The following is a 139,940-nucleotide window of genomic DNA, read 5'->3' on the forward strand; positions in this document are numbered from 1 at the left end:
CCTTGTTGCCGAGCAGGCCAGCTGCCAGGAGACCTTGCTGGCTGCTTGGAGGAAAAGCCCCAAATGTGAGTGTCACCAGTGCCCCGTGGCCAAGGGCTCGCAAGTGGACAGAATGGGACCCACCAAGGCAGCCGAGGGTTGGTGGGAGGCTCTGCTCCGCTGCGGGCACCCGGGTCCAGAGCCGCTCTGACTGTCCTCTCTCCTGCCCTCTGCAGATCTGCTGGCCGAGTACTGTCAGTGGCTTCCACAGGCCATGCACGCCGACGTTGAGAAAGCCTGGCCCCCCACCTCTGACCCCTGACCCGAGGCCTGGCTGTAAGACTGGGGACTGGTCTGGGGAACCCAGAGAGCTGGCTGTGGCTGGTTTCCAGCCTGGTCACCCTGGCCGGTGGACTGCTCCCAGGAGGCGGGTCAGACCCCTGGAAACCCTCCCTCATCTGGGATACAAGATGTCTGGACACAGCTTGCTGTTGCCCTGGGCAGTCGGACCCCAGGGGTCCTTTTTAAAACTACTTATTATGTGGCGAAGAATGGTTTTACTTCCCGTGCCACTCTGGGGACTACATTAGTCCCTTGCCGAGTGGCCGGGCTGGAGGGGGAAGCGGTGGCAGGCAGGAGGGTGCCCTCGGACCCTTCCTCTGCATCCCCTCCCCAGCGGGGGTGGTGCTCCCTTGCCTTGCATCCCTCTGCATAAAAATGTCAGCTGTCCGAACACCTGTGTGCAAATCTAGTGGATCTCTGAGTGCACGTGTCTGCGGGACACTGTCCCACCCCCACCCTGACAGGCACTTTGGGAAACTGGCCTGGGTGGGCGCACCCAGCTGTCCGTCCTGCCGGTAGGGCTTGATGGCCTCTCCTTCTTCCAGGGTTTGTCCTAAATCAATTTGTTCTGATTCTGTAGTATAAATGCATAAAGTCCATTAACGCAAATATGTAAATAAAGCAGCAGAGGTACATGGTTAATATTCCAGAGTGACTCACTTTCTCCACAACCTGGCCACTAACCCCAGTGTACCCCCAAAGCAGGTCTCACCTACTCTCCCCACATTCAAGCCATCTGCAGGTTTTGTGGACCCTACTCCAGAATATATCCAGAGCCCATTCATGTTCCCCAGCTCCACACCCCGGATCTCAGATTCCCAGCCCCTGCCCAGCACACCTCCAGCAGCTTCTGCCCGACCATGGTGAGGACTTCCTGGCTGGTCTCCCAGCGTCCACCTGAGGCCTATGGTGTATTTTCCACCTGGCCGCCAGAGGGAGCCTGGGAACACATCTGATCTCGTCCTTCCACATCAGGCCTTCTGGAATCTTTGAGGCCCTCATACCCTCATTCACCAAACTCCAGGCACAGGGTTTGCTTTCTGACCCTTCGACACAGAGCACTCCCCTTCCCAGCCTCAGGCCTCAGCAGCTGGTATTCTTCCGGTTCTGCAGATAGACCTCGCTGGCAGCTAGCGCACGACAGCACCCACGCCTGACCCCTTCACTCTCCAGCCATCAGTCTAACTGTTGGCAAACCTTACCACTACTCGCCGAGTGCTAGTCTCTGGAAGTCAAGGTTTGCTTGTCTTATTCAAGAACACCAGGGTACTTAGCACTGTACCTGGACACAAATAGGTGCTCAGTGCATGCACACTACCAGCACTGGACACTGAGGAGTCACTGAATACACTGCCAGTTGCAAAACCCTCCTTAGAAATCACTGCCTAGGGGCACCTGGGTGGCTCAGTGGGTTAAACCTCTGCCTTCAGCTCAGGTCATGATCTCACGGTCCTGGGATCGAGCCCCACATCGGGCTCTTTGTTCGGCAGGGCGCCTGCTTCCCTCTCTCTCTCTGCCTGTCTCTTTGCCTACTTGTGATCTCTGCCTGTGAAAATAAATAAAATTTAAAAGAAAAAAAAAAAGAAATCACTGCCTTAATCCTTAATCCAGTTAAGAAATGGGCAGAGGATCGGAGTAGACACTTTCCCAAAGACACCCAGACGGCTAACAGACACATGAAAAGATACTCGACGCCACTCATCATCGGGGAAACAACCACAATGACATACCACCTCACCCCTGTCAGAGCGGCTAAAATTAGCAGAAGAAACAGGTGTTGGTAAGGATGTAGGGAACAGGGAGCCCTTGGCGCTGCTGGTGGGAATGAAACTGGTGCAGCCACTCTGGAGAACAGTGTGGAGTTTCCTCAAAAAGTTCAGAATAGAACTACCCCACAATCCAGCAGTCGCCTACTAGGTATTTACCCAAAGGATACAAAAATACAGATTCGAAGGGGTATTATGCACCCCAATGTTCATAGCAGATTATCTGCAAACTACGGAGAGAGCCCAGATGTGTGCCGACTGAGGAATGGATAAAGAAGACGCAGACACGGGCAACGGAATGTGACTCAGCCAGCAAAAAGAATGAAACCTTGCCATTTGCAACAACATGGGTGGAGCTAGAGTGTATTATGATAAGTGAAATAAGTCAGAGAAAGACAAATACCATATGATCTCACTCATGTGGAATTTAAGAAGGGGAACAGATGAACACATGGGAAGGGGGTGCAGAAGGAGAGAGGGAAACAAAGCACAAGAGACTCTTAACAATAGAGAACAAACAGGGTTGATGGAGGGAGGTGGGTGGGTGATGGGGTACATGGGGGGTGGGCATTAAGGAGGGCACCCCTTATGGTGAGCATTGGGTGTTAAATGTAAGTGATGAATCACTGAATTCTACTTCTGAAACCAATATGGCACTGTATGTTAACTGAAATTTAAAGGACAAAAGAAGAAAGAAATCTGCCTGATGGCTCGAATAACTAGGATGTAGACATGCGGATTCCTGGGCCCACCTCTGGCTCTTCAAGGGGAATCTCCGAGGGGGAGGGAGTTATCCCAGCATCCACATATGGGACAAGGCCGGGGACGTTTCCTAGGGCTGCCCTACCTATGGGAGCTTAGTTCTCAGACCCACTAATTGGTAGCATCTGGGTCCCTCTCCCTGCTTTGTCTTCCCGTGGTGCGACAGATTTTTCAAGCCAAAAAAAAAAAAAAGAAGAAGTGGAGATGCCGGGGATTGAACCCGGGGCCTCATACATGCAAAGCATGCGCTCTACCACTGAGCTACATCCCCTGGCTACAAGGGGCGCTTTCTGGGACCGAGAATATCAGAAGTCGCATTTTCATCCCTTTTGCACGTTTCTTCCTTCCCGGACGTTCAATGTCTCATCGATTCCGAGAGGCCTCTTTACGCCGGGTGAAGCGCCCCGGCCAGGGGCCGAAAAACCCGTAAAAACCCGGACCGGAGCGAATAGGCGCGACGGCCAGACAGCGCTATTTCTATATGAATTGACCCAGAAGAACACTGGCAGCGCTTGTCCTCGTTAGTATAGTGGTGAGTATCCCCGCCTGTCACGCGGGAGACCGGGGTTCGATTCCCCGACGGGGAGGCAGGTGAATCGTTTTAACAATGAAACGGAGGTTTTCCTGGCATTCCCTGTGAGTTATAGGAGCGTGCTGTGCTAAACCGCGTACTCAATAGGCTCCCTCGTAGGTATAAAATATGTGTAAGTTGTGAGTGTGTTATTACCTCTAATTCTGGTGGGTATCAGAGTAATGATGATAACCAGTAATTATACGGCTCTTACTACGCACCGGGGTGTGGATAAACGTTTTACAGGTGTGCGCTCCTGTGATGCCGGCAGGGGCTCCGTGGTCAGGTTAGGCAGGTGAGGAAGCGCAGGCAGAGAGCAGCTCGAAACTTGCCCAAGGTTGCACCCACCACGGTCTACTCGGGACACTGGTCATCTTTGGAAGGAAGGACTGGCCCAGGTGGGAACGGCGCTCACCTTCTCTTCTGCGCATATTTGTACTGTTTGAATTTTATTTTTCTCCCTCCCTCCCTCTATACTTTTCCTTCCTTCCTCCCAACCTCCCTCCCTTCCTTCTTTTTTCTCTTCTTTCCTTCCTTTCTTCCTTATGCGATTTTTACCAAAGTGATATACTTAAATGGTTTTTAAGGAACTACAGAGATAGGGGTTGCACAGAATTGTCGATGTACTTAAATGCCACGAAATTTTTTCTTGGAAATGGTTAACTTTATGTTTTGTGCATTTCACCTCAATTTTTAAAATAATCACTTTTTAAAAAGAGCAATACTTGTTTGGGGAAGAAAGGATTGGAAGGGGTGGATGGGAGTGTAAATGGCTTCAGCCCATTCGGAAAGCACCTGGAAAGCTCTGTATTCCACCATCTAACTTAATAATCCCATGCATGAAATTTTGCCTTTAGGGAAAGGACGCAAAAGGAAAGGCCTACATACAAACAACTTTGGTTTCTTTCGCTTCTTAGCACTGTTATTATATCGATTATCTGGTTAGTGTGTTTGTGACTGGGCAAGAAGGTCATTAGGTGCCTACCAAACACTTATTAAAAGACTTCGCATCATCAAGCCTCCCCACTCCACATCCTCTTCCAGACATCACTCCCCTTCCATTTCCCAAAGCAGAAAAAGCCAAACCTGGACGCCAACCTGTTGATTTCCTCATGCCTTGAAGCTGAGCGAGTGCCACAGGTATGGCGGTGGTGCTAGGATCTGAGTCACTCACTGCCCCAAGGAAAGTCACAATCTGGACAAAGCGTCCTCCACACACCTTGGCTGGTCAGCATCCCTGTCACACCTTAGGCTGCTTGGGGAGTTGCACCCAAGGGCTGACCTTGCTCCTATCGCAAAGAAGGGGGCTTGAGAAAGTGGGGTTCTGAGTCAGGTACTGCTCATTCATCCATTCACTTGTTCATTAATTCAACGGTATTTATTAAGCACATACTATGTACCAGGCACTGTTCTCGACCTTGAAGGATACAGAATTGACCCTCAGGGATCTGTCATTTTAGCTGGGGAGACAGAGAATGGACAAGGAAAAACAATATCTAAGCTAACAGCAAGCAGTAAGGGGCTGGGGGTCCTGCTGGGAGGCGAGATCGGAGAGGTCGTCTCGGAGGCGGTAACCTTGAAGGACGAGAAGGAGCAGGTATCTGCGAACCTGGCTGGCGTGGGTCCCTGCTTGTCCTGCACTCCCGGCATCGATCCCCAGGTGGACGACCCGGGGCCGGCAGTACGACCAGGAGGAGCGGAGTAGAGCGAAAAAGCCAGCAGCCGAAATAGCTCAGTTGGGAGAGCGTTAGACTGAAGATCTAAAGGTCCCTGGTTCGATCCCGGGTTTCGGCAGTTCTCACCCCTTTTTTTTTTTTTTTTTTTTCCCCCCCATGCATGAAAGGAAGCTGAAAAAATACAAACACACGAAGAGACGAAGTTAATTCTTTCCAATCATTAAACCGGTTTCGGTTTATTTCAAAAAGCTCCGAGCGGTATCCACCGAACAACAGAGCGGAGGGAAACTTCCTTGCAATCTGAGAAGTTTCAGCAAGGCTGTGTTTTTCCTGATTTTTTCCAGCCTATTTCTTAAGCGCGTATTAATCTGTGTTACGTGTTTGCTGATGTCTGCCCGTTAATTTTGGCTTCCTGTTTATTAATTTCTGCTCCCTGAATTCTCGCGGCCGAATCACGGACGTGGCAGGGAACAGCTTCTCTAAGACGGAGTTGAATCGAAGGGGACTTTTGTTCTTCTGTTTTGAAGAAAAAAAGAATAAAATATAAAACCCTTTGGTGGGTGTTGATGCTCGGCGGAACTTGTATGTGCCTTAAAAAGGGCACCTGAAGGACTCCGACCAGCGCCAATCCTCGTTAGTATAGTGGTGAGTATCCCCGCCTGTCACGCGGGAGACCGGGGTTCGATTCCCCGACGGGGAGGCTGCAGAGTGCTCTTTTTCCCCGCCCCCCCCGCCGTTTCTCTCCCAAAAGAATCAAATTCTTCCACATGTGCGGAAATCTCCTTACTCGAGGAAAATCAACTGACAAGCCAGCGAGATTCGGTCTGGCGGGCGCCCACTGAGGACCTGGTTACAGTCACGGTCCAGCCCAGTGTCACACGGTTATGAGAAGACGAAGTTCTCGGCGGTATTTCCATCTCCCGCATGCCCACAGCGCGTCTGTGAAGTGCTCGGTTTGGTCGGTGCTGACCCAAAAAAGACTGCCGATTTTTAAGACCAGGAATGCTCCTTCTGCCCCAGATAGTTCCATCCTCTTGTATCTTGCCCAGGACCCAGGCTGGCCCTTAAAAAAAGTTTATGGATTTGACCCAGGAGGTCGGGGGCCGCTACACTGAAACGTCTTCTTGTCTTAACTCCGTTGCCGACTCCTTCCTGAGTAGCTGTCAGCCTTCCCAGGCTCCCACTCTTTCGTTTGTCTGGGGTCCCCCACCCCACCCCCACCACATTCATTCTGCAAATATTTACTGAAAACGTGTTAGGTGTCAGGCCCTGTTCTAGGCACTGGGGCTGCAGCAGGAACCAGAGTGGCCCAGCTTATGACCCAGACAATAAACAAATGCTATAAAAACAGTCTCCCAAAGTGATAAATGCTGTAAAAACAAAACAAAATAAAACAAGTAGGAGGGCATACTAGGGAGTGTATGGAATGGGCAGGCCCCATTAGTGAGGTGTCCAGGAAGGTCCTGCTGAAGACTTAGACAATGAGAAGGAGCCACTCACCAGAAGATCTGGGGAGCACCCCTGCTCTGCTCTGCTGGCAGAGGAAAGGGCAGGTGCAAAGGTCCTGAGGTGCAAAGGAGGGTGTGTGTTTGTGGAACAGCAAGGAGGCAGGTGTGTGCACAGAAGGGGGAGAGAAGGAAGGGCTGAGGTCAGAGAAGTGGATCAGAGAGCCTTACTGCCCAGACTAAAGAGTCTGAATTCGACTTTAGGGTTTTATGCAGAGAGGAAACACAATCAGGTTTGTTTTGAGCAGAGTAGTGTGGCAAGATAGAAAACAGGGGCACCTTCTGGACCAAACACCATCCCTTAGCTCGTTCCCAAACCACGTCTAAAATATCACCTATGGTGACATTCCCCTGTGCTGGGCCAAGGTCTCTCTCCACTGGAGTTCACATAATAACAGTATCATTTGTCATCCTGAGAACCACAGGCAGGCCAGACCTTGTAGCAGGCGCTGTTCTAAACGTTCCGGGCATAGCTGTTCAATGGCCACCCCAACCCTGGGGAGTAGGCACTAATCAGATCCCCTTTTTATGGATGAGGCCCAGAGAGGTGAGAATATGAAATCACAGAGGTGGCAGAGTGTGTTTTCCCCATCGGAGTAAGGGACTTGTTTCTTGGCCAGAAAGCTCCAGCGCCAGTGGAAAGAGGTGAAGCCCCCGTTTTCTGCCCTCTCCTTGCCTTCAGCCATTCCTTCACCCCGAGTGGCCCCTTGGGGACTTGGAGGACACAACAGCAACATATTCTCTCCCCTGGGGTGCTTCATAAGCACTCTGCACAGCTGTGCTAAGTGACAGTTAAAAATGGTTCTTTTCAGTGGGCTATGCAAAGCAATTCCTCCCTCAAAGCCCTGAGTTTGATGCTGCATCTGTTTCTTTTTAATTTGCTTATTTTTATATTAGAAAAGTTCTCTGGGAGGGGGGAAGGTCTGCAAACCTCAAACTCACTGAAGATTGGGATACTTTTTTAAATTAAGTTTTCTAGTTCCAATATAGTTAACATGCAGTGTTATATTAGTTTCAGTGTACAATATAGTTAGAGATTCAACACTCCCCTATGTCAACCAGTGCTCATTCCTACAAGGGCTGTCGTTAGCCCCCATCATTTATTTCACCCTGGAATGGTTTTAAAGGTCAGGGAACCAGACACTTCTGGATGGAGGTGCGATCAGGGCAACACCCTTACTTATTGGAAAGAAACTCATTTCCCATCCCTTCTTTTCTGTGATGAGCAACAATCAAAAATAGGTCAATTTCCCTTTGTTCCTTAGTCCTGATATCAGCTAGAACTTCAGCTGCAAGGCTATACAGAAAGGATCTATTTGGGAAGATTTATTTTGGTTTGCTTATGCTAAACCCAAACACATATTTAATTGTATAAAATTTTAACTTAGAAAAACAAGGGGGAAGAAAATCTTAAGAATAGTGTATAGCAGAGAATTTCAGAAAGCAAGGCAGGAGGGGAGGGGGATGTAGCTCAGTGGTAGAGCGCATGCTTTGCATGTATGAGGCCCCGGGTTCGATCCCCGGCATCTCCACTATATTTTCTTTTTTTCTCTTTCGTCTTTTGTTTTCCTGATTCTTATTTTCTGCCCCTGTTCTTCATCATTAAAGCGTCATATATGTGATTATTACAACTCCAGTCACTACTTGGGAGGTGGGATTTTCAAGGTAGGCATGACCCTCCCTTTCTGAAACCTGTAACACTCCTGATGTACTTTTGTTGGAAGAGGTTAAGGGGAGCTGTTAGCGGAAAAACAAAAAGGCAAAGATCCTCTGATGACTAAAACCAGAGAGCCCCAGTAAGAAAGATCAACTGGGGATCCTGGTCAGGGTCCTTTTCCTGGCACTATGACTGCCGTTCAAGGCTCCCAGCACTGGTGACTGATTCTCGCCATCAGAGGACAAATATGGAAGATCTGACTGTGTTGGCCCTTGCCCTTTGTTTGTGCTATTAATAACCAGCCAGTCTGGGAGTGACCAGAAAGGAAGCCAGCATTCTCAGCAGGCAGGATTTTGCTTCCTACTTCGTCCATCAGCAACAGGTCATAAATTGAATGAGTGAATGAATGAATGAATGAATGGCTTTGATGCACATACTGTTCATGTTTTTATTTATACACGATCTGTATTTTTTTGATCATTAAAGATCAAAGATGTTTTTACCTGTTGCATTCTGCGGGTTCAGTTCTTTGTAGTAATAATGAATTTCTCACCCATCAAATCCTGTCTCTCATGTGACTTGACCTCATAGTTTAAAGCATAAAAACAATAAGTAAATAAATAAAGCATAAAAGCTTCTCGTCTTAGATCTGGCGGGACATGATTCTTAATAAAGCGTTCACTTTTAAGATGAAACCGAAATTTGTAAGATGACTTACCAGCTGGGTGGATGGCGGGTGGATGATGGCTAAGGAGCTTCTGTGAAGGTTATTTCTCTCCAAATGTCAACAAGGTTTTAAGGGAACAAAATGTTGAGGTAATTTCTAAAGTTAATCAGGCCTAACACGAAACCAATTATAGGCTTCTGTTTTTACTTGGTACCGTATAATTAAATTAAATTAAATTAAATTAATTAAAATAAAATAAAAATAAATAAATAATAAATTAATTAATTAATTAAAAATAAATAAAAATAAAAATAAATAAAAAATAAATTAAATTAAATAAATAATTAAATATAATAACACACTGACAAGGAAAAAAAAATACCATGAGGCTTGTTGGGGAATGTAGCTGCCTAGAAACGTAGTGAATCTTTGAGAAATAAGTCATTTTCAACTATTACATTTTATTTTACACTTAAAAAAACAAAGTTCATTATATAACATTCCTGGAGTAGTCAAATTCAGAGAGACAGAATGTAGATTAGTGGATGCCAGGTGCTGGGGGAAGGGGACATGGGGAACTTTTTAAAAAAAAAAAATTATTTATTTGAGAGGGAGAGAGGGAGGGAGAGAGGGAGAGAGAGAGAGGATCTCAAGCTGACTCCAGGATGATTGTAGAGCCCGTTGCAGGGCTCAATCCCTCAACGCCAAGATCACAGCCTGAGCCAAGATCAGGAGTTGGATGCCCAAAGACTGAGCCAGGCGCCCCAGGGAGCTTTATTATTATTATTATTTTATTTTTATTTACTTATTTTTAAAGATTTTATTCATTTGAGAGACAGTGTGTGAGCAAGAGAGCACAAGCAGTGGGAGCAGCAGTCGGAGAGGGAGAAGCAGACTCCCCACTGAGCAGGTAGCCTGATGTGGGGCTCGGTGCCAGGACCCTAGGATCATGACCTGAGCCAAAGACAGACCCTTACCTAACTGAGCCACCCAAACACCCCCCCAGGGAACTCTTTTTTTTTTTTTTAGCTAAAGTCACTTGAAAAATAGCGGATGGGAGAGGGGCTATTCGTGAACCCTCCTTGTATCCTCAATGCAGATCCTTCTAGCAGGCTCATTGGTTGTAGACCCCCACTCCCCAACGCCTCACCAACCAAGGAAGACTGACTCCTGTCACAGGACAGGAGACTAGAAGTAATGTTGTAGGAAAGACGTTAGGGTTCGAAGCTGATGGTCAAGAAAGAATTCTTGAGCTGTCTTTGGCAGAAAAAGGTGATTTTATTTAAGCACGGGGACAGGACCCGTGGGTAGAAAGAGCTGCCATGGGGTCACGAAGAGTGGCCCATTGTATACTTTCCAATTGGGAGGGGGTTAGGAATTAAGTCTGTAAGAAGGTTACCAGGACCTGGAGAAAAGGTCATTTCATACTGTCTAATGAAACCTTAGTCATGAGACCCTTCAGATGTATATCGGTGGCCCATATGCTTGGGGGGTGACTGCCAACATGTATCTTGGGGGTTTAGAGATAAAGGAAATTTCTAAAGGAATTTTTATATGTTAAACTAGACTTACAGGATCCTGGGCTGAGGTTTGGAGCAGGGGAGGAGGTGGTTTGGGCTCGGACTGTCTTTTGCCCTTACCCTTAGCAAAGTATCAGCGTCAAGGCAGCTGAGTCCCTAGAGGAAAGTCACTCTGCCTGTTTTAAGGACTTGTCAATGGGCTGCAGGTAGTAAGGAAATTTAATAATTTTTCTTCTGCCTTTGTTTCCCGCATCAGTAAGACACTAAACTGTCACAAACTATCCTACCTCCTATCTCTTCTATTCATTTTTCCTAAAAACCATTGGCTCCCCATTGAGAGGCCTAAATTCCCCTTCTCCTTCCCTATAAGATAGTATTTATGCCTAAATTCTAAAACCACCTCTGAATTATTCATTTCCCCTGGGTATCTCCTATGTATACATGAAATATACATGTTAATAAACTTCTGGGTGGGTTTTTTTTTCTCTCTCTCTTGTTAATCTTTCATTACAGGGTCTCAGCTAAGAACTCAGAGGGTAAAGGGAAAATTATTTCCGTCCCCACAGTATACCTAACACAATGAACTGTCTGCTTAAAAATGGTTAAGATGGTAAATTTTGTCATGTGTCTGTTTTGCCACAGCTTAAAAAAACAACGAATTAAGGACAAAACAAGTCTCCTGTAGACTAATTTCTCAATCTTCCTAAAGCAGGCAAATTTGAGGACTGAAGCTACAGGCTGATTTCCTGCCTGGTGGGGGATGAAACTGGTTATTTTTAACACGGAGCGCACAATGCAAATGCATTTACGTAAACAGGGAAAAGAAAGAGTCCTTCGGGCTTTTCTTCCCCCCTAAACTGCACAAACCTTTGACTACCTTTTATGGTTATATAACCAATGACAAAGCAAGGCAAACACCCAGCCAGCTCTTGGTTTCACTCTTTCTCTTGGGGACGGGGAATGTTTGCTGATTCTGGTGCCCTAGGACTTTCTCATGACGCTGAGTTAAGTTCCAGATATGGTCGTGACCTTCAGGGGAACCAAATGCCGCTGGGAAGGAAGAAAGGCAGGCAGATAAACAGGGACAGGTTCATCGGCAAAACTCCCCCCGCCCTACAGCAGCCCAATGCCCAGGCCCTTTGTGAGCTCAGCCCATCACGTGCTCACCCCTGCCCGCCAATCCCGCCGTGTTACTAGGCCTCCGTCGCTTTTGCATTGGTGGCCCTCTGAAGCAATCTCTTCTGGGGCACTTGCAAAGGCCGGATCTGTGGGTGGAAGGAACTGAAAATGGATCCAGTGACTCACCCTGGATCTCGCACATTCTAGCACATTACATTCTAGGTCAGGGGATTTTAGGTTTCAGGGACGTGAGTTGATATCCAATTCCTGGGTCCAAGTGGGTTTTGGGAGGCCTTCTCGGCAAACAGAAAAGCAGTTGTAATGAGGACAACAAAATTCCCCTGTAGGGCAGGGTTGCTCAACCTCCTTGGCGTTACCGACATTTGGGGCTGGGTGATTGTGTCCTAGGGGACCTGCAGCAGCATCTCCGGGGCCTCTATTACCAAATGCCGGTGGCACTTCCTCCACCCTGCTAACACTACCGTTGGGACAACCAAAAATGGTCTCCAGACATGGTCAAATGTCCACTGAGGGGCCAAGTCACTCCTGCTTGAGAATCACCTGCTTGAGAATCTAGGGAAACACCAGCCATCTGTCTCATTTTCTCTTCCCCTCCCTGTCACCCCAGTGCCCTTGCACAAATGTTTACTTCTATTTGCTCTCACACAACCCACTGTTGGACTTAAGGAATGCAGGCGTGTTTCAGAGCATTTTTTTTTTTTTTCCTGCTAGAGATAGCATCAGTGTTGTCAGTTCCTAAGAATGTTGTTTTCTCCTTGGAGATAACTGACTTGGGACCCACTTCCCACCCTCTGAGCCTCTTTTCTTCCTCCTCTCCCTCCCCTGCCTCTGAAATCAGGCCTGTTTTTCTCTGTACCTTTTGTACTCTGGAAAAAGTTATGTCACAAAGCTCGTGACTCAGCCTCTAAACAACATGAATCACGAGGCTGTCAGCAAAAGCCACAGCCAAAAGCGAGCAGGGTGTGGTATGAAGCTAAGCCTGGTCACCTTAGAAAGAACCTGGGCATTTTGGTTCTCTGAAACTTCTGCCCAAAATTTGGGAAGAAATATCCCTATAAGAATCCCCCATGTTTTGTTCCTTTAAAACGTTCTAGAAATAATCTTCATAAAAGCCTGGATTGGAAGTTACGGGGGTCTCCTGCTAACCTGAAAAAAAAAATATTTTTGGTCTTTATTATTCATTTTAATTTTCCAGTAACAATTCATTCTCTTTGAAAAAATGTTAAAATTTGCACAGATTAAAGTCTATTTTGAAACTTCCTCAGACCTTTTTCAAAAATACCTACATACAGGGGTCAAAAAAGAAAACACATAATTTTATTTTGACGCACATTTTAGGAAAGTTGAAATACTACAAGGTTCACAATTTAAAACAGGAATGAATCCTTTTTTAATGCCAGAACACTTTTTAAAAAATATTTTATTTGTTTGACAGACAGAGATCACAAGTGGGCAGAGAGGTGGGGGTAGGGTGGGAAGCAGGCTCCCCGCTGAGCCCAGAGTCCCACACAGGGCTCTATCCCAGGACCCTAAGATCCTGACCTGAGCTGAAGGCAGAGCCCAACCCACTGAGCCACCCAGGCACCCCTGACAGAACATTTTTAAAGCAATTTTTCCTTCTTTTTTTGAAAGCTTTGAGTACGGAAATTAAAATACCTTTCTCCCCTCTATATTGCAGAAATGGGGGATATTTCTAAAAGAGTCCAGAAGGGGCAGTGGCTGGGAAATTGAGCATGTGAGGGAAATTTTTCACCGTAAGCTTCCAAAAGCCTCTTGTTTTTCACCATATTCATATATGTATATTTTTTCATATTCATAAATCTTTAAAACACTTAAAAAATATGTTGGAGAAAGGACACCTATAAATCACAAAATGAGAAAGATCTGGCTGGCAACCTTTTACTCTTCTTCTATCCACATTGCACTTTGCCCTAGAATGAAGTTTTCTATTTGGGATATTAGATTGTTTTGTTTCTCGGCCCAACCACAAACCACAGGGCTGGGATTTAATTAGGGTGTTTAAAACCTCAGGCGTATCTAGGATGCACTTCTGAGCTCCCCCGAGTACCGACACTTAGGAAGATGGGACGCCACCGTGTTTGCAGTCAAGCACAGCCTTCCCAACCCAAGTGGCGCAGATGAAACAGGAAGGCCAAAGAACAATCTAGAAAGTTCGGTCAGCTTCCAGAGGCGCCTCCAGTAGATGGGGTTTCTGCTCCCCTTTTCAGAGTTGGGCTTAGGGACCGCCCCCCCGCCCCCGATCCACCCCAGGGGCGCTCTGCCAAGAGCGCGGACTGGCGGCCCAGGCCTGGCCCACCTCCAAGCCCAGATCTGTCTAGTCATCCGTCCTGTCCGCACGCCCGCGCGGGGGAGGGGGGGGGCATGGGCAGGTCGCTACAGCCCGGGGTAGAAGTGGGGGAGGGGACGGAGTCGGAGCGTGCCCCGGCGTGAACACCCCTGAGCTCGCAGAGGGGCGAGGGGCGCGCGACGCCAGACCCCTCTCAGTCCAGGGCGGGTCTCGAGAGCCGCGAGGACCGTTGCGGCTGAGGGGAGGGGGCGTCGGGGTCCGGCGGGGACAGCCCGCTCCGGGCTCCCTATGGACTCCGCGCCGGGTTTTCGCTCCTTCCGCGGGCCCTTTCCCTCCCCTCCTCCGTGCCTCCGCCCCCGAGATCGAGCGCCGGCCAAGTCCGTAAGCATAGCACTCAACTGACGCGCTGATCCCTCCGCGCGGGCGCCAAGGACGGCGGTCCTTACTCAGCCGATTCAGTCTACAGCCCATCCTTGACAGGTAAACATATCTGGAGGGGCTTTTAGATGATTTGGGTGGGGGGGCACTAGTTTTCTCTTCGGACGGCAGGAAATGTGAGAAAAGTAGTCCCTTCTCGGCGTTTCTGCGGAGGGATCCATCGGAGCGGCGCCACCGATTACTATATAAGGAGGCGCCGGGTGTGGCGCAGGCAGTTCTTTGGAGGCCGGGAGTTCCTTTTCCGTGTTTGTGTGTGAGCTGTAGTCACAGCCGTTTGGTGAGGAGTGGGCCGCTCTGCTGCCCGGGGGTCTTGTGGCCGGGCGAGGCGAGGGGAGGGGAGGCTAGAGGCCGAGCAGCGCGCTGCCGGCGGAGCGGAGGTGGAGGCGTTTAGTCTCCCGGGGCGCGGGAGCGGAGGTCTCTGAGGGGGAGGGCTGCAGTAAAATGGCGGCCGCTTCGGATCCGTGACTGGAAGAAGCGGGGCTGTGAGGCTGGCTGAGGTTGGAGGGAGAAGCCTGGGAAGGGGGGTGGTCGTGAGTGGATGAGAACGCGACGGGCCCGTGAGGCCTTAACGGGGCTCCTTGCGCAGTGTGAGTGGGGGAAGCCGAAGTGTGTTCCGCGGCCGCGCTGGCCCCGCGGCTCGTCGCAACGAGTGGGCACTAAATGCGCGTGCCACTCCGCAGTCCTGCGCTTGTTCTCGGGGAGGGGACCCGCTCGCCGCGCCGGTCACGTGATGTCACCCCTTTGTGGGCTCACAATCCCGGGTGGGGCTGCCTGGTCCTGTGTGTGGAGCTGACTCTGGTCAGTTGTGGGACGCAAGGGTTAGGCCCGGGGAGGACCCTGCAGAATTGGCCGGGGCAGACATCAGTGAGGTGGGAGGGGAACATAAGTGAGGCCCGCGCCTTCACTTCACCGGTATTGATGCTTTTTCCTCCTCGCAGGGAACGGAAGCTTGGCTTGGGAGCTAATTTGCACTTCGGCAACCTCTCCTATTTTTCTAGTTAGCTTCTTTAGGGGACGCTTGTTTGGGGGAACGTAAGACAGTCATTTAGTGGTAGGATCCTGTTCACATGCGAGTTGTCTGCTACAGTTGGGGGTTCTTTGTTTCTGTTCTCTCGTGACAGACAATGCAGATCTTCGTGAAGACCCTGACGGGTAAGACCATCACCCTGGAGGTGGAGCCCAGTGACACCATCGAGAACGTCAAGGCGAAGATCCAGGACAAGGAGGGCATCCCCCCTGACCAGCAGAGGTTGATCTTTGCGGGGAAACAGCTGGAGGATGGGCGCACCCTGTCCGACTACAACATCCAGAAGGAGTCCACTCTGCACCTGGTCCTGCGATTGAGGGGTGGTGGCTTAAGTTCCCCCTTTTAAGCAGTTGACAAAATTCATTGCACTTTTCTTTCAATAAAGTTGTTGCATTCCAAATAGTGTGTGTTTTTTGTGGGCGTGAGAGGGGTTCTTTTTAGTTTGGATGAGGGTGTGAGGAGTCAAGGTTTTCAGTCTCTCAGTGATTCTAGTAACCAGAAGGTAAGAAATCTCAGTACAAAAATTTGGAGGTTGTAGTATACACAGATGTACGTGTAACAAATAGGACTGTTCAAAAATACAGTTTTTCAGGTTTTTAAAAGCTGTGTAATTACGGACATCTTTTCATATCACCGTATCTAGATTTACCTCATTCTTGTTAATGCTCTTGCTATTGCATTGTATGGATGCCCTGTGATTTAACCTAGGCACCAACATGTTTATAGATTTTTGTTGTTCTGTTGCAAAGTACATCCTTATACACCGCTCCTTTTTATACTAATACTTTGAAAGTATGGCATAGATAACGAGATTTCTGTGTAATAAGGTTCTCAGAATTAAAAATCTGCCTTAGAACTTGTTTTTACAATTGTCCCATGATATTTTTCTATTTTTAATTTTTTGAGTAGGTAACACTTCACACGTTCAAGATATATAAAAAGGTTAAAATAGGGGCACCTGGGTGGGTTCAGTCAGTTAAGTGTCCGACTCATGATTTCAGCTGAGGTGATCTCAGGGTGTGGGATCAAGCTCCGTGTCAAGTTCCCCCCCAACTCAGTGGGGAGTCTGCTTGAATTTCTCTCCCCCTCTTCCTCCCCCTGCTTGCACACGCTCAGGTCTTTAGGGGTTCCTGGGTGGCTTAGTCAGTTGAGTGCCTTTGGCTCAGGTCATGATCTCAGGCTTCTGGGATCCACCCCTTCATCTGGCTCCCTGCTCAGCTGGGAGTCTGCTTCCCCATCTCCCTCAGTCTCCCCCCCCCCCCCGCCCCACTTGTGCACTCTGGCTCTCTCAGTTAAATAAAAATCTTTTTTAAAAAATCCTTAAGGGGCACCTGGGTGGCTCAGTGGGTTAAAGCCTCTGCCTTCAGCTCGGGTCATGATCTCAGGGTCCTGGGATTGAGCTCCGCATCGCATCGGGTTCTCTGCTCAGCGGGGAGCCTGCTTCTCCCTCCCTCTCTGCCTGCCTCTCTGCCTACTTGTGATCTGTCAAATAAATAAAATCTTTAAAAAAAAAATCCTTAAAAGTTTAAAATAGTATATAATGTCCTCCATGCTGTCTTGCATCCATCCAGTGCTCCAGCCCCATCCCTGCCCCAAAAGTACTTTCAGGGTTTATGCATATGCAAGCAACCACTAATTATTAATCCCCTCCATTACAAAAGGTAGTATACTGTTTGTGTCCTGTCCTGTACCTTGCTTTTTCACTTTACATCTTTTATAGTTTTGACAAGAGTTCTAATACCTTTTCATTTTGCATAAGGGAAAAAATACCTCATGTCATTTTCTCAAGAACAAAACCACCAAACTAACACAATCCCTTGTGAAACATTTACAGCAGCCCCCCAACAAATAGAGGAACCATAGTGATAATGTGATGAATAAAAAGCACTTCTGCTATTAAGGGGTCTTCAGTCGATTTAATGAACAGATACTAAACGTGTTCAGTTTCATGGAGTGACTTAAATCTTCAAAGCGCTCTGAAGTTTGGTTTCGCACTAGTTAACTGCTGTGAGAGGATTCACTTACGTAGATGAGTCTCGAGTAAACTAGAAAAGCATGTAGCTTGCGTTTATTTAAAATAGCGTCCCTACTTACGTTTTGTCTGAAAGGACAACACTCTTGCCAAGTTACAAATATGGCCCTCCCAGAGGTATATTCTAGCAGCTTGACAAAAGTGCCTTTTAATAAAGGATTAGCCACGTCAGTGTGTAGTGCTCATTTCTGCCGGAAGAGGGAGCGCCTAGGACAGGTTTTGGTTTAGACATGAGGCCTGCAGCGCCCCCAAGCGGTTATGGTTGACCAAGCAACTTAGGCTTTCACCTTCCCCACCCCGCCCACAGAGGCTTTTTACGGTGCCCCTCGCTCCAGCCCCAATGCCTTCTACTTTCTCCGTTTCTTTCCAATCCTGCAGCTGCTTCCTGTTGGAATTACTCCACAATGTCTAATGTAGCTATTATTCAATGTAGACCCTCTATTACTGTATCTCAGCAGATACAGTATACAGATACAGATCGTTAGATCCCCTCAAAATGCTGCCTTCCCTGCTTCCCTCTCCGGCTGGCCACTTACTTTTCTCCATATGGTCCCTTCCATTTTCCACCTTTCTCCACTCAAGCGGCTCCCTCTTTCTAAAATGCTGCCACTCCCACCTTAAATTCTACCCAACGTCAAGACCCAATTCAAAGGTCACACTAACTAAAGCTCCTTGACTGTCCTGACTGGATACTATCTACATTCCCGAAATCTCCTAGGTCTTCCTATTTAAAAAAAATATATAGGGACGCCTGGGTGGCTCAGTTGGTTAAGCAGCTGCCTTTGGCTCAGGTCATGATCCCAGCATCCTGGGATCGAGTCCCACATCGGGCTCCTTGCTCGTCAGGGAGCCTGCTTCTCCCTCTGCCTCTGCCTGCCATTCTGTCTGCCTGTGCTCGCTCTCTCTCCCTCTCTCTCTGACAAATAAATAAATAATAAATAAATATATATATATATATATTATTTATTTATTTATTTATTTGACAGAGAGACAGCGAGTGATGAATCACTGAATTCTATTCCTGAAATCAATATTGCCCTATCTGTTAACTAACTAGAGTTTAAATAAAAATGTGAAACTAGGGGCGCCTGGGTGACTCAGTGGGTTAAAGCCTCTGCTTTCGGCTCAGGTCATGATCCCAGGGTCCTGGGATCGAGCCCCGCATTGGGCTCTCTGCTCAGCGGGGAGCCTGCTTCCTCCTCTCTCTCTGCCTGCCTCTCTGCCTACTTGTGATCTGTCTGTCAAATAAATAAAAAATCTCTAAAAAAAAATGTGAAACTAAATAAATAAATAATATTTAGTATTTCCCTATGATTTAGGCCAGTGAGGGAACACAAGCAGGGGGAGTGGGAGAGGGAGAAACAGGCTACCCGCTGAGCAAGGAGCCTGATGTCGGACTCGATCCCAGGGCTCTGGGATCATGACCTGAGCTGAAGGCAGATATTTAATGACTGAGCCACCCAGCCATCGCCCTAATTTCTTAAAAAGATCTTATTTCTTTATTTGCCAGAGAGAGCAAGCAAGCACAAGCAGGGGGATCGGCAGGCAGGGGAGAAGCAGGCTCCCCGCTGAGCAAGGAGCCCAATGTGGGACTCCATCCCAAGGCCCTGGGATCATGACCTGGGCCGAAGGCATACACTTAACCGACTGAGCCACCCAGGCACCTCTACAGGTTTAAAAATAATATGTGACTACCAGTTACTACAGGGGATCTTATATTTAGCAAATATAGGTATCTACTTAATTAAAATTTATTGACCCCCCTACTGTATCAGAATGTTTCTAGTAATAGAAAACCACTGGCCTAAATCATAGGGAAATACTAAATATTATTTATTTATTTAGTTTCACATTTTTATTTAAATTCTAATTAGTTAACATATAGGGCAATATTGATTTCAGGAATAGAATTCAGTGATTCGGGGTGCCTGGGTGGCTCAGTGGGTTAAGCCGCTGCCTTCGGCTCAGGTCATGATCTCGGGGTCCTGGGATCGAGCCCCGCATTGGGCTCTCTGCTCAGCAGGGAGCCTGCTTCCTCCTCTCTCTCTACCTGCCTCTCTGCCTGCTTGTGATCTCTCTCTGTCAAATAAATAAATAAAATCTTAAAAAAAAAAAAAAGAATTCAGTGATTCATCACTTACAACACCGGGTGCTCATCATAACAAGTGGTCTCCTTAACGCCCATCCCCCACCTAGCCCATCCCCCACCCACCTCCCTCCATCAACCCTCAGTTTGTTCCCGTTGTTAAGAGTCTCTTGTGGTTTGCCTCCCTCTCTCCCTCTCTTTGTTTCCTTCCCATACGTTCATCTGTTTTGTTTCTTTTTTTTAATTTTTATTTTTTTAAAGATTTTATTTATTTATTTGAGAGAGAGTGAGAGAGAGCATGAGAGGGGAGAAGGTCAAAGGGAGAAGCAGACTCCCTGTGGAGCAGATGCAGGTCTCCAAGATCATGACCTGAGCTGAAGGCAGTCTCTCAACCAACTGAGCCACCCAGCCGCCCCATCTGTTTTGTTTCTTAAATTCCACCCATGAGTCAGATCATATGATATTGTCTTTCTCTGACTGACTTATTTCACTTAACATAATACACTCTAGTTCCATCCATGCTGTTGCAAACGGCAAGATTTCATTCTTTGATGGCTGAGTCATATTCCATTGTACATACATATCACATCTTTTTGTAAAAGATTTTATTTGAGAGAGAGTGTGTGAGTGAGGGGAGGAGCAGAGGGAGAGGGACAAGCAAATTCTGTTGCTGAGCACAGAGCTCAACCCAGGGCTCCATCTCATGCCCCTGAGTCCATACCTGAGCTGAAACCAAGAGCTGGATGCCTCACTGACTGAGCCACCCAGGTGGCCCAATACCACGTCTTTATCCATTCATCAGTCAATGGACATTTGGGCTCTTTTCATAGTTTGAATATACGTTTTCTTTATAACAAGATACTCAGAGCTAGGGCTCTGGCCTCTTCCATGTGGTCTTTTTTGGGGGCGTCATCAGCAAGATGGCTGAGCAGTTCCACACATCACATACAGATCTGACAATGTCCAGAGGAAGAAAGAGTGGCATCTCATTCCTGTGACTCTTGTTAGGAGCAAAGAAAAACACACACACACACACACACACATCTTTCCTGGAAGTCTCCACAGCCGACTTGCCTTCATTGTCCAGAACAGGGCTACATGCTCATTTATTTTATTATTGTTGAAACTGCTGAATCTATTTTTAAATTTTTTGGTTGTTCTTACTGCTTTTCTTCCTCTTACCCTTAGAATATAGGTGTTTTTTTTTTTTAAGATTTGATTTATTTATTTATTTATTTATTTATTTATTTACTTTAGATTTTTATTTATTTATTTGACAGACAGAGATCACAAGTAGGCAGAGAGGCAGGCAGAGAGAGAGAGAAAGGGAAGCAGATTCCCTGCTGAGCAGAGAGCCCAATGTGGGGCTCGATCCCAGGACCCTGAGATTATGACCCGAGCCGAAGGCAGAGGCTTTAACCCACTGAGCCACCCAGGTGCCCCTGATTTATTTATTTTTGAGAGAGAGAGATCACAAGTAGACAGAGAGGCAGGCAGAGGGAGAGGGAGAAGCAGACTCCCCACTGAGTAGGGAGCCGATGCAGGGCTTGATTCCAAGACCCTGGGATCATGACCCGAGCCGAAGGCAGACGCTTAACTAACTGAACTACCCAGGGTCCCTCTTTTTTTTTTTTAAATTTTATTTATTTGTCAGAGAGAGGGAGAGAGACAGAGAGCACAAGCAGGGGAAGCAGCAGAGGGAGATGGAGAAGCAGACTTCCCGCTGAGCAGGGAGCCTGATGTGGGGCTGGATCCCAGGACCCTAGGATCATGACCTGAGCTGAAGGCAGTCATCCAACCAACTGAGCCACCCAGGAGCCCCAAAGGTAAGATACAATATGAAATGTTTAATACTTGGTTGTGGTGTCCAAAGTAAAAATGTCTAGAGCCTTCAAAGAGCTTAAGAGGCCCTGTTCTTGTTTTTCTTTTATTAAAAAAATATTCGAGGGGCTCCTGGGTGGCTCAGTCGGTTAAGCGTCTGCCTTCTGCTCAGGTCAGGATCACAAGGTCCTGGGATCCAGCTCACATCGGGCTCCCTGCTCAGCGGGGAGCCTGCTTCTCCCTCTCCCTCTGCTCCTCCGCACTGCTCTGCTCTCTTCCCACCCCACACTCAAATAAGTAAATAAATAATCTTAATTTAAAAAAATAAAAAAATATTTGAAAACAGATTAGACTTTTTTCCACCAAGCCTTCCCTGCCACAAGAGAATCCTGGAAGTTTCGGGATAAATCATTTATGGCATCCACATGGGAAGTCTAGGCTGAAGGGAAGAAAAGTAATTACTGGATGGACAGATCACTGCAGGGCCTACAGTCACCCTAGGACACCGACAGAGTCATAGGGATGAAATGCAGTCTTTCATGGGCTCTTCATTAGTACTTCCCCGAGATAAGACAGCTCTAGAAGTGCTTGAATGACCCCTACTGGGTCTCCTAATTTGCCTGAAAAGAAAACTGAATCAAGAACCAGGTTCTTGGGGCACCTGGGTGGCTCAGCCGGTTAAGCCGCCACCTTCAGCTCGGGTCACGGTTCCGGGGTCCTGGGACCAAGCCTCACGATCCCCCTGCTTGTGCACTCTCTCTCTCTGACAAATAAATAAAATCTTAAAACACACACACACACAAAGTAAAGAAAATTTAAAAAATGAAAATAATAAAGAATACAAAATAAATAGTAATACCGGACAGCAGTGAGCCGCTAGCGTCCATCCAGCCCACCTCCAAGGCCGGGAGGAGGAGGTTTCTTAGTGCGGACAGGTCAGGACTTGGGGAGCCTTCGCTTCCCTACGTAAGCCATCCCTCCCCTCCACGGGCTCCAGCAGAAGCATGTAACTCTTTACTGTGCAGAAGAGAAGCGTGGGGGGCCCTAACCAGAGCCGAGATCGCCGAAACCACGTTGGCCTGCCAGCTAGACCCAGACTCAGCAACAGCGCGAGGAGTGTTTTGGGCCACAGGAAACAGAAAGAACAAATTGAGGAGGATTAAACAAAGCCGTACTGATTTTGTCACTCAGCAAGAAGTCTGGATGTAGGCAGTGAGGGCCTGACCGGGGATTCTGGGAGCTCCCCGGGCCACAGCTCCAGACACCACATCTGTACTCAGAGCAGGAAGAGGGAGGAGTGGGCTCAGCCACAGCCACATCTTTTTTTTTTTTTTTTTAAAGATTTATTTATTTATTTATTTATTTATTTATTTATTGAGGGAGAGAGAGAGAGAGAGAGGGAATGAGCGGGAGGAAGGGGCAGAGGGAGAAGCAGGCTCCCTGCTGGGCAGGGAGACCGATGTGGGACTGGATCCCAGGACCCTGGGATCATGATCTGAGCCTAAGTCAGAGGCTTTACCCACTGAGCCACCCAGGCGTCCCCCATATCCGCATCCTTTACGAAGAAAATAAATGTTTTCACAGACCCATCCTCAGGTCTCAGTGATCAGAACAGGCCAGGCTGGTCGTAGAGCATAGTTTCTTGAACTCAGTACTACAGACCTTAGGCCTCGGTCGTTCTCTGGTGTGGGGCCGCCTGGACCCCTCTAGGGGGTTCAGCAGCCTCCCTGGCTTCTACTTACCAGATGCCAGCAGCCCCCAGTTTAACAGCCAAGAATGTCACCAGGCATTTCCAAAGTGCACCACCCCTCCTCCACTCTTGAGGATCACTGGACTTGACCAAATCATGAGACCTTAGGCTGGCTCTGTTGCCACCTTAAAAAAAAAAAAAAATCACAATGAGCAAAGGACGATGGTTGTAGGCATAGGTGTAGGAGCTAAAAACAGTGATGATGAAATCTGACACTTATTCTTTATATCATCTTTTTTTTTTCTTTTTTTTTTTTTAAGATTTTATTTATTTGACAGAGTTCACAAGTAGGTAGAGAGAGAGGAGGAAGCAGGCTCTCTGCTGAGCAGAGAGCCCGATGCAGGACTCAATCCCAGGACCCTGAGATCATGACCTGAGCCGAAGGCAGAGGCTTAACCCACTGAGACACCCAGGCGCCCCTATTCTTTATATCATCTTGATAAAGGTCAGTGTTACACATGTGGAGACCAATGGTTCTTAAAAATGCGTGCAAGAGGACACCACCAGACTGGTTGAAAGTGCACTCCCTCGGCCCTAGCCCAGAGGCTCTGAATCAGTGGGGCTGGGAACCTGCACTTTTAGTCAAACCCATGAAGATTCTGGATTTTTTGAAGATTTTATTTATTTGACAGAGAGAGAGACAGCAAGAGAGGGAACACAAGCAGGGCGAGTGGGAGAAGGAGAAGGAAGCTCCCCACTGAGCTGGGAGCCTGATGTGGGGCTCGATCCCAGGACCCTAGAATCAGGACCTGAGCCAAAGGTAGACGCTTAATGACTAAGCCACCCAGGTGCCCTGAAAATACTTAAAAAAAACAAAAACAAAAAACCAAACAGATTTTATTTTTAAAAATAATCTCTACCCCCCAACGTGGGGCTTGAACCTACAACCCTGAGATTAAGAGTCGCACCACCGACTGAGCCAGCCAGGTGCCCCAGAAGTACTTTTTTGGGATCAGTACATACAGATCCCCCTTTCCTGTTTCCAGTTGCAAAATATTCCTTTGTGTAGGTTTGCCTAATATCACAGCCACTAGTCACACATGGCTATTTACATCTAAGTTAGTGTAAATTTAACAGAATTAGTTCCTCAATGGCACTAGCCACATTTTGAGCGCTCCGTGGAAAGGTCTGTCAGGGCTAACATTCTGGGCAACATAGACAGAGACGGGTTCCAGCATCACAGAAAGATGTGCGGGATGGCCCCTCATTTCGTTAGGCAATCCCCTACCGTTGGGCATTCACGTGGCTTCCAATATTTTTTTCCCAATATTTAACTTCTATGTAATCAGTGCGACAAAGGCTATTCTCACACAGAGACCTTTGCCCACACGTGCGGGTGTATCTGAAAGACAAACTTCTCAAGGGAAATTGCTGGGTCAAAGGGCGCATGTATTCTGAATTTAGACAGGCTTTGCCAGATCCCCCTCCAAAGAGCTATACGGGGGCGCCTGAATGGCTCAGACCTTAGGTGTTTGTCTTTGGCTTGGGTCTGGGGTCTAGCCCCGCGTGAGGCTCCCTGCTCAGCGGGAAGCCTGCTTCTCCCTCTCCCACTCCCCCTGCTCGTGTTCCCTCTCTCGCTATCTCTCTCTGTCAAATAAATAAATAAAATCTTATTAAAAAAACAAAGAGCTTATACAAATTTACACTTTTGCCAACAGTAGCTGACCATGCCTGGTTCCCCACATCCAAACCAGCACTGGGCTTCTCAAACTTTGGTCCTGGCTGGTCGAATAAAGGGATCTTAGAGCTGTTTTCACTTAAGCATTACTTGAAGTTTCCCCCAACATCAGAAGGACCTCGTTCAGTGTTCCACTGGAACAAATCCACTTTCAGTGTGAAAAACATTACTCGAAGCCCTTTGTGTATCAGTTGGGGACTTTGCCCTTCAGGAGGGCGTGGGATGTTTATACTGATTGCCTCACGGTGTCGTTATGTGTTGAACTGTGTGCTAGTTATTAGCTCTAGTGAATCGGGGGCAGGGAGAGGCAAAGTGAGATCCGGATGCCCAAAGCTATGACAGACTGTAAGGGTGTATGGCTGTCACTTTTTAAGAAATGTGATGTTTCTCATTGAAGGCTTAGTTATCAGGTACCTGAGCAAGTAAAGGTCTGTCACCTGGTCCTTGTCCTTAGGGACTGGCTGAGTGACGGGTTCTTGGAACCCAAGATTTACACAACCACAGTTACACAGGACCATTAACTTAGCTAAACTGCGTGACATTTTATTTTATTTTATTTTTTAAAGATTTTATTTGTTTATTTGACAGAGATAGACACAGTAAGAGAGGGAACACAAGCGGGGGGAGTTAGAGAGTGAGAAGCAGGCTTCCTGCTGAGCAGGGATCCCAAAGCGGGGCTCTATCCCAGGACCCCGGAATCATGATCTGAGCAGAAGGCAGATGCTTAACAACTGAGCCACCCAGGCACCTCTCACGGTGTGACATTTTTAAAAATAATTATGTACACTCGTGTTTATACTAGCACTATTCCAGCAGCTAAAAGGTGGAAACAACTCACATGTCTGTCAGGGGACAAGCAGATAAACAAAGCTCCATCTGTCCCTACGGTGGCATGTGATACAGCCATGACGGGGACAAGAGACTGTGACTCCTGCTACATGTATGACCGTGGAGGACGGGACGCCGGGTGAAATAGGCCAGGTACAAAGGACAGTGACTGTATGATTTCACTGAAATGAGGTCCCCAGAGGAGTCAAGTCCATAGAGACAGAAAGTAGAAGGGGGGGGACACTGGGGACTGGGGAGGAGGAACGGGGATTCAGTGTTTCGGGGAACAGAGTCTCAGTTCGGGAAGATGAGACAAGTTCTGGAGACGGACGGTGGTGGTGGTCATTCTTCCTGCCGTGAACTGTACCCTTCCAAATGGCTCAAGTGAGTAAAAAAAAAAAAAAAAAAGAGAGAAGAGAAAAGAAAAGAAAAGTGTATGTGCACAAAGGCAAGACGTGGACCAGAGGCCAGGAAATAGGTGGAGGAACAGAATAGTCATAGAGACTTTCATTTGGGAAGATTTTTAAATGTTGTCTAAAAGAGGAACCACCTGTCTTTGGTGCACAGCGTGCAAGGGCGAGCCGGTGCATCAGGCGTCTGAAAAAGGCCAGGTGTACCCTGCCCAGCGTGGCGTCCATGACCAACGACTGTCCCCAGGACACTCCCAACAGCTTCAGCAGCCACAAGGGGGCGCAACGAGCGGCTGGACACCCCAAAAGGGTGTGAGCGAGGGCTGTCTCTCTCTCTGTCTCTCTTGCTTCCCTCTCCCCTTCCCTCTCTTCCTCCCTCCTGGCATTTCCTTCTTGTCCTCCTTTAAAAAAATTTTTTTTAATAGACCTTATTCTTTAGAGCAGTTTCAGATTCACAGCAAAACGGGGGGGGGGTACAGAGAGTTCCCATATAGCCTTGCCCTCCCGACGTGCACAGACTCCCCGTTGTTAGTGTCCCTCACCAGAGTGGCGTCCTTCCCTTCTTCAAATTGTGGTGGCATTCACATAACATAAAAGACCCCGTTTGCAGCGTTTCAGAGCGCACCATGCAGCGGCATCCCGTACATGCGCCACATTGTGCAACTGTCCCCTCTACCTCGCTCCAGAACATTTCATCACTCCAAAAGGAAACTTCGTACCAGCTAAGCGGTCGCCCCTACTGCCCCTCCCCCAGCTACTGACAGCGCCTATCTGTGCTTTCTGTCGCTGCAGACGTACCTGTTCCAGACGTTTCTCGAACGCGGAGTCACACACGGTGTGGCCTTCTGTGTCTGGCTGCCCCTCACCCGCATCCTGTCTTCAAGGCTCATGCACAGCATAGCTGTGTGTGTGCCCTCCTCCTTCCTCTTTGTGTCTCATTCATTCTCCATCGTGGGGATGGACCCCATTCTGTGTATCCATGCCTCTGTTGATGGACACTTGAGTTGTTTCTCCAATGGTTTAAAGTGGTGAATTTTTAAAAAAGATCTTATTTATTTATTTGAGAGAGAGAGATTGAGTGCGTGTGCATGAGCGTTGGGGTCCCGGGAAGATGGAGAAGCAGACTCCTGGCTGAGCAGAGAGCCCGATGTGGGGCTTGATTCCAAGACCCCAGGATCATGACCCGAGCCAAAGGCAGACGCTTCACTGACTGAGCCACCCAGGCGCCCCGAAGATCTTATTTTTACGTACTCTCTACACCCTCTGTGGGGCTTGAACTTACAAGATCAAGAGTCACATACTCCAACGACTGAGCCAGCCAGGTGCCCCAATACTGCATTTCTTAAAAACCAGCAGAGACATAAAGGCCACGATGTGGTGCGTGGTCCCAAGTATATGAAATGTCCAGAATCGGTCAGTCTAGAGAAACAGGAAACGGAGAGCTGGTTGACAGGGGTCGGGGGAGGAGGGTGAATGGGCAGTAATGTTAATGGTTTCATTTTGGGGTGATGAAAATTCTTTGGAACCCGACTGAGATCTAGGCCACCCGGCATCATGGATGGACCAAATGCCACAGCAGTGTTTTCCAGGAGAAGGTCAGTGTTCTTTCATCTCAGTCAAAAAAAAAAGAAAGAAAGAAAGAAGCCAGTCCCCCAAAAGCCATATACTGTATGATTCCACTTGTACAAAGTATCTAAAGCAGTCAAATTCACTGAAACAGAAAGTAGAATCCTGGTAGCCAGGGGCTGTGGGAGGGAGGAAGCTGGGGGGATGTTGTTTACCGGGACAGAGTTTTGCTTTTTTGCAAAATGCAGAAGTTCTGAGGCAAGATGGTAAATTTTATGTTTTTTTTTTTTTTTAACCCCCATTAAAAATTTAAGTCTCTTCAAAAACGAGGCAGAAAGAAATATGTCATGCTATTAAGATTTGCTCTAGCTGGATGCTGGGCATATGACGTTCATGATATTATTCTCTGGACTTTCAGGATATTCCACAATCAGGAAAGAAAAAAAATCTGAGAGTACTTCCTTGGGATACATGGGCGAAAAACTGATCAAGAATTTTTTTTTTTTAGCTTTTGTGCATACTTTGAGAATTTAAAAGCCACAGTCAGGCTTTAATTATGGTTTAAATTATATTTCTAATTAATATTTAATTATCTTTTAAATTATATTTCTAAAGACCTTTTTTTCCCCCAAAGATTTTATTTATTTATTTGACAGACAGAGATCACAAGTAGGCAGGGACAGAGGGGGAAGCAGGCTCCCTGCTGAGCAGAGAGCCTGATGTGGGGCTTGATCCCAGGACCCCCGGGATCCAAGAGGAAGGCAGATGTTTAAACGACTGAACCACCCAGGTACCCCTCCCCATCTTAACCGTTTGTTTTTTAAAGATTTTATTCATTTATTTGACAGGCAGAGATCACAAGCAGGCAGAGAGGCAGGTAGAGAGAGTCGGGGAAGTAGGCTCCCCGCTGAACAGAGAGCCCGATGTGGGGCTCGATGCGGGGTTCGATCCGAGGCTCGATCCCAGGCTCAATCCCAGAATCCTCAGATTGTGTCCTGAGCCGAAGGCAGAGGCTTAACCTACTGAGCCACCCAGGCGCCCCCCCATCTTAACCATTTTTTTTTTAAAGATTTTATTTATTTATTTGACAGACAGAAATCACAAGTAGGCAGAGAGGCAGGCAGAGAGAGGGGGTGAGGCAGGCTCCCTGCCGAGCAGAGAACCCGATGTGGGGCTTGATCCCAGGACCCTGGGATCATGACCTGAGCCGAAGGCAGAGGCTTTAACCCACTGAGCCACCCAGGCGCCCCCCATCTTAACCATTTTTAAGAGTGTAGTTCAGGGGGCACTGCCTTTGGCTCAGGTCATGATCTCAGGGTCCTGGGATCGAGCACCACATCGGGCTCTCTGCTCAGTGGGGAGCCTGCTTCCTCCTCTCTCCCTGCCTACTTGTGATCTCTGTCTGTCAAATAAATGAATAAAACCTTAAAAAAAAAAAAAGAGTGTAGTTCAGTGGTGTGAAATATCCACACATTGCTGTGCTCAGATCTCTAGAACTTTTTCATCTTGCAAAACTGAACCTCATCAAACACTAACTCTTCTCCTTTCCCTGAGCCACTCCCTACCCCCCGGACCCTGGCGACCACCATCTGACGGTCTAGAAATCTGACCACTCCAGGTCCCTCACATAACTGGAATCTGTGTTCGACTTTTGTATCTGACAAGCTTATTTCACTTTAGCGTGTTCACAAGTCTCATCCATGTCGTAGCATGTGATGAATTTCATTCCTAATTTTTAAGGCTGAATAATATCCCGTTGTAGGATAGACCACATTTTGTTGTGCATTCATCCATCAGTGGACATTTTGGTTGCTTCCACTGCTTGGCCATTGTGAATAACGCTGCCATGAATATGAGTGCGAATATCTCTTTGAGATCCTGCTTTGAATTCTTCCAGGTGTATACTTGGAAGTGGGATTGCTGGATCGTATGGTATTTCCATTTCTAATTTTTTGAGGAGCCACCATACTGTTTTCCATCATGGCGGTGCCATTTTACATTCCCACCAACAGGGCACAAAGGTTCCAATGTCTCCACATCCTTGCCCATACCTGTTCTTGTCTGTTTTTTGGGTAGTAGCCATCCTAATGGGTGTGAGGGGATAAGTCACCAATTTGCATTTCGCTGATAATTAGTGATGTTGAGACTCTTTTCAGATGTTTGTCAGCCATTTGCATATCATTTTTGGAGAGATTTCTATCCAAGCCCTTGGTTCATTTTTTTAATTGGGTTATTTATTTATTTTTATTCTTTATGTAAATTCAATTAACATATAAAGTATTACTGGTTTCAGAGGTAAAGGTCAGTGATTCATCAGTCTTCTATAACACCCAGTGCTCATTACATCATGTGCCCTCTTTAACGCCTATTAGTCGGTTACCTCATACTCTCACCTCCCTTCCCTCCAGCAGACCTCAGTTTGTTTCCTTTTTTTTTCTCAGTTTGTTTCCTATGATTAAGAGCCTCCTAATCTTTGTCTCTCTTTCTGATTTTATCTTCTTTTATTTTTTTCCTCTTTTCCCCTATGATCCTGTTTTGTTCCTAAAATTCCACATAGGAGTGAGATCATATGAAAATTGTCTTTCTCTGTCTGATTGACTTATTTCACTTAGCATAATACCCTCTACTTTCATCCACAACATTGCAAATGGCAAGATTTCATTTTTTATGACTGCATAATATTCTGTTGTATATATATCTATACCACATCTTCTTTATCCACTCATCTGTCAATGAACATCTAGGTTCTTCCCAAAGTTTGGCTATTGTGGACTTTGCTGCTATAAACATTTGGGTGCACGTGTCCCTTGGGATCACTACATTTGTATCTTTAGGGTAAATACCCAGTAGTGTGATTGCTGGGTCGTAGGGTATAATTGCTATATTATCAACTTTTTGAGGAACCTCCATACTGTTTTCCAGAGTGGCTGCACCAGCTTGCATTCCCACCAACAGTGCAGGAAGGTTCCCCTTTCTCCGCATCCTCGCCAGCATCTGTCATTTCCTGACTTGTTAATTTTAGCCATTCCGACTGGTGTGAAGTGGTATCTCACTGCGGTTTTTTTTTTTTTTAAAGATTTTATTTATTTATTTGACAGATCACAAGTAGGCAGAGAGGCAGGCAGAGAGAGAGAGAGAGAGAGAGGAGGAAGCAGGTTCCCTGCTGAGCAGAGATCCCGATGTGGGGCTCGATCCCAGGACCCTTGGGATCATGACTCGAGCTGAAGACAGAAGCTTTAATCCACTGAGCCACCCAGGCGCCCCTCTCATTGTGGTTTTGATTTGTATTTTCCTGATGCCGAGTGATGTGGAGCACTTTTTCATGGGTCTGTTGGCCATCTGGATGTCTTCTTTGCAGAAATGTCTGTTCATGTCCTCTGCCCATTTCTTGATTGGATTATTTGTTCTTTGGGTGTTGAGTTTGATAAGTTCTTTGCAGATTTTGGATACCTGCCCTTTATCTGATATGTCATTTGCAAATATCTTCTCCCATTCTGTCAGTTGTCTTTTGGTTTTGTCACCATTTCCTTTGTTGTGCAAAAGCCTTTTATCTTGATGAAGTCCCAGTAGTTCCTTTTTATAATTGGGTTATTTGATTTTGTTGTTGTTGTTGAGGTGTAGGAGTTTTTAAAATATATTCTAGGTATTAACCCCTAAACAGATATCTGACTTAACAAATATTTCCTTCCATGCTGTAGGTTGGTTGCCTTTTGACTCTGTTGACTGTGTCCTTTGATACGTAATAGGGCTTGCTTCACTTTTTATGGAGTACTGTTCAAGAATTCACAGATAAGGCTTTAAGCCACACAAGTGTAAAAGGGTTTGGCAGAAAGTAAGTCTTGTTCTGCACCATCCCTCCCACAAACCCCACCTCTCAGAGACAACTTTTTTTTTTTAATTTTATTTTTTATAAACATATAATATATTTTTATCCCCAGGGGTACAGGTCTGTGAATCGCCAGGTTTACACACTTCACAGCACTCACCATAGCACATACCCTCCCCAATGTCCATAATCCCACCCCCCCTCCCAACCCCCCTCCCCCCATCAACCCTCAGTTTGTTTTGTGAGATTAAGAGTCACTTATGGTTTGTCTCCCTCCCAATCCCATCTTGTTTCATTTACTCTTCTCCTACCCCCTTAACCCCCCATGTTGCATCTCCTTCCTTCATATCAGGGAGATCATGTGATAGTTGTCTTTCTCCAATTGACTTATTTCGCTAAGCATGGTACCCTCTAGTTCCATCCACGTCATCGCAAATGGCAAGATTTCATTTCTTTTGATGGCTGCATAGTATTCCATTGTGTATATATACCACATCTTCTTTATCCATTCATCTGTTGATGGACATCTAGGTTCTTTCCATAGTTTGGCTATTGTAGACATTGCTGCTATAAACATTCGGGTGCACGTGCCCCTTCGGATCACTACGTTTGTATCTTTAGGGTAAATACCCAGCAGTGCAATTGCTGGGTCATAGGGTAGTTCTATTTTCAACATTTTGAGGAACCTCCATGCTGTTTTCCAGAGTGGTTGCACCAGCTCGCATTCCCACCAACAGTGTAGGAGGGTTCCCCTTTCTCCGCATCCTCGCCAGCATCTGTCATTTCCTGACTTGTTAATTTTAGCCATTCTGACTGGTGTGAGGTGGTATCTCATTGTGGTTTTGATTTGTATTTCCCTGATGCCGAGTGATGTGGAGCACTTTTTCATGTGTCTGTTGGCCATCTGGATGTCTTCTTTGCAGAAATGTCTGTTCATGTCCTCAGAGACAACTTCTATCACTAGGGTCTGATGTGGCTTTCCAGATTTTCTCTGAGGCTTTAAGATGCACAGTTTCCATAAAAATGTGCAGAGTTTGTCTTTATACAAATGAACCACAAAGCAAATCTTGGCTGTGACAGGGCCCTGGGAACCTCGTGGTCCGCAGTTGTGATCTGAGTGGGTGATTTGGAGGGACATTCCAGCCCTCTCAGTTTCTGGGGAACCTCCCTCTCCCGCTTTCTTCATAAGGTTTATGGAGTTTGTGTCTTGATTTCTTTTCTTTTCTTTTCTTTTCTTTTCTTTTCTTTTCTTTTCTTTCTTTTTAAAAGATTTTATTTATTGGGAGGCCTGGGTGGCTCAGTTGTTAAGTGTCTGCCTTCAGCTCAGGTCATGATCCAGGGTCCTGGGATCGAGCCCACATCGGGCTCCCTGCTCGGTAGGAAGCCTGCTTCTCCCTCTCCCTCTGCCCCTCCTTCTGTTCCCCTCTCTCGCTGTCTCTCTCTGTTAAATAAATAAAGTCTTTTTTTTTTAAAGATTTTATTTATTTATTTGACAGACAGAGATCACAAGCAGGCAAAGAGAGAGGGGGAAGCAGGCTCCCCACTGAGCAGAGAGCCCGATGCGGGGCTCGATCCCAGGACCCTGGGATCATGACCTGAGCGGATGTCGGAGGCTTAACCCACTGAGCCACCCAGGCGCCTCCTAAATAAATAAAGTCTTTTGGAAAAAAAAGATTTTATTTATTTATTTGAGAGAGCATGAGTGGGGTGGGGGGCAGAGGGAGGAGGAGAAGCAGACACCCCGCTGACTGGGGAACGGAAGCAGGGAGCCCCCCAACCAGGCAAGATCATGACCTGAGCCAAAGTCAGATATTCAAGGGACTGAGCCACCCAGGGGGCCCTTGGAAGGTGTTTTCTTAAAGAAGAAAGTGTTGGCTCCCAACAGTATCTGAGTTCAGGTCTTCTGCAGGAAGATGAGTTCCTGTTTTGTTTTACTTAAATAAGAACTGCATTCCTGTCGTCAGCTCCGTGTGGGGCAAAGCTCTGATTTCAGTTCTTTATTTTTCAGAAATTCCAAGGAACGTGAAATGTGGAAACAGGACGAAAACAAAACTGGTGGGACCGCGGTCAGGGGGGTAGGCGGTGTGTAAGGAGAGAGCGCGGGGAGGAGTTCGGGTTACACCCCCCCCCCATTACCACGTGCCTGCCTTTCCCTGTTAGCTTTGGAGACCCGGGTGTTTCAGGGGGCATCTGACCACCCAGCTAGAGAGGGTGTTTCACAACAGAATTATTCTCCCTCAGCTCTGGAAGCCAAAATCGGAAAACCAAGGTGTGGGCAGGACGGTGCTCCTTCGGAAGCCTGTAGGGAAGGAGCCCTCCTCGCCCTTCCAGCTCCCAGCTCCTGCCTCCCTCTTCATGTGGCCGGCTTCCGTTGTGTGTCTCTGTGTCGTCTCTTCTGTATTGTATTATATTGTATTTTTTTATTATAATTTTTTATATTTTATTAACATATAATGTATTATTAGCCCCAGGGGTACAGGTCTGTGAATCTCCAGGTTTACACACTTCACAGCACTCACCATGGCACATACCTTCCCAACGTCCATAACCCCATCACCCTCTTCCTACCCCCCTCCTCCCAGCAACCCTCAGTTTGTTTTGTGAGATTGAGAGTTTCTTATGGTTTGCGTATTGTATTTTTAAAAAAGATTTTATTTATTTGACAGAGAGACAGCGAGAGAGGGAACACAAGCAGGGGGAGTGGCAGAGGGAGAAGCAGGCTCCCTGCTCAGCGGGGCTGAGTCCCAGGGCTCAATCCCAGGGCTCAATCCCAGGACCCTGAGATCATGACCTGAGCCGAAGGCAGACTCCTAACAACTCAGCCACCCAGGAGCCCCCATGTCCTCTCTTCTTATGAGGACACTTGTCGTGGATTTAGGGCCCCCCTGCCCTTATGCAGTATGACCTCACCTGAGCATGATCGCATTGGTGAAGGCCCGATTCCCAAGTAATGTCGCCTTCACAGGTCCTGAGAGTAGGGCCTGAACATATCTTTTTAGGGGGACACGATTCTGAAACCACTCCCGATGGAGAGAAGTGAAAGAATTCAAGAACTGTCAGGACAAGAGAACAGATTCGAAGAGGAGGAGGGGGAGTGGAAGTGGACGGAAGAGGGAAAGACCCCACCCCCCACCTCCCCTCCACTTCCCCTCCCACCTCCCCCCAACCCAGGTGGCCGTTACCTGCCCATGTGGCTGGTGGCATAGGTGTCCAGTTCCTTGGGAGGCTCGTGTTGCAGGAACCGGGTTCCCATGTCTTGGGACCCACAGACTTGTTGCTGAAACAAACACCTTCAGCCCTGACAACCTTTCTCCCTTGCTGGTGGGCAGGACGGTGGGGCAGGATGGGGCCAGGGGAGCGCGCAGAGAAGAGCCCTTCTCCCATGGAGGCTGTCGATTAAGCTGACTCGGGGCCAGGTGACAGCATGAGAGCCAACATGAAGCCGGAGATCAGGTGAGGCCATCCCAGATCTCGGCCTCCTCAGGGAAAGGGTGGAATGGGTCCCAGCCTCAGGCCAGGGAGAGGGAGCTAGAGAAGAGGTCAGCATGGGAGTCCCTCCCTCCCTCCCATTACAGGCATGGGTCATAGCATTTGCCGTCTGGGCTCCCTCCTCCCGCAGCCTATCTTGAGTGAATATCGGAATCCTTTGGAAGGCGTGTGAAAAAACAGATCCCTGGATCTCACCTGATCCGGCAGGTCTGGGATCCGAACCAAGAATTTGCAATTCCGTCACATTCCAAGGTGCTGCGGCTCCTGGAAATGCGTGGGGAGCTGCAGCCTGGGATTAGTGGCTCCCAGCCCTGGCTGCACGTGAGGATGGCACGGGAAGGCAGAAACGACATCACGTGTTGTGCCGGACCCCGGACCAGAGACTCTCCGAGGTTGGGGCCCAAACTCGCCCGCGGTATAGCCCCCAGGATTCTGGGGGTCAGCCAGATTTGAGGTGAACAGCCCAGTTCCTCTTTGTCCATCAGATGGCAACTCATAAAGCCTTCCCTGACTTCCCCCAGCGGGGTAAGTTCCCCTCTTCACCCATCCATTCATCCATTCCTCCAGCCACCATGCCCCGTGCAGGCTGTGGGCCCTGCTGTGAGGAAAGGCAAGGCCTTTGTCCTCGTGCTGCTTTCATACCAGTGGAGGAGACAGACAGTAACAGTCAGCCTGGATAACATCAGGGAGTCATGGAAATAAAACGGGATGATGTGATAAGGAGTGTTTTTCTAGATACGCTCGCCAGGGGAGGCCGCTCTGAGGAGGTGACATTGGAGCTGGACCTCGAGGGAGCTGCCATGGAGAGCAGTTGAAAGCAGGGAGCACAGCACATGCTAAGGTCCTGTGGCAGCACAAGCCGAACACATCAGAAGATCCACAAGAGGCTAGGATGGCTGCAACTCAGGGCTGAAGGGTGAGGAGAAGTAGGAGAGGGGAGCTGGTTCGGGGCCTTGTGGGCCCCAGGGAGGGGTCTGGGCTTCATGCCCGTGCAATGGGAAGCTAGTGCAGGATTTAGACAGGAAGTAACTCGATCCTGTTTGCTTTGAAAAGGGACCCCTCTGTGGCCTCCGTAATACACCCTCACCAGAGCAGATTCCTTTCCCTGAGAGCATTTCTCTTAAGTGCCAGTATAGACTCAGTGGTGTGAGAGTAATATGCTTGTCCCTGCAGGTCTGGAACCTGCATGGGGCTGGGGCTGTCACCCCCACTCCCCGCCATGCCCACAGGAAACATAGTTAAACCAACGGCCCTGTGAGTGTCTGGTGATCTCCCTCAGCACCACCCTGTCGCCAGCCAAAAGCCATTTCAGGTGCTGGCAGGTGTGTCCACAGTGGGTTCGGCATTCATTGCTTGCCAGATAATGTTTTGGAATCTGCTTCTACCTGGGTTCCAGCCCCCTCCACTGTACCCCTCAGTCTGGTGGCCAGGAATAACTCCCCCGCTCAGGAAAGCAACAGGCAACTTTTCTGGTCTACAGTTGAGTGAATTTTTAAAAACAGTTCAGGGCCTTTCTCTAGCCTCAAGGATTCTTTGTCCTGACATCGACAAGCTCCTGCCCCCCCTGCACCTATGGCCAGCCTCTTGCCCTGATGCTGTGGACCACATTCCCATGCCCCACTGGGCCCCAAGCGGTGGAGGTGGGTACTGAAAAGGGTACTCAGGCCAGACAAACAGCGAAACAGACGGGGACTTGCTGCAAATCAATTGTTTAGTTCAGCTGAAGCACAAAAAGTTGGCTTTCATTGGAAAACCCAGTGCAGTGTCAGGCCCACACATGGTGAGAGGTTAAGTGGTTCTCTTGAGTTAAAAAGAGGAGCCTGAAAACTCAGCCCAGATTTCAACAAACCAGCACTCATACACTTTGGACTTGGGAACAAAAGCTCTGAGAGAGGGATTGAGAGAGAAAGAGAAAGAGAGAGGAGGGAGGGAGGGAGGAAAAAAGGGAGGAGAGAAACTTGGACTATGAGCCTTTTGTGCACTTCCAGATACTCCCCCGAAAAGCTACTGCTATAGCCATGCTACCCTCACACTCCACCTTTCAGTTCCCTGACCACACAAAGTTTGCTCTCATCTCAGGGCCTTTGCACTTGCTATGCCCTCTGCCTGGAATCCCTTCCCTGGGTCTCCACGTGGTTGGCTCTTCTTTATTCAGTTCTTTGCTCAGATACCACCTTCTCAGAGAAGCCCTACCCTCACTCTCTCTATTCAACTGCTCTGTTTTGTTTCTTTCTCAGTATTTAGCATGATCTGAAATTATTTTGCTTATTTACGAACTTGCTTTTGTGTCTGGCCCCACCCTCTGGAATGCACCTCTAGGAGAGAACGGACCTCTCTCATGATCTCCAGTGCTCAGAACTGTCCTGAGACATAGAAGGCACTCAGTAAACATTCCCTGAATGAATGGATCAATAAAGCTGTTGATTGTGGCTGCTGGGTGCCAGCCAGAGGGTTTCATATCTGTATTCATTGAGATGCTTTTGGCCGAAAATACTAGAAAGCGCCAACCCAAACAATTTAACAATGAAGACATTTATTATTCCCATATGGGGGAAGTCCTGCGATGCCCTCTGGTGAGGACATTTGGGCTTCTCAGTTTCAGCGGTCAAGGATGGCCATCACTCAGGACCCAGGTCCTTCCCATGTCCCTTCTCCAGCATTTTCTACAGAGCAGGATGGCTGCCTCCCACCCAGACATCTCACCCAGATGGGATAACACCCAGCAGAAGAGATGCAGAAACCATCTCCTCTTGGAGCCCTTTTGCGACGACTTTTTCTGAAGTCCCCCCCCCCCCCGCCAGCGCACCACTCCCTTGTCTTATTGGCCAGCATTTGGTCACGTGTCCACCACCCTAAGCCAATCAGATGGGGCGTATGGTGTTACCAAGACTGGCCTGGCATCTTCAGCAGCATCCCTTCCTGAGGAGGGCTGGGTGGGGGGTGTGGGTTCCTGCTTTTGGAACATCTGTGGCCTCTTGGAGGAAGGTGGGCACTTTGCCATCAGTAGATAAGGGGGTGGGAGAGAATGAGTTTTGGGAAGGTGGCCCATAGTGTCTATTACACATGAATTCAATGTATAATTTCATTTTCACAATAATCATCGACCCTTGAGTGGGTCACTTAAAAAAAAATTATTTATTCATTTGACACAGAGAGAGAGATCACAAGTAGGCAGAGAGGCAGGCAGAGAAGGGGGATGGGGAAGCAGGCTCCCTGCTGAGCAGAGAGCCCGATGCGGGCCTCGATTCCAGGACCCTGGGATCATGACCTGAGCCGAAGGCAGAGGCTTAACCCACTGAACCACCCAGGTGCCCCGAGTGGGTAATTTTTTAACACACTTCGTTTTATTTTTGAAAAGGTTTTTATGTATTTATCTGAAATAGAGAGAGCATGAGTGGGGGAGGGCAGAAGGAGAGGGAGAGGCAGGCTCCCCGCTGAGCAGGGAGCCCCACATGGGGGCTCGATCCCAGGACCCTGAGATCATGACCTGAGCTGAAGGCAGAGGCTTTAACCCACTGAGCCACCCAGGTGCCCCAACACACCCACTTCAAACAACAATTATTTTCAGTAAGAATAATTATTTTCTGGATTCCTTCTTTAGTTTCGTTTTTTATTTTATTATTCCTTTTAAAGATTTTATTTATTTTTTTAAGCAATCTCTGCACACAATGTGAGGCTTGAGGTCACAACCCCGAGATCAGGAGTTGCATGCTCTACCAACTGGGCCAGCCAGGTGCCCCCTCCTTCAGTTTTAAACAATCAAAAAGAAGGAATACATGCCTATTTTTGAAGATATTTATTAAGATAGTTCGTGTGTGTGTGTGGCATCTGGAATTCTTTAAATTATATTTCATGAAGAATACAGTGTTTGTTAAAGGTTAAGTAATACAAACATGCCAATTCGAAGCTTATGTACATTTTATTAAAATGCAGCAGTAACACGGCTACTGTTTAGTACAGGAATTGGCAAGCTTTTTTCTTTCTTTTTTTCTTTCTTTCTTTTCTTTTTTTTAAGATTTATTTATTTATTTGACAGAGATCACAAGTAGGCAGAGAGGCAGGCAGAGAGAAAGAGGAAGGGAATCAGGCTCCTTGCCAAGCAGAGAGCCCGACGTGGGGCTTGATCCCAGGACCCTGGGATCATGACCTGAGCTGAAGGCAGAGGCGTTTTAACCCACTGAGCCACCCAGGCGCCCCAGCTGGCTTTTTTTTTTTTTTAGAGTGACTGCTGGAGGGTGATAATAAGAAGCAGACTGAGTTTGAGTGGGTTTTATTATGGTTTTTAAATTATCTGGAGGCAATGCATTATGAGGGTGCTGAGTCCTCTGTCGCAGCCTTGGTACACCTCCGACTTTTGTTTTATAAAGGGCATGTGGGTCTCAGAAGGGGCACCCAGGGCTCAGAGGGGATTCCTGGAAAGCAGGGGATCGCTGGCATGTGTCCCCTTCCTGCCCCCTGCATGGCGGGGTCCTCTTTTTGGGACAGACCCTGTGTGGGTGTGTGTTGTTCAGGGAAACCAGTGGATTGCCCCACTCAGGCTTGGCGGCATTTCTCCTTCTGGCCCAGGATGGGCCCAGGAAGGAAAAGGTCCCTCCAGAGTGGGCTTAGGGACAGTCTGGAAGCCCCCAGCCCCTCACTTCCCTCTTTTGGAGGCTGCAGAGAACTCTCCAGAAGGTCCACCAGACCTGCTTTTCCTCCCCAAGCCCTCCCTGCCCATATCTTATGTGTTGCCTCCCTCTCCAATTCTTTTTTTTTTTTTAAGATTTTATTTATTTATTTGACAGAGAGATCACAAGCAGGCAGAGAGAGGGGGAAGCAGGCTACTCTGCTCAGCAGAGAGCCTGATGTGGGGCTCGATCCCAAGACCCTGAGATCATGGCCTGAGCTGAAGGCAGAGGCTTAACCCACTGAGCCCCCCAGGGTACCCCCCCACCCCTGCCCCAGTTTTTGATCAAAGACCAACTCTCTGGTTTACTTTTTTATAGCTCAGCTTCCGGCCAGCCTCCTGCCTGCACTTCCTGGGGATTCCTATTCTATCCTTGCGATGCTCAGACTTTTATCATTGTGTGGATATCAGCCCTTTGAAAGTGTGCCATCTGTGCAGGTAGCCGTCACCACCATCCATCCTCCCAAACGGAGACCAGCGCCTCAGCCCCCTCCCCTGGCCCCTGGCGCCCCCATCCTGGATCCTGTCTCTATGATGGGGACTCAGCAACTCTGGTAGCCTCGTGTCATTGGAATCCTGCCATATGTGTGCCTAAATGTTCATGACATTGGCCTTCAGGTTTTCTTCTCATTCCTTCCTTCTTTCCTTCCTCCTTCCCTCCCTCCCTCCCTCCCTTCATTCCTTCCTTCCTTTTTTTCTTTCTTTCTTTCTTTTTTTTTTTTTTTCAGTTTACTTCTTGCCCAATGTGGGGCTTGAACTCCCAACCCCAAGACCAAGAGTTACACGCCCTACTGACTGAGCCAGCAAGGTGCCCCTTGTCCGGGTCCAGAGCCATCCTCCTGTGTCCAGCAGGCAGAAAACTAGGGAAACAAATAGAAGCTTCCATCCTCTTTTGAGCCTGCAGAAATGGAGCAGGGTTCTTAGCTCACGGCTGCCCTCGGAGTTCTCCCCACACCTCCACCTTTGTCCTGGAAAGTGATTTTGTGTTGGAGGCTTAGCCCTTGTCAGAGAGGTACTATCTCAAGTACAAGAGCCAGGGGCAAAGGTAAGGTTCGGTTGCCAACTCTTAGAAAAGGAAGGTGGCAGGAGGTTCACAAAATGTCTGGTGATTCCGCAGAAAGCTGGGATTTCTTGGGCCAGGCTGAGTCTCCTGGGAGTGTCTGGGGGCTCTGGAGACCTCCATTAATATTCACCATATTGTAGGGACACTTTTGCCTGTTGAAGGAAAATAGCTCCTAAGACGTCATTTACATCAGTTATCAGAAATCAGATCTTCATTAAAATCTATCCTGGGGGGCACCTGGGTGACTCAGTGGGTTAAAGCCTCTGCCTTTGGCTCAGGTCATGATCTCAGGGTCCTGGGATCAAGCCCCACATCGGGCTCTCTGCTCAGCAGGGAGTCTGCTTCCCCCTTCTCTCTCTGCCTGCCTCTCTGCCTACTTGTGATCTCTGTCTGTCAAATGAATAAATTAAAAAAAAACAAACAAACTATCCAGGGATCCTTCTGCCCCAGGGCCTTTGCACTGGCTGTTCCCTCTGCCTGGGAATCTCTTCCTTAGAGATCTGTGTGGCTCCTTCCTGCACTTTCTTTAGGTCTTCATCCAATGTCTCCTTCTCACAGAGGCCCTCCCAGCCACCCCCTTTGAATCACATGCCCCCTCCCCACTGGTGGCACTTACTCTGCTCTCTTATTTCCCCTCTTAAAGCATGGATCATTTTCTTTTCCCCCTCAAGGCCCCCTCCTTGGTCTGGATCATTCTTTAATACAGTGCTGTTCAAAAGAAATGCAATGAGAACCACATCTGCAATCAAAAAAGTTTTTAGTAGCTGCATTTTCCTCCCTAAAGACTTGTGGGACAGAGGGAGAGGCAGCGAGAATCTCAAGCAGACTCCTTGCTGAGAGGGAGACCCACGCGAGGCTGGATCCCAGGACCCCGAGACCATGACCTGAGCTGAAATCAAGAGCTGGCCACTCAACCAACTGAGTCACCCAGGCACTCCTGCATTTTTAAAAAAGGATTTTATTTTGGGGCACCTGGGTGGCTCAGTGGGTTGAGCCTCTGCCTTCAGCTCAGGTCACGATCTCAGGGTCCTGGGATCGAGCCCCGCATCGGGCTCTCTGCTTGGCAGGGAGCCTGCTTCCCTTCCTCTCTCTCTCTGCCTGCGTCTCTGCCTACTTGTGATCTCTCTCTGTCAAATACATAAATCTTTTAAAAAATAAATAAATAAATAAATAAAAAGGATTTTATTTTTAAACAATCTCTACACCTGGGGCTGGGCTTGAACTCACTATCCCAAGATCAAGAGTTGTATGCTCTACCGACTGAGCCGGCCAGGCCTCACTGCATTTTAAAGAAGTAAAAAGAAAAAGATGAAATTAATTTTTTAAAAGATTGTATTTATTCATTTGACACAGAGCAAGTGAGCGAGAGCACAAGCGGGGGAGTGGGCAGAGGGAAAGGAAGAAGCAGGCTTCCCACCGAGCAGAGAGCCTGATGTGGGGTTCGATCCCAGGACCCTGAGATCATGACCTGAGCTGAAGGCAGCTCCTTCATCGACAGCCCCAGGCAGCCCTGAAAATAATTTTAAGCGTGTATTTTATTTCACCCAACGTATCTGACTGTTGTCATTTCAGCGTGTGCTCAGTGTAAAGATACTGAGATATTTTTTTCTTTCTTTCACACTAAGTGTGTATGACGCAGCCCTTCTCCCTTGGGATGAACCCATTTCCAGTCCTGAGGAGCCACACATGGCCAGCGGCTACCATACTAGACATCGCAGCTCTGACATGTTATAAAATTTACCAATAATTATGTTTATCAGTTATTGATCTCGTTTGTCTGCTGGAAGGTCAACTTCTCAAGGTCAGGGAGCTTTGTCCAGTTCACTGCCAGGTGGCTGGCGTCTCATGGAGTGCCGTGGAGTGCCATGGAGTGCCATGGAGTGCCACGTAGCAGATGCTCAGTCAACATTGGACGGATGGGGCCGCCTGGGTGGCTCAGTCGGTGAGCATCTGCCTTCGGCTCAGATCATGATCCCTGGGTCCTGGGATCGAGCCCCGCATCAGGCTCCCTGCTCCTCAGGAAGCCTGCTTTTCCCTCTCCTCCTCCCCCTGCTTGTGTTCCCTCTCTCGCTGTCTCTCTCTCTCTGTTGAATAAATAAATAAAATCTTTAAAAAAACAACAACAGCAACAACAAAACAAAACATTGGATGGAAGAAAACCATAGGCAAATGTGAACTCTGGCTCTGCCCTTGCCTGACCAGCAACTAAGGTGGCAGACATGGCCAGACACGACTGTCCCCAGCCACTAACCGGCCATGACTCTTTTTAATCAGATCGTTTCTTTACATGCACTAGTCTGGTTCCGTGGCCCTGAGGATAGCACTGGGTCCTCCCGGCTCGGGTGGGGCCCACAGCATGTGCCTGCCTGCACTGAGCCGTGATTCCATCTCACCCTGGCACTTTGCTAAGTGTGTAATCAGCATTAACTTGTTTAATCCCCATGACTACCCACACGGAGGTGGGCCTGGTTGAGATCATCCCTATTGCACAGGGAAGGAAGCCAGAGCATGGAGAGTGTAAGTTTCTTGCCAGAGGTCACCCCAGTGAGTGCAGCCTCACTGCAAAGGCAGATTTTTTTTTTTTAAGATTTTATTTATTTATTTGAGAGAGAGAATATGAGAGATGGAGAGCATGAGAGGGGAGAGGGTCAGAGGGAGAAGCAGACTCCCCACTGAGCAGGGAGCCCAATGCAGGACTCAATCCCAGGATCCTGGGATCATGACTTGAGCCAAAGGCAGATGCTTAATCGACGGAGCCCCCCAGGCATCCCAAAGGCAGATTTTTAATCACTGGGCTCTGGTAGTTATGGTTCCTCAGTGTGTAGATATCCATGAAGGACCTACTGTGTGCCAGGCACTGTTCTAGGAGTTGGGGACACAGTCATGGGCAAAACAGATTCCTGCCCTTATGGAGCTTTTCCATTCGAGAAGGAGAGCCAAGGCATTACGTAGTGTGCTGGGGGAGAAAGCAAAGTAGGGAAGGGAGACAGGGAGTTTTGTGGGGGTGTGGATAGGAAGGATTCTCACCGAGATGGTGTTAGGGCAAGAACGTGAAGGGAGGGAGGGTGAGCTCCATGGGGGGTTGAGAGAAGAGTTAAAGGGACTGAGGAGTACAAAGGTCCTGAGGCAGGAGCAAGGTGGCAGGTTTGAGAAACACCCAGGAGGTAAAGCAGGTGGGATGGGGGAGGGACGGGGGGTGGGGCGGGGAGAAGAGGAACACGAGGTCAGGGGGATGATGTTCACCTTGTGGGTCATGGTGAGGACTTTGGCTCTTCGTCTGAGAGAGGTGGGGGCCAGAAGAACATTCTGATTTTCCCAGTGATGGTTTATTGACAGGTAGTTTGTAGAGCATATAGTGCAGTCTTTTAATGGGTACAATTCACTGGATTTTAGTCTATTCCCAGGGTTGTGTCACCACCACCAGGACAGTTTCATCAAGAGAAGCCTTGTACCCCTTAGCTCCGGATTCTCCCCCGTCGCTCCCCTGACCCTCCCCGAGACAGGCAACCTTCCCGTCTCATGGATTTGCCTCTTCTGGACATTTCCTATTAATGGAATCATACACCATGTGGTCTTTTCTTTTTTAAATATTTATTTATTTTACAGAGCGGGAAGGGGCACAGAGAGAGATCTTCAGGCAGACTACCCCCACCCCGGCCCCACGAAGCACGGAGCGTGGTGCGGGGCTTGATCCCGAGACCCTGAGATCCTGTCCTAAGCCGAAATCACCGGTCAGACGCTCAACCAACTGAGCCACCCAGGTGTCCCTGTGTGGTCTTTTCTAAGTTTCACTCAGGGTAAAGTTTTCAAAGTTCATGCACGCCGTGGTACGTAGCAGTACTTCTCTCCTTCTCATGCCAAATAACGTTCCGCTGTGTGACAGTCTGTATTTTATTTGCCTCTTCGTCATCTGGGCTGTAACACCTTTTAGCTACTGTGCACAGGGCTGTAATGACCCCTGGTGCACACATTTTTGCGTGGACACAGTTTTCATTTCTCTCGTATGTGCCCCAGACTGGGACGGCTGGATTCCCCGCTCAGTCCCCGCGGCTGCCTCATTTTACAAACCCCTACCACTCCCCGCCCGGGCAGTGTCTGAGGGTTCCAGTGTCCCCCACGTCTTTGCCCACACTCACCATCTGTCTTTTGATCGAGAAGACGTTTGAGCTGAGAAGGAACATCGTCTGACTTGGTTCATTCGGGATCCGTCCGGCACCCACGTTGAGAATATCTTACTCTGATTCATCTCTCCTTTCCTTCTGTGTTTTTCTCAGCTCTCCCTATCCTGGCAAGGCCGCTCTCTAAAGCATGACGAAGTCTTTTCTCCTGCTTCTCAGCAACCCCCACCACATCCTTGCCCCCCACAACCCCGTCGGAAATGACTCCCCTCAGTGAGCTCAAGGCTGGTCACGTGTCTCAGACAGCCTTTCATCTCCGCTGTGTCTCTTGTCAGGCGATCGCCCTGGTCTGACGTGGGGAACCTCCTGCCATGTCCTTGAGGTTCTCTTGGGTAAGCACCACGCACATTTGGACCTTGAAGAGTTCGTAATAAATAACAGTTACATTGGGTGAGAGGGTCAAGGCGAATGGGCCTCTTTGGGGGAGGACGGGTGCAAGGAGGGGGGGCGGGCATTGGGCCAGGGCAGACCCCAGGTTCATTGGTTAGTTCAGTTGGTTAGTTCAGTTGGTTAATTCCCAAGAACAGCAAAGTCATGGGGATAAGACAATTCCCATAGCTGATGGCTGTTGAAAACCTTGAGGAATTCAATGAAATATGTTAATTGATTGACTAATTGACTTGATTGATTAATGCCTCAGTGAGCTAATTGATCACCTGAAGACTTCAGGGCATACGTAACATGTGCCAGGAACTGCCCGAGGTGCTGGGGATATATCATCAGCAAAACCAGACCGGCTTGTTGCTTGGGAGCTGGGGGAGACAAAAGTAAAGAAACCAGTAAGACCATTTCAGATAAAATGGGGATGATTTGGTACAGTGACTGTAGGTTGGGGTTCCCATTTTGGATACTGGGCAGTGAAGGCCTCTCTGGGGAGTGAATGATGAGCTGGAGTCTGGAGCAGAAGTGAGCTCTGGAAGGATCTGGGGGAAGAGTGTTCTGAGCACAATGTACAGCAAATGCAAAGGCCCTGTGGCAGGAGAAAGCTGGGGCTGTTCAAGGAACAGAAAGAAAGCCCAGGAGGCTGGGAGTACAGTTAGTAAGGGGAGAGGCTGGGAGATGGGGCAGAAAAGGTAGGCAAGAGCCAGGTCGTGCAGGTCTTGGGACAACACCGGCCTCAGCCGTGCTCCCACGTTGCGGGAACTGATCTAAGTAAGCCCTGCCACAATTGCCCAATGCAGTTAAACCTCATGACAGCCCTTGGGGAGAGGCTCTTATTGTCCCCACTGGACAAGTGAGAAAACCGAGGCCAACAGTGGGCCAAGTGCCTTGCCCTGGGACTCTGCTGCGGGAAACCCTGGAACATGGTTTCCCCAGACTCATTCCCCTCTGACACCGCAGCCCTGTCCTGGCACCCCGATCTAGGTCAGGGGTTGGGCTCCTCCTACATGCACCCTGGGCAAGGTCAGGTCTGCTGTGGGGGACAGTGGCAGGCAAGGGTCTCTGGCTGGTATGGAGTGGGTGCTGTACACAAATACTGCTTCGGCCAGATCACGCTGCTTTCTTCCACGGCTGAAGGAGAGTTTCTGAAGGCCTCCTCCCGAGCCAGCAGGGACCGGCCTGCCTTCGCCGGACGCTGAGGACACTGCGTCCCACCCCGTGTAACCCTCAACCAGTCCCTTGCTCTCTCAGTAGTCCGGTCTAGAGAATGAGGGGCTCAAAGCTCAATGTCACACGCAGCTGGGGAGCCGGAGGGGAGCACCTGCTGTGTTTTCTCGGAGCACCTGTTACCTGCAATTAAGCATCCTTTATTTGCTTCACTCGCTCATCATATCGCCCTCTTCATTAGAAAGCAGACACTAAGGTGTGTTCATGTCACCTTCCTGTGCCTGCTTCCTCATCTGGAAAATGGAGCCATTTTGGGCAAGGTGCTAAGCCCAGGGGGCCCAGCATTACCTGCCAGGCAGAGTGCTAGCTGCGGAGGACAAGGCAGGGGCTCAGAGAGACCAAGTCTGCCCGCAGCATTCTAGCTGGGGGGCTGGTCAGAATGCAAAGGACGAATGACTGTGTAACATGCCAGGTGGTTCTCAGCGATAAGGGAGATGGGGAGAGCTGGCGCTATTTTGTTTTACACGAGGTGGCGGGTGGAAGGCCTTTCTGATAAGGTGGCAGAGTGGTCATGAAGGAAGGAGCCGGGCAGATTATCTAGGGGAACAGAATGCCAAGGGGGGTGGGTTGTGTGTATCAGGCACTGAGGCGGGAGTCTGCAAGGCTGGTTCCAGCGAGAGCGAGGCTAGAACAGAATGTGAGTGTGGTTGGGGGCTTGGGGGATGGCAATGAGGTCGCAGAAGTGCGGATGGGGGCTCCGGTGTTTCTGATGAGTTGGGAAACTCCTACTAAGTGTGTCCATGACGCCGGTCATGCCAGAGGAAGTGGGAGAGGAGGAGGGGCAGGGGCGAAAGAGAGGGGAGCAGGAGGGTGGGGGGGCGCTGCGGGAGGACCGGGAGAGAGAAGAGGAGAGGGAGCAGGTGATGGGAGGAGGAAGAGCAGGGAAAACGAGAGGCGGGGAGGAGCGGGGAATAGGAGGCAGAGGGGGAGCCAAACCCCACCGACGCCACAGCACGCGGAACGCGAGGATCCCCGCGCGGTCTCACGCGGAAACGGAAGCGAGGGCGTGGGGCGGCAGACTACCCCCCGCGGGGCGTGGCCTCCGGACCGTCCGATCCGCGCCCCGCCCGGGCCCCGCCCCCAACCCCGCCCCGACCCCGCGCAGCCCCCGCCCCCCGCCCCCGCCAGTAGGCTCGCGCCCGAATCCTGGTGCCCAGGGCGTCCCGGGGGCGGTCCGGCTGCGCCGGCGATGGCGCATAAAACCGCCGGCCACCTGCCGGGCCTCTCCTCCGTGCGCCGCGGTCTGGGCCCCGCCGTGCCGCTGTGGCCCGCCTGCCCTAGAGTCGCCGCCTGTGTCGCCTGTGTCTCGGTCCCCGTCCCCCCAGGCGCGGAGCCACGCGAGGGCCGGGCGGGAGCCAGGGCGCGCAGACATGGGCAGCCGCGCCAGAGCGCGCCGGGCGGTCGCGGTGCTGGGCTTCGCTGGGCTGCTGTGCGCCGTGCTGGGAGCCGTCATGATCGTGGTGGTGCCCACGCTCATCAAGCAGCAGGTCCTCAAGGTGGGTGAGGGGCGCCGGCTGGGGCCCGCACGGGGTCGGGGCTGGAGGGCGAAGGGCGCGGAGGAGCGCGCGCAGTCAGAGGGCGGGCGAGCCAGAGCCGGGATCGGCGCCCTGGGTCTGGGCCCCGGAGCAACGGGGAGCCCGGAGCGCATCGCGAGGGGCCACTGGCTGCCGCCGTAGTACCCTCCCCCACCCAGGCCGAGGCTGGGGGGCGCAGGGGCATCTGGGGGCTCTCCTGGAGGCGCGGGTCCAGGGTTGGGGAGGCCTGAATGAGAAACCTCACCCTAAGCAGTCTGGCGCCCAGGCCAGGCTGGAGTGTGAGCACATTGTGGTGCTACTTTCTCGTCTCTTGACTACAGCAGCCTGAGGCCCTGTCTGCTAAAATTAGGGCTGCACTTTGCCTGTTTCCTGTGAACCCAGGACGACAGGAACCTTCCATTCATGTGCTTCTGTGAGACTCACATGGATCCCCGGGCCTGGATAGTAGTCCAGAGCACTCTGCTGTCCAGAAGCTCCCCCTTAGAAAGCCCTTCTCAGAGGCCCAGGGCTCCGTCCTCCCCCAACACTGCCTTCCTGATGCCCACTGGAAATGGTAAGCGGCTTTCCCCTTAGATTCCCACAGAGGCAGGAGCCCAAGGCTGCATTAGCAGAGGGCTTTCCTCTGATCTTAACTTTCCGCACCATTGCCCTTTCAACCGTGGAGACACATTAGCTGGCCTCAGACCATCAGACTCTGCCCTGGGCGTCTGGACAGCCTGTTTAAGTGAGCTGGTGTTGGGAAAGGCCAGGGTCACAGCATTTCAGAGCCTTGACACCAGAGAGAGCACTGGCAGTGTGGGGAGGGGAAACTGAGGCACACCTTGCCCAGACACTGAGCAAGCCTCGATAAAGATGTGGGTAATGTCACTTGCTCGTTGACTTCTCTTTTCCCCTTAGCCTGCTCCTTTAGTGGGTTTCTTAAGAATGGGACTTGTCCACGTCTCACATCTGTGCCCCCTGCCCAGTACGGGATGCCTGGGGATGAATGGATCACGGGATGAATGTGGTCTACAGTCTGCTCACACCTGAGCCGCCCCTCTCTGGGACCCGGCCGTTGTTAACCATGAGGCGAGGACTGGCTTTTCTCAAGGTCTCTGGGAGTCATGTTGGGCACACTGTGTCTTTTTGTTGGTTTGTTTGTTTGCAGATCTTGTCCCAGTAAACCCTGTAGTCTGATTCTGAGGAGGTCCTGGCTGCTGGTGCCCCTGAGCCCTGAGTTCCTCTCGTGTTTTTTTGGCCTCTGGGGGTGGCCAGACAGATGTGTGTGGGGTCACCTCAGTGCGTTCGAACTGCTTTGTTCTTTCTCATGGTGGCCGAGGGGTCACACTGTTCAGAAGAGCCGTGAGAGCTTTATCTCAGGGACAGCCCACGATGTTGTCATCCAGGTGCTGTAAACATGGGAGCCATCAGGACGCTGTGCAAAGAGCCTCTTGCTTTGGGGGTGCGAGAGTGGGTGGGGTTTATAGTTGAAACATCTTGTCAGCCCCATCATTCCTGAGTGAACTCCAGGGTGATTTCTTCTTCTCCTTTTGTCCCCCCTTTTTAGAAGATTTTATTTATTTGAGAGAGAGAGCGCACACAAGCAGGGATGAGGGACAGAGGGAAGGGGAGAAGCAGACTCTCCCGCTGAGCAGGGAGCCCGATGCAGGGCTCGATCCCAGGACCTTTGGATCATGACCTGAGCCAAAGGCAGACGCTTAACTGACTGAGCCACCCAGACGTCCCCCAGAGTGGTTCTTTCTAGGGATGTCAGTCAGTTCTGTGCACACTGGTTCACACGCAGGTACCCCCTAATTCCCCACTCTAACTCTGGGTTTCCAGAGTGGAGACCGCCATCATCCTCAGCTGTCCTGGACCGAGAATTTCCAGGCTTAAAGTGGAGCGAGAGCCGCCCTGCATCCTCCGTGAATCTCCCAAAGATGATTGGTTTGGGTCTGAGTGGCGTGAAGGCGGGAAGGCAAGCCCAGCCCACGACAGCCACTTCTTGGGCGGCCCAGGCTGAGTCCCAGCCAAGTCCCTTCCCGTGGAAGAAGGATGTCTGTGTTCAGGGGACCGAGTGGGTGGGACGTGAAGGGAGAGGGAGGGACTGCCCGCCGGTGTTTTCTTTGGCTGCACGTGTCCACGGCAGCGTGAATGGGAGGCCTTGTGCTTCGCTATTTTCTTATGCTTTTTGGTTAACTAAAGAAGTCCGCCTATAAGACATGAATTCTTGCTTGGAAAAAAATAAAAAATTCAAATGGTGGGGAAAAGAGATCCTTCCATTTTATTCCCATCCTCAGATAATAATCACCACCATTGTTGGCAGGTGTGTATCTTTCTAGACCTTTATCGGTGCCTACGTCATAAGTATGTATTTACGCACATCACGACATATTTTTTCCATACATGGAACTATACTACATGTATATATATATGTATATATGTAAAATGTATATATATCTGCAGTTTGCTTTTCAATTCGCGGATATCTCTTGAAAATGTCTCCAGGTCACAACAAATAAATCGATCATTCCCCCCCCCCCCTTTCTGCATGGTATTCCTTTAAATCGCTCTCCCCTTATTTCCTGGTTTCTCTACTGACTGGTGTGGTGATTTTCTCTGTCTCAAGCAACTGACCCATGAGTGTCCTGGTTTATACCTCTCGGCCTACATGTCACGAATACTCGCACAGGGCAGATTTTCAGAACAGAAACCTGTAGACCACGAAGCTGTTTCGTTTGAATTTTGACGGTTACCGCCAAATCGCCTTTCTGGAAAGCTCCAGCATTTATGCACCCGCCAAGAGCGTGAAAGCCCCACTCCCCCTGCATGTCTGCCATCGTTAGACTTCACGATGATCATTTTGTTGTTGTTGTGGATCTGACGGGTTCGATTTACGTTCCTCAGGCTGCTGATGGGGTTGAGTGAGGAGGTGACGCATTCTGAAACCCTAGTCAGTTTCCGGAGCCCGGGGCTGCCGAGTTGGCTGGGCCCTTTGCGAGCTGGGGACATCATGCCACTCACTTCACCTCTGAGGCACGGTTTCTTTCTTCAGCTCTGAGATGGGTCAGGTGTAGTTTGCCTGCCAGCGAGATTATAAACTACAAAGGCAGTTACGTATGTGTGCAAATACCTTGGACATGTCTCGTGTTTCTTGTTTGACTCTGACCACAGCCTTGAGAAGTAGGTTGAGGTGGTGCTTTGGTTCCCTCCTACAGGTAAGGAAACTGAGGCATAGCAGAGGTCTGGGGCTTGCTGGCGTCTGTATGGCTCGTGGCAGTGGAGGGCCAGAGCCACAGTCCCGAGTTGGGGTCTACATATCAGCCAGGGCCTAGGAAATAAGGTGGGAGTGGGAGCCGGAGCCCTTCATCCGATAGATTTCTAGGCAAGAGTTAGAAAGAAGGGACTCAATGTGTATGCTTTAGCACAGAGAGTTGGCAAAATAGAGAAGTCATTGAGAAAAAGCTCAGGTCACAAGACAATAACCTGTATTTCCAGTGTGGGACAGTGCACATAAAATCAGAAAAGGGGTGGACTGACAGTGCTCACTCTCGGGGCAAAGGGGGAGGCTCGGGCTGTGGCCGAGGGAAACATATTTTATCTGTAATTCTTTTTTCAGTTTTATTTATTTAGATTTAATTTGTTTAAATTTATAGTAATTTACTTATTTGAGAGAGAGAGAGTGTGAGCAGGGGGAGTAGCAGGCAGAGGGAGAGGGAGAAGCAGACTCCCTGCTGAGCAAGGAGCCCGCTGCGGGACTCAAACCTTCCATCCCAGGACCCGGGGATCGTGACCTGAGCTAAAGGCAGACGCTTAACCACCGACTGAGCCACCCAGGCGCCCCTGCCTTTTTTTTTTTTTTTTTTTTAAACAAGGAGAATATTCATGTGTTACATGTTTAATTAAAAATTAGTAACGAGGGTCTCCTGGGTATCTCAGTTGGTTAAGCAGCTGCCTTCGGCTCAGGTCATGATCCCAGCTTCCTGGGATCGAGTCCCGCATCGGGCTCCTTGCTCGGCAGGGAGCCTGCTTCTCCCTCTGCCTCTGCCTGCCATTCTGTCTGCCTGCGCTCGCTCTCTCTTCCTCTCTCTCTGACAAAAAAAAAAAAAAAAAATCTTTAAAAATTAGTAACGAATCCAAGATTTCCCCAGGGAGTGGCCGAACGTGCCTCCCACGGTGGGCGGCACACTTGCTTAGTCCTGGGACAGTTCTGGGACACTTCTCATTATCGTCCTCGACAGATAGGGAAACGAAGCTTTGGAGAGTAATTTGCCCCAGGTAACCTTCCTGGTGTGTGTGTGTGTGTGTGTGTGTGTGTGCGCGTGTGTGTGTGTGTGTGTGTGTGTGTGTGTGTGTGTGCGCGTGCGCGCGCGCCTAAGTAAATATCCTGGAGGAAAACGCCAGGAGAATGAGGACTCTTATCTCCATCGCCTAGGACTGAGCCCGGCATGCATGGCCCTCCCTGTTCGAATGGATGAGGAATGCTCCCTCCAGGTCCCTGGCAGTATGTTTCCAAATTTCCAGGTGTCTCTGGTCGGACAGGGAAGGCCCGGCAGTAGGAGGAGCCCCTTGCTGCTGCTGGGCCGCAGGGGAAAGTGCTTGTCTGCTGGGCCACTATGAGTCCATGGGCCTCCAAGCCTCCTCCACATCCAGGAGGGGAGCTGGGTCCCCTCTGCCGTCTCTAAGTTGGTTTTCTGATTGAAATCAGCCTCGAGGGCTTTATCCACTCATTTTTTCAGCTGCCGAAGGCTTCCCCAGCTTGTGTTTCCATCTCAATAAGTGACACCTCCATTTGCTCCCACAAGTGTAGAGGTGAAGAGCTTGGGTCATCCTTCATATGGTCTATCAGCAGATCCTATTGGCTTTATCTTCAAAGTGTATCTGGATTTCAACCCCTCTTCTCAGCATCACCATGGCGGCCTTCTCCATCCACTGCTTGGACTGGTGCAGTAGTCTCATCTCTGGTCTTCATAGGCAGCCAGAGGGATCCTGATAAAACACTCGTCAGATCATGTGTCCCCTCAGCTGACAACCCTTCGAGGTTCCCTATATTATTGTGAGCGAGTATCAAGGTCGTCCCAGTGGCCTGACGGCCCCCACTCTGGCTCTCCTTCCCTCTCTTACCTTGCCGTCTCTTGGCCTCCCTGCTCACCTACCACACTATCTCCTTGACGTCCTTGAGGCTGCCTAGCCTGGCCCTACCACAGAGTCTCTGGTTTGCATTCCCCTCTGTCTGGAAGGCTCACCCCCAGATATCTGTGTAGCTTGCCCCTCATGTCCCTAATAGTAGTCCCTTATGTTATATATTTATTTGTGCAGCCTCTTTCTCCCTCCTGAGCCTGGACGTCTGCTGGGGCAGGGCCTGCATTGTTGCTCTCACTGCAGAGTCTCCGAGGGCCAGAGCAGCCCTTGCGTTCCTGCGCAGATGGTGGAATAGCGAGGTGGTCCGTGTTTTGAGGTCGGGTTGTTTCCTTATCCTCTCTCCCCGCCTGAGATTCGGACTCAGACTAGTTCTTCCCTCAGCGAGAGCCACCCAGAGAGCCTCAGGACTGTCCTCCCATGCCCCTGGGTGGCTTCGGGCTCCCTGGCAAATCTCCTCCGCCCATCAGTTCGAAGGTGGGGGTTGATGACAGAGAGGTGTTAATGAGCGCTTCTTACTGGCCAGCGGTGGTCCTAATCATCCTAAGTGTTTTAGGCGTATTACATCATCTCGTTTAGCATCCAGGGAGCTCCTGTTGCCTCTCTTTTACCCGGGAAATGGTGGGAAGCACAGCACCGTGAAGTCACTTGCCCAGGGTCACACGGCTGACGTGGCAGGGTCAGGATTTGAATCCTGGAGCCCGCTGCCCTGTAGAGCCTGTCCTCCCCGCTCTCTGTTTCTGAGTGTCTTGGGCTAATCTTTGGCAGGAGTGCAGGCCCTTCCTGTGCTCTGTTTGGGTTGAGCTCCCCTTCTGCTTGCCCTGCATGGCCAGCGGGCAGCGGGCCCCCTGCAGCCAGGTGTGTGTGTGTGTGTGTGTGTGTGTGTGTGTGTGTGTGTTCTGGACTTGCAGACGCCAAGAGAAGCAGGGAAGGGCGGCTTCTCCTGCAGGGTCGGCTTGGCCAGCCCTGCTCCTGAAGCTCTGGGAAGCCCCCGGGGTCCCAGCCTGGCCACTCCTGAGCCCTGGACAGCGGAGGGGGTCTCCTGCCTCTGGCCGCAGGCCACGGAACTGGCGGGCGCTGGCGGGTGGAAGGCGCTCAGTTCTCGGGACCCTGGGATCGCAGGTGCACGCCCACTTCGGGTTGTTTTGCTTCCTCTTTCCCACAGGGGGACTTCCTGGTCCTCCCGGCCTGTGGGAGGTCGCTTCATCTCACTCCACGGCGACAGCTGGAAACCACGGCTATTTTTAGCGTCCCTGAGTTGGATTTAGTTTTGTTTTCCTCTCTGGTTTCCTGAGGGGACGTGTGTGCTCACGCGAGCGTTGTCGCGTGTGCCGATTGTGTGTACACGATGGGCGACAGGCGAACGCATGTTGGCACGGGCACATGCACGCGTGCGACCACAGGCTGGAGCACGTGCACACGCGTGTGGATGTGTGTAACCAGGGAGCACGGTGTCACCGTGTTGGCGTACACGTGGACATGCGGGCGTGCGTGCACATAGGTTGTGGCATGGGACGCGTGGTCCTCGTGTGTTGGCACGCGTGTGTGTATGTGTGGGCTCACGTGCCAGTGCTGACGTGTGCATACATGTCGCCGCACATGGTCACACACAGGCACACTGGTTGGTGTGCCCGGTCACGTACGTGAGCACACGCGGGCACACACGTCCGTGCGTGTCCGTGCGTGTTGGGTGCGTGTGTATGTGTGTGGTGACATGCCCCAGCACCGTCTGGCCTTCCACTGGCCTGGCAGCGCCGGTGTATTCCGGGTGCCCGGCTCTTCCCGTTCCATGAAACGTTCCCGGTGCCTTCCTGGAATGACTAATACCAGCCGTGCCTCCACTCGGGGATTCAACGTGATTAGCTAGAACTGCTTAAGCTCAGTTACCTGGAATCACCTGTGCGGGCCTTCCTCTAGCAGCGAATGACAGAGTGAGGCACGCGTTGGTGTCATCAAACTCTCGCTCAGTGAAGTGTCCCCACATCCCGGCGCTGGCCTGTCTGCACCGCCGTCGTCTGCAGGGCGTGCTGGTGGTCGCTGGTGCCCAGAAGGGTGATCTCGTGTCCTTGCTCAGCAGCGGATGGCCGCCTGGCTCAGGGGCACCCCCAGGGCTGGCTTCTGGCACGAGGCCGATGCAGACAGACTTTTCTGGTTGGTGATCTGAGAGCCAGAGGTCTGGGCGGAAGAGTGTTGGGCCCCTGCTCTTCTCCACGAAGAAAGATCTAGTAACTTTGGCCCCATCAACACATGTACTGTGTGGAGAATTCGATTGTGCGCCTAGGCCAAACATTCAAAACAAAACAAAACAAAACAAAAGGAGACCTTCTTTTATGTACCTCATTTCCCTCCCCCTTGTCAAACGTGACCTTGGCCTCCCCTGGCTCTGGGAGTGCCTAGCAGGAGCAGAAATGCAAAGAGAAGCAAAACAACACAAACAGGCCATTCTTGGCTTTGGAGCCACACAAGGCTCAGCAGCTGGGCATCGCAGGGCGTCCGGGGTGATTCTGAGCCTGATTTGAAGCTACTGTGTGCCCAGATCGTCCCTGAACCCAGAGGTCCCCTGTGGCCCAGTGGGACCCCGGTGGCCCGAGGCCCAGCTGTGGGTTTCTCACCTCCTTCCCCCACCCCCCACCGCACTGTGTCTTCCTCTTTGCCAACAGCCTCATGCTGGGGACAGGGAAGGAACAGGAGTGGCCTGACCCTTGTTTGCTTCCTGGCATTTTGGGTGAAGTTCCTTCCACCTTTTCTGGAAGGTCCTAGAAGGACTCTTGAGACACGTCTCAAGAAATGTCTGTTCTCTCGGTTTTCCTCCTACCTCCCTGGCTGGCTGCTCTTTGTCTCCTGTGTTTGTGCCTCCTTATCTCCCTGACCCCTTGCCTACTGGCGAGTCCCAGGGCTCAGCCTTGGATGTCCTTTCTGGGTCGTGCATTGCCTGGGTGAGCTCTGGGAGCCTCGGGCAGTGAGTGGCATCTTTGTCTTGGGTTCCCGGCCGATATCCCAGGCCGAGATCTTCCTCCTGAATTCCAGCCCCCGGCATCCAGGGGCCCGCTCTGTATCTCAGTTCCGGCGGTGGAAGGCTGATTGCACACCCTGGCCTGTGCCTGGCCCCTCTCCCCGCCCCAGGCCCCAATCCTATCTCTGTCCCTCTTCCAGGCTCTGTCTGCGTTCCCATCTCTGTCTGTGGCTTTTGTGGCCTCTAAGTGCCCGGGCGGAGAGGCCTGGATCTCTCGTCTCACTCTCACTTCCCACACTGTACCGTCAGGATGTTTCTGACCCCCTCCTCACAGGACATCCAGGATCCCACTGCTTCGTGCCACACTTCAGCTCCCGCCCCGGTCCGTGGGGCCACCCGCTCTCACCTGGATTCCCGACAGCCTCCCTGCGTCCACCTTTGCTCCCTGGCTGGGTTTTCTCCGCACAGCAGCCAAAGGGAACCTGTGACCTTTGCAGTCAGCTCACGGTCCTCCTCTGTTCGAAACCCCCGCCGTGGGCCTGTCCCATCCCCTCCTCGGGGTCAGAGCTGCACCCTCATGTTGGGTCTTGACGCCTCCACCATCTGCCCCTCACCCCTCTCTGCCCTCCCCTTCCCCTTGACCTTGCACACCAGCCTGCTGGCCATTCCTGAGACGTACGGGCACACTCCACCTTACTCTCCCCTCTGCCTGCATCTCTCCTCCGATGCGTGTGACTTGCACTCCCACCTCCTCTAGGGCTCCGTTCAGATCTCGGGTGCTCTTGGAGGCCCGCCCTGACCTCTCCCTTGTTTGAATTTGCCCATTGCCATTCCCCCGGGCTCTGACCCCTCCTTCTCCTTCCCCAGCTCTTCCTTCCGTAGCCCTGTCACCCTCTGAGGTCCTACATACTATACCTGTGCATCATGTTTATCGTCTGCTGTCCCTTTCTCTCTGGGAGGATGTGGGTCCTGTGAGGGCAGGACGGTGATTTTGTGTGTTGTCCTGTCCCGGGCACCTAGAATGATGCCTCGCACAGAATCGTGGGTTCTCAAATATTTATGGAATGGATGTTTAGAACACAGGTGGCTTCACAGGGAGGTTTGTGACTAGTGGCAAGCTGTGATCCTGCGCAGGGACGGGGTCTGGCTTCCCTCCTCTGCACGGGCCCCTGCTGCAGACCTCTTGCCAGCGTCCTCCCTGTGCTGTCTGCTCCTGCGCCTTCTTGCCACCGTGCTGTCCGTTCTCGCTGCTGCAGCCGGAATGCTCTTTAGAAAATGCAACTGGGATCATTTTACCACTGTGATGTAGGAAGCCTGCCTGTCCCCACAGCTTGTAAGTCCCTTCTTCACCAGCCCCTGCCTGCTTCCATTCTCAGAATGCTCACTCTATTCCAGCCCCACAGGTCTTTGTTTTCCTGCAGTGCCCCTGTGTTCTTTCCTGCCCCAGGGCCTTTGCATGTGCTGTTACTACTCCACAGAATGCTTTTCCCCTCTGGTTCTTATACTTGGTTCCTCTTTTATGTTTCCTCTCTAATGTGACCTCTTGAAGAAGATACCCCCTGACCACCAACCCGCCCCCATGAGCCCCACTGCCACTGTCTGCCCCATCTGTGTTATAGCTACCCCATGTTACTCCCTCCCAGCGACTGGGAGTGTCCCCTGGCTGGGCACTGATGTCTTCTGATTGACCCCTTCTCAGTCCCAACGTGACTTACAGAGATGTCATGAGGGCCGTCTGTGAGTGGTGGGTAAAGAAACAACGCCTGTCCTGGCTGGGCGGCTTGGGGAGGTGTGGAGGCTGGTCTAGAGCCCCTTCCTTCTGCCTCCTGGAGGGAGTGGGAATCCTCACACCAGGTAGGGTGGCCTGAGCTGGCAGGTGACTGGCACGGGGAAGGGCTGTGTTTCCCTTCCTGCTGCTCTTAAGCCAAGGTTCAGCATGAAAGGGGAGTCACTTACGGACCATCTCTTGTCTCCACCAGCAGAGACTAAGTGAGGCTAGAGGGGGAGACTCCGTCCACTCGTCCCATCCTGCTGATGGTTTTACTCTGTAAGGGATCATGCGGCTGACTCACCCCTACAAAATCATTTCCCCGCACTCAGTGAACCGCCTGTCACCTGGGGAGTCATCGGGGGATTTCTCCTGACTCTGCTCTTCTTCCCGTGGGTCCTGAATGCTTTCCTGGAGTTAAAGATTGATATTTTGGTACATATGCTTCCATATCACTCACTGGCGTCTCAGTCTGGGGCTCAGAAAACAAATGGTCAGCCGCACTATGTGGGGGAGAGTCTGGAGGCTTTGAAATTCCCAAGAGGTCTCCAAAGGGAGCCTTGTGGAGGGACCTTTAAGGGTAATTAGAGAAGTTTCCTAGTAGCTGGGAAATGTTGTGCTGTGAATGCTCATTGGCTTTGATTGGCTGGGCTCGAGTTACATACATGCTCCTCCCTGAGCCAGTCCCCATGACTTGAGAAGTGGACTGCTGTGATTGGTCAGTATTGGATCATGTGCCTGGAGCTGGGGGAGGAGTTTCTTTTTTCCCCAAACCACAGGGAGTTAGGTGGGTGGGGTGGAGCCCTAAATAAGAAGGAGGTGGGATGGGGGTGAGGGTGGGGGATGAGGGTGTTAGCAGAAAGAGGAAAAGGTGACAGGCAGAAAAAATTGGCTGAAGGGCCCTTTGCCCCAGAAGAGCTTCCCCTAGGTATCTCATTGCCTCTGTGACTCTGGCAATTCCAATGTTTGAGATTATTTTGTTTGGCTTAATTGAAGACCTCTTGTGGAGGTGGTAGCTTGTAGCTCTTTGCTTTTTATCAGGGAAGGTTTCACAAGCTCTCACATCGTTAGATCTGGAACTTGGATTTTACTTGACACCTTTTAAAAATTTTTCCTTTGGGGGGAAACAAAACCCAGAGGGAGCGGGGATTTACATGAGGCCCCAGTGCAAATTAACACTGAGTGCTAGCAGGGCAGATTGTCCCAGGTGAGCCGAGGGGGTGGGATGCTGGGTAGAGGCCACATGGGCCAGGGGAGCAGGGCTCGGAAGCAGCTGAGCAGTTGCGGGTTTCAGCCCTTCACCAGTGTTCCTGTGTCCCTGTCTGCCCCACATCCTGGCGGCAGGATTGGGAGGAGGTGTTGTTTTATAAACTGGGAGAGATGTCAGAGCCACAGTGTGCCGAAGTTCAGGCTTCGTCTGCTCCTGGTGGGAGGCTCCCCAGGTTACGTGCTGGAGGGGAGAGTGGCGAGGGAGGGATGGCTGGAGACACTGTGGCCTTTATCACAGTCCGCCCAGGGACAACTGGGAGGTTGGACCTGCAGTCCTTGCAGGTGCATTCTGCAGTGTGGCTCATGAGTCCCTGGAGGAACGACTGCCAGCCTGCTGGCCCTTGCCCCAGACCTTGGGACATTTACTTCTTTAGCTAGGACAGTGTGGAGGTGTGTGTGGGAGGAGCCTGCCTAGGCAGCCAGGCCCTCGGGGCCCCTGGGAACATCCCTGACAGCATACCCTGGGTGCCTACATGGTCACCTTCCATCTGGGTGACAGGCGTGGGGCAGAGTGGGCTGTCGGGAGCTGGAAGGTAGTACTGAATGAGGGGGCGCAGCAGGTCACCGTCAAGGTCAGCCATGAGTTCGCAAATCCCCAGAGTTTTCTCCAGCCCTTGGCCAAGGTTTTGGCGTCTAGGAGATTAGGTGGACCCAAGAGCATGGGGGGCTTTGGAGCCAGACATCTGGGTTCAGATCCTGACTCTGCCACGTGCCACTGTGTGCCTTTGGGCCAGTGACTTAACATCTCTGGGCCTTACTTCTTGCACTGTAAAATGTAATCTCCTCTCTAGGGCTCTTAAAATATGGAGGAGTTGGCATATGTAAACCACTTAGGACAACAGCTTAGCAAGTGTTATGTAAGTGTTTGCTCTTGGATTGTCTTAGCCTTATGGACACGAGTACATACAAGGATTAGCCTGCCTCCGTTTCCCCTGAGGGGGACTGTACTGGGCCCCGTTTCCTGCGTCTTGCCGTTCTCACTGCACTGTTGCTCTCTTCTCTGAGTCTTCCCGGTTCACTTGGGGTGCTCTTGCTAGTCTGTCTGGAGGCCTGGGAAGGCTCCACTGTGTGGCTGCCCCAGCCTTTCCCACAAGGGACCATTCAACCCCTTAAAACAACTGGACGGCAGTTCCTGCGTTCTTTTCCTGGGTTTCTAGTTGGAAAAAATTTTAGTTTGGGGAAATTGCCAGAACCGTGCGGGGGTACTGGTGGGAGCCCTCTGCCCAGCGGTGCTCATTGTTGGCGAGGGGACCGGGCCAGTGTGTTTGGCAGGGTGCCCTGCGATGTGGGTCTGTCCCGTTGTTTCTTCATCAGTGCACGTTTTCTTCCAACTGATTCCTACACAAAAGCCTCCTTGTGTGCATCGCATGAGAGCAGAGCTCTCATGGCTCCGTTGGGGGGGGGGTGTCTGGACTCCCCCCAGCTTGGCAGCCCCACCCGCTGCAGGCCGGGACCCCAGGGAGGGCTTGAACACCCCGTCCCCCCACCCCGGGACTGGGAGAGCCACTGAGTCCTTCCGGCCCTGCCCCTCCCCCTGCTTCCTATTCTCCTCGCTCAGATTCCTGGCTCAGATTCCTGGCCCTCACGGGAGGCACCAGCCAAGGCCCGGGGTCCTTCCGGATTCCCCCTTCCCCACCCCGCCTCTGGATTAACCCCTGCCCCGGGAAGCGTGACCGCCTGTGGGCTGGGCTGGGCCAGACACCCGCCTCCTCCTCTGGGCTGGAGAGCTGAGCTGGGTGGTGGCAGAGGGGCTCCCCTCTGTTCTGGGGCCCCCCACCCATCCTTCTGAGTCCTGCAGAAATCTCGGGCCCTGTCAGCCTGGCCCCTTCTGGCCTCTGGGCCGGCGGCGGAGGTCATGCGGGTCCTCCTTGGCCCCGAGCCTACTGCAGCCGGAATCCCTTAGCAGCTGCGGGGACTCTGCCTTCCCGGGACTCTGCTCAGCCGCCCGTTCTCAGGCTTCCTGGACACCACCCGCTGTGGCCTCCCGCTTCCTTGTTGCAACTCCCGAGTCTTTGATTTCCCTCTGGGGTGAAAGAGGACTTGCTTCCAGGGAGGTGCCTGACTCACGCGGTGCGGTAGAGACCTCGCACAGACACCTGTCACACGGCTGTGGTCCGAGCGTCGATTCTCCTAAAACTGATTTCTTGGCAAAACCTAAGGCCCAGGGTGATGGTATGAGGAGGCGGGGACTTTGGGAGGTGACTGGGTCTGGAGGGTGGGGCCCTTATAAAAGCGTTAGAGCCCTCGTATTTATCTGTTAAAGATTTTATTTATTTATTTGAGAGAGAGAGAGAGAGACAAGCGACTCTGTGCTGAGCGCAGAGCCCGACACGGGGCTCGATCCCATGACCTTGAGCTCATGACCTGAGCTGAAATCAAGAGTCAGAGGCTTAGCCTGAGTTTAAGCCAGGTGCCCCCCATGAGTGCCCTTTTCAGACAGTCCCCGGAGAGTCCCCGGCCACTTCCTCCCTGTGAGGATACAGCAGAAAGCCTATGACCCAGAAGAGAGCTCGCACATGCCCTTGCCGGCTCCTTGATTTCAGACTTCCAGCCTCCAGACTGTGAGAAGTGAAGATCTATTGTTTCTAAGCCCCCCTACCTATGGCATTTTGATCTCGAAGCTGGGATGGACGAGGGCAGAAATCGGCACCCCGAGTGGGGTGCTGCTCTCACCGCACCCAAACCTGGGGAAGAGGTTTGGTTGAGGGGCAGAGGCTGGGAGAATGGGGTGCCAGCCGGAAGGAGCCCACATTGATCCGAGTGGACCCTTAGGATCAGTCCTGGTGAGGGCTCAGAAGGAGGAGAGGGGAGTTGGCGAGCGCCCCCGTCTTCTTAGAGAACACCTGGTGGTTGGGAGCCGGATGGGGTGGCTGGCGGACGTGGGCACCTGCTTGGAAACCGGAGGAGAGGCCATCCTTGAGAGAAAGGAGCCGGAGCCTGCCTGAGCTGGTGTCCTGTGGCAGGTTGAGCTGGCAGGAGATGAAATTGGACACCTGAGCCCAGGGTGGGAGGTGTGGCTTGGCTTGGGCCTGAGCTCATAGTAAAATGCCAACAGCGAGGTGACCTATAGATGGTTCATCAGAGGGAGGCAGAACCGAACCGCTTGGAAACCTCTCACCTTCTCCTCCGAGGAGCCGAGAAGTCCTGTTCTGAAGAGAAGGCCACGGGTGTGGCTGATGACGGTTTGATAAGGGGATCTGTGTGGGTGTGAGCCAGCCTTCAGGAAGGCAGCCAGCTGGAACCCAAGGGGAAGGACGGGAAGGAGTGAGGGAAGGTGCCTGGAAATCTTAGATTTTACAGGATGGATGGATGCACTGTGGGGCTGTTTAGCTGCCCATGTGCTATTCCTCAAGACAAGGGCGAGACCCCAGGAATGATTCCAACCTCAGGGTTTAGTGTGGTTTGCCCCGTTGGGTTTTAGGCTCCCCTTGGACCCGTCCACCTTTTTTTTTTTCTCCTTTCGGGAATGGGAATGTTGAACCTGGGCCTGCCCCCCCCGCCCCCCCGCCGCCCATGGTCTTCTAGAAGCCCGTGCATTTTTGATCTCACAGGCTCCAGAGTGGGGCCTTGCTCGTACCCGATGTCGATTTCTGGATGGGGCTTTGGACTGGGAATTTTGGATTGAGGGCCTGTGAGGAGGGTTTTGGGCTTTGTGGGGCCACTGCGGTGGGTGTGTTTGTGTCCCCGCCAGATTCCTACGCTGCACACCTGGTGTCTTGGGTGATGGGATCAGAAGGTGATGGGATCCTGAGAGCCTAGCGGTTTTGGTGTCACCGATGGGATTCACAACCCCCATCAAAGAGACCCTCAGCGTCTCTCTGATACGGGGGACTCAATGGGGGACCTCTCCCCATTGAGGACACCCTGAGAATCCCGCCGCCAGAAGGAGGGCTCTCCCCAGACCACGAGGGCGCCCTCAGACTTCCAGACCCCCCCCACCCTGTTGTAAGAAACAAAGGTCTGCTGGGACTAAGCATGATGTTGGTGGCGTTTCATTCTGACAGCTCGGCCCAGATGGACCGGGACCCACGTACATACCCTTTGGCCTGTCTTTGCTTCTGGTTCTGTTGGCGAGAGCCGGCCTGGGGGTTGCAAGGAGCCACGCCCGGTTTTCATGATCCCGCAGTGCTCCAGGAGGCCGTCCGGGTGTGTCCTGCTGGCAAAGGCCGGTGGGCGTGCACGGCGGCGTTCCCCGAGGGCCCGCAGCCCGGGTAGGGCCGCCAGTCCCCACGTGTGCAGCTTCGGCTCTGCCTGGACGAGTCAGGCTCATTCCCAGAGTGGTTGCACCAGCGTTCACGCCCCTCGTTAAGTTTTTCACTTAATAATTTGTGGAGGTGAAATTCACATAATGTACAGTCACTCATTTTAAAGTGGTCTGTTTGGTGGCACTTAGTGCCTTCACAGGGGCCTCTGTGGGCTCCTAGGACAGCCCCGTCCCTCTGCAGTGACACCTGTTCCACCTTAGTCCTCCCTCTCTGCCTCCCGGCCCCCCAGCCCCCCCGTGACCCCAGCCTGCTTTCCAAGTCTGCGGACTTGCCTGTCCTTGACGGCTCCTACCCGCGGGGTCTTACAGTCTGTATCCTGTCCTGTCTGGCTGCTTCCATGTTCTCACGGGCCGTCTGCCCTGTGGCAGGTGTCTGCGGTTCAGGCCCTCCCCTGGCCGCCCCCCGTTTTCATCCCGTGGGTAGAGCACACTTTGTCAACTCGCTCACCCGTGGAGGGACACGTGGGCCGCATGCACCTCGGGGCCACGGTGACTAGAGCTGTGGAGAGCATGGGTGTCCACGTGGCTCTGCAGGCCTGGGCGCACACGTGCGTGTTTGAGGGCGTGGGCTCACGTGCACGATCCCGTGTCACACTGGGAATCTGCCCACGGAGCAGAGGCTGGGAGCACGGTTCTGGATCGAGGTGGGAGGCGTGGGCTCCCCTCCTGGCTCGGCCTCCTGCTTGCTGTGTGACCTACGGCAGGTGCCCCACGTCTCTGAGCTCTGTGGACGAACCACACCTCCGCGCAGTCTTGGGCGCCCAGTGCTTGGAGCCGGGTGTGGCCAGGCAGCCCCCCGCAGGGGCACCTTGCGTTGCATAACCCTGGGGAGGGGTGGTCCCCCACCTTCTGGTTCTTGGGGACCTCCTTGGGCTGTGCTGGTGGTGGAGTGCTGGGTCGCGGTGTGCCAGGGAGCCCTCTTTATTAACCACCCACGGCAGCACCTAGACCTTCAGGCCTTCTTGAACCTTTTCTGGTGGTGGTGGGTGTTGTTTTGTTGTGCCTTTCTGAGTCTGAGCCAGCTTTTTTCCTTTTTTTTTTTTTTAAGATTTTTAAAAAATTTATTTATTTATTTGACGGAGACACAGCGAGAGAGGGAACACAAGCAAGACGAATGGGAGAGGGAGCAGCAGCCCACTGTGGGACTCGATCCCAGAACCCTGGGATCATGACTTGAGCTGAAGGCAGCCGCTTAATGACTGAGCCACCCAGGCGTCCCGCCACCTTTCTTTTTGTATGTCAGTCAGGGTGCAGGGTGCCAGCCTCAGAGAGTGTGAGGGGCCGGTTGGGGGTCACACAAAGTGGGGTACACCCCAGGCCTCGGGCTTGGTTTAATCAGAAATCTCAGGCTCTGGATGGTGGAGGTGAACTAAGCCTGGAGTGGCAGAAGACGTGAGGTTCTCCTGAGAAATCGCGGAGCAGGAGATGGGGTGGGCGTGTGTCCGGGACCGGGAGCTGTCCCAGAGCTGTCCCAGAGCAGTGTCCCTGCCTGCTTGTAATGGTGTGCATCGGTGTGTGTGTGTGTGTGAGTTTCCCAGGGTCTCTGTTCTCACGTGGCCATCCCCTCTGTGTGTCTCTGTCCTCCCTTCTTCTTATAAGGGCATCTGTCATTGGATTCAGGATGAACTCATCTCCCGATCCATAACTCCATTCTCTCTGCAAAGATGCTATTTCCAAATAGGGTCCTATTCCTAGGTCCCAGATGGACATGAATTCCGGGGGACGCTCTTCAACCCACCCCAATGTGTGTGCCCAAGTCTCGGACCTGCAGATTTCCAGGCTCAGACCCAGCCCCTAGTTCTTGGGTTCTCTGGGAACTCGGTTTTCTTCTGGCAGCCCCTCTGGACCGTACAGATTTTCTCAGCTCCCATGGCCTTAGCCGGTCCTGTTTCTCATGACAGGAGGACTAAATGTGCTCCCAGGGCCGGCTTGTGCCCAGAAAGCCCCTGCTGACATCAGAAATGAGATAAAGAAAGAAAAACAGGAGCATGATTTTTAAAAAATTGAAAGCATGTGAAAAACTAGTCCAAGCTCAGAAAATGGCCCAGGCTGAAAAGTCACCGCTCCCTGCCCTGACGGTGGGTCCTTACTCCAGGGGGCTGCTTGGTAACTTGGTTTACTGGTTTACTAGTTTACTTAGTTTACTAGTTCCTTCCTGAGAAACATTGTGTGTGTCCACGGGGACTGGGACATCCTTCCTTCCCAGGCACACACCGCTTATGCCCGCATGCCTTTTTCCACCTTGGGTTTGGTACCTGGGGGTGGATCTTGGAGATCCTTGCCTTGGCCATCACATCACCTCGTAGGGGCCTGGCCGCAGGCCCTCCCTCCACCCTCTGGGCTTGGGAAACAGAACATAGAGAAGGCAGAGCTGTGGCTCCCTAGTTCCTGCCAGAGCCTCGCGGACGTGACCCAGGAAGTCAAAGGTTGGGATCTATCTTAGAAAAGGCTTCTTGCTGGAAGTGCCTGTGTGTCTTCCAGAACTTTCTCGGGGAACGTTTTTGGTGCCTGGGCTGCCATAGCAAATGATCACAGACTTGGTGGTTTAAAGCAAGAGAAATGCATCCTCTCGTGGCTCTGGAGGCCAAACATCTGGAATCAAGGTGTTGACGGGGGCCACGCTCCCTGCAGAGGCTCTGGGGGAGGAGCCTGTCTTGCCCTTCTGGTGGCTTCAGGTGGCCCTTGGCTGAAGGCCACATCCCTCCAATGTTTGCCTTCCTTTGCACACGGCCCTTCTTTGAATCTTCTCTTCTGTTCTAAGGACAGTTGTCTTTGGATTTGGGGCCTACCCGCGTGACTCCAGGATAATCTCATTTTAAGATCCTTAACTGGTCCAAGTGGAGGCACAGAGGCTCAGAGAGGCCGAGAGACTGCCAGAGGTCACACAGCTGGTGGTGGAAGGTGAGCCTGGACCATCCCCTGTGCTCTCCACCTTTGTTCCCAGGGATGTAGCCCAGACTGGGTTGGAGGGGTGTTTTGTGGGGCCCACACTGCGATTAAAAATTTTACTTAAGTAACTTGGCAGCCAGCATTTAAAGGCGGGTGGATTTGCACGGAAATCTAGATTTCTAGGTGTTCATGACAGTTCGTTGGGTGTGTTCCTCGGTGAGCTGATGTCTGCTCGTCTCGGTGGGACAGTGCTCTCCAGCTGTGTGACCGAGGGCAAATGACGCCTGTCCGGGCCTTGGCTTCCTCATCTGTAAAGCGGGGACAGTCCTAGCCCTGGCCACGCAGATGTTGCTCCGAGGGACACACGGTTTGGTGAATGGGGGGTGAGCAGGCCCCGCCCAGTGCGTGTTCAGCTGTGCCGGCTGTCGCCATCGATTTCCAGTCTCTTTCTGGAGTAAATTCAGAGTTCGTTCACAGAGGCTGTCCATGGTCCTGGTGATGGAAGAGTTCCCAGAGGAAAGCGGGGCCATCCGAAGCCCCTGGGGATTCTGACCATGCTGAAAGCCTTAAGCACACGGCAAGCATCCTGCCTCAGTGTCCCCATCTGTCAGGTGGGGTGCTGTGGGCATCCTCACGGCCGAGGACTGGATGAGCACAGTGCTTTGGGTGCTGCCTGCTCCCGGCGAGAGCCCGAGGATGGTGGTGGTGGGGACGGCGAGGCAGGGCGTGCCCCGGACACTTGGAACAGGAGGGTGGCAGACGCGCGTGGCCCGGGGAGGGGCAGCAGAGGGGCTGTGGTGGGGGGCAGGGGATGGGGAGGCTGTCCTTGGCAGGCAGCCTGGCCCTCACCATCCTCTTCCACAAGACGCGAGCACTGACGTCGCTGACCTCCAGGCTTCCTTGTGGCTGGGACCTGAGTAAGTGTGGGGGAGCTGTCAGCAGTCGTGGCCACCTGTGTTCTTGGCGAGGAGGGAAGGAAGGTCAGGGTCTGGGACAGAGTCCAGCTGAGGCTCGAGATAGCCTTCAACCCTGGAGGACAGTGTCGGGAGGGGCTTCTCGAGCCCTCTTCGTGGTTTTGCACGTAATAACCAGCGACCTTGCATTTCTGCAGCGTCTCTGACTTCTCGGGAGCTCTCACACCCATCCTCTGGCTGACCCACTGCGGGGAAGCAGGGCGGGCTCCAGGTGTGTCTGCCGCGTGGACAGGAGCCACACTAGCAGGGAACCCCCCTCCTCTAGCCACGGGGGCTTTGCCTTCTTCACCAGCTGCCTCCTTAGCCGCACCAAAGGGCTCAGGGGATTTCAGTCCCCGTGGACGGATGGGACAGGCCGGTCCCATGGGCTCTGGGCAGCCCTGTTTGTGAATCAGCCGAAGAAGTGATCCTGATGGGGTGGGAGGGGAGGGGGGCCACATGCTGTGAGAAGGAGGGGTGCTGGGTCCTGAGTGATCGGAAAGGTTGCTCATTCTTTTGGCACATGTTCGCTGAGCACCTTACTGTGTGCTGGGCCCTGGCAGTGTGGACTGCGGTTGTGGATGGAGCTGACCGGGCCCCAGTCTCAGTTACCGACATTGCAGCAGGAGCCACGGCCCGTGCACAAGCAAACAGAGATGCTCACCAAGGCCGTCCGAAGGGGGCAAGGCTGGTGAGTTGACCTCAGGCTCTGGTGGGGTGGTTGGGCGGGCCTTTTCGAGGAGGAGTCAGGCATGGGAGCAGCTTGTTGGGGAGAGGGCACAGCACGTGCAAAGGCCTGGAGGTGGGAAGTTGCTTATGTAGTGACGGAAGAAGAACGGGCCAGTGGGGCTGGAACTGGGGAGAGGCAGGCTGGGTCCTTGTAGGACATGATGAGAAGTTCAGACTTGGTTTCAGTTCGTTTGGGACACCCTTGGAAGACAGGAACGGATTTCAGATTTCTTCTGCAGAAAGAAGAGCCACTTCACAGAGCCACTGGGTTGTCCAAAAGACTGTTCTTGGGGTGGGAGGGAAGGAGATCGGGGGGGCTCTCACACTTCTGTTTGAGGGGTGTGGGGCTGCAAAGAGACCGGCTAGGGGAACGATCAAGAACAGATGGACAGTGTGGCCTTAAATCTGGCCTTACATTCCTGGTAGGACAGCTCAGCAACAAAAACGAACAGACGGGGCAAGGATGTATTAGAGATTTCTCCGGAAAAGATGCACGAACGAATGCAAACGAAAACCACAGCGATCCCACCGCACATCCACGAGGATGGCTCGTACCAAAAAACCTGGAAGATCGCCAGTGTTGGCGAGGGTGTGGAGAAACGGGTGCCCTTGTGCCCTGTCGGTGGGGATGCGGCATGGCGAGGCTTCTGTGGAAACCCGGGCTTGGGTTCCCGGAAAAGTTAAACACAGAATTACCGTGTGACGCAGCCGTTCTCCTGCTGGGCATGTGCCCCCAAAGAATGGAAAGTGGGGACGCGGGCAGGTTATTTGCGCACCTGTGTTTGTAGCCGCATGACCCCAGCAACCCAGGTGCCCACAGACAGAGGAGCGGTCAAAGTGAGGTCCCTCCAGCTGCTGGAATGTGATTCAGCTTCGAAACAAGGCAGTTCTGCCTCTCCCCCCCCACCCCCCCACCATAGATAAGCTCAGGAGACCTGGTGCTCGGTGACGAGAGCATCTGGCTGTAAGAGGACCCACACCTCAGGAGTCCGCTCGCACGGGGCAGCCAGAGGGGTCTCAGGGACAGAGACAGGATGGGGGATGGAGGCACCAGGGGCCCGGGCGCTGGTGTTTCCTGGGGACAGTTTGGGCAGGTGAGAAAGTTCCAGAGATGGATGGTGACCTGGGTTGCACAACACCATAGATTTGCTTGATGCCACTCAAGTGTGCCCTTAAAATCAGTGAAGTTGGTAAATTTTTTTTTAAAGATTTTATTTATTTATTTGACAGACAGAGATCACAAGCAGGCAGAGAGGCAGGCAGAGAGAGAGGAGGAAGCAGGCTCCCCGCTGAGCAGAGAGCCCGATGCGGGGCTCGATCCCAGGACCCTGGCATCATGACCTGAGCCGAAGGCAGAGGCTTTAACCCACTGAGCCACCCAGGCGCCCCGAAGATGGTAAATTTTATGCTATTAAAAAAATTGTGGGGCACCTGGATTCTAGGTAGAGAGACGAGGTCTGCTCAGCTGCCCAGAAATCCCCTGGGGCGTGCACCCCTTGGGCTTGGGTCCATTTTGGGAGGTGAGGGAGTGGGGCTCAGTGGTGGGTCAGTCCCTACCCAGCCAGGAAGCTTCCTGGGACCCCCAGGAATGCCAAGTGGCTCTGACCTCTGCTGTCCCCCTTCTGTCCCCCGACCAGGGAACCTGCTGGCTTTTTGAGGGGGGCTTTGGCCCCCTGGTGTGGGAAGAACGCTCCTGCTTCTTAGACCATCCCAGGGCAGGGGAGGCTGGCCTTCCGGGGCTCCCTGATGTCCCTGGCTAGGGGTGTGGCTGGCTGAGATCTCTTTGGAGGTGTGCCTCAACCGAGGTTCTGACACCCTTGTGTCGCTGTCGAGCAAGGCTGTCCTTGTGGTCGCTGAAGTCAGGAGGGGGCAGCAGCAGGTCTGCAGCGGAAGGCGCTTGTTGTCCCGACTCCTTTGTGAGAACAAAGGCCCCCCCACTGCACAACTTAAAAGAAGCCACCCAAGAGTGTGTCCTGCCCTGGGTTTCTTTTAAGGCAGTCAGGCGGCAAGTCAAGTGTGGGGTGGGGGGTGTGGTGTCCTACGGGGAGGGGGCGGGAGGGGGTGTGGTGTCCTACGGGGAGGGGGCGGGAGGGGGTGTGGACCCAGCGTGCCAGGTGGCATGCTTTAAGAAGACAGTGGGCCTCTGTCACCGTGGGATCTGGTCCACCTTGTCCGGCCGGGGTCTGGTCCTCTGGCCGCAGGCAAGAATGTTCCAGAAAGGAAGAGGCACCTGGGCCGCAAATGTCACTCTGCCCTGGCGCAAGGGTGTTGCCAGGTGTGGAGGGGGCTGTGTGGGAGGAGGCCACATATCTCTGAGTGGGGTGTGGGAAGCAGGATACTTGTCCCCCCGAGTTGTCTACATCCTAATCCTGGAATCTGTGAACTATTAGCTCATGTGGCATAGGGGACCTGGCAGATGCAATGAACTCACAAGTCTCCAGGTGGCAGGTGATCCTGGGTTTTCTGGGTGGACATGTGACTTTCTTAGCATTGTCCTCATGGTCTCATGATGGCTGCCACAGCACCAGACATCACCCATATATCATTCAAAGCCAGAAAGAGGGAGGATACAATGGGAGGGCTTTGTTCTTTTATTGTCACAAGGGTCCTTAGAAGAGAGAGGGAGGGACGTCAGAGAGGATGTGATGATGAGGGCAGGGTTTGGAGGGACGGACTTGGCTTCTGGAAGCTGGAGCAGGCAGGGAAGTGGATTCTCTCTGAGAGCCTCCAGAAACAAGCAGCCCTGCTGACCGTTTGATTTTAGCTCCATTTTGGGGTGAGACCCACTTTGGATTTCCGACCTTCAGATTGTAAGAGGCTAAATTTGTGATGTTGTAGAGTGTACGTTTTTGACAAAAACTTGTCAAAAACAACTTGTCAAAGCAGTGCCAGGAAATGGACCCAATGAGTCTGCGTCCACCAATGCTGGAGAAATAAAATGACAAATGAATTCTGGTTTGGGGTTAAGCAAAATATTTAAACTTAAAATAATACTGTGGGCTTTAATATATTTATTATTGTAAGCATTTCAGTATTGTTTTCAACGACTTTAACGTTTGGGAAAGACATATGTGGGCCCACAGTTTTACTTTCGCCTCGAGCTCTGATACAAGCTGACCAGCAGGCTTGTGAGTGGGTCTGACTTGCTGTGAAATAACTTTCTATTTTAGAACAGTTTCAGAGGTCTAGGAAAACTGGGGAGAGAATACAGAGTTCCCACATTCTGCAAGCCCCGTGTCCCCCACTCACACCACTTACTATGGTCCACACTCTGTTCCGCTTTCCTTAGGTTTTCCTTCCTACCCTTTTTCTGCTCCGGAAGTCCACCCAGGAGACCATGTCACATCTGGTCACAGTGTCCCCTTGGGCTTCTCTGGGCTGTGATGGTTTCTCAGACTTTCCTGGGTTTTGGTGACCTGGATAGTTAGTGATTTTGTAGGATGTCCCTCTTTCGGGATTTGTCTGATGTTTTTCTTGGGATTAGACTGGAGTTCTGGGATTTTGGGAGGAAGACACACAGGCAACGTGCGCCTCTCACCATATTACGTCAGCATGGTGTCACTGTTGGCGCAGGTCCTGTTTCTAGTCCCTTTTGCACAGATGAGAAACTGAGGCCCAGGAAGTTCTGCCGGGCTCCTGCTGGGAGGTGGCGAAGGGCAGGGTGAGAAGAATGCAGGGAGGCAGGTGTGGCTGTCGGGTTGGGGCCCCTCTGCTTGTAGGGATGGCTCCACGCCTCTCCTCTTCCTCCTGGGTCCCCGACAGCCTCCTTGCTGGTCTCCTGGAACTCAGATCTGGGGGGACGCCAGCATCTTTCTGGGCCTCTGTGGGCTGAGGCTTTGCTTATGACCTTCCAAGTGCTCTCCTCCGCTTGCCACATTTTTGTTTTAGTTTTTTTCTTTTTAAAAATCAGAATTTAACATCCGTACAGGAAAGTACACGGTATCGGTGTAGATGTCGGTGAATTTTCACATAGGTTTGCCGAGCTCGTCTGGATCACCTGCAGGTGGCTGTTCTCCACCCTCCCTGTCGGTGTCAACCCTGCGGTACCGCTGTCCCCCACCTCTGTCACCAGAGATCGGCTTTACCCGCTGGCCGGATCGTCGCGAGAACAGATTCCTGCTGCCCGTTCTCCTCGGTGCCCACCTTTGTTGGTTGGTTCCGTGCTTGGCTCATCCGTGTCATTGTGGGCATGCAGGGTCCACTCCTTTTCTCTGCTGGGTGCCATCCTGTGGCGTGAATGTCACCCTTTTCATCCTTTACCTTGTCTATGGACATCTGTGTTTCCAGTTTGGGGCTGCTGTGGGCCCTGGTGGACATGGCATTTGTACATGGAGGGACCTGTGTTTTCATTCCTCTGGGGGAAGCCCTAGGAGGCGGCCTGCTCTCTCTTGTGGGGCAGAAGTCTGCTCCACTTTTGCAGATAATGCCAATGTTTTCCAGTGACTGTACCTCTTATGCTTGCACAATACAGTATACAAGCATTCTAGTTGCTCCATTCCGGGTCAGCGATGCTGTCGTCAATCTTTCTTGTGTTAGCTATTCTCATGTAGGCTGGAGGATCTCACTGTGAGTTTTATGGACACTTCTCTGATGACTAGGCTGCCCAGGATGGGTGCGGTGGCTCCATGAAATCAGGGGATCCTAGTCTCCTATCTTTTCACTCCACCGTCCTTTGTTTGTGGTTTCTGTTCTCAAGGCTGCCTCATGATCCAATGAGGCTGCTCCAGCTCCGTCCATCATGACTGTGGTCTAGGCAGCAGGTGGGGGTCTTGTCAACAAATATATAGGAATTCCTAACATCGATAATGCCAGGAGGATAAAACAGGGTGGTGGAAGAATGTGACTGCGGAAGGGCTGTTTTAGAAAGGATGGTCTTCTTTTCCTTTTCATTCACTGCTGTAGTCTGCAGACTTAGAACAGAGCCTGACGGGTAGTGGGAACTCAGTAAATATTGTTGAGGTGATGAAGAATATTCAGGGAAGGTCTCATTGAGAAGATAGATTTAGAGTTAAGAAGCAAGGGGGTCACCAGTGAAGTCGTGGGAGGGAAGATTGCCCCAGAAGCACAAGCAGTCAGTGCAAAGGCCCTGTGGCAGAAGCTTGCCTGTTGGGCTCCCCAGCAATGAGTGTGGTGTGGCTGGAGCAGAGTGAGCGAGGTGGTTGATACAGGGGGGAGTGATTGCAGTGGTTATAGAGAGCCTTGTAAATCCCTATCAAGGACTTGGATTTTATTCTGAGGTAGATAGGGAGCCATGGGAGGTGTTTGAGCAGGGAAGTGACATGAGCTGACTTATCTTTTAAAAGTATATGGGGAGAGCAGACCAGGGGCAAGGGGAGAAGCTGGAGAACCAGTGACGAAGTTAGCGCGTTGGTCCAACAAGCAGTGCTGGGTCCCGGGTGGTGTTGGAGAGAAGTGGACGGACTCCAGCTGAGTCTCGGAGAGAGAGCAGCCAAGACGGAAGGGTATTAAGTGGGAGGGAAGTTGAGGAGTCATGGATGGCTCAACTTCCTCGCTGAAGAAACTCACCCCATTGTCTTAGCAAACCACTCGGGTTTCCTATAAAAAGCTTTTCTTTTATTTGTCTTCCCTTTAAAATCAAAAGAGTTTGGAACAGTAGTCAAGGGTGTGGTGTTCCCAGGTTCCAGACTGACTCAGCCCGTGCTGCGGTCCTCCCTGAGCTCCAGGGCAGCCTGGGGCAGGGCGCGCCTCCAAGCCCAGGGATGCAGGAGGTAATCCAGGGTGGGCGGGGTGCTGGTCCCGTCTCCAAACTGGGCCATGTGTGCCAGCTGGCCTCCTGGCTCCCGGGCCTGGAGGTGTGTTTCCTCTGGAGCCTGTTTCTTCTTATCACCAGGGGAGGGATTAGGTTTTGCAATTCTGTGGTCAGGTCAAGTTAATGATTGTTCTGTGAAGCTTCCCTGAGCCCCGGGAGCGGTGTGAGGCCACGGCCCGTGTGTGGGTGCAGAACCGGCAAGTTGGTCTCTCCCTCTCCCTGTGACCTTGGGGAGGCACTTGGCCTTCAAGCCTCAACGTCTGTATCTGTGAAATGAGCCTTAGCAAATTCGGTGAGGCGAAGTCGCCAGAAGTGTGTTGTTACCTGAACAACATAGATCCAAACAGTTGATAGGACTTGCCGGCGCCCTGCGTGTCCCCCAGCTTCTCAGGGCAGAGTCCCGTGTTGTTTCTCTCTGTGTCTTTAAATTCCTACCATCGCATCTAGCACAGGGTGGGTGATTGTGAATGGGACGAGTGCACAGTCATAATTAGACCAGGCAGGCCTGTTTCAGGCAGTTTTGGAGGACTTCCTGGAGGAGGTGGCACCTGCTGAGTGGGGTTTTGGACTTGGGTGTTGGGGGCATCCTAGGCATGGGGGCAGGGACTGTGGGAGGCCGTGAGCTGAGCCGCCTTTCCAGAGTGGACTTGGGTGGGAGAACGAGGTGGCGCCTTGAATGCCGAGCACAGGAATTCATACTTGAAGGTGGACGGGAGCCTAGTGATCATCGCGGCTGCCTCATATTGAGCACCTACTGCATGCACTTGCTGTGTACTGACCCTAAATCCCATCTATGACTCTGCCAAGTGGGGTCTGTTCCTAAGCCCATTTTACAGACGAGAAAGCTGAGGCCCTGAGGTGTTCCTGGAGGCCTCACAGCTGGGAAGGTGGAGGTGGGTCCAGTCGGGTCTGTGCCGCTTCTAAGAAGATACTGCAAACCCGAAAAGTGAGTGCTGGTGTGTGATCTGAAATTTTCTAGGGACCTCATTTAAAAAGAGCCACATAAAAAAAGGAGTAAGAAACAGGTGAAATTAGTGTTATTTACCTGATACGTCCAAGATCCCCACTCAGCCTGTGGATCAAAATAAAACCAATCATTGACGAGATAAATGTATATTCTTTTTTTTTTTTTTTTCTGGACAAAGCTGGCCTCTGGCGGGCGCCTGGGCCCAGCTCCGCAGGACTGGACCCGTGTCGGGTGTTCAGGTCCGGGCCGAAGCCGGCGGCTGCTGGACTGGACAGGAAGGTCCACGCCGACATCCAGCCGGGCACTCCCGGCACACCACCAGCCCCTTCTGCAGACGAGGGATTTCTGGGTCACCTGGGCTGTGCGCCTTGGGGATTTATATATTGAGCTTCTTGAACAGAGAAAAGCCCGCCCACGTGTGTGTTAATTAAATGAAAAATAAGAGATCCCACTCCTGGAGATGGCACACCCATCTGGAATAGCGGAAATTTTTTTTTTCCTTAACATGGCAGCTGCTTCTGGAGACTGCAACTTCTCCTTCAGCCTCCGTTGGAATGCCGTCTCCTCTGAGAGGCCCTCCTGGACTGCTCTGTTGGACAGATGGGTCCCGTCCCGCTCCATCTGGCTTTATTTCTTCCCAGTCTGCATCAGGGCCGGATGTTCCGTCCCACGGGGTTCTGCTGATCAGGGCCGTTGCTGGTTTCTTCTGTGGGGCATCGCCTGTGCTCACGATGCTGCTGGGCCCCCGGCACGTGCCCAGTGAGTCTTTGGGGTACCGGGGAATGGTTGGGGTGCGTGGTACGTCTTTCCACGATTGTCTGGGGGCCCGGATGTCATCCCGATCTTCCTGCCTGGCAGCGAGCTGGAGGGCCCTCATAGGGGTCCGCGGGCGTGCTGAGGAGCACGGAGGTGGGCCCGGAGCCTCCTGCTGAATCCTTCCCCATTCCCCCTGGCATCAGGGGGGTGCGGATCGACCCTGGGAGCTTTGGGCCAGGATGCCAAGCCGGCTGGGTGTGGGTTCAAGTGACACTCTGGTCACTTAGCTTTGCCTTGACCTTAGCCCCTGTATTGGGCTCAGTAGTGCCCACAAACCCCTCCCCGCCAAAAAAGATATGTCCCGAGTTCTAACTCCTGGTGCCCGTGAATGTAACCTTATTTGAAAATAGGGTTTTTGCGGATGAAATTAAGGTAAGGAGCCCTCCCTCACCCCAGCCCCAGGTGTGCCTTTGTTAGAGCAGCCCCCGGGGAACGTGGAGTCCTCCCGGCCAGCGAGGTATGCTGGGTGATGGTTCCCGAGTGTGGTGTTCGCCGGGGTCTCGGACTTCCTGGCTCTTGGGATCTGGTGGGAAATGCTTTTCTGGTCTCTGAATGAGGTCACATGCTTTCGCCACGGGTGGCCAAGGGACAGTGAAGGCTCTGGGAGTCACGAGGACCCTCTCAGCCTCTGCCTGCTCCCTGCTCACGGCTTATCCCAGCCATGTGCTGGAGGCCAGCCCGGAGGGCTTAGTTTCCCGGAGCAGCAGGCGCGTGAATCCCGGGCCTCTTCTTGCCTTTCCTGGGCCTCTCTGTGAAGGGCAGGGCTGACCCACAGCTCCCCGTCTCCACGTTGGGACTGCTGTTCTGTCCCTCCCTGGGCAGTGTCTGGGTCTCCCCCCTGCCCAGCCTGGGGAGGAGATGGGGGCAAATGGAGGAGCCTGCGGAGCCCACCCTTAGATGGAGGGGGGCCTGGCCTGTGAGGTTGCAGCTCACGAAGCCAGAGAATTTCACCACATTTGTAATTTTAAAGATTGACTTAATTGAAACATAGACTGATAGCTAAAAAGTAATGTATGTGACATTGTCATTTTTGCCGTCCCGTTTCCCCTGAACTGCTGTTCCAGCCCAAGCTGGGCCCCAAATAGGCCATGCTCTCTATGTATTTGGAAAAAACAAAACAAACAAACAAAAAACTCTCTCAAGTAGGAGCTATTTAAAACATATTCAAAGGAGGAAGCTGATAATCACTCTCCCGCCATTTCCAAGTCGGTATTAGTTGTCCCAGAGTTCACACTGCTTGTTGGCTCCTCAGAAACGTGCGGAGTGTCTGCTGGGTACCAAGCCGTGATCAATGAGCAAAGCCGGTGAAGGTGAGGCTCTGAGCCAGCAGGGAGACAGAGGACAGTAGATGTAATTATAGGTGACAAGGACCATGAGAAACACAGCAGGTGAAAGGGAGTTTTAGGGTGGATCAGGTGAGAGATTTGCCTATGTGGCCACCTTGGGAAGAACATTAGAGGCAGAAAGTGCAAAGGCCCCGGGGCAGGAGTTTGCATATATACAGGACAGCAGGGCGCCAGTGACTGGGCTGAGTGAATGACAGGGATGGGGCCGGATGCAAGGCCCAGAGAGGCCACAGGGGCCAGACCAGGCCAGTATTAAGATGGCAGCTTTTTTGTTCATTTTATTTTCAAGACATCAAAGGTTGCACATTAGTTTGTATGTTTGACAAATTCCTATAAAGAGGCCTGACCGACTGTGTCTTTCTGCAGCTTGTCTGTTTTCACTCACGTCTTTGCGACTTCCCCCAGCAGGTCTGGTCCGTTTCTTCTGCCTGCTGGGGTGTGTGCAGAAGCCCAGCTCCGAGCGGGCTGCGGAATGGCGTGGGTGGGCGAGGCCCGTATCTTGCTGCCAGGAGGGGAGAGGATAGGAATTCTGCGTCTCTCCGGACCTTGTGTTAGCGGACGCACAGTTTCTGTCCTGTGACTGGCTCCTGTTACTCCGTGCACTGTCCTCCGGCTTCATCGGTGTGCAGACCTGCCTTCCCCGTGAAGACGGAGTCAAGTCCTCGGATCGCAGTGAGCACACGTGTGCTCACACGCATGCCTTTTAACAGGTGTGATGAAAACATTCTGTCTCTTGATTTTTGGTTTTACAAGGGAGGTGTAGGCATTTGATAAAAGTTGAAAAGCGGGCATGTTACGGACGCAGCTTGGGAACATCATGCCCGGGGAGGGAAGCCCCGTGGGGTCTCTCTTGCACCTCTACCTGTTTTAAGAAATTGGGTGATACAGGGGGCGCCTGGGTGGCTCAGTGGGTTGAGGCCTCTGCCTTCGGCTCGGGTCGTGATCCCAGGATCCTGGGATCGAGCCCCGCATCGGGCTGTCTGCTCCGTGGAGGGCCCGCTTCCTCCTCTCTCTCTGCCTGCCTCCCTGCCTACTTGTGATCTCTGTCTCTGTCAGATGAATGGATAAAATCTTTAAAAAAAAAAAAAAAAGAAATAAAAAAGAAATTGGGTGATATGGATGTAAATGGACGACTCGTATCGGACGCCTCGAGACATCCGTAGCATCATATCGGATGTGTATTGGAAAAAAAGGCAAATCCGTGGAGACAGAAAGTAGACGCGGGCGTGTGCCAGGGGCTGGGGGAGTGACGTGACTGCTAGTGGGCAGAGGGTCTGGTTTTGGGGTGATGAGTGTGTTCTGGGCTTTGACCGTGGTGGTGTTTGCACAGTTCTGCACGCACCTCCACACCCTTGAATTAGACCCTAGGAAGTGGGTGAATTGTATGGTATGTGAATCGTACATCATTAAACCGTCAAGAAATGGTAACATCATGTTTTCACGGTTCATCGAGAACGTTCCTCCTTTTTAAGTGTGCAGCCTGATGCCTTTTGTGTCTCTTTTTTTTTTTTTTTTTTAAGATTTTATTTATTTATTTGACAGAGAGACACAGCGAGAGAGGGAACACAAGCAGGGGGAGTGGGAGAGGGAGAAGCAGGCTTCCCGCTGAGCAGGGAGCCCGATGCGGGGCTCGATCCCAGGACCCTGGGATCGTGACCTGAGCCGAAGGCAGACGCCTAACGACTGGGCCACGCAGGTGCCCCCCAGATAGTCTCTTGATGCCATTTTGCAGTCGGTCGCCTACCTCCACCTGAGCCCTGTGGCCACCACTGATCTGGTTTCTGTCCCTGTGGTTTTCCTTTTTCCAGATGTCCTGTGGCCGGACTCAGGCAGTGTGTCGCTGTTTGCTTTGCTTGGGGCTTTTGTTACTTAGCATGTGCCCTGGAGGCTCATGCCGGGGGTGGACTGACCAGCGGCCGGTTCCGTTTGTGATAGAGCAGTGCCCCCCCATTGTTTCGTTATGTGGTGGTTTATTTCTCTCTCGAGGGACACGGGAGTTGTTTTAAAAAATGTTTTGAGACCATATTTGTTATTGATGGGCATTTAGGGAGCCACAGTTTCCTGGCCGGGTCACAGGCTATAGCCCCTGCCAGGAATTCCCTCCCTGTCGTCTTTCCCTGGCCAAGTCCAACTCCCTTCTTGGGCGCTTGACTCCCACATCCCCTCTTCCAGGCAGCCCTACTGACTGTCCAGGAACGGGCTCGGAGGGTTGGGTGGGAGGAGAGGCAGTGGCGGCCTGCGAGGGCTCACGTTGGCCGTCTCTTCCAGTCTTTGTGTTCCGGGCCGTGGTCTTTGACCTTGGGGGAGGAGGGATCAAGTCAGCCACGACAGGTGAAAGGCCACGAGCCTGGAGGGCAGTGCTATCTGATCAGCTGCTCCGTCCGGTTGCCTCTCCTCAGACGCAGATCAAAATCCGTGCAAAGTCTGTTCCCACCTGCGGGTGGGGGTGGGTCACTGACAGGGACGGGGAGGAAGACAAGTTGGTCACTTCCAGCCAGGCGACTCCCTGACTGTCCAGACTCCCGGGGCTCTGCCATACCCTGCTCTAAGCACTTCACTGGAACAAACTCATTTCAGCCTCACACCGGCTCTGTCGTCGTGCTCGTTTTGTGGATGAGAAGACTGAGGCTCACAGAGGAGCGGTGACTTATCCACGGTCACCCAGCCAGAGGGCAGAGCTGGGTCGTTGAATGCTTACTCCCTGTGAGCGGGTGAAGGGGGTGGACCCCCTAGATCCTGGAAGCCCCTTCTGTTGGAGACAGAGAGGGACACATGGCTTTATCTGGTGACACATTTATCTGGCCGTGATTTGTCTCCAAAGCAGAGTGAGCCGGAGAGGGGAGGAGGGATTCCAGAGTTCTGAAGACGGCTCTGGGTCCAGCTGAGAAACGGCTGGGGAGCGAGGCAGGAACTGGAAACTATTCTGTTTTGTTTTGTTTTATTTTATTTTATTTATATGTTGAGAGAGTGAGAGCGAGTGGACACATGGGATGGGGAGAGGGAGAGAGAATCCTAAGTACGCTCCCCACTGAGCACAGAGCCCGATGCAGGGCCCCTTCTCAGGACCCTCAGATCACAACTGAGCTGAAATCAAGAGTTGGACGCTTGGGTCACCTGGGTGGCTCAGTCGTTCAGTGTCTGCCTTCAGCTCAGGTCGTGATCCCAGGGAACTGGGATCCAGCCCTGCATCGGGCTCCCACTTCTTCCTCTCCCACTCTCCCTTTCTGTTAAATAAATAAAAATCTATCTATATTTATTTATTTGTTTATTTTAAACATTCGTGTATTTTTAAAAAGATTTTTACTTATTTATTTGACACACAGAGAGATCACAAGTAGGCAGAGAGGCAGGCAGAGAGAGAAGGGGAAGCAGGCTCTCTGCTGAGCAGAGAACCGGATGCGGGGCTCAATCCAAGGACCCTGAGATCATGACCTGAACTGAAGGCAGAGGCTTCACCCACTGAGCCACCCAGGCGCCCTTGTCTATGTTTTCAAAAGAATCTCTTGTGTGTGTTTTTTTAAATGATTTTATTTATTTATTCATGAGAGACAGAGAGAGAGGCAGAGGCAGAGGGAGAAGCAGGCTCCCCACTGAGCGGGGAGCCTGATTCGGGACTCGATCCGAGGACCCTGGGGTCATGATCTGAGCTGAAGGCAGACGCCCAACCGACTGAGCCACCGGGGCGCCCCAGAAACTGTCTTTTTAAAAACCACTTAGTTGAGGTATGACTGACATTTTAAAAAACTGTCCAGGGGTGCCTGAGTGGCTCAGTGGGTTAATAAGCCTCTGCCTTCAGCTCAGGTCATGATCTCAGGGTCCTGGGATCGAGCCCCGCATCAGGCTCTCTGCTCAGTGGGGAGCCTGCTTCCCTTCCTCTCTCTCTCTGCCTGCCTCTCTGTCAACTTGTGATCTTGGTCTGTCAATTAAATAATAAATAAAATCTTAAAAAAAATAAAATCTTTAAAAAAAAAGTCTCTCCGCATTTAATGTATACAACTTGATGAGTTTGCAGATAAGTAGACACCCTGGGAACCGTCCCTGCAGTCTACGTGTGAAGATACGCATCACCTCCCAAACTCTCCGAGTGATTGCTATGTTTTAGTTACGCAAGACGAGTAAGCCCAGAGATTTACTGAACCCCAGAGTGTCGCCGCTTAACAAGACTGCATCCGAGGCTCAAATATTTGCTAAGAGGGTAGATCTTACGTTATGTGTTTTTATCACACACACACACACACACACACACACACACACACACACACACACGAAGGAACTGGGACGGAAGTCGCGTTTCCTCCTAGCAGAGTTGCCAGTGGAAGCCAGGACAGGTGGCCGACCCCTAGTTACTAGCCCTTTGTGTGTCTTTTCAGTGGGGCGGGGGTGGCGGAGATGGCGTGACGGGACCACCTCCCTCTGTCGCTCCTCCCCGTGCACCTGTTGGAAGATTTGAGGATTTCCGTCCTGGGTCCACCACACTCCTGCCCAGCAGCCTCTCTCCTGAGGTTGAATTCCACGCATCAAGCCTATGCCCATGGGGCCTGGAGGGTCCTGGTGTTGGACCTGCTGTGTGGGGCCGGGGGAAAGCCACCCAGCCGCGCCGCACCTCGGTTTCCCCCTTAGGGACACAGGAGGTCACCTTCCTCCGGGAGATCAGGCGGGTGAAGTGCCAGCTGGCAAAGGTGTGGCCGGTGAGCCGAGGCGTGTCTTAGATTGGCTCCGGGGTGTGCTCGATTTCGAAAAACGAATGGCTGCTATTGAAACAATACCGTGATCTCACAGATTCTTTGCTGCTTTGTTCACATCACATTTATCAGTCGCTTTTATTTGCATGTGTTAGAGGCTCAGGTTGTAAGAGTGATCGTGCGGCTTCCATGGCCGGTAGGAAGATGTGTTGATCAATGAATTATTATTATGATACCCTGGAATCTGGATTTTATGGGACATCTTCCGTTTTTTTATTCTTGGCAACGAGTTCAGCTTTTCTTCATTTAAATGTCATGTTGGTGAAATGAGGAATGGCTGAGGCTACTGGCGCCCGTTGTATAGATGGGGAAACTGAGATTCAAGAGGTGATTGTCTTGCCCATGTGGCTTTGGGGTCTAGCTGCCTCCAGATCCACTCCTTCCCAGAGTCTGCTGGCTGGGGACATGGGGCCGAGCTGGACCAGGCGACTCCTCTATCTTCTGCCTTCCCCCGGAGCCTCTGCCCTTTGGTTTTGGCTGTTTGGGGACAGTAGAGGTGACTGGCTTTGTTCTGGAAGGCCGTGTTCAAAGGACCATGGGAGGTGATGTAAGCTACCCTATACACCTCACTCTGTGGTATTGGGTGTCCATCTGATGGGCTGGGGCACTCTGCCCCACCCAGGCTTTGAGCCTTGTGGTGCCCGTGATGTGGCCAGGCTGGGGGGGGGAGGATTGGGTGGTCCTGGGGGGACCTCCTTGTGACACAGGGACTTGCAGAGCTGAAGAGCCAGGCAGGGATGAGAGGCCAGTGTATCTGATAGACAGGCTGCAGACCTGTTTTCTTCCGCTCTGTCTCAGCACCACCCTGCCTCAGGGCCTTTGCACTGACCTTGCTTCTATGGGGGATTACCCCCCCACCAAATCCTTGTGTTCCGTTCACTGCCTTTTGTTTTTATTTGTGTGTGTGTGTGTGTGTGTGTGTGTGTGTTCCTTCTGTCTTTGCTTGTTTCCCCAGAGTGACTACTCTGTTTGAAGCTGCAAGTCCCCCTCCCCATCCCTGCCTCTCACACAGCACACATTGTACCTTCCTGTTTAATACCTCCCTTTTCCTTGCTAGATTAGAGACCCCGCAGAGTTGGGAAACGGGGTCTGTCTTGTTCACTGTTTTATCCCCAGCCCTTGGAAGGTTGCCTGGTATATGGTGGGTGCTCAGTAAACATTTGTTGAATGAATGAATGATACATTTGGCCACATGAAGCCCATATTCCTAGAGTCCAGCCCCAGCTACCTCCTGGTCTCTGATCAGGCTACCATTACTAGAACATGTTTACAAAAGTAGCAGCAGGGATATGTTCCCTGTGGACTGACCCTCGGGGGGAGCAGCGTGTGTGGAGAAGTTTCTCTCTGCCTGGGGACCATCCCCTGACGTGCCGGTGGGACTGGGCCGTGCAGGCCGGCTCTGGGCAGCCATTCTAGCTGCGCGGTGGGGTGGGTCCTGGCGGCGGCCCCGCTCACCCTCCTCACAGGCGTCTTTGTTTTTCCCCCTGCAGAATGTGCGCATCGACCCCAGTAGTCTGTCCTTCAACATGTGGAAGGAGATCCCCATCCCCTTCTACCTGTCCGTCTACTTCTTCGACATCGTCAACCCCGACGCCATCCTCCTGGGGGAGAAGCCGCAGGTGCGGGAGCGCGGGCCCTACGTGTACAGGTGAGGATGGAGGGGGCTGGACTGGGCCTCCCAGGTGGGCCGTCTTAGTGGGTTTGGACCCCATTTTACAGGTGAGGAAACTGAGGCCCCCAGGAGTGGGGGGTTTGCTTAGGGTCAGTCTGCTTAGGGTCAGTCCCATGTTCTCATGGTTGAGACCGTGCACTGTGCAAAGCGATCTCTTAGGTTTAAACCGTGGCTTTCTGGGGGCACCCGGGTGGCTGCCATTAAGCATCTGCCTTCGGGTCTGGTCGTGATCCCAGGGTTCTGGGATCGAGCCCTGCGTCGGGCTTCCTGCTCAGTGGGAAGCCTGCTTCTCCCTCTCCCACTCCCCCTGCTCATGTTCCTTCTCTCGCTGTGACTCTCTCTGTCAAATAAATAAATAAAATCTTAAAAAACAAAACAGAACACTGTGGCTTTGTGGTTGCAGGCAAGGGGCGTTCCTTCCCTGGGCCTCAGTTTCCCCATCTGTAAACTGGGGATGACAGGTTCCACCATGGGGTGGTTGTGAAGACTGGATGAGCTAGTGGGAAGCCCCGAGTACAGAGCCTGGCATGCAGTGAGCGCCCTGTAAACATTTGTTGCTGGCGTGTTCTTACCACACCTGCCACGGCCCCTTCTCTGGATCGCGGTCTTTGGGAGAGCGGAGCAGGTTTCCGAGAGATGAGGGAGGACTGTTCCGGGATAAGGCCTGATTCCCGGCTCCTGCCCATTTTGCCCTCGGGGATGACCCCGTCACAGAACTCCCGTCCCTGCCAGGCTCGTCTGTGGAAGGCATCTGTGTCAGAGCTGGCCCTGGCTTGCCAAAGTTCATGTTCATTTCTTCATTCTGGAAGTATTTACTGGGCACCTCCTGTGGACTAGGCACTGTGCCAGTCCCTATTAAAGGCAGACCCAAGCCCCCGCCCCAGAGAGCTGACATCGATGGGAGACAGTAAACTCATGGACATATCAGGTGGCCATAAGTGTGGTGAGAGCGAGGAGGGGGAAGCATGGAGGGTGCCAGAGGGAGGGGCGTGGGCAGGGTTGGTCTAACTGGAGGGTCATGGAGGACCTCTGCCAACGGGACACTCCCCTAAACGTGGGTGGTGAGAGGGAGGTGCCACTGTGTAAAGATATAGGGGGCCCCCCAGGTAGAGCTGGCAGCTGGTGCAAAGGCCCTGAGGCAGGCAGAGTCTGGTAGTCTGGGAAGGAGGAGCCCTGAGTGGCTGGCGTGGTATGAGTGAGGGGGAAGGTGGCCGAGAGGAGGCCTGAGCGTTGGACGGGTCGGTGGTGAGGATCTTGGAGGCCACATTTAGGAGCTTGATTTGATCCTGTATGCAGAGGAGGGCTATCGGGGAGAGAAGGACATGATCTGATTTCTCCTTTTTGAAGATTCTCTGGCTACTTTGTGGAGAACGGATAGCAGACAAGAAGGAATAACGACGGCAGTGGCGTAAAGCGGCTGAGGCTTGCGCGGTGCCTTCTGTGCCGCGGGCTGCTGCTTGGTGGCTTGACATGGGCTGACCCACTCAGGGCTCACCACAGCCCTACAGAATGGGGCTTGTTATCACCCCCACCCCCATTTTATAGATGGGAAAATGGAGGCCCTGGTAGTAAGTGATGGAGACAGGTTGGGAGCCTGGGCCCTCTGTCTCCCGAGTGCACGTTCCGAGCCACTGTGTTGTGCTGTCTCCCTCAGAGAAGCAGGCGCATGCATGGGGGAGGCTGCTGTGAGGGACGGTGGCCCCTGGCCAGGGGGAGGGGTGTGTCGGGATTTGGGTGCTCTGTGGGGTAGCTCTGATGAACCTCACAGAAGCCCGCAGTAGGCTGAGGGCAGGCAGCTGAGGGCCCCAGGGCTCCCGGCGGGCGCCCCATCCCCGTGCGACTGGGGATCTGCTGATCACCGGCTTCACCGCCTGCAGGGAGTTCAGGCACAAGAGCAACATCACCTTCAATGGCAATGACACGGTGTCATTCCTCGAGTATCGCAGCTTCCAGTTCCAGCCCGACAAGTCCCATGGCCTGGAGAGCGACTATATTGTCATGCCTAACATCCTGGTCTTGGTAAGTTTGCCCCTTGGCTGTGTCCCTTATCCCAGCCCTCATCCTTGTGCCTGGGGTTTCCATTTCTCATCCTGCCCGTCCCCCTTGCACGGGCCACAGGGAGGGGCACGGGGGGCAGCCTGCGGTTTACGGGACCCTAAACCCATGCAAATCCTCCTGTCTCTGGTTTGGGGGTACCGGCCAAAGTCCTTGTCTTTCCCATCTGACTCTACAAATCTAGACTCTAGAGGTACTAGTGGGGGACTACACAGGGCTCCCCCAGGCCGAGTCCTCATCTGGCCTCTTCGCAGGCAGGGCCTCCGTGCTCCGTGGGTAAGAGTTATAGTTGTAGCTGGATTTACCGACCTTTGGCGCTGTGCGCCGGGATCCCCGAGCCCACCTGGGGGCTTGCTGACTCACTGGGAGGGCTCAGGGACAGCGGACAGTCCCGCCCGTGGCTCTGATTTATTACAGCAGAAGGGCGCAGAACCAAAAACAGCAGAGGGAGAAAGCGCATGGGGTGGAGGCCAGGTTCCCGCCTCCAGTGTCTTCTCCCAGGGGAGCCACACAGGACACCCTTAATTCCCCCAGCAACAAGTCATAATGGCGCCCGGGAAGGGTTGTCACCACGGAAACCCCGAGAGACTCCGTGCCCAGGGTTTTTATTGGGGGGGGGTCACGGAGGCACCTTCCATCTGGCACGTACCAAAGTCCAGATCCCCCAGAAGGGAGGCAGGTGGTCAGCGTAAAGTGTGCTGTCTGTACACACGGTGCAGACCCCGTGAGCCACCCCCGCCCCCAGTCAGAGAGTGGTGGGAGCTCCCTCGAAATCCCAGGGCCTGGACGCTGGTTGAGGGCCAGCCTTGCCGGCAGGCCTTTCTAGAAAGAGTGGCCTCAGGCCTGTTGGGTTAATTTCTTGCTAACACTGTGTTAGCACTTAGGGCTTGGGGCCCTTACACGTATTACCTGTTTACTCGTCGGTGACCCTGGGGCTGGCGCTGGGCTGCGCTCTGGATCCGAGGCGAGCTCACCTGCCGAGTCCACTGGACGGACAGAACAAAGAATAAACACACCTCGCAGCCTTACAGCTGCACCCTTCCCCCCAGCCCCATGCGTGAGTGTTGCCCGTGCAGTCACCTGCCGCCACCGACGAGGCTGGCAAAGACTACGTGATCGTGCCCCAGGTAGCACGAGCATTCGTGGAAACAGACGCTCTCGCGTGCTCTCGGGACGCACGGAACGGGTGTGGGCAGCGGGAAGGGGGTGACGTTGAATAGAAATTGCACACGCCTTTGACCTCAGAAACTTCGTCTGTAGGAATGTGTCCTCTTGGTAGAACCGCACAGATAAAAGATGTTTGCACTCAAGGATATTCAGTGCCACAACCCTGTCAGAGCAAGCTTCTAGAAACAACCTGGAGGTTGCTCCGTCGTCTTTCATTGTGGTGATTTATTACAGGGTGGCCCGGAGGGGGCCGCGAGGTCTAAGTGAGGGACGGCAAGGTGCAGAATGTACGCACGGCGCTAGAGCGTATTATTTATTTATTTATTTATTTACTTATTTTTTAATGTTTCGAGCAGAGCCGGCAAACTTCCGTCAAGGGCCAGATAGTAAATGAGTTCGGCTTTGAGGACCACCTGATCTCTGTTGGAACTGCTGATGCAAACCCAAAGGAAAATGTGTGGCGATGTTCCAGTAAAACTTTATTTCATATAATTTTCCTGTTTTTTCCAACAGTCTTTTTCACTTCCCCAACTATTTGGGAAAAAAAAAAAAAATATATATATATATGTATATATTTTTTTTAAAAAATATATATATATTTTAAGATTTTATTTATTTGCTTGACAGAGATCACAAGTAGGCAGAGAGGCAGGCAGAGAGAGAGAGAGAGAGGAGGAAGCAGGCTCCCTGCTGAGCAGAGAGCCCGATGCGGGGCTCAATTCCAGGACCCTGCGATCATGACCTGAGCTGAAGGCAGAGGCTTTAATCCACTGAGCCCCCCAGGTGCCCCTATTTAAAAATATATTAAAAAAAATTCTTAGGTCTCAGACTGTATAAAAATGAGCTGGCGTTGGCCCACGCACCGTAGTTGGCTGGTCTCTGGTGTGGGTGTCCCTGGAGGAACACCCAAGAGCCCATAGCAGTGGGTAGCCTTGAGGGAGAAGAATGCAAATGGGAGGGTCAGGGGTTGGAGAGGGACATTTATTCTATAGCCTTTTGTGATTAAAAAAAAAAAATCGTGTGTTTATTCCCTTTTCAAAAATGATTATAATGGTAAGGAGATCCCCTGGTGAGTTCCCAAGGAACCAGACCTCGTTGGCCCAGGTTTTAGGAAATGCTGGCTGTGTTCACTTTCCTGCTTTTGGATGAGGTGCCTTCAAAAAAATAAACCAAGTGCCAAGATGGTGTCTCCAGAGGAAAGAGGAATTAGAAAATAAATTCACCTGCATCCTCAGCACCCAGATATTGGGGAGAACAGGTCTTTGGGACACTTGGTATTTGGGAGGGAGATATCAGGAAGTGGAGTTGAGTCTTCATTAAGATTGTTTTGGTTGCAAGGTGACAAAGGCACTTGAGACTCCGTGCCCAGGGTTTTTATTGGGGGTGGTCACGGAGGCACCTTCCGCCTGGCACGTACCAAAATGCCAGGTGGAGCACAATGAAAGGTGCTCCAAACTGGCCTAAGCAAAAAGGGAACTTACGGGCTCATGTTACTGAAAGGGTGAGGTTTCAGGTATGGCTTGATCTAGGGTGCAAATCGAGTTGCACAGATCTGTGCCCTGCTCTGGTGGACCTCAGGGTGGATACAGCCTTCAGGGAGGGCAGCAGGAAGCTCTCCGCGCAACCTGACAGCCCCAGGGGAAAGTTTCCCATGTCTTATGGCTCTGACTGGGCCACATTACACATTCTCAAGATAGTCACTGTAGCTGGAGGGAAGAACATTTCTGATTGGCCAGACGCCTGCCATGTGCTCGCCTCTGCGACTGGGGATGGAGTTAACGTCACCTGAATCCACTAACACAGGTTACTGAAGGATTAGGGAATCTTCTGGGGACCTTCCTAGGCCTGACGTTCATATCCCCTGATGAACTCTGCCTCAGGCCTGGCTTAAAGTCCAGGATGCATGGACCCGTGGTGTTCAGCCTGTAACGTGTGCTGTCCCCTCGCTCTGCAGGCCGCGGCGATGATGATGGAGAATAAACCCATGAGCATGAAGCTGATCATGACCTTGGCGTTCAGCACGCTGGGGGAGCGCGCCTTCATGAACCGCACTGTAAGCGAGATCATGTGGGGTTATGACGACCCCCTCATACACCTCATCAACAAGTACCTCCCAAATGTGTTTCCCTTCAAGGGCAAGTTTGGGCTATTTGCAGAGGTAAGCGTGGCTCAGCAACACGTCCAGGGCCTGGAAATGGGGGCTAGGATCGGGGGGTGGGGGTGATGGGTTATAAATGGCAGAAAACCCAACTCACACCGGCTTAAGAGAAATAGAGAATGTATTGGCTCATACGTCTGAAAACTCGAGGTAGAGATGGAGATGCAGCCTGACCCAGGCTCAGAAGATGCGATTGGGCTGAGTGTGGACTGCTGGGGGCTGCTGCTGGGGGAAGGGGGAGAGGCTGCTGGGGAGGGGAGTCAAGGATGTTAACTACGACCTTGCTCTGAGCTGCCTTGTTTCCTCCTTCCTTCCTTCCTTTCTTTAAGATTTTATTTATTTATTTATTTGAAAGAGTGAGAGAGAGAGAGAGAGAGAGTGCATGAGCAAGGGGAGGGGCAGAGGGTGAAGGAGAGGCAGACTCCCCGCTGTGCAGTGAGCCTGATGCGGGGGCTTGAGCATCAGACACTGGGATCATGACCTGAGTTGAAGGCAGACACTTAACCGACTTAGCCCCCCAGGTGCCCCTGCCTGCTTTTTTCTTGATCTTGATCCCTGGTCACCTGGTAGTAGCTGGGCTCCTGAGCCGTGATCTGATGCAGAGTCTGACCCTTGACCCCTGGTCACCCGGTAGTAGTTGGGCTCCTGAGCCGTGATCTAATGCAGAGTCTGACCCCTGACCGTGGCTCCCTCCACCAAAGGTTTGGGTGAGCCCTCTGGGTTACTCCAGAATCAGCCTCCCCTTTGGGCTCTGGTGACCCGTCTTGGGGGAAGCGGAAGGAGAAATTATGTTTCTGTACTTGACACATGATAGATAGTACATATTTAACCAGGATGACAGGTTCTGAGTTTGTGGATAAGTTGGCAAGTTTGGAGCGACAGGATTCCTTTGAACACATCTTGTAAACTTGTAAACACGTTAAAGTTATTACAAAGTGAGTAGCGTGCTTATAATATATGTTTGGGTATAATGGAAACCCTGAAATAACATTCCAACAGTGACTGTCCAGTGTTGACATGGTGTCTTTATATCCTTCGGGGATCTAAAATTCTACCCTGCTCTGCCATCCTTACAGTGTGGTTTTCGTGCTCCAGGTTACCACATAGCCCAGTATGGCTGCTAACGCACCAGCTACCACACCCACATTCCAGGATGCACAAGAGGAAGGAAGATGGGGATGGTTGGGGATGGAGAGGCAGGCAAGGGAGTTGAGGACAAAACCGCATGTCCCAGCTGTCTCCCTCCTTGGGAGGGAAAAAACCAACTTCTACTTTCCTTTGGCCAAAACTTAGTCATGTGGCCACACCTTAGAAATGTAGCCTTTTAGCTGCTGTGCTGATGCCCTAAGGTTTGGGTTTTGTTACGAAGGAGCGAGGGGAGGATATTTTGGATACTAACTGGCAGTCTCTGATATACTTTGACTCTACTGATTATTATTCTAGTGTCCTTCTGGGGGAGCCTTTGTTATTATTATTAATAATAGTATTAATAAAGAGTAGCATTTGGAGTTCCTACTGTTTTTCAGGCACCGCTTAACAGTGTTGACACACTCACTTTTGCACTCCCATTGTCTCCAGGCTCCTGTTCGTGTCCTCATGGAGCTCAGAATAGGCAGGTGACATGACACAGACATTAGGAGGCCAGAGCAGGGCTTCGAACTGGTCCCTGCCCTGGAGCCTGTTTGCCCAACTAGTCGGTAATCTGTTTCACCATTTGGCTGGTAAACAACCCTACTGAGTTCTTAACATGTTTTCCGTTCCTTGGCCTCCTCAGGGGAAACACGGTGCTTCTAGGTTTTGCCCTGTGGTTTGTATGCTTTGCGTGTCTTTGCTGTGAATTAGGCATCCGTCTCTAGGAAAGAGCCTCAAGGTGCCGAAGCCTGGGGCTTCCGATCCAGAAAACGCTCAGTAAGCCTTGGGTCCGGTATCGGTTAGGATAGACCAGGTCGTGCTGTGTAACAAGCAGCCCCAGAATGTCAGCAGCTTGAACCAGCGAGATGATTCCTTGTTTGTATGCCACGTCCGTGTGGGTGACCAGGGGGCCCTCTGCTCTTTTTGGTCACTCAGGGACCCAGGCTGAGGGAGGCAGCAGCTTGGTACATGCTTCCACGACCCCTACGCAGTGGCAGAAAGAACGGTGACCTGTGCATGCGCTAGTCCTAAACTTTCCACCCGGAAGTGGCATGCCCCCATCTGCTTCTTTTTCCTTGATTGGAGAGATCACATGCCATACTTCATTTTTAGTTGCGGGGTGGGGGGGTCATTCTGCTATCATCTGGGAGGAGAAGCCGACTCTCCTTGAGTCAGGAAGGGAAGGTGGGATGCTTCCTAGGAGGGACACTGCCACCCAGGGAGTCCCCCTTCTAGAAAGCCCTCCTCCTCTTGGTCCCCAGGCGCTGGGGATTCAGCAGTGAACATGTTATCAAGGCCCCTGTGCTCTGGGTGAAACGGAAAATGGCCTCGAAATGGGTGGGCTTGAGGGCCAGGCCCCAGGGCCTTTGCCCCTGTCCTGAGTCTTAAACATGCTGGTCTCTGTTGCCGTTCACAGCTCAACAACTCCGATTCAGGGCTCTTCACCGTGTTCACGGGGGTCAAAGACTTCAGCAGGATCCACCTTGTGGACAAGTGGAACGGACTCAGCAAGGTGAGGGCGAGGGCGATGGCCCTCCTCTCTGGGGCTGGGCGGGACAGCGGGGGCGGGGTCACCCGGCTGGTCACCTGCACTGTGCCCCTTGTCCCTATTGCAACTCGGGAAGGTGGTCACATCTGTGATGGAGAAGCCCTCGGAGTCGGGGGTTCTGCCTGTGCTTAGGGCTCAACTAGCTCTTGGTTCCCGATGGATGGGTGGGGAATGGAAACTCTACTTATTTGGCGCCTAGTGTATACCAGGAAGTGAGTTATTTCTTTCCTTTTGTTCTTAATTTACGAAAACACTTCAAAAATACGACACTGATGATATAACCACCCACTGTGTTGAAAGATACTACCGAGTAAAAACAAAAACAAAACACCCGAGAATCACAGGAAGACATTCACATAAAAAAACAATAGGGACACATCTCAAGTGCCCTTTGCACCTCCTCCCAGCCCAACCCTGCTGCTCCCTGGAGCACAGAGGCACCCAACAGTGCACGATATCGGGCATGACCTTCCTGTCCACTTCGGCCCATTCCACGCCCGTGTGTGTGCAGAGAAACGTGGTGGGTTTGCTGCTTCTTTGAACATGATGAAATCATATATATATTTTTTAAAGATTTTATGTATTTGACAGAGGGAGATCACAAGTAGACAGAGAGGCAGGCAGGCAGAGAGATGGGCGGGGGAAGCAGGTTCCCCGCTGAGCAGAGAGCCCGATGCGGGACTCGATCCCAGGACCCCGAGATCACGACCTGAGCCGAAGGCAGCGGCTTAACCCACTGAGCCACCCAGGCGCCCCACGATGAAATCATATTACATACATTGTTCTGCACCTGCGTTTTACACCTTTGTTGTTTTTTCTCGTTACGCGTGCCCATGAGCGAGCAGGTGCGCGGGGCCGCTCGCACGTCCCCGGCGCTCACCACGGTGACCGCTGCCAAGACCTGGGCTCTGGGGTCCAGGGACACCCCCATCCGTGCTCAGAGTGACCAGGTCCCCGTTTGCAGCCGCAGTAACCATTCCCAGGGGAGACCCTGCGACATCCTGGCTTGCTGTTCACCTGTGCCCCGGGTCGGGCGTGTAGTGCCCGAGAGCGCGTTTCTGGGAGCCGTGGCTGAACTAAAGGGCTGGGTCTCATCGCTTCCCCGCAGGTCAGCTTCTGGCATTCTGATCAGTGCAACATGATCAACGGGACCTCGGGACAGATGTGGGCGCCGTTCATGACTCCGGAAACCTCTCTGCAATTCTACAGCCCCGAGGCTTGCCGGTAATGGCTGGGACGTTCCGAGGCCTTCTGGGGCCTCCCGGCAGCGGAAATCACCTCTGTGGACGCTCAGAGCCTGATCGAGTGGCTTTTGGCGTGCCCTTGGGAAGCGGTTTGGCTCTTTGTGTATTTGTTGGCCCTCGGCGCTGTCCTGAACTGTCCTCAGTTGCGCCACAAAGAGCCAAACCGCTCGTGCTGCTTTGGCAAGACCCAGAGAGGCCCCTAGCAGCGTGGGGCTTGGCATGGTGTGGTGGTGGGGGCGGCAAGAAACCATTGGGTCGCGGGGATTGCTGGGGATCAGGCAAGCCTGGGCCCTCTGGGGCATCTGTCCAGCTGCCCTCATGCCCGCCCAGATGCTGAGAGCTCTTGATGTCTCTCCTGCGACACTTGCAGGACCAGAGTGTGGCCTCAGAAGCTTGCTTGGGGCTGACGGATTCCAGGGGCCCCAGGGCAGGGGAGACTAGACCGTGGACCCTAGAGCCCATCTCTAGGTATTGCCCGGCCCTCAGCTCCATTAGGGCCACTCTGGAAAAATCTTTTACTTGGGGATTCACGGATGTGAACTCTGACTCCTCCGCCTTCCTGGCAGACCTCTGTGGCGGCTGGCTGGGTCAGGTGCTGCGGACAGGGTGGAGAGGGGATGGGCCCCCTCCTGTTCCGTCCTGACCCTGACTGGGGCAGGGGGAGACTCACACAGACACACGTGCAGGCCAGCGTCAGGAAACCTGAAGTGCCCGTGCAGGGCGCGTGTGTTCACTTTTTAGAATTAGACATTTCGACCCAGAGAAGAGTAGCGAGAGTGTGCCATTCCCCTTGGTTTTGGGAGTTGTTTCCTTTTTGGCCCCAGGTGCCCTGTCCCCAGACTGCCTGATGATAGCTGGCGGTCTCCATACTTAAGCAGACGTTTTCTGGAAACAAGGACATTCTCTTGCGCAATCACGTTACCCTCTCCGGCTGCATAAGGCTATTGTCTGGGCCGGTGCTGTCCACTCCCAACGTGGTGCCCGTCCCCGTCTGCAATCTTAAATTTTTGAGTGGCTGTGTTAAAAAAAAAAGGAACGAGAAGTAGGTGACATTAACTTTAATGACAGGTTTTACCTGACCCACTGTATCCAAAATGTTACCGTTTCAGTGTGTAAACAGTGTCCTGTGTTACAGAGAAGTTTCACATTTTTTTTTCCTATCCAGTGTAGAAATCTGGAATTTATTCTGCGCTGACAGCGCGTCCCACCCACAACGCCACCTTCCAAGGGCTCTGGAGCCCTGTGTGACAGTGGTGGGGGGTGGGGAGGGCGGCACCGTTGTAATCCAGAGTCCAAGTCCAAGTTTCCATGTACCTTTGAGAAATACAGCTGGGTGAATTGGGTGGGGGAGCGTGTCACCACAGCCTCAGGAGAAGTGACCGTGGAGTCACCCGTCATCGTGAGAACGGCAGTCTGATGTGTGAATGTGGAGGGCGTAGCACATACAAAGGCCCAGGGGCAGGCGGGGGTGCGCCTGAGCAGTCGCCAGGATGCTCATAGGGTGCAACAAAGGGCAAGCAGGGGCTGGACCTCACGGAAGCTGTGGCGCCGTGGAGAGATGACGGGTCTTGTCCCAGGGCAATTGCAGTTTTAAGTGACATACTCTGTTCTCGTTTGGAAGCATGGTCTGCTTGGGGTGAACAGATGGGCGTGGGCCGGGAGGCAGGAAGAGCCATGAGGAGGCTGTTGCAGTTCCCAGGGAGAGAGATGGTGGCTGCAGCTCTCCCGGGGGGCCGTGGGGGGCGGCGGTGCCTGTGGGGAGAAGCGGCTCAGCTGGGGTCATGTTCGGCAGGACTGGTCCAGCCACCACGTTCCGGGTGTCATGCTCCCCTCCCCCGTCTGTCTCCCGCAGGTCCATGAACCTGGTCTACAAGGAGTCGGGGATGTTTGAAGGCATCCCCACCTATCGCTTCATGGCCCCCAGCACCCTGTTTGCCAACGGCTCTGTCTACGCGCCCAACGAGGGCTTCTGCCCGTGCCTGGAGTCCGGAATTCAGAACATCAGCACCTGCAGATTTAGTAGGTGCCGTCTCCGGTGGGAGGGGGACGGGTGGGCGCGTTGAGATCTGTCCCTGCCTGGTCTGCAGGATCTCTGGCCTCTTTACTCTTCCTAATCCCATTAGGCCGGAGAGGAGGCAGCAGAGAGAATCTGAAAAGAAAAAAATAATGCCGTGTAGGTCAGTTGCGGTCGTCAGGAATTCCCACCACCTCAGTGGCTTAGCGATGTCAATGCATCCTCTTAAACAGTTCCGAAGTCCCACGCAGTCCTCCGGCCTGGTGTCAGCGGGCTGTGCTCCTCTCTGGAGGCTGGAGGGGCGATCCTTGTGTTTGCCCTTCGGAGGCCTCCAGAATGCCGAGGCTCCTGTCCCCACCATCAGCATCTCTCTGATCAGCATCCCCATCTCTCCAATCCCACCTTCTGGCCTCATCTCTCCTGTTCCCTCTTCTAGTTTAAAGACCCCGGAGACTACCCCCATCCCGCACCCCCCACCACGTCCCCATGCCAGGATAATCCAGGCCATGCTCCCTGTTTTATTATTTAATTTTCTTTTATTGCTAAAGATTTTTATTTATGTATTTGACAGAGAGAGACACAGCAAGAGAGGGAACACAAGCAGGGGGAGTGGGAGAGGGAGAGGCAGGCTTTCCACTGAACAGGGAACCCGATGCGAGACTTGATCCCAGGTCCCTGGGATCATGACCTGAGCCAAAGGCAGAGGCTTTAACCCATTGAGCCACCCAGGTGCCCCTGTTCCCTATTTTATTTATTTATTTATTTTTGTAATTTTTAATTTTTAAAAAAGATTATTTATTTATTTGACAGAGAGAGAGAGATCACAAGTAGGCAGAGAGGCAGGCAGAGAGAGAGAGGGAAGCAGGCTCCCTGCTGAGCAGATGTGCAATGTGGGGCTCGATCCCAGGACCCTGGGATCATGACCTGAGCTGAAGGCAGAGGCTTAACCCACTGAGCCACCCAGGCGCCCCTCATTGGCGTATTTGAATTGGTTTGAATGTCATCCAGTTAAAAGGCAGCGCCTTAGTCACACTGGCCCCATTTCTGATGATCAGCATCGCGTGGGCCCAGAGACTTCTGAACGGGATGGCCTGCACAGAAGGACAGCATCTTCATTGGGGTAGAAGGGTCTTTGCTTCACTGGGAACAGGCTCTCTGCTCGGTGCAACCCCATGCACATACAGTGAAGCTATGATGATGGTCTCAGCACTCTGCCGGATCTGGCCTGAGCCAGCCTCTGCAATACCATTTCTTTCTGTACTTCTCCCACTTACTAGTTTTCAGCCCCATGGCCTGCTCCCTATTTCTAGAATACATCAGGTTTGGTCCCACCTCAGGGCCTTTGCATCAACCATTCCTCCTACCTTGAGAGTTCTTTCCCCAATTATCCATGTGGATCTGTGTGGATCATTCCCTCCCCTCCTTTTGATCTATTCAGAGGCCACCTCCTCCAGGAGGCCTGCTCTGATTTCCCATGCTAACATTGTCCCTCTTCCCCCACTCCAGCCCCTTCTTGCCCCTGCCAGCTGCTCTCTGTCATTTCCCCCTGTATTATGTTCTTGGTGTCCATCACTCCCTGAAATCACTGTGTATTCTGTTTGGCTAATTTATCATCCGTGTCCTCCCGCAGGCTGTAAATGTTGGCAGGGTGCTGTCCTCAGCTGCTACAATTGTGCCCTGTATGTAGTATTTGAATGTACGGGCGTGTGGGTGTACCCTGCCCTTAGGAAGTTGAGGCTCAAGGCTGGGACATGCCCAAGGTCACACGGTTGGTAGGACGAGAAGCCACTGCTCATTTGACCGGGTCTCGCCTTCTGGGGACCTCTTTGGCTACATATCCTGCTGGAGATGTCCAGCTGTAGTTTGCAGCAGGGTTAGGGGGACAGACTGTCAGGTCGGACGCCTCCCCAAGTTCAGGCAGAATGGGGTGCTCTGTAGGTGAAGGGTCTGGAGCTGGGGCCTGGAGGTGCCCTCCATGTCACCTCCTTGTGTGACCCACCTGGCCTTGCCCTGTTTAATTCTCCCGTCCCTGGGGTCTCTGGGAATTTCTGCTTGCGGGATGGGCGGAGACTGCCTGGCTGTGTGCTGCGGTTGTGGGGCAGGTGACAAGAGCAGCGGCCGCCTGCGCCGGAAAGGGCATCTCATGGTTTGAGTGCCGCAGAATTCCAGAGCAGATTCTTGCATTCGGCACAGCTCCGGAGCTCAGCTCTTGGGGGAAGCTGCCTTTCACGCCGGGTGCCAACTTGGTTTTCTTCTGGGCTTGCTCCACTGCCAGGCAGGGTCTCGCCTCTGGCTTGGGGCTCCCCCCTTTACCTCCAAAGACTCTTGCCAGAAGGGCCCACTTCGGACCTCCTCACTCCAGCCGGTGCCCCACGTTCACTCTGATTGGTCTGCCTTGCGTCCTGTGAGCCAATCACCGTGGCCCAGGGCGATGCTGATTGGCTAGGTCGCGTCACGCTCCGCCTCTGATTCCATGGGCGGGGCCAGTGCGTGCAAAGCAGGTGAGGGGAAGGTTGGTTCCAGAGTCCCGGTGTGGGACCCTGTGGGATCGGGAAGGAGGAGTGGGTGCCAGGCGGGCCCAATGTCCATCCACTTCAGAGGGCCGGGGAGGAGGCTTATACAGCCTCATCGTAGCACATCTGCCAAAATAACCTCAAAAGTACGAGGGAATTTTATTTTTATTTATTTTCTAAAGATTTATCTATTTTAAAAGGAGCAGGGAGGGGCGCCTGGGGGGCTCAGTGGGTTAAAGCCTCTGCCTTTGGCTCAGGTCATGATCACAGAGTCCTGGGATCGAGCCCTGCATCGGGCTGTCTGCTCAGCTGGGAGCCTGCTTCCCCCCCGTCTCTCTTTGCCTGCCTCTCTGCTTTCTTGTGATCTATGTCTGTCAAATAAATAAATAAAGTCCTTAAAAAAAACAGAAGGAGCAGGGAGGGGAGGAGCAGAGGGAGGGGGAGAGAGTTAGGAGCAGACTCTGCACTGAATGCTGGGCCTGACTTGGGTCTTGACAGACACCCCAAGACACCTCTCAGGCCCTGGCCTGATGTCCAGCAGCACAGCTTTGCCTGCCTTTGGCCTTTATGTGAGAAGAATCGTAGCATGTGCTCCCGTGTTCTCTCTGGCCTCTTCCACCCGTTGTGTCATTGGTGAGGTCCGTCAGCACTGGGCTGTCGTGGGCACGCTTTCGCTGCTGCGTGGCGTGCCTGCGTGGGAACTCCCCTTAGTCTCCTTACCTCTCCTGCCCTCAAGGGCAGCCGGGTTTCTATGTTTTGACCATGAGCCTAGTGCTGCTGGAATGTTCCCGTCCATGTCCTTCAGGGACCCTGTGTCTGCATGATTGTGACCTTCTGTCTGAAGATAAGGAATGCCATACATTTCCCTTGTAGGGCCTTGGAGATTTCTTGGACCCGGAGGACTCTCGCCCCTCACACTTCCCAGCGGCTCAGGGCCCTCAGAGTAGCTCGACAGACCTCTTTGCTGTAATCTGTGGTGACCCTGGGCAATTAGGTCTGGTTGGGCGTGCCATAAGGCTATAAATTAATGACCACTTATTACTCGTGCTGTTTTGACATATAATAGAGAGGAACGCATGCACATGCGCTTGCTGTTAAAAGAATAAGTGATGAGTGTGCTTACTGTCTGAGGCAAGGATTAAGGGAATGGACATTGGTCTGACCCACTGCGGGTGCCTCTGACCTTGGAGGCACGCTGGGGCTCCTTGGAGGTGCACCACCTTCAAGGGCCCAATGTGGTGACCGCCGCCCTTACTGAGGGTCTCCGTGAACATGGGGGGCCTCGTGTTCCCTCTGGTGGTCCTTTTTCATATCGGAGATGGGAGGATGGGAAAGGAGCTTTTCCAAATTGTAGGGCATTGTCCCTGGGGTGCTCAAGGTAGCTTCAAAGGTGCAAGGAGGTGGCTTTAAATGACACGAACTGACTTGGGAGAGAGGGCTTCTGTTTTCCTTTCGTGTTGCCCTCCTTCCAGTCACCCCCAAGAGGGAGTCTCTGTTGGCACTAAGAGGCCTTTTCAGCACCCATCTATCTTTTTAAAAGATTTTTATTTTTTAAATTGATATAGGTGTGTGTGTGTGTATTTAAAATATTTCATTTATTTATTTGTTAAATAGAGAGAGAGTGTGTGTGCACAAGCAGGGGGAGCAGCAGACAGAGGGAGAAGCAAGCTCCCTGCTGAGCAGGGAGCCCGATGTAGGACTTAATCCCAGGACCCTGAGATCATGACCTGAGCCGAAGGCAGATGCTTAATGACTGGGCCACCCAGGCATCCCTATTCATATTTTTGAAAGATTTTATTTATTTTTTTGTCAGAGAGAGAGAGGGAACACAAGCAGGGAGAGGGGAAGAGGGAGAAGCAGACTCCCCTCTGAGCAGGGAGCCTGACATGGGGCTTGATCCCAGGACCCTGGGATCATGACCTGAGCTGAAGGCAGCCGCTTAACCGACTGAGCCACCCAGGTGCCCCCCGTCTTTCCTTTTAACTGAAAAGAGTGCTCAAAGCCCCATGTGGGCAATGGTATCTGGTTAGAATATTCAACCTTCGTGGTTTCCGTTGTATTTATTTCTATATTCACTGTCTTGTTGGGGCAAGTGTTTGCCAGTTATGGCTTGGATAGAAAGTTCGACTTTAAAATATCGCTGTTTAAATAAAGCCATGGCATTTGGATCAGAGCAGCACATTGGATAATCACGCAGGGGGACCCAGGTGTGGCAAAACTGAAGAGGTACTTGGCTGAATGAATCAATGTCAAGAAAAAGGCAATGGGCGTTAAAGTCCTCCGGGAAAGATGAAATCAGGTGGCAGCGAAATCCCAGCTTTTATTTTAAACCAATGCTTGGTCTTCCTAAGAAAAGTAGAAAGAACCTAGATTTGAGGCTTCCAGAAACATAACACGGATCCTGGTCACCTGGCAGGTGGTGGACACACTGTTGGTTTTCGGGAAGGAGACCTCATGAGTTTTGTTGTCATTTTTCTTTTTTGTTGTTGTTGTTTTGAGGTGCAGTTCACATGACATAGAATTAAGCATTTTATTTTCTTTTATTTTTTAAAAGATTTTATTTATTTATTTGACAGATCCCAAGTAGGCAGAGAGGCAGGCAGAGAGAGGGAGATGCAGGCTCCCTGCTGAGCAGAGATCCCGATGCGGGGCGCGATCCCAGGACCCTGAGATCATGACCTGAGCCGAAGGCAGAGGCCCAACCCACTGAACCACCCAGGCGCCCCAAACTAAGCGTTTTAAAATGTATAGTTCAGTGGCATTTAGTACATGGACAATATTGTGCACCCACTGTCTCTGCCTGGTTCTGGAACATTCTGATCCTTCCAGAAGGAGACCCACACCTGTTAGCAGTCATTCCCCATCTCCTGTCCCCTAGCCACTGGCTGGCACAATGTGCGGGATTCAGTCTTTAGGATTTGCCTGTTCTGGGTCCTCATGGGTTTTTGAGAGAGGCTGATTTCTTTTCCTCATTAACTCGTTGTCCATCAGGCCTGTTGTCCGTGGTCCTGAGCACATGAGGATAGCTGGCGTTTGCCTTACTCGGTCAGTTGATGGAGAGGTTCGGCCTCACGTTTCTGGGTGTGAATTTCTCACACAGAGGGGCCCGAGTCAGCCCCTGTCACACTCGCTGGCGTCCATCCCGCAGAGCGGCTGCTGGGAGAGAAGGAGCAAAGCAGGTGTGTCTTCTCCCTTCCCGTGGATGATAGGGAGACCTGGCCGCCTGCACGCACCCCTCAGCGCCTCTGACAGCTGCCTCCTTGCCTGCAGGAGATGGTCTGGGCTGCCTGGCTTCGCGATCGAGGTGCTCCTTCCCCACCCAAGTTCAAAACTGGCCTCGACTTACCTTTTTATCCTCGACTCCCATAATTCGCCTCCACGTACTGTCTGTTCCATGTGCACTGTGCATTTCCCTGTCTCCCTGCCTTTGCTTCCGCCCAGCCTTCCACCTGGAATGCCATTCCCTGGCCTTCCCTGCCTGGCATAGTTTAACCATCCTCCCTTCCTTCCTGTGGTCTCCCCCACCCGAATCGGCAGCTCTCACACAACCACTCCTGCCGGCACAGAGCTTCCCAGTGCGTGGCGTCTCTCGGGCACTTGGTAAACATTTACGAACTGGAGGAAAGAGTTCTCTCTGTCTAGTTATTGCCATTGGCCTCTTGTCGTCATCTGGGAATTCTGCAGGCGGTGTCTGGGTTCTGTTGCCTGTGCCTCCCCAGGCCCTGGCATGATGCAGGCCTCTGGATGTGCCGATGCTCTCCATTGTCTGATGACCCCCTTTCCCCTTCTCTGCCTTCTAGACGCGCCCTTGTTTCTGTCCCACCCTCACTTCTACAACGCCGACCCGGTGCTGGCCGAGGCAGTGTTGGGCCTCCATCCCAACCAGGAGGAGCATTCCTTATTCCTGGATGTCCATCCGGTGAGCCTGTGCCTGTCAGCCTATGGAGGGGTGTGGAGGGAATTTCCCACTGGTGCCTCCTTGGCCCCCTTCTCTGCTCCCCACCCCTGTCAGGCACTGAGCTGTTCCAGGGTCGGGGTGGTGGGAAGCCTGGCTTTCCTTGGCATTGATAACTTCCATAGTATCAAGCCATCAGAGGTGCCTACTTTGCTCTGACTCCATAGTTCAAGGGGTTCATTATCTCTTCCCAAGGGAATTGTCTTTATAAAAGGACCATAAGATAGGAAATTAATTAGAACTATCAGTCTGCAAATTAGCCAGAGGAGCCCTCTGGCTGTGCCAGCGTATCATAAAGCTCTCTAGGTCCCGACAAGAGCCTGGGATATCTTGCAGATGAATCGGGTCCTGGGGAATTTGTTCTCTGTGACATGCTTTCTGCAGGTGGCAGCTAAGAAGGTGGCAGGCCCACGCATGTGGTCCTCCCGTGGGCCTGTCTTTACCAGGTTGTCTTATCTCCAAAGCTCTGCTACTGTAAAATGTGCCTGTTTGGACTTGGTGGCTTTTGCTGTTGATTAAACAGTCCTGCGGGTTTCTGTTGCCAGAGTGGACACTCATGGTCTTGCCCACAGGACTTTTTCAGAGCTCTTCGACATTCCACGTCGTTTTTCTGTGTGCTCAGATTTTCTGAGCTCCTGACTCGACCCCACTGGTCCCTGGCACTCCCCACCTGCCCCCGCTTTTCACTAAAAACACACGCTAGTTAAGCCAACGGTGACTGCACACACTTCACGTCCAACAGATGCTGCTTACACACTCATTCTGGTGCCGCCACGAGCTAGATGCTTCGACACGTGGCAACTCAATACACACTCACAGTGATCTGGGGGGCGAGCCCTGCTCCTCCCATTGTACAGATGGGGAGGCTGCGGTCCAGATAGGTTGCATGATATCGCTCGTAAATGGGATTGTTGGTGCACTGAGGAGATGTCCGTCCTGTCTTGTCGTGTTGCTTGGATTTTAGCAGTTAGCAGACACACTAGCAGCTCAGTAGGTGCGGGTTTGATAAATGACCAAGAGTAAGTAAGGGACGAAGCTGAGTTCAGACATGGGCCTTCTGATGCCCCCAGCCCCGTCCTGTGCTAACATCTGGTTAATTTTAATGAGGTTCATACCAATTAATTAAATTGATGGTAATTAATAAGTGTTCCATATTAAGTTTGTTCTTTATTGCTAGAAGTGTTATGACTTCTCTGTGTTGTCTTCACATTTTAGCCAGTTTTTAAGAGGGTTTTTTTTTTTAATTTTTGTTTTTTTAAAATTTTATTTATTTGACAGAGAGAGACATAGTGAGAGAGGGAACACAAGCAGGGGGAGTGGGAGAGGGAGAAGCAGGCCTTCTGCCAAGCAGGGAGCCCGATGTGGGGCTCGATTCCAGGACCCTGGGATCATGACCTGAGCCGAAGGCAGATACTTAACAACTAAACCCCTCAGGCGCCCCGAGAGTTTTTTGTTATAAAGCTACCATGGTTGTTTATATTCTTCTGTTTTAGTTCATTTTAATAATTAATTAATTAATTAATTTTTAAGGATTTTATTTATTAGAGAGAGAGAGAGAGAGATCACAAGTAGGCAGAGAGGCAGGCAGAGAGAGAGGGGGAAGCAGGCTCCCTGCTGAGCAGAGAACCTGATGTGGGGCTTGATCCCAGGACCCTGAGATCATGACCCCAGCCGAAGGCAGGCGCTTAACTGACTGAGTCACCCAGGTGCCCTATTTATTTTTTTTCAAGATTTGTTTATTTATCTGAGAGAGAGAGAGTGGGGTGGGAGGGACAGAGGGAAAGACTCCCCAGCGGCCTCCCCACTGAGCAGGGTGCCCAGCGTGCGGCCTGATCCCGTGACTCTGAGGTCATGACCTGGGCCATAATCAAGTTGGACGCTCAACTGACTGAGCCACCCGGGCGCCCCTCATTCACTTATTTTGTTGTCTCTCTCACTCTCTGCTGGCTTCTGGGGAATCCAGCAGGAACATGATCTCTGTTCTCACGGGTGACTCTCACTCGAGTGCTCGGCTCTCCCTGCCCCCTCCCCCCATGTTGAGGAACAGGCGGCCAAGATTGGGGGACCAGACGACGCCAGCAGGTGTCTTGTCCCAGCCACAGTAGGAACTGGCTTCCACGTCTTTTGTTCCAGGTCAGCTGGAGGCACGCAGGGAAAGGAAGTGGCCTTTTGGGTTTTGATTGCTGATTCGGGTACTTCCGGGGAGGAAGAGCCTGGGACCCATTCGCTGCCTGGGTGGCGTTAGCCCCGAGAGCAGATTACCTGGGGGGGGGGGGGCTCCTGTCCTGGAGGCTTCTCTTCCGGCCCTAAGAGCAGGAAGGGTGTGGTGAGGGGGTGTGTTCACGGGTCCCTGTTTTCGTTCTGTGGGGTGCTGGGGAGGGGTGGGGTTTTGCCCACGAAGGGGCCTCACGGCCCAGGAGGAGCCGGCCAAGGAGGGAAGGAAACACATTTCCTGGGGAAGGAAGTGGGCCCGGGTGGAGCCCCCAGACTAGAGAGGCTGTTCTAGAAAGAGGGGGTGGCGGTGGCAGGTTATGTCAGGGTCCCCGAGGTCACCCCCAAGTTTGCTGATTTGCTGGGGGGACTTGCAGGGCTCTGCATAAGGTGGGAGTCCCGGCTGGGATGGATTACAAAGGACACGAAGCTCCGTGGGCAAAGAGAAGGGCACAGGGAGTGAAGCCGGGGTCTGGGGGTGGTGGGTAGTCAGGCACAGGGCCCTCCCCAACGGCAGCCACACAGGACACACTGAATTCCCCCAGCAGTGAGCTGTGTCATCTCCCAGGGAAGCCCATTAGAGACTCAGCACCCTGGGTGTTCCCTGGGGTCCGCTCCCACCGGCTCCCTCTGCCTGGTGCCTTCCCAACTCCTAGACTCCCCCGCAGGAAAGCCGGCGGTCGGCATAAATCACGTTGTTTGTACAAACCATCCGGGCGCAGTGAGCTCTGCTTATCAGGGAGTCGGTGGGGGGCCCTCCCGGAATCCTGGTTCCCAGACCCCAGCCACCGGCCAGCCCAGCCAGCAGGCCTCTCTGAGGAGAACAGCCTCGGGCCTGCCGTGTCATCGCTTCTCCACACACGGGTGGACTCCCTCCCATCCCGCTGGCTTCTGGGGTTCAAGGTCTCCCCTGTTTCTCAGGAGCACGGCCTTTGCCTTGTCCCTCCTTGTCCCTCTGGGCCACTGGGGCCCGCCAGGCCTGCTTATCACAGAAGATAACGCCCTTTACCGCGGATGTACCTGATACTCACATGAGAATTGATGGCCCCTTGTGTGGGTATCTTGGGTGCCTGATTGGGCGCCACAGAAACTCTGGGAAGTGGGGAGAATTAGTCCCTTTTGCAGACGAGGAGATAGGCCTTGGCCGGAGAGGCGGCAGCTCTGGCCTCCTGACCTCGAGCCTCCGTCCCTTTCCGCTTCTGGAGCTCCCTCCCTGAGTTTGGTTGTACATGCATGTGTCCTTGCCTACTATTTACTTACTATTTAAAAAAAAATGATCTCATCCAGAAAAATCCCACAAACGTAGGTTCCTGTGACAAAGGAAGTTTCCTGTCCCTACCTCGTATCTGGAGATTAAAAAGTTCTCGAGAAAAAGAAAATTAAACCCAAGGGAAAACTATCATTAGGTTTGAGACAGGAAAAGTTGTGTGAGGAGGGTGACTTTTTCCATATGCAAATCTATTTTGTTTAGCTTGGAGGATGATGAAAACAGAATGTACTTCCCTGAGACAAATAATACATTATATGTCAATAAAATATGAATTAATTAAAATTTTAAAAATAAAAGGGAAAAATGAACAAAAAAAAAAAAAGGGAACAGAATGTACTATACCTAGGGATAGGTGGTGGATGAAAGGGGGCTTTGGGAAGCGTGTGTTTGCCTGGGAGGGGTGGGAGCTAGTGGGGGGGTCCCGGTGCCCACCCTCAGGGGCAGGACTGGGGGCCCCAGCGAGCCCAGGCCCCTCTCTGTGCTTCTTCCCACAGGTCACCGGGATTCCCATGAACTGCTCCGTGAAATTACAGCTGAGCCTGTATATCAAGGCAATCAAAGGCATCGGGTGAGTGGCTCTGGGAGTGGGGGCCTGGGTCACAGGGATGGGGGGACTGCAGTGACCCTTCCCAGGGACCAGCAGGTGGGGAAGGAGACGGTCCTCCTGGATGTGGGGTCTGTTCCCCACTCCGGGATCCTGGTTTTGTCTCTCAACATCTGTCCCCCAAATTCACCAGACTCTTCCATCCAGGCAGTTTCCTACTCAACAGAAAATTGAAAAAAAAAAAAAAAAAAAAGTCCTGGCAAGAGCGAGGATTGGAACATGGAAATGAACCAAATAGTCTTTTAAAGCAAAGACTCTTTGCTTTATGGAAGGCATTTTTTTAAGCCCCGATTTTCTTCTTGTTGCTGTTTGTTTCGAATAATGGCCTTTTTGGGATGTAATTCACGTGGTGTAAAACTCACCCCTGCGATTCAGCGATTAGTAGCGTGTTGGGAGTCATGCACCCCTCGCTACGGTGAGCTGTAGAACATTTCCCTCCCTCCGCACACACCCCAGTAGCCGTCACTCCCCCTCCCCCAGCCCCTGGCGTCCCCTCATCTACTTGCTGTGTCTCTGGATTTGCCTGTCCTGGACACTTCCTATAAAGGGGATCTTGCATGCACGAGGTGACCTTTTGCATCTGGCTTCTTGCTCTCGGCCTCACGTCGGCAAGGCTCAATCAGGCTATAGCTGATGTCTCCACTTCTTCTCCTTCGTGGCAGGATCGTAGGCCAGCGTGTGCGTTGGGCAGGTTTTATCGTTCCCTGGGTGGAAATTTGGGTTTTTCTCGGTTTGGGCCATCCTGAGTAATGCTGCCAGGACCGTGCGTGTGTAGATTTCTGTGTGGACGCGTGCTTTCCTTTGCTTTGGGTGGACACCTGGGACCATAACTGCTGGCTCATTCAGCAAGGCCACGCTTAGCCACTGGAGGGGCCGCCGGACTGTTCTGTCCAGCAGCTGCCTCGCCGACCTTCCCGCCAGCGGTGTGGGAATGTCCCAGCCTCCACGCCCCATCCTGTGGGCAGGATGCGGGGTTGTGATGGAGCTGGGCGAGAGGGCGCACTGATTTACTCGTTATGGTGGCGTCTGGGATCTGGGTTCTGTTTTTTTTTTTCCCCCTAAGCATATTTGAAATCGTTTCATGAAAAAAATTCCCCTAGGAAGAGTTCTGGGCTGCAGGAATGTGAGCGTCTCTTCAGCTTTGTGCAATGCCTTTCAGCTAGAGAGAACACGTTCCTCTCTCTCCCTCCCCCGGGTTTTTATTCATGCATTGTGAGGCTGCCAGAGGGTTTGCTCCTGGAGGAGCTGGGGGTAGTAAAACGGTCTGCCACCCACCAGCCTCTGGCTCTGGGGCCCATCACGGCTTTGGGAGGGGAGGTGTGTGACAGGTGACTTGGGAAACCCAGGGAGGCTGGGTGGGGAGGGCGGGGCTGAGGCCCCTGCCCCCTCTTCCCCCTGCCCCGGGAGCTCCTGCCAGTCGTGGCCCTTCCCATGCGTTTTCAAATGCATTTTTCAAAATCTGGATTTTAACAGGGTCTCTCTCAATGTTCACTTGTTGGAAGTGAATGTGAATTCTTTTTTTTTTTAAAGATTTTATTTATTTATTTGACAGAGATCACAAGTAGGCAGAGAAGCAGGCAGAGAGAGAGGGAGAAGCAGGCTCCCTGCTGAGCAGAGAGCCCGATGCGGGGCTCGATCCCAGAAACCTGGGATCATGACCTGAGCCGAAGGCAGAGGCTTTAACCCACTGAGCCACCCAGGTGCCCCGTGAATGTGAATTCTTGACAAAACGCTGTTCAAGCCAGTGGTACACTTGGGCCACTGGATTCTGCCTGCTGGTGACCCCGGGCCTCTCCCCTGACCTCTCTGGGCCTCTGTCCCCGTCTGTTCGGCACGGGCTACGCAGCCGTCTGACCTCCCCTTCTGGCTGGAGCAGTGGCCTCGAGGGAGCGGGTCTAACAGCAGCGCCTCCTGCCGTCCCCGAGGGCCAGTGGGCATCGGGTGTGGGAGGTGTGGGACGAGGCCAGAGACTCAGCTGAGCTGTTTGCCTGTGGCTCCTCTGGGGAATTTGGGGGCTGTTTGCCCACGAGATAAAGGCAGGAGGGTTGCATGCTATTTGCATTTAATTTACATCCGCTCTTACAGACTCAGATAACAGAGGCCAGCGCGGACCCTCCGTTGTATTTCTGTGACTTCTCTGCAGGTGATGCTGTGTAAATTCATTTCACGGCACAATCCGTGGCTTAGTGGGGGACCGAGTGCGTTCCACTTCCCCTCTGTCCAGCTGTGTCTTCTTTAAGCAGAAAACCCCCACCCCCGCCCCGCCCAATAGCTGCAGAATATTTTCGTCCATTTGTTTGCTAGGATTTAACAATGACAACGGTAACAGACTTGAAGCGCTTTCTGTATGGTGGGAGTCCCTCTAAGCACTTTGCTCATGTTACTGCATTTAAAACAATAGAGCCCCATGAGACTGCCTGTGTCGTCCCCACTTTACAGTGGAGACCCAGAGAGGGCAGGTAACCTGCCAGCGGTCACACCGTTAGCTAGTAAGTGTTGTGTCAGGGGTCCCCAAGACCACTCTTAGGTTCCATGATTCGGAGGGAAGATTCACAGGACCCAGCACGTAGTCGTACTTGTGGCTGTGATTCATTACAGCAGAAGGATTCTAACAAAATCAGCAAAGGAAAAGGTGCATGGGGTGAAATCTGGGGCTTGGGGTGAGGGGGTCCGGGCAGAGGCTTCTAGAGCCCTCTCCCAGGAGAGTCACACAGGATCCCCTTACTGCCTGCAGCGATGAGTTGTGACGATACCTGTGAAGTGTTTTCTACCAGGGGAGCCCATTAGAGACTCAGCGCCCAGGCCCAGCCTGTTTATTGGGGCTGGTCACGTAGGCGGCCTCTGTCTGGTACGGGCCCAGATTCTAGACTCTCCCAAGGAATGCAGGAGGCGAGCCTAAAACCTATTGTTAGTTAGCCGGGTGCATTGCCATCCCGAATAAATTTGGGGTTTTGTTTCTAAAGGGAACGGATGGACATCAGCCAGGCCCATGGCAGCCCCCACCTTGTAGGAAATGTGAGTTTTTAATTCAAAAAGATAGGATCAGATTGTCAGGTTACTCCCTGCCAGGAAAAGCCCATTACTCAAGCCTGCACCAATCTAGCGGCAGCAACATCAAATCCCTCTTGTTCCCGGAGCTTGGGATCACGTGTCCCAAGCTGCCTCACGGAAGACACGCCGGCAAAAACTTCTCACTTGCTTTGTCTCGCTTATTTCCAGGCAAACGGGGAAGATCAAGCCCGTGGTCCTGCCGCTGGTGTGGTTCGAAGAGGTGAGGCTGCCTCCGGCTGCCTGCGTGGACGCCCTCAGGCGCTGAGTCTGGGACTCCAGGCAGGAGCCGGGGTGGGATTTGGAGGCAGGTGGCTCTTGGGGGTGGGGGGGGGCTGGTTGCCGGAATGTGGGATGTAGAGCGATCTGTGAGAAGCTCCACGAGGCCCCAGCACGCCCTATCGATTATCCCGCTGCCGATAGGATCCCTTGGGTGAGGAAGGCAGAAGCTGCCTGACATAGTACGGCCCTGGCCCAGGGTGTAATTTTCTGAATGGGCTTGACCACTTCTCCTGAGAGAAGGGAAGCTGCTTCTCAGCGCATCAGCTTTTTACTTGAAAACTTTTTTCCTGGCTTTCCGGGGTTCCTTCTGGCAGAGGGCTTTTCAATCAGGCAGAGCTATAACATCCGAAGGGACAGCCTGCTCACATCACAGTCTGGGCGGTTGGTGGGAGGCGGAGCTCTGCCATAGGGACACCCAGGCTCCTGCTGTCCTGTAGTCCCGCCCCCCCCCCCCCCCGGAGATCCTCTGAACCCTTTCCTTTCCAGGAACTGGGATCCAGGTGGAGAGAATCCCGTGGCAGGTGCCTGTGGGCCAGGCAGGAAGTTGTAACCTACTGGGCCCACATCCCATTGGCCAGATGGGATCACGTGGCCTCACCCAGCTGCACAGGAGTCTGGGAAATGTAGTCCCGTCGTGTGCCCCCCCCAACCCCCCCCCCAAGGAAAAGGAAGCCCCCGCCCACAGGCTTCATTGCAAGCTCTGGACTGTGGTCTTGAGATCTGGAAGGGGTGGGGGACGGGGATGTGGCGTGGGGCAGCATCTGCACCCCAGGCCTGCTGGGTATGGCGCCAGCCCATTCATTTGTCATTCTCCATCCCCAGAGCGGGGCAATGGAAGGTGAGCCCCTGCAGACCTTCTACACCCAGCTGGTGTTGATGCCCAGTGTGTTGCACTATGCCCAGTACATCCTCCTCGCCCTGGGCTGCGTCCTGCTGCTCATCCCTATCATCCACCAGATCCGGAGTCAAGTAGGTGGTGGCCAGAGTGAGGCTTGGGCTGAACGGCCCATTGCTTGCCTGCTGGGGGAAGGTGGGGCGTGGGGTCCTCTGGGCATCCCTCCAGTCGTCTCCGCGGACACCCTCAGCCCTGAGCCCACCTTGGGCAGCGGTCCTGGGTCTCTGCCTGGGGCAGGGGAGCTGTCACTGCATGCTTACCTCTCTTGCGTCCCGCATTGCCACTTCTCTGCGGGTCCTGGGAGGCCTGGGGACCCTCTCTGGGAGGGGCTGCTGGTAGGGATCTGGGTAATGAGACCTGGTACTTGAATGGTTTGTTCATCAAGTCAGCACCTGTTGGGTGCCACTCTCTGCCAGGTGCAGGGCAGCTAGCCTGAACAAGACAGACCCATGCCCTGCTCTGGGGGAGCATGGCATTCTAGTTATGGAGATGGATGAAAACCGAGGGAACAGAAGAGGCAATTTTGCTGATGATAAAGATAATAGAAAACATGACAGACAAGGTTAGTGCTGTCCAGTAGAAATACGTGAGCCGTGGGTGAGCCATTTACATTTTGCAATAGGCACATTAAAGTAAAAGAAATCAATTTTAATCGTATATTTTGTTTCACCCGGATAGGTCCAAAGTAGGACATCAACATTTACACATAAAAATAGAAAATATATAAAGTATATAAAAAATATAAACGTAGCTATATTTTACATTATTTTTTCATGTTAAGTCTTTGAAATATGGTGTGTATTTTACACTTACATCAGGTCTTGATTCAGACTCACCCATTTTAAAGACTTAATAGCCATATATGGCTCCTGGACTGGACATCATTGTGTTCAGGAGGGTTGGGGACGCTATAGAGAGAGTGTCGGGAAAGGCTTCTCTGAAGAGATAGAATTTAGGCTTGGATGGGAATGCTGTTGAGATACTCAGCACAGACTCACAGAAGTACTCCAAGAGAAGGAATGGCCAGTGCAAAGGCCCTGAGGCAGGGGTGGCTAAGGCATGTCCGGAGGGCCCTTGGGCCCCCATGGCACCTGATTTCTTGCTTCAGTGTTGGCAAATGGGTCTTCCACTTTCTCCTCTTTCTCGGGGAGCAGCTTGCATGCCTGCTTACTTGCTTGCTGGGGTAACCATAAACCTTCCTGGGCTCTTAACTTGGGTGTCAGCCCCTTAACCAGATTTGCCTTCCAAATTCCCCATCCTGTAGGGAGAAAAGTTTGCCCTGGTGCAAGGGTGCCAGGGCCCATGAGCTCTCACCATGCCACTGTTCTGGTGTTTGAGCTCCTGGTGACCGATGAGTTTAGCCAGCCTGTTGGGGGCTTAGGGAGACTGGACTGAGTGGGACTGGCTCTCCAGGGAGCATAAGGGAACTCCCTATAGTTCTTGGCCTGATTTATGCTGGCAGGGCAGAAAGGACTAGAAGCCAAGGCTCTCAGCCTGAGAATCCTTCCTTGGGTATTTCCACTGCCACCGACAGGGGATCCCAGGTGAGGGACCCGTCCTGGTGAGGGACCGGCCCAGGGGAGGAGGAGGCCAGAGCAGCCTCCCCATCTTCTGTCTCCTCTGTCTCTCCTGAGTGTCCATCAGGAGTGGGAGGGGAAAGGAGAGTGAGGAAACCCATGAAACCACTGGTAGGACCCCTTCCCTCCAGGCCTCAGCCCCAGGTCAGTGTGCGGCCCCCAGACGCAGTAAGGATGGCTGTTTCCCTGAGGACGCAGCTGAGACTTCCTCCCCACAGGGGGCACCGGAGGTCACATAGTGGAAATTGATTCCGCGACTTTTTTTTTTTTTTTGGGCAGGGAAGCTTAGCAGAGCTTAGGCCTCACATATTTTTATGTTATTTGTCCTGATTTTTTAAAAAAAAGAGATCATATGCTGACGAACTCAACATATTTTAATTTCCCAGAAATTTTTCTTCTTAAGTCTTTCCTTTCAAATAGCAAGACTTTTCACAGAAATTTCTGTTTCGGGCCGATTTAAAGTGCCACCTGCTCGGCCCGCTGGTTCTTGGCCAATGCGCCTTGCCCACGGTGGCCCATCTCCCCACCTTGGTTCTGGTGTCCAAACCCTAGTCGTTCAGGTGGCCAGGCCCTTGCCTGCGGGGCTCGTCCGTCGGACCGGGCGCGTTTCCTGAAGGCATTTCTGTCTCTGGGGAAGGGCACCCGGTCTCCACGTCTCCGCATCTCCAGGCGTTAATGGTTTATTGGACTTAACACCCTGCTCCTTGCTTTCTGGAAGCTGAAGAAGCGCGTCAACCTTTCGTGTTTGGCTACAGTGTCAACTATAAATTAGCTTGGTTATCTTCTAGGAGAAATGCTATTTATTTTGGAGTAGTAGTAAAAAGGGCTCAAAGGATAAGGAGGCCATTCAGGCCTATTCTGAATCCCTGATGACATCAGCTCCCAAGGGGACTGTGCTACAAGAAGCAAGATTGTAGGTGGGTACCAGGTAACGCCGCGCGGCCCCCTCCCCTCCCCCCTCCCCGTAGCGAGTAGGACTCCGGTGGCTCGAAACTCTTTGGATCTTACTCGTGTCTTCAGCTTAAACCGCACCTGGAGTGTCTGCAGACTCAAAACTCGTATTGCCCATTTTTGCTTTCAGAGTGATCGGCAGTTTCTTTGGTCCCAGGCATGGTAGGAGGCGGAGGGGGGTGGCGCTCTGGGGGCTGCTGTCTTATTTGCGAGGTTGTCTTAGGAAGCTAGGATCGGGGTTCAAGCCAGCTGCTTCTCTGACCTCTGGTGCGGTGGACTTCTCCGGGAAAGCTGGCTCCGCGTGCAGACCCCCGGACATCCTTCTGGACCCTCTGGAGTAGAATCATGGGTGGAGCCCTGGAATATGTATTTTAATGGACACCCCCAAGAGGGTTCTGGTGTAGATGATCCCGTGTTTGAGAAACAAGAGTCTAAATAAATCTCGGATCGGGGCGCTTGGGAGGCTCAGTCGCTTGAGCGTCTGACGCTGAATTTTGGCTCAGGTCATGATCTCAGGGTCCTGAGATCGAGCCCCGCATCAGACTCGGTGCTGCGTGGAGCCAGCTTGGGATTCTCTCTTTCCCTCTCCCTCTGCCCCTCTCCCTCGACCCCCATCCTCCATCCCCTTTCACATGTGCTCTCTCTCTCTGAAACAAAACAAAACAAAAACCCCCCTGCAAACCCGAATTAAATCAATACATCAATAAATCTGGGATGACCAAGAAAAAGAGAATTTGAGCATCAACTGAGCGCCTGCTGAATACTGGGCTTCAGCCTGAGGGTAGGCTTGCCAGATAGAGCAAAGACGCACAGGTCCGCTTATCCTCCCCACCCCCACAACCAAGAAACAACAACAAAAGGATAATGTCAGGTAAACTGAATTTTAGGGTAGGTGTGTTCCGTGCAGTTACTGGGACATGCGTATACTGAAAACTCAGTTGTTTACCTGACATTCAGATTTAACTGGATGCCCTGATATTATCTGGCAATCTACCTCCAGAAGAAGCAGGCTCGTGCCTGCGGGAGTTCGCCTTCCTGGCTGGGATCCGTTAGGTCTGAGGTCTAAGTCCTGCTCGGGGATGTGGCTGGCGGAGACCTGGGCCCTAGACTTTGGTGTCGGACAGGGGTGAGTCACTCTACAGTCGTACCTGTGACAGATGGCTGTTACCTTGGTTTCTCAAAAATGGGCTGCCCCCTCGAGCTTCTGGGGCCAAATCTGCTTGGGTTTAAGTAGCTTTCTTGACAGCCACAGAGCGCGGGTGAGGCAACAGCCGTGCTCTTTGGGGCTAGTTGGCTGCCTCCGCTTTGCTTCGATTGCCAGGGCTGGAGGTGGAAATAAAAGAGAAAATGCAAAGTCGTGGGCTCAGCAGCTGCCAGCCCTGTGAGCAGGGAGGGACAGCTGTACCCCCAGCCAGGCTGGGGGTGGGGTGGCTCCTCCTGCCAACTGGGGAGTAGGAGGGAGGGGCGTGAGTGCGTCAGGACTGAACATGCCCCGGATACCCTCCTTGAGGACACAGTCCCTGGGCTCGGGAACAGGGTGTCCTAGCTGGACGCTAGTCTCCCTTTCCTTCCTTGTCTCCCCAGAATCCCAGGATGCCTTATTGTGTACAGCTTGCCTTCTGGGGACCCCTGCCCCCTTCTCGCCACGATTCCCTTCTGTGGAAACTTGCTGGGCATTCTCGGGGGGCAGCGGAGGGTTCCTCAGAGGTAGAGAGGGCCTTATTCCCTTTTAGCACAGATAGGGCTGGTGGTTCTGTGAGGTCAGAGCCCTGGGCTGCCAGGGACACGGCCAGCATGTCCTGCTGCACCCCTTCCCCCATAAGATAAAACCAAAACCTGGGGTCTCCTATTTATTTATTTATTTGGGAAGTTTTTGACTTAGAGATTCTACAGCCCTGCCTTCTGGAAGGCAGCTCAGCCTCCACACCAGTGTGCTTGGGGAACACAGTGTCCTGTCATGTCCCATAGGATTTGGTTTGGGGTGGGAGGCAGGCACCTGGGAAGTGACCAGTGGTCCTGGTGACCTAGAATCCCTGCATGGTGGTCTCTAGCCTATGCTGAGCCTAGGTGTGGGTCCCCCCAAATCTTGCCTTGCACCTGAGCATGGGAACAGTCTTGAAGGGCTGCCTTGTTTGGGGAAAGCAGGAAATGGGGCCTGCACTAGCCAAGAAGAGCATTTTTATGTCAATAAGAAAGACATCCATTTTGTGCAGACCTGGCCTGCTTGAGGGCAGAGGGTTTGGCAAATGGAGGCTGACAGCGCATTCATAGCACCCTTGGCTAGGCTCACTTGTGCAGTGAACATCTTGGGCAACTGTACACGGAAGCCCTTCAGGGAAATGTTCCTGGACCGTTCCTACCTTCTCATTAATTTCTCTCTGATTCCAAGTCCTCACTCCTCAGGCAAACTAAGGTGGAAGGGAAGAGGAAGAGGAGGAATCTGGTTCATGTTCTGGTTCCTTGGGGATTTGTTACATGTGTCTTCCTTGGGATAGACCAGGGGGTCTTTTCAGTTTGGGACTAATTTTCCTTTTTACTTCTGAGCAAGGCTTTCTTAAGCTGTGGCTGTTTGGGTCAAGCTGCTGAGCTTGTGACCACCCTAGGTGTCCCACACTGCCTCTCTGTGGTGGTGTGTTATGGGGTAGGCTGGTCTCACTCTGGCCTGGCCTCGTTGTACCCCCCATTCCTGCCCCTGGCTTGAATGGGCTCAATCCCGAAAGCCTTAGAAATGTCTCAGAGGGAGAGGGGCCAGAGTCCAACCCTTCCCCGCCCTCTGTCCTGCACAGAGTGGGGGTTTTAATTCTCTTCACCGCCTGGAGAAGCAAGCCCTTGGGATTACAAGTGGGCCAGGGTGCTCAGGATATCCCAGCCCCAACTGCCGCTGGGAGGCCTCTCCCTTCTTCAGGGGAAGGAAGGCATAGGGCTCAGAGGGATGAAGAACCCGGTCTCTGCCTCCCCACCCGCCCCCAGTTCTTATCATCATTGTCTTTAACGACTTGGTTGAGAAACTTAAAAAAAAAAAAAAAAAAAAAAAGATAAATTACAGCATCTGCCGTTCCTTGTCACCCAGACTCAACAACATGAATTGTGAACATTCTGTTCTGGTTCACCTTTTCCCCCAGAGGCCGTCCTTGCCAGGAATTTGGTGTGTAGGCTTTTCCCCTCTACGTCTGTATAAATATATCTGGGAACAATAGAGGATTAAAGCAATTCTCATGGGTCCCTCGGCCACTGGCTTTTTGCCTCAGCAGGTCTGGGGTTGTGAAAGCTGTCCAGGTTCAATGCCATCTTGTGATGCTATTTAAAAAATGCACTCCCCGGTCGGTGGACATTTAGCTGGTTTCCAGTTTCGCTGCTCACAGTATTGCAGAGAAGGCCTGGAGCCCTTGCTTTGCCCTGCTCACTGTGTTAGGCAAGTGCCTTTGGGCCTTGGTTTTCCCACCTCGGAAATGGGGTGAGGGCAGGGCACGATGTTGTGCAGTGAGAGAGGACGCCCTCGTAACTGCATTTCAAGGGTCCGTACGTCACTCCAGCTTTTTCTGATCTCGAGCTTGATGAATGGGTGTTTCTGATGGGGGACGTGGAGGGGGTTGTCTCCTCGCCGGAGGATGTGGGTGCAGGGCCAAGCGTGGGGCTGGGGATGCGGGTGGGCCTCCCTGATCCGGCTCCGCGATCCAGCTCCTGTCTTCCTCCTCAGGGTCCTGGAGATGCCACGAGCCAGCCCAGCACGGCCGCCCAGCCAGACCGGCTCCCCGGCCCCTGTACCCCGCTTCTTCAGGACTCTCTTAGCGGACAGCCCACCAGTCCTAAAGTCTGAGCCCCCCCAGTTGCCACACGCATGTCCACACACTGCACACCCCCTAGCACGTGTACATGCATGCGTGCACGGACGTGTGCAGGCACACTCAGGGATGGAGCTGCTGCTGAGGAGACTCGGAGAGCTGGTCAACGAGGACTGTCTGGAACCTTCCGTCCAAGTGACCCGCAGTGCCGTGGGCACTGGGTCCCCTCCCTTGAGAGAGCCCAGCCTGACCTGCTCATCCAGGGGGCCCCCGGCGCCTGCTGCCTCCTCCCCCACAGCGCCCTCTCCACCAGTCACGAGATACTGCAGCCCCCGCTTGGTGGCTCAGCCGCACGGGACAGGCCTTTTACTCTGAGGGGCCGGCTACTGTCCCCAAACCCAGCCCGGGAACACAGACTTCTCATGCCAAAGCCGTATGGGCAGGGGGCTGCCCAGTCCTGCCCAGACCCGGAGCTTTGGCCCTCATCCATCCGTCTGGGCTGGGGGTGAGGCCCCTTCACACAGGCCTCAGTAAACACGTGAGCTCGAGATGCGTCTCAAGGCTGCTCCAACTGTCTCCTCATTCCCCAAGCAGACGTTGATCTCCCTGAAGTCCGCACGGGCGGGGACTAGGCTTGGGTGCCTGGGGTCCCCTTCCTCCAGCCTAAACTGACGTCTTCCTGTATACTGAGCCGGCCACTCCCCGCTGGGGGTGGTGGGACGCTCCGCCCCAAGCTGCCCCCCGCGAGGGCCCTCGGCTCTTAGGTGCCGGGGCAGAGGTGCGGAAGCCTAGCCCCATCAGTCCGGGGGTCCGGTCTGGTCGGGTGGGAGACCCATCCACCCGCGACTCCCGCTCTGGGGCAAGCCTCAGCCTCTTTTCTACCGCAACAGAAGTGAAATTTATCATCTTTTAAAAGTAATTCACTATTGAAGTAATAAACCTTTTTTAAAAGTTAAAGCTCGAGTCTGTGACAGCGTGTTTGTGGGGGAGCGGGGAGCTTCCTGGGAAGTTCTGGGCTCTTAGTCAGTAGCTCCTTTCTGGTAACTGCCAGGAGCAGCTGGGCTGCTGACTTGCCTTTCTATTGTTTTAAAATTTCAACCTTGTTTATATTTAACATTTTATATAAATACTGCATGAATGCAGTTCTCGTTTAGAAAGAGTAGGCTCTCAGGCGGCTGTGACTCGTGTCCCAAGGTAGCCTGCCACTTTGGCATGGAGCCTGGCTAGGCTTTTTTTTCTGTGCATCTATATACAAATCGAGGTGCCTGTAGGAAATGCTCAGTATTGTTCTGGGCTTTTGCTTTTTCTTGTTACGGAAGAAGCAGAAAAGAGCAGTGCGTAACACAAAGTGTGGGAGCCAGACGGCCTGGGTTTGAGTCTGCGCTCTGCACCTTACCACTCGTTGTCACTTCAGGCAAGTCGTTTGACAGCTCTGTTTCGGGAGTGGAGAAAGTAGCTGGTTTGTTGGAGAGTGGCACTGTGCGGATGCAGGGACGTGGGACATGGAATGCTTCTAGAACACAGCTGGCACATGGGAAGGGCTATATAAATTGGCCATCATGACCCTTCCTGTGACGATTTGTCATTCTTGGTTTTTTTCCCCACCCAAGAGGACCCTCCAGCTGTTCCTGTCTTGGACACCCTTTTCTGCTCCTCATTATTGTAAATGCAGCACAGTTTCCCAGGTACAGATGCTCACACAGTCCCTCTTGATGCACATCTAAGCTGTGTCCAGTTTTCTCTTCCTGCAAACACAGCATTCTGAAGGTCCGTCCTTCATCTGCGCTCCGTGGGCAGCGCCCGGGGAGCTGGGATGTGTCGCTGCTGCACGGGCCCTGGCAAGCTGTCTCTGGCCCAGGTGCATAGGCAGAGCCCCACCGTCCCTTGGGTGCCCCTTCAGCCTTCTGCCACTCCGGGGTGGCCCCCAGCGGGGATCAACAGAAGCCAGGGTCAAGTAGGCACAGGGCAGATCCCGCAGCGAGCCTCCGGCCCACAGTACTGTCAGGGACCCACAAAAGCAATAGCATTTCTTGGAAAATCAGCAGAAACCCAAAATTTTAGGTCAAAAGACATTTTCGAACTGCACATTATTCATCTTTTAGCAGTGCTGTTGCAAAATGCAACTAAAAAAAAAATTTTTTTTTCAACTTGAAACATTTTTAATGCTGGATCGGGCTTGCGGAGGTCACCTGCTGCCCCACCCCAGGCCACAGGGGCCCCTTCAGGCCGGTCGCAGCGTCCTTCACGTGGCAAAGGCTGCGCGCCTGTCTGGGTCCAGGAGGACGTGCGTCCTCGTCACAGGCCGGCCGGTGACGTCAGAAGTGCGGTGATGGCGTAGGCGGTGCCCGGTGATGACGCACAGGTGCTATAACACGGAGAGGCCTGTGATGGCGCTGGAGGCATGGTGATCGCCCTGTGAGAAGTCAGAGGCGACGTGATGACGTCAGAGGCAGCGTGATGACGCCAGCCTTGGGCCGGAAGCCTTGCCTTCCGACTTCTGCTCTGTGGGCGGCTGGCCCGGCAGGTGCAGACCCAGGGGTTGGGATCCGAGGGTCTTCGCCTCCTCCCCGCTCATGTGCCACCTGCCCTCCCTAAGGCTTTTTGTGGAACCATCCACCCGTTCGCTCCAGCATGGACGTCGAGAAGCTTTCATCTGATCTTTAAGTAGCCACCCAGGATGCACTTTCCCACACACTGTGGTTCTGGACCACGTCAGGGGGCGCCTGCGTGGCTCAGTCCGCGAAGCATCTGCCTTCAGCTCAGGTCATGACCCCCTGGGTCCTGGAATGGAGCCCCGCGTTGGGATCCCTGCTCAGCGGGGACCCTGCTTCTCCCTCTCCTCCCCTGCTCCTCCTGTCTCTCTCTCAAATAAATAAAATCCTAGAAAATAAAATAAAACCACGTCATCACTCTTTAAACAGCCCACTGGGTCCTAAATATGATACAACCCCTGAAAAAAACACACAAACCAGCTCTCCGTTAGTACACGTCCGGTCTTGAATGCCTATTTCCTTCTCCCCTAGAAGTTTAGCAAAATGTTATAGAATTTATGCCTTTAAGTATTATGACTCGCTCTGTTGTGTTTCTTTGCAGCGTAAGCATCTGTAGAAGTTTGAATGAGTGTTTTAATTTCTTCTTTTGACCACAAAGGGTAACATGTTGGTCTGGACTGCCATTTTCTGTAGGTACACCACTGACGGACAACATCAGTGTTTCCTATTTGCTAGCTATCCCACAAACCAGTAAGACTCTATTGGAATGCGTCCCCCTTTTTACACATATTTTGAATTTTCTTAAATTCACAGAGTGGAATAGATGAGTGTACGGTTCTAGGAATTGTAACATACACATTCCAGTAACCACCACTAACCAAGTTACAGAACAATGTTATGTTCCTTCCAGATTTCCTCCTGCTTCTCCTTTGCAGGAAAACCTTCTGCTGAGGCCAAACCCTGGCAACAGATAGTTCTGCCTTTTTGACAATGTCCTCAGAAGGGAATCACACAGGATAAGGACTTTTAACGCCGCCTCTCTCACTTGGCATCCGTCCTGAGATTCACACATGTCCAGTGTGTCGACAGTTTGTTTCTCAAGAAAACAAAGCAAAACAAAACACTTTCTCTTTCTTGCAGAGTAGAAGGCCATCGTATGCGTATACTGGGGTTTGTAGGCATTCGGGAGTTGCAAGACATTTAAAAGTGTTTCCAGTTTGGGGCATTTACGATGAATACCCAGGAGTGGGATTGGTGAGCCCTATGGTGACTCTGTGTTTAACCTTTGGAGGTTCTGGCTGACACTGTCCCTCTCCTCTTCTGCAGTCCCACCAGCAAGGTATGAGGGCCTCCCGTGTTGTGCATAACAACAACCACCAACATAAGCACCTTGGTATTCAAAAAAATTTAGTCCTTTGTAGTGGAATCTCATTTAAAAAAATATTTTATTTATTTCTTTTAGTGAGAGGGAGACAGAGCGCTTGCAAGTTATGGGGTGCAGAGGCAGAGGGAGAGAGAAATATTCTCCCGTAGACTCCCCACTGAGCGCAGAGCCCAACACCAGCCAGATCCCAGGACCCCGAGGTCATGACCTGAGCCAAAATCAGATGCTTAGGACTGAGCCACCCAGGTGCCTCTCACTGTGGTTTTTATTTGCCTGGAAATATATCTCCTAACGAGGTGAATGAGGCTTCCCCAACTGATTCATGTATCCTGGAATGACGAAACTTTTTACTAGAAGGAGACCAAATTTGCCACCATTTCCATTCTTATTTTTGTAGATGTAAGATAGAGAAAAAGCTTGTTGACAAAATAAGCAACAGGGAGAGGAGGGAACGCCCCAATAGCCGTGTCGCTCAATTCTCACACCCTTGAGTCACGGGCAAAAATCAGAGGGCCATCTGTCACCAAGAAGTCTTTTTGCTGACCTGTCAGCTGACAAATCCGTTTGACCTCTCTGCACAGTCGTCGAAAGCAACAAAGTGGAAAGCACCCATTTGCAACAGGATTGCAAAAGGATTGCTCAATCTCGAGATTCGTTCCGGAAACCAGTATTTGGGAAGGTCCCTCCGGTGGGGCGGGACAGCGGGGCTGGGAGAATGGTCTCCGCTGCCTGGGCCTGCCCTTGGGTAGACCTGCTGGTGAGAAGCTCCAGGGTCCACGCCTCCGAGTTCCCTTAAAACCCCCATTTGTTCTCTCCTGGAAGCTGAACCCAGCATGCCCCAACTTGAGTTGATAACCATTGAGGACTGTAGACTTCCTGCACCTGAGCCTCAACACAGACGCTTCTAAAAATTCTTGCATGGAGTTCTACACGCTCCTAAAAAGGGGGGGAAAAAAAAAGGCAATTATCCATAAAGCATTCTGCTGGGTACGTGTCTGTCCCAAAGGAACACTGCACTGTGAACATCTTGGTTCTGAATAGTTTCGTAAGGTTTAAGTTGATTTGCGTTTTGGTACAACCTTGGTTCGTAAACACATCCAATGACTTCATTCAGGGCTCAGTGAAGAAAGTGGCCCAGCGCTGGAAGGACCAGCCATGCCGACGCTTCAAAAGACCTTTGTCAGACTTCAATGTGACATCGGTCTAAGAGCGTCTTTGACTCTGAGGCGTTTCCCCATCCTCTCACTTTACGTCCTAACCCCCACCTACCACATGATTCTGTTAACTTAATATTTTTTAAAAATTTGACTCATTTTTTTAAAGAATTGTCTTTTTTTTAATTTTGAAAGTATTTATTTGACAGACAGAGATCACAAGTAGGCAGAGAGGCAGGCAGAGAGAGAGGGAGAAGCAGGCTCCCTGCTGAGCAGAGAGCCCGACTCGGGGCTCGATCTCAGGACCCTGAGATCATGACCCGAGCTGAAGGCAGAGGCTTTAACCCACTGAGCCACACAGGCACCCCTTAAAGAATTGTCTAAAATAAAAAAGCAGTTGTATCTCAAGTTGTGGGTCCAATGGGGCAAGTTACATGTTTTCCAGTATCCATTAAAACTGTAACTGTTAAAGTTTAAAGCTATTCATGCAGGTACCACTAGACCTGCCCTATCTGAGAGCTCTGCACTGTTCCTTGTCGTGAGACCTGCACTCCCCCATCTTCCCACTCTGCTTGTGGAATAAGTGTTACCCTTGTACGGAGGGTTTCCCTCTCTGTCTCGCTCCGTCCTGGCCACCGTCAAAGGCTCAATTCCAGCCATGCCCTCTCCTCCAGAAAGCCTCCCTGATCACTTCTGCTCACCCAGATTTCTCTCATCTTGGAATTCCCAGGACACTGTCTATACCCTAAATAATACCAGAATGTTCTGGAATACCAGAAGTCCTAATTGTAGTTGCCATAGGCCCCGAGACTTTGTTCCTTTGTTCGCTCAGACGGGCATTCTTCCAACATTGGTTGAGAGCTCGCTACCCATGGTGCATAAAATCACTAAGGTAGGTTTCCTCATCTGAAAAAAACAAGGATCATTTGTTACCTGCCATGCAGTGTAGAGCTCAAGAGTTGGTGGCCTCACGTGAGGGGTTTGGGGCTGGGGACGCTGCATGCCAGCCCACCGTTTTGATGCTGTCTGGGTGATGCCAGTGGGGTTCCTCACTCAGAGCCTCAGCAGCCTGGCCCACAGTTCTCCTGGCTCTCTGCATGTCCCAGGCAGTCCGTTCTCCATGGGTGGCCCGAGAGGTCTTTCTGAAGCGTGAACCATCACAAGGTTCCTCCCCCGCGTAATGAAGCCCCTGCGGCTTTTCCCCCACCTTGATGATCAAGGCCCTCTTGGGGGCTGCGAGGAATATCCCTCCCCTCCTCCTGCCGGCGGGCATGACTTCTGGGCAATTCCAGGCTGGGCCACTGGAGGGCAAGCTGTGCACACAGGTTGTTCGGAGACCTGTGGGGTCCTGCAGATCAGCCCTGAGGGCGTTCCTTAAATTGGAGGACAGTTACCTGGGGTCATAGCCTGGCTTCAGAAAACTTATAACCTCAAGAAATGGGATTTGGTGGAAATGGCATTTTTTTCTAAGAAGCGTTTCCTTAATACTTTTCAGATTTTCAAAGGAGCCTTGACCCTTTCTAGGGTATTATAGGCAAGAGGGACACCCCAAAAATAAAAACCAAAGTCATGTGATGTTTGCTTTCCCTTTGCACGCAACGGAAAGGGCTCTGGCCTTGTGTGCTGACCCCTGTTCTTCTCCAGGTGCTGGTCACCTTTGGAGAAATCTGTAACCTCTCTGAGCCTTGGGCTTCCTCCCTGTGAAAGAGGAGTGAAGATTGCTGCTCCATGGCTGTCCAAGAACTCCCTGGCGGGATGGGGGTTGGGGATCGAAATGGACGTGTGAGCATTCTCTATGGGGTCCGGGACTATTACAAAATTGTTAAGCATCCAGCTAGCGTTTATTAGGTATCTACCCTGTTGGGCTGGGTCTTAAGAGGGGTCAAGCTGAGAGGGCTGTGTCCACTCATGCATGCATTCCTTCCTTCAACATAGTTTTTCTGGGAGCCCACGATGTGTCGGGTACTTGTGTATATACTGGGAGTTGTCTTTGGTTGGGTCTGTCAGTCGGAGAGGCTGAGATCAAGGGGTGTCCCAGGAGGACAGAGGGGGCTCTCACAGCCCAAAGGCAGTTTTCCAAAGGTTTTGGGCGTGGAAGTACATTGAAGCCAGGGGTGCCCAAAAGCAGTCAGAAGGGCTCTACTCGGATCTGTTACGGTATCAATGTTCTCTGCCTCAGAAATGTGGTGGGTAAAGCAGGAGAGGTCCCTGCCCTCACAGGTTTGCATTCTAGTTGGGGAGACAGCAAACAAGTAAAGGAAAAAGTAGACACCTCCAGAAAGGGATGAAAGTCAGGAACATGATAAAAGCAAGGTGGCATGATGAGAGGGGGCTGCTAGCAGTGTTTCTAGAAGTGCCCTCTGAGGGTGCCATTGATGCTGATCCCTGAGGGATCTGAAGGAACGAGGAAAAGAGCACTTTAGGAACTGGGACTGGATGTGCAAAGGCCCTGAGGTAGCAAGACGCAGACCAGAAACGAGTGGGCTATGGCTGGAGTGTAGTAAGCCACGAGGGTGGGGGATTGGAGGGAGATGAGATGGAGGGTCAGGCAGGGACTTGATCCCTGTAGTTTGGATTGTCAGCATAACGGGAGCCACTGGAGGGTTTTAAGTTGGGGAGTGACGTGAGGGCTGTTCTGCTGTGTGGAGAGAGCAGTGGGGATAGGTGTGGTGTAGAGGGATCCAGCAGGAGGCACTCTAGGCTATAAAACCTCTCCAGCCCCCTGCCCCTTGCCACAGGACCCTCAAAGCCCCCTGCAATGCCTGGGGCAGGAGAATCAGGCCGCTTTTGCAGGTGAGGAAACTGAGGCACGTCGTATGCCTCTCCTGCCTTCTGGCTTCCTAAGTGACCTCCTTAGGGGAGGGTGCATCCTTGCAATCCAGGCCCCCTGAGGACCTGCCCTTCCCAGTTTGATCCCTGTGTGTAAGCATTTGGTCCCGCTGGTCCTCCTTCTTTGAACTCCACACTCCTGAGGCTGGGCACTGGGTCTGTGGGGTCCCCGCTGCGTCCCCAGCACCTGGTCAGGTGTGTGTGCCAATGAGTCTTTGTTGAATAAAGGAAGGAATGATCCGGGAGTAGCAGAGCTGTTGGAGGTGGGGGGGCGTGACCTGGGGGGGAGGAGAGCGCGAGTGCAGGCCTCGGCCACCAGGGGCCGCTGCGGGACCGAGCCACGACTGTACTTCAAGACTGGCTAAATTGTAGGTAAAAAATGAAAATGTGATGGACGCGGACTGCACAATCTGTGCTCCCTTGTACGTTTGCGTTGAACAAGCCGACAGTTTGCACACAGAAAGATGCCCTGCAGTGTATCTGCGTGACGTTAAGCGGGGCGTGAAAATGGGAAGTAGCGAAGTCCGCAGAAGCCAGAATTGGCCAACGGGAAGGGATTGTGATTCTTTCAGTCTGGGGGGTGGGACTCACCTCCAGAGGGGCTCCTGTGTCTGCCCATGGAATTCCCATGAGCGCAGAGCCCCGGCCATCCGGCTGCCCTTGGTCCCCCTGTTCTGATGAACACTTTCGATGTCCAGCAGATAGAAAATGTCAGAGCAGAGCTGGGCCCTGGTGTACGGCTTCCTCTCCGAAAACAGGTTGTCGCTAATGTCGATTGAGCGCCTACTGTGTGCCGTGAGTATTTTAAACCCTCAATGTGAGCTTGCTTCAGTCCCCTCACCACCCAAGTGAATGCCTTTGTCGTCCTCATCTGGTTTTACAGATGAAGAAAATAGGGCCACAGAGCAGGGGAGTAAATGCCCAAGGTCTTACGGCAAGTCAGAGTCCCAGCTGAGATTTGAGTGTGGGCAGCCGCGTCCGCCACTGCCCCATACGTTCCCTTTTTGTCCCGTTCTGTTAACCAGGACTCATCACTGGGGCTGGCGACCAGGAACTCCTGCTTTCTTTTATCCCTCCTGGAATCCCACGGGGGAAACCAGCTTGGAGGAATGTCCTTTCCAACCAAAAGGACAGGCAGGTCCTGGTTCTGGAGAGTCTGCGAAGGTGGAGAGATGAAGGGGGATGGCAAGGCTCGTTTCCCCCAGACACAACCCTGAGTCCATCTAGCAGGAGGCCCTGCCCACCAGGGATGGGCCTGACCACTGTAGAAAGGCTCCCAGCAGGGGAACATTCAGGCTCATCACAGAGAGGTTGAGAATGGAAGGGAAGAAGAGGTGTAAGAATAAACATTTCTAAAAATAGTACTTGGCTTTCCAAACCCCACAACGAAACTTGAAAGAGAGGGTAGCAGATGGGGGCAGGCGGGGGGGTGGGAAGCCGCCCAGGACTTTTGACTAGGGTCCACTGCTTTGGTTTGGAAGGGGGGAGTCCTGCTTCTCTGACCTCCTTCTCTGTGGGTCAGAAGCCAGCTAACCAGGGCGGGGAGGGGCGGGGGCGGGCCAGGCTAGCTGTGTCTTCCCAAGGGTGAAGGCCAAATGGCAAGATCTTGAAGTCCAGAGTCATGAGTGCCTCCAAATTTCATGGCACATTTGTCACAAAGCCTTCACTACACCCCAGTTGACAACATTCACAAGTGCTTGGCTGGGGAAAAAGGCGGGCCTTCAAGACAGAGCCGTTGGCATTCCGCATTAAGCCACAGATGTGAGCCACACTGGCCATGAGGCACGTTTCCGCAAACGAGGTCTCATTTACCTCCTCGACCTCCATGACAGAATGGGACTTCCTCTCCCCCAGGGAAAGCATTTCAGCAGATGGGTTGGAACGATGAGCTGCGGAGGCCTCGAGAGCGGAGGCCGGGCCCGCAGCAGTTTTCCAGAACCGTGGAACATTCTTCTGGTCTCTGGGATCTTCTGTTTGTTTCCATGACCCACCCCATCTGCTCCTCCTGGGGCAGCAAGATTTCTTCCATTTTAGGGGACGGAGCCTCCCTGAGGAGACACTAGCGTCTCTGGGCCCTGTTTCATGGTGTGCCCGGCTCTGTGGTCTCTGGCCGTGGCCTCAACAGCTGTTCAAGGGAAGGACATGGCTTCTCCCATTATATCAGCCTTGGAAATCAGGCAGGCGGCGGGGCCCGGAGGCTAGAGCCGTTTGCTGAACAAGCCTGGATTCACTGTGTCCCTCAGGCAAGTCACTTTGACCCCTCTGTGTCCCGGCCAACTGGAATTAGAATTCCTGCCCCGTTCATTTCCCAGGCCCTCATGAGGATAGTCAAGGAGGACATTTTATGCAGCTCAGGCTGGAAAGAGTTTGAGAAGCTTTTGAAACACGTTTGCGAAGTAGTCTTGGAACAAACCCTAACACGGAAGACGCAGTTTCCCGAAGCAACGACGAGGTCTCGCGGAGCTGAGCTGTAATACCGGCCGTCGCCAGAAGGTGTCACTGTCAACGCGAGCAGGTGAGTTCGTCGTGTGGCTTTTCGCGCTAAGACCATCGTCTTTCAGTGACACAGATCAGAGCAGGTGAGTTCAAATGCCCACAGACCCAGGCAGCTGTGTTAATAAGCCCGGAAGGTCAGGTCTTTGGTAGGGTAGCTTGAATGCTAGCCAGACGGTGGAGGTATGTCCTGCGCAGAGCTTGGCTGGGCAGCCGGGGATGTGGGGGGTTAGCGGATGCTTTGCCTCCCCCAAAGCATCCCTTTGTGGACACTTTTAAAGGTACACAACCGACACCATTATGGCTAAGACTGATGGAAATACGCACCATCGTGGAAGTGTACTATCCAACCCGTGCTTGTGTGTCGTGCTCTGGGTGAGTGACCCCCTCCCCTCCCCCCTGCTTGCCAGCCCAGGGTTGCCATTATGTCATCTGAGAACCTGGCTTTGCCTTGAGTCATGCTGATGGCTGCCTTATTAGGAAGAAGGCATGTGCTGCAAAGTCTTTCAATTTTTTTTAATTTTCAAAAGAAGATGGTTTTTAAAAAGGGGAAATTTCTTGATTTTTAATTATTGGCAAAAAATACCAATTAAATAAAATACCATGTGGGCCAAATGAAATGTATCCTGGACAACACTTTGTCAGTTTTTGAGCAGTACGTGCCTTTGCTTGTTAGTTGTATGATCTACGCATGCATATTTGTGGCCAGAAACCCCTTCCTGGAGGTGCGTATGTGGGTGTCTTTCATTAGTCAGATTCATGGGACGTGTTTATCTTATATAAAACCGGTAAAATAGATCCTACTTTGGGGTTTATCAGCAGTAACAGTGAACACGCAGGTTTCTAGAGTCAGAACTGGGTGTGAATCCCGGATCTGCTATTTACTAGCTGTGTGACCTTGGGCAAGTCACTTAACCTCTCTGAACCTCACCATCTTCCTCTGTGCAAAGGGGGCTAATACAAATACCAATGCAGTAGCCACGGGTAGTGCGTACACCACATATTTCTAATTTTCGTCTTCCAGGCACATGGGGGGATGATGCTTTCCTGACCCCCTCGTGGCTGGATGGGGTCCTGTGACTCCTATGAGAGTGGGGCGTTATCTGTCATGCTGCGTGGGCTACAGCATTTAACTGCTGGTGTGTGATCCTTCAGAGCTCCTTTTCCCTCTGCTCCGTCAGCGTAGGTCCCAGAATGAGCACTGTGCAGGGCGCAGCTCCAAGCTGACTTCTACAGAATGAGCAAGAAATCAACCTTCTCTGTTTCAAGCTGCGAAGATCCGTGGGGTTGTCTGTTACCACAACATGCATAACCCGGACCGTCCCAACTGGTACAACTTGCTTCCAGAAACACAGGGAGGGTTCAGTGAAATAATGCCCCGAGGGGGGGTTAGTGCCGTGTCTGGCACGTAACGAGGACACAATAAATGGGGGGAGTCTTCTCGGTTCATTCAAGCAATGTTTGGCCCTATTCTAGGCACTGGGGATAGAGTAACGAACAAAACCGACCCAGATTCCTGACCTCCTGAGCTGCCAGTCTGCTGGCATGGGGGTGTCTCCTCCCTTGGCTGGGTGCACGGGGAAAATGGAGCCACTCACTTTGTTCTGGGCCCGTGGGGGAGTGAAAGCAAGTCTGCAGATACCATCGGTAGCGCAAACTGGGATTGGGGAGCTCCTCCATTTCAAGGAGGAGCGGGTGGATTGTCACCGATTCCAGCCAGGTCACCCCGGGATGCCAACAGTGACGTCAGTAACAGAGCCCGGCCTTGGGCAGAGGCCAGTATCGACTTTGCCTGGGGAGCAGGCGGAACGGCTGGGCATCTCTGCTCCTAACCCAGAAACTGTGGTGAAAGGGGGACATCAGGCATTTCTAAAAGGGCACTAACATTTTTCAAATGCCTTCGTATGTGCTTAGGGCTCGCCTTACGTCCTTCAGTCCCACCAGATTCCTCCTCCAAGGAGGAATTCCCCACATTTTACAGCTGAGGAAGTTGAGGCTCAGAGAGGCCAAGTGAGCTCTCGAAAGCTGCACAACAAGGTAGCGTGGCAGCTGGGATTCAAACGCAGCTCTTCCTCCAGATCCTGTGTGTGTCCTCTGTGCTGATGTCTCATGATACTCTTGGGGACAGAGGAAAACATGGACACCATAGTCCTGGGCTCCCTTCCCTTCTCAAGGAGATCCCTAGCCAAGGCGATCTTTGTGTGTTCTGGTTTTGATTATTTTTGCCCTGTTGACTGAGCACCTCCTATGTGTCTGGCCCTGCAAGTCACTGGACCTGTATCCCCTCATTCCATGCTCACAATGACCCATGGCAGTCACTGTCCTTATCCCCATTCTACAGAAGAGGCCACTGAGGCTCGCAGATATGCCCTGTTTAGCCAGGTGGCCAGATGGTATACGGCAGCCTGCGGAGCTGAGGCAGTACAGAGCTCTGGAGGCAGAGAGAGGAGTCAGAGGGAGGTAAAGGGTCATCGAGCTTCAGGTGCACGTCCCCTGGGGGCCAGTTGGCAGGGATCTACCTTGGCTGTTGTCTCTGGCCATGACCCCTGGGCAGTGAGGATTCTGGGGTAACTCCAGGTCATGTCCCAGGGGAAAGGAATGGCCTTGGACCAGACCAGAGGACGCAAGCTAGTGGCCTATAGACATGTTGACTTTGGCTCACACAGTGTTTAAAGCGGGGGAAACAAAAACTAAATTGGTGGCCAATACTTAAAACTCAAGGGATTTTGTATAAAATCTGCTTTTCAGAAATGACAAGATCTGGCCACACAGGGCCCTCATGCGCGCCTGGCCGCTGTTCCCGGGTGGTCGCAGCTCAGAAAGGATGGGGATTCTGGGTCTTTGCTGGGGCCAGTCTTGCTCCTAAATCCTGCCTCGCGGGACTTGGAGCCCACGACCTTGCCCTGAGCCTGACCTCTGGGAACAGACTTGTAGAAGCCGGCGGAGGGCTGGCCTGGACACGGGAACGCGTCAGCAGCGACGCAGGGGGTCCTGAGTCAGAGATGGAGATGGGGATGGAAGCAGAGGTCGGAGGGATGGACGTGAGGATGGGAGAGGGGCTGTGAGCCAAGGGACATGGGTGCCTGGAGAAACTGGGAAGGACAAGGGACAGATGGTCCCTGAGAGCCTCCCGAAGGAACACAGTCTTGGTGACACCTTGATTGTGACCTCTGACCTTCCGAACCACAGGCGAATGAAGACACGCTGCTTTAGGCCACTGAAGGCATGGTTACTTGTCCTGGCAGCCTTAGGAAATGAGCACAGGGAGAGGCCCACGCGGCTGGTGGCGTAGACCCGAGGTCCCACCCCCGCCCAGCGTAGGCACCTCTCTCTGCAAAGTCATTTCATCTCAGTAACGCTATGAGAAAGTGAGGCACAGAGAGGGCGAGCCACCTGGCCTGGGTCACACAGCCCGTGGGGGCTCCGTGTGGACTTGAACCTGGGCCGTGGGGCTCCAGGCCTGCCTTCATGACTCCCACTGCTTTTTATCACTCAAGGTCAGAAGCACTTCATTTTCTCCGTGCCTGTGCTGTGGGCCGTGCCGTGCTGGGCCTTGGCCTTTTGTCCCTGGCTCCCAGCCCCTCCTTCTCTCTCTTGCCCCTTGTCCCGGAGGGTCAGCCTGTGCCCTGCCCCTCCTCGGGCTTCTGGCGGGGTTCACCGATGGATGGCATTGGCGGGAGTGGGAGGGGATGGGAGGAATGTGGCTCCCAGAGCCCTCCCTGCTCCCGCGGCCTGTGGCTGGTCCGGCCTCTGCAGGCCTGGCATCTGCCCTGCCCTTGAACTGTGGCCAGCTCCTGCCCGGCCCCCTCCTCAGGCCCCGCACCCCCGGCCCAGCATCGTGTCCTCTCCCCCAGCCACTTCTCCCACTTCCCCGCGGCTACTGGCCCCTGGGCGCCTCCGTGTCCCTGCCCAGCACTGCCCACATCTCTGTCAATAGTTTTCTTGATGAAACCTCTCGAACCCAAACCCCAGGCCCTGGATTCCATTTTCTGCTTGATATTTGGGGACCATCGCAGCTGGTCCCCACCGTCCCTTCGTGGGGTGGTTTTATGAGCCCATTTTACAGAGGGGGCAACACAGGCCCAGAGAGGTTGAGTCACTCCCCTGAGGTGACCAGCTGACTTGTGATAGGGCCGGGATCTGAGCCCGGGCCGGCCTGTGCCCTGCGCCCCAACCGGGGTCCCCCCTGTCCCCAGCCTTGGGCTTCCTCCTCTGTGAAATAAAGGGGAAACGTAATAACTACCCCAAGGGTTGCTCTGTAAACAGGGTTGGTCTTTGTACCCACCCCACACCCCCGCCCATCTAGAAATGATGGCTTGGCTCCCTTTGCTCCGAGGCTGACCCCGGATGGTTAAGCTCTGTGCGTGTCTGTTTTCTTCACGAAGTTGACTCCTGTACGGTCTTCTCGCATCTTCTCAAGCCCACCCAGGCTCCTCGCGTCCTCCAGCTGTCCTCCAACTGCCCATCAAGCCTTCACTCAGTGCCGGGCAGACCTCCGGGCCGTCCTGGCCGTTGTCAGACACTCAACGGCATTCCTGGCCTCGGCCCACTAGATGCCAGCAGTGCCCAGCCGTTGGTGGCGACAACCCAAAGAACCGGTTCCAGACAGCACCCGATGTCCCCTGGGGTAGACTCGCCCCTGCCTGAGAACCACCAGTTTTGACTCTGACATTTCACTGTGTTTTGAGCAAAGAGGTTTTTCAAAGTGGGACTTCACCGGGCCCTCCTCCCCGCCCCAAAGTGTCCCCAGAAATATTCGTCATGTGAGCCCGACTTCTGGTTGCCCCCTTGACTCTCCAAAAGCCCTTTCTGTCTTTGCAAAGGGGGTGTCCGCTGTCTCTTTCTCCGCCCACCCAAAGCCTGGGTTTGCCCGGCCCCCGAAGAGCCCCTCCCAGAATCCTGTTCCTTCTGAACTTTGGCAAATGTTTCTTCCACTCCCAAGGACCCAGAGGAGTTGCAAAATGGGATTTCCTCCAGACGCTCTTCCTCGACCTCCTTGCCCCTGGAGGGAATTAATTTCCTGAAAGAAAAAAAAAGAATCATTGCCTGTCTCCTCGGTGCTGCTAGCTCGCTGTGTCACGGGAATGGAGTCAGTGGGCTGCTCCTCGGTGCCCCCTGGTTTGGGGGAGGGAGACGGGAGCCCAGCAGCTGTCCTGAAACCCTCCCCTTCCTGCCACCTCCCAACGTCCTGAGAGCTTTGTCATTGAAGAGGCAGGACACACATAGGGCCCCAAGATATCCATTTGTCATCCTCATTTGCAAGCACTGAATGAAATCGTTCAGCATTTCCCCACAGCGCAGAATATGCAGCAACTCCAAATGAGCTGTTTATGGGCCATTTTTTTCCAGCATTACTTGCATATTATAATTAAGAGATAATGTCAGTGGAATAGAACATTGTCACCGAGTAATGGTCTCCCGCTGCTTCCGAAATGTCAAGGCAAAGTCACAGCATTTATCAAAAATAAATGTTGGTGGGAAGACGCGACGTTTGTTTTCACAGCAGGGACATTAATCCCGGGACAACGATATGGCAATGTCTTTATTTCTCTCTTCCGGAGTGATGGATGCCAGCGATGAGCCCGTCTGATGGATGTAGGGTCTTGCCAGGTTGGCGGAGGGGGCGGACATCGGGGCAGAGGTGCCCGCGGCCTGGCCGGGTGGCCACGTTTGGGTGGGGTTGACTGTCTTCAGCCGCAAATTCGCTCTGCACCGGTGTGTGCCGGCAGTGGCCTGTTGGGGGGTGTGGGGGGGGTCCTGGCTCCCGATTGGGCAGGGCGTCTTCTGCAGCTGGAGGCGCCCTGCTGATTGGGTGGGGAGAGGGCCGACGTTTGGCAGAGGTCCTTCTTCCTGCCACTGCACTGGTCCCTGGGGAGTGGGCACGATGATGGAGAGGCATACCCTGGGGCAACCCCAGTTTCTGCATCGCTGCCCAAGTGGGAGCCGGCCCGAGAAGGGGCCGCTGAGACACTCGGCCCCCTGCCGCTGCTGGCGATCGGGGACCCACTGCCTTGAACTTTGGCACGGGGACCTGTAGCTCTGCAGGCGGCCTGCACGGCTGTGCCCCTCAGCACCGCTGCCCCGAGTGATCTTTCTCAAGTGCACAGCTGATCCTGCAGCTGATCCCGAAATCCCCCTGGGCCCTCCAGAAAAAGTCCCACCCTCTCGAGGGTTCCAACACAGCTTTCCCAAAGTCCTTGCAGTTCCTCTAAGGGGCTGGCTCCGTTTCCACCCCAGCAGAGGCCTCTACCCCTTCATTCCGCTTGGGGCGTCCTTCTATGCTCCTGCCTACACACAACCCTCAACCTGGCTGCCTCCCATTTTTCAGGCCTCCATTCCATCCACTCCTCCTCCAGGAAGTCCTCCCTGACTCCCAAGCCTTGGATATGTGCTTCCCCCCGTGGCCCCTACACTTTGGCCCTTCTCTGAATCACACCAACATGACTGCTTGGGTCTTGGTCTGTGTCCTCCTTTCGGCTCTGGGTGGCACGAGGGCAGCTCTGTTCCTGGATGCACACTCGGTGTTGAACGCGTGTCTGTTGCAACAGGTGAAGCGTGAATGAACGGAGCGAGGCCTTTTATGTGAGTTTGTATGAGTCACTTTTCGGCAGAATAATGCTGCGTAACAAATTGCCCCAAATATCATGACCTCACGTGAGAAGCATATCTTTGAGTTTGCAGGCCAGCCGTTCAGGTGGGGCATGGCTGGCTATCTTCTGTCTCAGCTGGGCACAGGTGCACGTCTGGGATGGCTGGCTGGTGGCTGACAGAGAGAGGGTGACCTCAGCTGGGATTACAGGGTGGGGCGACTCTGCACTGCTCTCCCAGTCTCTCCTCCAGCAGCAGGCCGGAGCGTGGCATGCCTGGCGTGGCCTCACGGGAAACCAGCATCCCTGCCCCGTACTTCCATGGGCGGGGGTCAGTCTCGTGGTCGGTTCAGACCTGAGGGCCGGGGAAATAAACTTTCCCTCCTTAGTGTGAGGAACCAAAAACCACGGGGCTTAGGGCGCAGAGACGGGGTGGGACGTGGAATTTCGTGGCATTGGGATCCTCAAGGCGATCTGTCACGGTTTGAGTCAAGTTCTTACAAGATACAGCAGGTGGCTAGAAAGTGCCGCACACCTGCACTGATTCTTCTGATGGCCGCGCAGACGGCGGGGTGCTGGCGTGCATGAGTTTATTGTGGTGGCACAAAACGTGTCGTCTTTCCCCTATGTAGCGCAGGCCATCAGAGTTAGATGCATTCACAGGGTTGTCAAACCTCTGGAACCCTTTTCATCTATCAAAGCAACACCCCGTCCCCACGAAACGCCAGCACCCCAGCCCCTCACCCACTGCCCCCACGCCCAGCCCCCATCTTGTCTCTGTGACCGCGACGCCTCCGCCTGCCTCGTGTCTCGGTGCAGCTGCCCTTCCTCCCTGGCTTCTCTCACGCAACACGACATCCTTCAGGTTCATCCTTGCGCCTTCCTTTCCGAGGCTGAATCACACCGTGCTGTGCGGACAGAGCACGTTCTCCTCGTCCATTCGTCCGCGGACGGACACTCGGACAGCCGTCGTGGCCAGCGCTGCCGCCTACGTGGGTGTATGGATACCCGCTTCGGGATCCGGCTTCGTTCAGCACCTCTGCGAGGAAGCCCGCCGGCGGGACTCCCGGGTCGGAGGTGCTGTGTTGGAGCCTCGCGGCGGGAAGCCTTCGGGACAAGAGCAGGGGTCCTCACATCTGATGGGGCATCGGGTACATGGGGCGAGCTCCGGGGTCCAGTGGTCCTGCTTAGAGCCCAGCTCTGCTGCCTCCTCGTTGGGTTTTCCCAGACGAGTCACTTGCTCCGATGCTCAGTTTTATCCTCTGTGAAATGGGTATAACTAATGGTGTTGATTCGTAGAGAGGAAGGAGGAAATGAGCACAGACAGTGCCTGGAACATGAACTTAGTAAAGAACACCCACGTGCTGTTTTAGGCGACGTTCTCATCTGATGGTCATGCCTTGGACCCCTCCCCCACTGCTCCCCCACGCCATTCCCAGGGGTGGCATGTGTTGTAGCTGACAGGTGGCTGAGGGAGATGACTTTATTCTCTATCAGAACAGACCCAGAGTGGATCGGGGCCCGGGAAGCCCCAGGGAGGGCTGGGCTGGAGCTCAGGGGCCACCCGGGGGGTCAGGAGGGGTCAGGGCCGCTGCCTGTGGGGCCCTGAAGCCGTGGGCAGGGCAGGAGGGAGGTTTCCTGCCTCCGCAGATGTTCAACGCCCTGATTCAGAGGCCTCCCGGGCCAAGCCTCCTCTTCCCCTGCGCAGATGCAATTTGGGCCCGGCAGGAAGAGAGAAACGAGCTTGCATAATAGAGGAACATTTGGTTCTTTCGGCTGGGCCTGGAGAGGGGGAAGGTTTTTTGTGCTGAAGTGTGCAGCGCGGGGGCAGACTGGAGAGGTTTCCTGCTGCCAGGCAGGGGAGGGCCCAGTCCACCCGGGGGCGGTGGGGGGGTGCCGGTGCTGAGGGCCAGATGGATGCGGTGGGGAGAGGCGGCTCCCCCACCCCACCGGGGAAAGGCGGACAGGGAGGGGGCATGGGGCTCTGTGACTTTGCTATTTTCGGACACAGGAGAGAGGGTTCAAGGCAAACCACACAGGGCAGCACTGTGGCCTCAGGGATGCTGGGCCAAGCATGCAGCCGCAGCCGGCTGTCCGTCTGTCCTGGGGCCCTTCAGGACACTTCCTTCTCAGCCCAGAGAGATCTGTGACCTCAGCGCAGAGTTGAACCTGAACGTCCTGATCCAGGGGGATGGGTTTGAGCCGCCAAGGTGAGCCCTTCCCAGGACCGCAGGGCTGGGCAAGAGAGAAAGAGAGAGAGACAGACAGACAACTGAGCATAGACTGGCCAAGGTCAGTAGGTCAGTCCCCAGATGTGACACCCCCACCCATAACTGGACCCCTGGCTCTGCTGTTTGTCAGGAATTTGAGATGGGACAATCAGCCCTGCCACCCGGGGGTGGGGTTCCAGGCCACGAAGGGGACACAGTCATGACTCTCAAAGGGCTATTGTAATTCTTGATGCGTTGTTCATGTCCCTGACCTGGTTTAGGCCTCGTGACAACGTAGAGAGCTTGGGGGCAGCGTCTCCATCTTTGGATAAGTATTTGCTGGGTGCCCCCCGCCCCAGGCCCTGTTTTAGGTGCCGGAGGAACCACAGGGAACAGAGCTGATGAAGAACCTTGTGCTGGGGGAGGGGGGAGGTGACATTCTGGGGGTAAAGGCAGGTGCAGAGCAAGGACACACCTTGCTAGCAAAGGCCATCCCATCCTCACGGAGGGCACAGCTATGCCCTTTGCCACTTCCCCCCACCAACAGAGCTGGGTGCGTTTCCCTGCCCCTTGACTTCGGGTGTGGCTGAGCGACTTGCTTTCGCTCGTTTTGTCCGAATGAATGAAGTGGAAGTGGATTTGCTCCAGTACCATCCCTAGCCCTCGAGGGACCTTGCCCTATCCTGCAGCTTTGCCATCACGGGAGACACACATACCCTGGAGTGGCGCTCACGGGTCCAAGGAGGTGGAGGGATGGGTGGAGAAGCCGAGCCCGGCCTGGGTCTGCCCATGGGGAGAGGTGTAAATGATAACGTGTGATGGGTTTCTTTTTGTCTTTTTGAAAAGATTTTGTTGTAAAGTCATCTCTACACTCAATGTGGGGCTCGAACTTACAAACCCTGAACCAGACTGGCTTGTTCCGGGACGCCTGGGTGGCTCAGTCAGTTGGGTGCCTGCCTTCGGCTCAGGTCGTGATCCTGGGGTCTTGGGATCGAGCCCCATGTCTGGCTCCCCACTCAGCGGGGAGCCTGCTTCTCTCTCTCCTTCTGCCTGCTGCTCCCTTGCTGTGCTCTCTCTCTCTCTCCCTCCTAAAGCCAGCCAGGAACCCCGCATGATTGTTGTTTTAAAGCCACTGAGTTGAGGGATTATTTGTTACGCAGCATGCTGGTGGCAATAGCTAACAGATAAAACCAGCTCTTGGTAAGTGCTATTATTAACCTCGTTCCCTAGAAACAGAAACAGGCCCAAAGAGATGAGCAGAGCTTCTCAACATTGTAGAGTGAATGTGTCCAAGCCCAGATGAGAACCTGGCTGGTTTTTATTGAGCAACTACTGTGAGCTTGTGATTGTACTGGAAGCCTGAGATCGTACAATGAAAAAGACATTCCTTCTGCAAGCAAGCTCTGTTTAAAAAGGACTTGGCTTTTTTTTCTTTCTTTTTTTTAAAGATTTTATTTATTTATTTGACAGAGAGGCAGGCGGGGTGGCGGGGGGAAGCAGGCTCCCCGCTGAGCAGAGAGCCCGAAGTGGGGCTCGATCCCAGGACCCTGGGATCATGACCTGAGCCGAAGGCAGAGGCTTTAACCCACTGAGCCACCCAGGTGCCCCAGGACTTGGCTTTTCTTAGAGTCTCCACCAAAGTGGAGACTTGAGTCGCATCCCCTGGTGTGTATGCCGCCCCCGCACCCACCCTGCGCCCCCAGTCACTCACAGCGGTGACAAGATACGGGGCTGCGATTGGCCAGGCTAGATCACATGTCCACCCCCTGTTGCTGGGAGAAGGATGTCCTGATGTGAACCGTAGGGACTGACAGCAGAGGAGAGACAGCTTACCTGAAGAAGCAGGTGCTATTGAATCTTAAGAAGTGAGCAGAGCTGGGGCTCGGGGATGGCTCAGTGGGTCCAGCGTCTGCCTTTGGCTCAGGTCGCGATCCCAGGGTCCTGGGCTGGAGCCCCGCCTCGGGCTCCCTGCTTAGTGGGCAGCCTGCTTCTCCCTCTGCCCCTCCCCTTGCTCATGTTCTCTCTCTCTCAAATAAATAAATAAAATCTTAAAAAAAAAAAAAAAGAAGAGGGCAGGGGGGAAAAAAGCAATGCTCACTCCAGACATCTGGGTCCTAATTGAGAACTGCCCCCCACCCCCCCCAGCCCCCCATCAGCCCATACCTTCCCCCTAGCCCTGCAGTTCTGCAGTCCTCAGGGAAGCCCCCTGGGTCCACAGCTGCTCCAGGCCTCCCCCTACCTCCGCCGTCCTCCCAGGAGCCCTGCCCGCCTCTCGGAAGATCAGATGTGATTTATTCCTGGCATCTGTGCTGCCACTTGCTGTGAGGGGCTCTGCGGTGGGACGATAAGTTACAGGGCCATTTATCTTGTTGGCGGCTCCTGATAAAATGAGCAGCCTGAGCAGACAGGGCCTTTAACGAACACGATCAGGGCTGTTCATTTAGAAACCAGGAGACCTTGAAATTGGCTTTAATTGAAGGGGTGAGCAGAGAGGGGTTTGGCGGGGGTGGCTCAGGTTGGAGACACCTCGTCTCCAGAAAGGTGGCAGCAGTGGGCCGACCCTAGCTTTGGGCACGCTCTGTGGCCTCTTCCAGACTTGGTTTTCACACCTGTGAAATGGACAAGTGTCGGTCAGCGCTATCTGACTTATGTTGCAAGTAACAAACACCCCCCCGACCCCCCTGAGCCCCCCACCCCAATCTCCTGGCTGGAAACAGGCAACATTCGTCCCTCATTCACGTTCCACGTTTCCCCGGGGGTCGGCTGCGGGCTCCGCTCCGCGCGTCCGCACTCGGCCAGCCAGATGGAACGAGCATCCCGACTGCAGAGTGGAGCGTCCCCAGGCGTGGGGCAGGTTTTCCACGGGTTCGTACGGTGCCTTCACACGAGCAGCTTACATTACCCCAGCTCATGTCTCACTGGCCGGGCCAGACTGCCTGGGCTGGGGATGGGCGTAGAGAACGATCCTAGTGTGTGACTGTGAGCATGAAAGCCGGAAGCGTCCTTATTTATCAGAGGGCCGTCCTGCTGGGCCATTCTAGAACCCCGGGTTTGTCTTCTCCCTCCCGGAGATGCTAATTTTCTGCTGCTAATCCATGCTTTACCTGCAGGCCAGATTGGTCACCCTCCCTCACATCACTCCCTCTGCTGCAAACCTCAGTGAACAGCATTTCCTCTCTCTGTTGCTCAATGTTAAAGCAGGTCAGGCTCCCATTTAAAGAACACCTAGGGTGGCCGCTCTCCAGGCCCCCAAATCCGGCCCAGGGAGGGCTGGGACCTGGTATTTACCTCTCACTGTATTCCTCAGATTCTAGAACTGTGCCTGGTACACAATGAATGCTCAGTAGTTACTTGTCGCAATTGCTAAATGATGCACCAACATCACGTGCCCTGGAAAATGTCACAGGCAGGCTTCTCAGTGCCCAGGGCTGCTGTCCCCAGGGGTCATTGCTTACTGCCGGGCACTCACCATGTGCCAGGCCTCCTGGGCCAACCGCCCCACGTGCTTTAACCCCTTAACCCTCCAGACAACCCCCGCTCCACCATGGTCGGCACGACTGTGGCAGGATTCTTTTAAAATTTTTTCTTGAATTTCCCCCAGTTTTATTAAGATGTAACTGACATGTGACATTGTTGTAGTGTTGGGCATACAACTTGAAGATCTGATATGTGTGTATATTACGAAATGATCACCATAGTAAGTTTAGTTACATCCAGCATCACACACAGCTACAATTGTTTTTTTTCCTCAGGATGAGAACTTTTTTAAGATTTACTCTTTTAGCAACTTTCAAATATACAATACGGTATTGTTAACTTCAGGCAGGAATCTTTACTGAGGTATTCATTCATGTTTATTCCCCCTGTAACTTTCCTTCCTCTGATTCCAAGATGGTATCTAGCCCTTCATCGTTTTTTGATTTTTTTTTTTTTAAGATTTTATTTGGGGCACCTGGGTGGCTCGATTGAGCGTCTGCCTTCGGCTCAGGTCATGATCCCAGGGTCCTGGGATCGAACCCCTCTTCTGGCTCCCTGCTCTGTGGGGAGCCTGCTTCTCCCTCTCTCTCTGCCTACTGCTCCCCCCACTTGTGCTCTCTCTCTGTGTCAAATAAATACATAAAGTCTTTAAAAAAAGGAAAAGATTTTACGTATTTATTTGAGAGAGACAGAACATGAGAATGAGTGGAGGGGAGCAGGCAGAGGGAGTGGGAGAGGCAGACTTCCCACCGAGCAGGGAGCCGGATGCCGGGCTCGATCCCAGGACCCCGAGATCATGACCTGAGCTGAACGCAGATGCTTAACTGACTGAGCCACCGGCACCAAGCAGTGGGTAGAAGCTTCTGGAAGACAGTCCACTTATCTGCTTTGTGTTAATTTGGGCTGTCTAGAGACACAGACCAACAGGATCTCTCTCTCTCTTTCTCTCTCTCTCTCTCTAAAGAGTCTTGCTATAAGGAGTGGACTCATGTGGTTGTGGGGGCTGAGAAGTTTCAGTCCGCTATCTGCTAACTGGACCCAGGAGAGCCAATGGTGTAAGCCTCAGTCCAAATCTGAGTCCAAAGCCAGGGGAAGACCAAGGTCCCAACCTGAAGACAGGCAGAGAGAGCAGATTTTCCCTTATTCACACTTTTGGTCTATTCAGACCTTCAACTGATTGGACAAGACCCACCCACCCTAGGGAGAGCAATCTGCTTTACTCAGTCTCCCAATTCAAATGTTAATCTCAGGGACATCTGGGTGGCTCAGTTGGTGAAGCATCTGCCTTGGGCCCAGGTCACGATCCTAGAGTTCTGGGATTGAGCCCCACGTCATGCTCCTTGCTCAGCAGGGAGCCTGCTTCTCCCTCTGCCTGCCTCTCTGCCTGCTTGTGCTCTCTCTCTCTCTCTCTCTGGCAAATAAATAAAATCTTTGAAAACAAAACAAAACAAAACAAATGCTATTCTATCCCAAAACACCCTCATGGACACCCCCAGGGTAATGTTTAGCTAAATGTCTGGGCAGCCCACATTCCAGTCAGGTTGATGCATTAAAATTAACCATCATATACTTTTTATGAAAAACCCATGTATTAGGGTAGAGGCTCAGCTGCTGTAAAAGAACCCCGCCCCAAAACACATTGGATGAAACAAGAGAAAAGCTTGTTTCTCTTCAGTGGAAGAGCACTGAGGGAGGTGTGGACTCAGGGAAGCCGGGAGTTCAGTTCTGCGGTCCCGGGAGGGGGGTGGGGCTGGCCCT

General features: G+C 52.6%; 3 protein-coding genes and 5 non-coding genes across 10 annotated transcripts in view; 7 read left to right on the forward strand and 1 right to left on the reverse strand.

Annotated features, from left to right (window-relative positions):
• Positions 1–960, forward strand: part of LOC111156383 (DEAH-box helicase 37) — a 25,061-nt gene extending 24,101 nt beyond the window's left edge. Inside the window, exons 26-27 of one of the 2 annotated variants that reach the window (XM_022517220.1) lie at positions 1–65; positions 216–960. The exon at positions 1–65 is cut by the window's left edge and continues 33 nt beyond it. In XM_022517220.1, coding sequence (XP_022372928.1) covers positions 1–65; positions 216–301 — 151 coding nt within the window. In that variant the 3' untranslated portion in view covers positions 302–960. Of the gene's footprint in view, positions 66–215 lie in introns of those variants that run through there. The other variant, XM_022517223.1, reaches the window with a different exon arrangement.
• A 2,088-nt stretch (positions 961–3,048) lies between these two features.
• On the reverse strand, positions 3,049–3,120 carry TRNAA-UGC. Its single transcript has one exon. It is a non-coding gene; the product is annotated as a tRNA-Ala (tRNA).
• A 244-nt stretch (positions 3,121–3,364) lies between these two features.
• Positions 3,365–3,436, forward strand: TRNAD-GUC. Its single transcript has one exon. It is a non-coding gene; the product is annotated as a tRNA-Asp (tRNA).
• A 1,705-nt stretch (positions 3,437–5,141) lies between these two features.
• TRNAF-GAA lies at positions 5,142–5,214 on the forward strand. The gene has a single exon. It is a non-coding gene; the product is annotated as a tRNA-Phe (tRNA).
• A 510-nt stretch (positions 5,215–5,724) lies between these two features.
• Positions 5,725–5,796, forward strand: TRNAD-GUC. The gene has a single exon. It is a non-coding gene; the product is annotated as a tRNA-Asp (tRNA).
• A 2,265-nt stretch (positions 5,797–8,061) lies between these two features.
• TRNAA-UGC lies at positions 8,062–8,133 on the forward strand. Its single transcript has one exon. It is a non-coding gene; the product is annotated as a tRNA-Ala (tRNA).
• Positions 8,134–14,559: 6,426 nt separating this feature from the next.
• Positions 14,560–15,758, forward strand: LOC111156450 (ubiquitin). The gene is made up of 2 exons (XM_022517365.1): positions 14,560–14,608; positions 15,453–15,758. The coding sequence occupies exon 2, from the start codon at positions 15,456–15,458 to the stop codon at positions 15,702–15,704; it is 249 nt and encodes an 82-aa protein (XP_022373073.1). The 5' UTR covers positions 14,560–14,608; positions 15,453–15,455; the 3' UTR covers positions 15,705–15,758.
• Positions 15,759–47,583: 31,825 nt separating this feature from the next.
• Positions 47,584–116,507, forward strand: LOC111156379 (scavenger receptor class B member 1). 2 transcript variants are annotated; one of them, XM_022517212.1, is made up of 13 exons: positions 47,584–47,855; positions 82,969–83,126; positions 85,028–85,169; positions 88,327–88,530; positions 91,079–91,174; positions 92,319–92,434; positions 94,307–94,473; positions 100,782–100,900; positions 104,912–104,985; positions 108,241–108,292; positions 109,174–109,320; positions 111,612–111,740; positions 115,472–116,507. In XM_022517212.1, the coding sequence occupies exons 1-12, from the start codon at positions 47,730–47,732 to the stop codon at positions 111,738–111,740; spliced, it is 1,530 nt and encodes a 509-aa protein (XP_022372920.1). In that variant the 5' UTR covers positions 47,584–47,729; the 3' UTR covers positions 115,472–116,507. The 2 variants fall into 2 exon arrangements, with proteins under 2 accessions (XP_022372920.1, XP_022372921.1); XM_022517213.1 differs by lacking the exon at positions 111,612–111,740 and having other exon boundaries at positions 115,472–115,663.
• Positions 116,508–139,940: the final 23,433 nt, after the last annotated feature.

This window comes from Enhydra lutris, unplaced genomic scaffold (assembly GCF_002288905.1).
Source record: "Enhydra lutris kenyoni isolate GAN:26980312 unplaced genomic scaffold, ASM228890v2 scaffoldscaffold46, whole genome shotgun sequence".
NCBI lineage: Eukaryota > Metazoa > Chordata > Mammalia > Carnivora > Mustelidae > Enhydra > Enhydra lutris.

What these genes read in the sequence shown, in the direction of transcription:
- LOC111156450 (XM_022517365.1), top strand. Translation starts at nt 15,456, where the DNA reads ATGCAGATCTTCGTGAAGACCCTGACGGGTAAGACCATCACCCTGGAG.
- LOC111156379 (XM_022517212.1), top strand. Translation starts at nt 47,730, where the DNA reads ATGGGCAGCCGCGCCAGAGCGCGCCGGGCGGTCGCGGTGCTGGGCTTC. An exon ending in TCAAGCAGCAGGTCCTCAAG is followed by an intron (nt 47,856 to 82,968) that starts GTGGGTGAGGGG and finishes TTCCCCCTGCAG; the next exon opens with AATGTGCGCATCGACCCCAG. An exon ending in TCCACCAGATCCGGAGTCAA is followed by an intron (nt 109,321 to 111,611) that starts GTAGGTGGTGGC and finishes GTTATCTTCTAG; the next exon opens with GAGAAATGCTATTTATTTTG.